General features: G+C 31.2%; 10 protein-coding genes and 1 non-coding gene across 16 annotated transcripts; 4 read left to right on the top strand and 7 right to left on the bottom strand.

Annotated features, from left to right (window-relative positions):
- Window positions 1-15,691: 15,691 nt before the first annotated feature.
- Window positions 15,692-15,798, bottom strand: LOC113851674. Its single transcript, XR_003502245.1, has one exon. It is a non-coding gene; the product is annotated as a small nucleolar RNA R71 (small nucleolar RNA).
- Window positions 15,799-39,595: 23,797 nt separating this feature from the next.
- Window positions 39,596-41,061, top strand: LOC113850570 (hydroquinone glucosyltransferase-like). Its single transcript, XM_027481153.1, has one exon. The coding sequence runs from the start codon at window positions 39,597-39,599 to the stop codon at window positions 41,016-41,018; it is 1,422 nt and encodes a 473-aa protein (XP_027336954.1). The 5' UTR covers window position 39,596; the 3' UTR covers window positions 41,019-41,061.
- Window positions 41,062-45,465: 4,404 nt separating this feature from the next.
- On the bottom strand, window positions 45,466-45,948 carry LOC113849515. Its single transcript, XM_027479467.1, has one exon. It carries the CDS (start codon window positions 45,946-45,948, stop codon window positions 45,466-45,468), a length of 483 nt encoding a protein of 160 aa, XP_027335268.1.
- Window positions 45,949-68,033: 22,085 nt separating this feature from the next.
- On the top strand, window positions 68,034-75,928 carry LOC113850015. 2 transcript variants are annotated; one of them, XM_027480318.1, is made up of 6 exons: window positions 68,034-68,112; window positions 68,201-68,237; window positions 69,594-69,940; window positions 74,810-74,968; window positions 75,073-75,181; window positions 75,708-75,928. In XM_027480318.1, exons 3-6 carry the CDS (start codon window positions 69,605-69,607, stop codon window positions 75,923-75,925), a joined length of 822 nt encoding a protein of 273 aa, XP_027336119.1. In that variant the 5' UTR covers window positions 68,034-68,112; window positions 68,201-68,237; window positions 69,594-69,604; the 3' UTR covers window positions 75,926-75,928. The 2 variants fall into 2 exon arrangements, with proteins under 2 accessions (XP_027336119.1, XP_027336120.1); XM_027480319.1 differs by having other exon boundaries at window positions 68,037-68,112; window positions 69,600-69,940.
- A 4,847-nt stretch (window positions 75,929-80,775) lies between these two features.
- On the bottom strand, window positions 80,776-84,209 carry LOC113850017. Its single transcript, XM_027480320.1, has 3 exons — window positions 83,949-84,209; window positions 82,020-82,090; window positions 80,776-81,168 (listed from the first exon to the last, which is right to left on the bottom strand). The coding sequence occupies exons 1-3, from the start codon at window positions 84,183-84,185 to the stop codon at window positions 81,150-81,152; spliced, it is 327 nt and encodes a 108-aa protein (XP_027336121.1). The 5' UTR covers window positions 84,186-84,209; the 3' UTR covers window positions 80,776-81,149.
- A 2,989-nt stretch (window positions 84,210-87,198) lies between these two features.
- LOC113850014 (putative pentatricopeptide repeat-containing protein At5g43820) lies at window positions 87,199-94,711 on the top strand. Of its 5 annotated transcripts, none has more exons than XM_027480314.1 (3): window positions 87,199-89,444; window positions 92,170-92,296; window positions 92,721-93,219. In XM_027480314.1, the coding sequence occupies exon 1, from the start codon at window positions 87,306-87,308 to the stop codon at window positions 88,992-88,994; it is 1,689 nt and encodes a 562-aa protein (XP_027336115.1). In that variant the 5' UTR covers window positions 87,199-87,305; the 3' UTR covers window positions 88,995-89,444; window positions 92,170-92,296; window positions 92,721-93,219. The 5 variants fall into 5 exon arrangements, with proteins under 5 accessions (XP_027336115.1, XP_027336118.1, XP_027336117.1 ...); XM_027480317.1 differs by having other exon boundaries at window positions 87,206-89,049; window positions 89,219-89,444; window positions 92,170-94,711; XM_027480316.1 differs by having other exon boundaries at window positions 87,206-89,444; window positions 92,726-93,192.
- Window positions 94,712-94,737: 26 nt separating this feature from the next.
- Window positions 94,738-96,252, bottom strand: LOC113849508 (B3 domain-containing transcription factor VRN1-like). The gene is made up of 4 exons (XM_027479458.1): window positions 96,145-96,252; window positions 95,532-95,931; window positions 95,093-95,241; window positions 94,738-95,013 (listed from the first exon to the last, which is right to left on the bottom strand). Exons 1-4 carry the CDS (start codon window positions 96,250-96,252, stop codon window positions 94,738-94,740), a joined length of 933 nt encoding a protein of 310 aa, XP_027335259.1.
- Window positions 96,253-102,608: 6,356 nt separating this feature from the next.
- Window positions 102,609-103,862, bottom strand: LOC113849505 (B3 domain-containing transcription factor VRN1-like). Its single transcript, XM_027479456.1, has 4 exons — window positions 103,755-103,862; window positions 103,143-103,557; window positions 102,940-103,055; window positions 102,609-102,851 (listed from the first exon to the last, which is right to left on the bottom strand). The coding sequence occupies exons 1-4, from the start codon at window positions 103,860-103,862 to the stop codon at window positions 102,609-102,611; spliced, it is 882 nt and encodes a 293-aa protein (XP_027335257.1).
- A 763-nt stretch (window positions 103,863-104,625) lies between these two features.
- LOC113851390 (UDP-glycosyltransferase 74F2-like) lies at window positions 104,626-109,083 on the bottom strand. The gene is made up of 2 exons (XM_027481855.1): window positions 108,376-109,083; window positions 104,626-105,567 (listed from the first exon to the last, which is right to left on the bottom strand). Exons 1-2 carry the CDS (start codon window positions 109,021-109,023, stop codon window positions 104,821-104,823), a joined length of 1,395 nt encoding a protein of 464 aa, XP_027337656.1. The 5' UTR covers window positions 109,024-109,083; the 3' UTR covers window positions 104,626-104,820.
- A 14,409-nt stretch (window positions 109,084-123,492) lies between these two features.
- LOC113849502 (serine/threonine-protein phosphatase 7 long form homolog) lies at window positions 123,493-125,859 on the bottom strand. The gene is made up of 5 exons (XM_027479453.1): window positions 125,021-125,859; window positions 124,848-124,908; window positions 124,365-124,766; window positions 124,043-124,291; window positions 123,493-123,951 (listed from the first exon to the last, which is right to left on the bottom strand). The coding sequence occupies exons 1-5, from the start codon at window positions 125,857-125,859 to the stop codon at window positions 123,493-123,495; spliced, it is 2,010 nt and encodes a 669-aa protein (XP_027335254.1).
- A 3,260-nt stretch (window positions 125,860-129,119) lies between these two features.
- Window positions 129,120-129,867, top strand: LOC113851544. Its single transcript, XM_027482055.1, has 2 exons — window positions 129,120-129,220; window positions 129,587-129,867. The coding sequence occupies exons 1-2, from the start codon at window positions 129,139-129,141 to the stop codon at window positions 129,718-129,720; spliced, it is 216 nt and encodes a 71-aa protein (XP_027337856.1). The 5' UTR covers window positions 129,120-129,138; the 3' UTR covers window positions 129,721-129,867.
- Window positions 129,868-141,883: the final 12,016 nt, after the last annotated feature.

Here is a 141,883-nt window from a genome sequence, read left to right as displayed (position 1 = left end):
TGAATACTAATTTTGTATCTGTGTGTGGTTTAGCTTATAATTGACTATCCACACTGCGTAAGTCTTTCATAACTAGGGAAAGTACGTTGGCAGCGATTGGGGCCCGTGAGTACCTAGAAGTACTCTTAATTAATGAATCTTTTAAAATTGAAATGATTAAAGTGGTATAAGTTGAGAAAGTGAATGAGCGTATTGATAAATTGAGAAATCGATTATGTTGAATAAAGGAGAAATGGACGTTATTTGATTGAGTGATGAATGGACGTTTGATATAATATGAAGTAATGTGTGTGGACAACTTTTGTTTGATTAAAACCTGTATGAATAATTCTATGGTATAGGTTCAAGTATTAAATTTGATTGGATTGATTAAATAAGTAGTGAAATGTGTATGAGTAAATAAAGAAAGACGTATATAAAGAATTTAGTGTGATTGAATTTGTTAAGAATAGAATATTGTTATTTTGTTACATGTTATACTAGAAAATATTTCTACATTATTTTGATGGTTTTATAAAATGAGAATTTAGTGGGCAAGGGATACTCACCCTTACAAACTTTTTCAGGTAATAAAAAGATAAAAAGGGAGATTGATCCGTTCTAAGGTCATACTTGCAAGGAATGGTAGGAAGGGAACTACTCTGCAGAATTTAGTTTATTTGGAAAAAACGCTAAAAATATCATTGACTAAGTTTCTATTCAAGTTATTTACAATATGTAATTATCTTAAATGATTATTCAAAGTATATGTGTAATATATATAAAGTTTTAAAATTTTGTTCATTTTTATTTATTTAGATTTTACAATACACAAAAATTTTCTCTATATTTATCTACTTTTCACTTATTTTATTCACATCGCAGTGATACTTGTATCTCCAAATAGGAAATTATTTAAATTATAGTAAGGATGTTACAAAATGGTATCAAAGTAGTTTGTCCTAACAAGCTTGTCGTATGGGACTAGTTCGCGTATGTGGTGTGCACTTATATTCTTTCTGTATATGAATATAACCTGATTGTTTACAAGTATAATCTATTTGATATTCCAAAATAGGGATTTTGTAAAGTGTTTGAATTGAATGTGTATGTGAATACGTATTTGAACAATAGGTTTACTAACATACATATGATATTCTTTATCTTAATTAGAACATATGGGTAGAAGTAGACCAGTTGGAGAGATCAATGAGATTTTAGCACACATGACACAAGCATTAGAGATCTTAATGCATGATAGAAATGGGGAACCAGCAGAATATCGAGGATTATCTGCATTCACCAAACATCATCCTCCGAAGTTTGAAGGATGATTTCACCCAGAAGGAGCACAAAGATGGGTTGTTGATGTTCAGAAAATTTTTAGAGTGATGGGTTATATGAATAGCATAGGGTAAAATATGCTACATATATGCTCAGTGGAGAAGTTGAGGGCTGGTGGAGATTTGCGAGTTAGAGTCTACCACAGGAGAACGAGTATGTTACCTAGAAAACTTTTAAGGCCAACTTCTTAGGAAACTATTCCCCTAATGATATAAGGAGATAGAAAGTTAGAGAATTCTTGGAATTGAAGCAAGGAAATATGACAATGGGTGAGTATGCAGCCAAATTTAAAGAATGGATGAAGTACTGGCCTTATTTCCAACATGAGGAAGGTGGTGAGGCTTTATGAGCCCAATTTGAGAATGGATTGAGAGCAGACATTCGTACTGCAGTTTGTATTCTTCAATTGAGTGATTTGCCTACATTTGTGAATAAGTGTTGTGTCTATGAAGCTAACTTGAAAGACAGACCAGTGGATGACAAGGTAGGAAAACCTGCCAAGCATGACAAGAAACCCCAGATATTTCAAAGAAAACTGTATCAAAGCACAACTCAAACTCAAGCAAGTGAGGTGCCAAATTGTATTGATAATAGTAGTAGTAGTAAATCTTATGGTAAAGTTAATTGCTTCAGATGTAAGAGACTTTATGTGGTTAAAGATTGCCCTATGTCTCTCTAGATCTGTGATTATTGTGGAAACAAGGAACACTTAGCCAATAAATGTTGGTCTATGTCTTAGAAAAGTGAAAATGCCAGTAGAAGCAACAAACATTCATCAACTAATACCTTAGGTTGTGAATACGATATGCAATAGATTACTATTAATATGTACTGTTAGTGAAGTCGTTTACGTTTTGTACAATCTTGGAATTGTATATCCCTTTCCATTGTATAAGAATTCATATTTTGTCTGTATCTCCTTGGTCGTATAATATCATAATGTTTATCTTATTGATAAATCAGTTGTGCATCCTTTACATCTTTCATCGAACAAGAATCTTGTTTTGCCGCATCTCCCTTATCACATGATGTTGTAATATCTGATTCCAATAATAAACTAGATGTTATTTTAATCTATGCCTAGACTATTTTGTAGCAGTTTCATATAAATGTTATCCATAAATTTGAATTATATGCCCCTTCTTCCTAATTCATAATATTGAGAATGGATTGATCCAATCATATTTGTATGAAACAAAAATATTTGTGTATCAAATATTCCTAGATTTTGGGAATGAACGGATAATGAAAGTAGGGAAGATCAGAGCTTTTACAACGTTGTTCTTTCTGCAAATAAATTCTTTAGATGCGGATGTATGTCAAGTTATGGATATAATTTTTTAGAAATTTTTATAGCAAAAGAGATAGAAACAGAATTACCTCATATATATATATATATATATATATATATAGATATTGAAAACTAGTTTAAAATCGATTGTGCCATGTAGCATCACCAATAGAGTTAATTGAGGTGAAGAAATTGTAGTAGAAATGATTCATGAAACTAAGTATAATATTATGAGGAATACTTGTACTTTATTGAGAAAGAGAGGACAATATCATGAGAAAGTATATGGATCATCATTAGCTTGATAGAATGACCATCAGTAATAAGTAACCGCAGCTGAGGCCAAGCGTTCTCTTGAGATAATCATGAAAATTTTCTTGACTAATGACATCACTAATTGATGTTGTCTTGAAAGGAGTAAACTTTATTTAGAATAAAGAATGAGAGAAATGATTGATGTTGGTATTGATTTTAGATCTGTTTGATCGGGAGGAAAAGGGAAATTTGAAATGTAGTATAAGCACTATGAATGTCAAAATTGGAATGAAGAGAAATTACTTATGCACTAGGCATGCAAGGCCAGGTGAAGGAAAGTATCTAGTGTATGATTTAAAACTGACAACAATAGTGTTTACATCGAAGATTTAGAGTTACTATATCAAAAGGACAAAGGATCGAGATGATTGCTCAGTTAAAGAAAGTTATGTGACTAAAAAACTAATTAGATTATGTCTTTAAAGGATGGTGACTTAGGTTGTTATACCCTTCTGGTGGAGTAAATATTGTAGTTACTATGTTAAGAAGAAAGTAACTGTACGATTTGTCTATAACAGTGAGAGAATGTCAGTCAATGAAAAAGTTCAGAAACTTGAACTTTATATTAGTAATTCAGCCTAAAAGTCTATTTTGGAATCTCAAGGGTTATTAACAATTTGCTAAGTACAAAAATTTTAACTATCACAAGGAAACAAATATCTACAAGAGACAATGTCATGATACATGTATATTTTATTTTGTTCATTTTTATTTATTCATATTTTACAATACACAATTTTTCTCTATATTTATGTACATTTCACTTATTTTAATCACATCGTTGTGATACTTGAATCTCCAAATAGGAAATTATTTAATGATTACCCTTTTCAATGATAAAAGAAAAAGACTATGGTGCTCCTCACGAGCAGTTAGCATTTGATGTTGTAGTTTATCACCTTGTGATTTTAGCAGTACCATTTCTTAAGTGTTGTGGATACTGATTATTAATCAAAGTTGAGTTTTGTCTTAGTAATTGATAATAATATTAAATAGAAATATTTTATTAAAATAAAATTTTAATTATAACACCATAGCATTGTATTTCTACAAATGATACACTCGTTCACTGTAACTTATATCATCGCATACTATTGTGACGTCCTCGTAGAATATTCTAGATTTTTCTTGTCAGTATAGGGGAGGATACCTGCAATGGCACTCCGATGGTCAAGTAAGTATTCAGTATAGAGCAATAAATGCAATAAATATTCTGAAGTCTCCTTTTTACCTGTCCTTCTTATTTTTCTTTTATAGGCATACTATTAGGCTAATGGGCTTAATAACTTAGCCTTAGATTAACCTTCTGACTGCTTGGATAATTAACCTTTTCTTATTGGTTATTTACCTTAATTAACTTGTTAATTTATTTTGATATGACTAAAGGGATGATGATATCTCTCGTCCAAGAGTGAGGCTGAAGAGGTGTTGGTACCCCTTATCCAGAGGTGAGGCCGAAATGGTGTTGGTACCTCTCGTCCAAATGTGAGGCCGAAGGGGTGTGGGTACCTCTCGTCCCGAGGTGAGGCTAAAGGGATGATGAGGCCGAAGGGGTGTTACTACCCCTTGTAACGACCTTTTTCTAGTGACGAAAATACCCAATTTTTTTTGCCCAACCTAAATTGATTCTTATTCTTAGTGAATTATTCTCATACTGTCTGTCATATGTATAGTCCAATAAAGTAAATGATGAATGAAAATTTTCTCATTTGCAAAATGATTTATCGTCAACCTTCATCAAAATATGCAGAAAAATTTATGCAGTCTAGGATGAAAGCCTAGATTGTCTCCAATGACTTTGGTTTGAAACACACATTGAACATGTTGTAAACATTTACTATGAAAGCAATTAAAACAAGGGGTTTTTTGTGATTCCAATTTTAATGTAAAGGCAAGTGATGAAATTAATGAATTCGATCAATGAAATGTGCAATCCTTAATTTTTCATGTAATTCTATCCCTATCTCTCTCAAGATTCAATAACTTTTCCTCTTCCTCTGAATTAGGGTAAGTTAAAAAGTAAGAATTTACCTTAAAGTCCTATACGAATTAAGCAATTTACACTGTGATTCTTGAGCTTTCTAGAGTGATCACTATCAATTCTGAGAGTGTTTATGTGCAGGCACTGTAATCCTGGAGCTTTCTGTAGTGATCATTCTCACTTCTGAGAGTAATTACGCGCAAGCCTAATGGTTCTCTTTAGCTCTGAAGTGGTCACTGCTACTTCTGAAAGTGGTTACTCTGGCCTACCCCTTGGAATCAGCTCCCTGGAGTGATCACCATGGTACCTGAGAGTGATTACTCTCAATTCATATTTTTTCCAGAACCAAAAATTCATGAATTTGTCTAGAATTTTCTGCACAATTATTCAAATGATCAAAATTGCAAAATATATTCACAAAAATTAGTGGAAATAAAACAAAAGTTAAGAAAGCTATAATATTTGACCTAAATGAGGTTTTTATGTTATTTACAATCTCTAAGTCTATTTTTCATATTAAAGTTCTATAAAAAGTTAGACAAAATATCTATAAATTATGGATTCATCACAACCCCAAACTTAAACTTTTGCTTGTCCTCAAGCAAATCGAAACTCAAGAAAATTGAAGGTAAAAGGTTGGATTTATCCAAAAAAATTTCTCAAAATTTTCATTCCAATATTAGACCCTAATTGGCACTTCCAATATTTCCAAAATCATGGATTCATTCAACAAAGCAATCACACTCATATCAATTATTTTCATGCAAAGTTCCACTAAACTGAAACAAAAATCCAGCAAGGTTTCATGCAATTCACACGATGCAAAGAAATCATCAAGCTCATAATATAGTGTTTCACTCTTCACTCATTAATGTTTCAGGCTAAGTATTTTCCCTTAATTCATGCATTTTGCCTCATCCTACCATATGCTTGCCCATATTCTCAATCTCCTTCGCTTAGATACAATAAACCACCTATCATAAAGGCTTTGTTAGTCACAAATGGGGTTAGGTTAGGTTCAATTTTGATCAAGGAAGGACAAAAGCTTAAGTGGGTTTATAAGAGGAGGAAATTCCTTTGAGTGAATGAGTACAACAACTAGAATGGAATGAATTAAATGATGTAGCAAGTGAGATTCAAGCACTCTTTCACCATGTTTTTTCATTATTTTGCCTTATGCGGGAATTTCTTTTTCTATCAAAATGTATGCTGTATTTCTATTTTTTTTCTTTTTCTTCCATTCATTCATTTTTGTAATTTATTGGACTTTGGCAATCATTCTTTTCTTCAAATTCAAGCATTTTTTTACATGTAATATTGACATTTATAATGCTCACCACCCCAAACTTAAGATCTTGCTTGTCCATAAGCAACTACAGTCATAATTAGCACCCTAAACTTAGTTTCATGCAATCACTCTTGATGTGACTCAAAAGAAATACCTCTCTTAAAGGAAGAAAATTATGTTTGCAGACTAAGTTGGGCAAAAGAAGAGAATGTAGAACAAGGGAAATTAGGTGCAAGGGTGTTCTAGGGTGGGTGGGTATGTGCAAAGAAGGTCACAATCATCTAGCTGAAAAATTGCACAATGCATATTCAATTAAGAATCAGGGCAAGTTCTAGAAAATAGATGCAAAAATACATGTAATGTGCACACAGAAAAGAAATTTAAGACTCAATTCTCTACCATGGTAAAAGATGATAATTACTTAGCAACATATGAGTACAATTCACCTTACAAGAAAATATGCTCAGTATAGTAGGAATGGTGATTATTTACAAAACAGAGAATGATTGAGAGTTGAATGGGAAGTGCAATCAGAATATAAAATCAGAATTACAAAACTAAACTTTATTAAAAATAAAGAAATAATGACAATGTTTTTTGTATTTTATCTATGAACTATGCAGGAAAAACAGACTAAGACAATGTGAAATAGAGGGAAAGAGATCACCCCATTTCAGAGTCACACTGAGAGATCAAATTAATGCTCCTATTGATGGGATTGAGGGCATTCTCTGAAGTCTTGGAAACAGTTGCTACCCTGCTGCATCTAAATTTCCTTGACTTTGCGCAGTACTTAGCCCCCATAATTACAATTTCACCCTGCAAAAATGGGAACTATACAAAATGTAGAGAGAAATGCTTAAACATCAAGATAATGAAATATAAGAAAAGAGAAGCTCAAATGCAAGACCATCATTTATTACAGAAAAATAACTAAAATTCTTAAGAACATTGTGAGTTGCCTCACACACAGCGCTTCTTTAACGTCACTAGCTTGACGTATAAAGTGAGTTATATAGGCCAAAGGTCGTGGTTGAGGGTTATGCATGGGATGTGCAGATCAATCTCCTCAACTTCCTCCAAGGGGACTAAATATTGTAGGAAGTGCTTCAAACGGTGTCCATTCACCACAAAGCTTTTGCTAATGGAGTCACTCTTGATGTCCACTGCACTATTAGGAAATACTTGTGTAATTTTGAATGGACCAATCCACCTGGAATGCAACTTTTCAGGTATGAACTTGAGGCGTGAGTTGAATAGAAGCATCTTTTGGCCTACAAAGAACTCTCTTCTATCTACCAATTTATCATGACACTGCTTGGTTCTCCCCTTGTAGATTCTTGAGTTTTCATATGCTCCTAAACGCAGCTCTTCTAGTTCTTAGAGTTGTGGCTTCCTCTTCCTCTTCCTCTTCCTCTTCCTCTTTCTCTTTCTCTGAAGTTGCCTCACTAGTTTAGACCCCTCTTTGAATAGAATTCTGTGCATGCATAGGAAAGGGCTAATATCAAGACTGTCAGCTAAAGTCCATCTAATAGCTCTCTTGTGCCTTTTAATTACATCCAACAATATCTCCTCATGTTCGCCTTCAAGCTTGGTGGAGATAATGACCAGGAGCTTCTCATTGGCTTCTAAGTAAGTATATTTCAAATGTTCCGATAGGGGCTTCAACTCCAATATGGGAGTTTGCTCCACAGAAAGAAGTGATTTGATACTTTCATTTGACAAGATCTCTGCAATATTCAAATCAAAGGGGTTAGATTCAACTGTACGTGTTGTACTCAATACATCATATTCCAACCTTATGGAATTTTCAGTTTCATCAACATTAAAAGTAGTAGAATTTGCATTTAAATAATCAGAATTCTCAGCACAAATGTCACACAAAGAAGAACTATTAGAAGTTTTACAAATGGAAGTATCTACACAATTATAAAAATTAAGAAAAGAGTCTCCTTCTTGAAATTCAGACAAACTATCATCTATTAATTCATCAAGAATGTCAATGTGGAAAACAGTGTTCTTCATTTGGGTGCTTCATAGCATCCAGTATGTTAAAGCGGACAACACTATCTCCAAACTCTATAGTAAGTGACCCGGCATGCACATCAATCTTCGTTCTTGTAGTCTTCAAGAACGGTCTTCCCAAAATGATTAGTGCAATACTATTCATTGACTCTTTCATGTCAAGGATGTAAAAATCAACTAGAAAAATGAGGTCATTCACCCTTACTAACACATCCTCCACAAGTCCAGCTAGATGTGTTGTGCTCCTGTTGGCAACTGAATAATCACACCTGTAGGCTGTAGAGGGCCAAGAGATAGTGAAGTAAAAATAGACAATAGCATAACATTAATGGATGCTCCTAGATCTAGCATGGCATTATCAATCCTGTTATTACCAATGACACATAGAATAGTAAATGTTTCTAGATCTTTGCACTTTTCGGGCATTGTAGCTCTTTGTTTCTTAAAAAGTGCAGAAACATTCCGACTCATATTTATCCTTTCATTACCCTTAAGTCGCCTTTTATGGGTGCATAAATTTTTCAAGAACTTGGCGTATCTGGGTATTTGCTTGATTGCATCCAGCAAAGGTTTATTCACCTCTACCTTCCTAAAGGTGTCTAAGATCTCCTTGTCGATCTCTTCAGATTTCTTGCTTGGCTGGATTACTCTTTGAGGAAATGGGAGAGGAATTGCTCTTTCAATATTTTCGGCTACCTTTTGTTGAGCAGGTGCAGGTCTTGACTGTTCTTGAGTCTTTTTCTCTCTACTCTAATCAATTGTAGCTGAAGTACAGCTTGAGTCTTCCTTCTCCTTGGGCGTTGTGGGCTCTTGCATCACTTTTCCAGATCTTAGAGTGATTGCACTCACATTTTTAGAATTCACAACAGTTTATGCAGGGAGGCTTCCTGAGCCTTGATCTAGTTCAGAGAGGAGGCTAATTGTCCCATTTGGTTCTCCAAAGTCTTAATACTAGCCTTGGTTCTTTGCTGGAAAGTGATGTTGTTCATGGTCAATTGTTTCATGAGCTCCTCCAGTGATGGTTCATTTTTCTGGGATGCACTTGGTTGTGAAGAAGATGGTTAGTAATGGTGCTGGGCTTGTTGTGGTTGATGTTGGGATGGATGAGATCTATTTGGGCCAACATGATGTTCTTGATATTGAGTGTCCTGCTACTGGTTGTGTTGTTGAGAATTGTTCCCCCATCTTAGATTTGGATGGTTCCTCTAGCTTGGGTTGTATCTATTAGAAGATAGATCCCAACTGGGCTGCTGCTGCCAATTTGGAAAAGGAAATTTATTAGTATAAATATTTGCAGCATAAGCCTGAGGATTACCTTCTAGAGTGTCAGACTCTTGCAGTGTAGGACAGCTATCAGTGTAATGGTCTGTAGCTGAGCAAATGCCACACAACATGGCTTGAATGGGTGGTGGAGGAGGTGAAGATGCAATAGCACTATTTTGCATGGAAGCCAATTGCTTCACCATGGATGCCAATTCATCAAGCTTGTATTCTAGCTTACTAGATGATAGTCGTTCCGCAAGCGTACGAGGTATCGCGTAATAAAAAGTTATCATTCCCTCAGAGATTATGCCCAAGTACTAGTTCCCAGTGATTCAATTATCCAGACAAACCATTTCAAAGAGAATATGTTGCAGAATGAATTGAAAACTAAAAACTATTAACAAAAGATTCAGATTGAAAACTTCCTAGAGAATCAAGATGAATAAGAAAACTCTTAGGAGTCGGTAGGTTCATATGTTATGTACCAAATTTAAAACAAGTCATTTCCCTATTATTCAATTTCTATTTCTAAGGTGTATTTTTCTTAATTGATTAGTGCATTTCTCTCGAAACCCCACTAACGTACCTAATTACCGAAGAGCCATGTTCAATTCGTTAAGTAGATCCCTTACGCTTTATGAAAATCCAATTACCCCTCAAAAAGCTTTGTCTACTTTCGTAACCCAAATCCCCAGGTTCAATTCCATGCTTTTTGAACGATATGTCGATCTCTCAATTATCCATATTGTTTAAACTCATCTAACCTTATCTCTAAGCCATTAGAAGCATTAGGCTCTCATGGAAATGAATAGAAAACAAAAATCCAGTAACAGAGAAATTCAAAGTATTCAAATTTGAAACATAAACATATTTCCTTTAATCCCAAGAATGAGATTTAGTGTGCCATAGAAATGATGATTACTAAGCCACAATACAATAAATCAAACCCCAACATAGAAGAAAATCAAAAACAAAACAAGGGGTCAGAAAATAGAGGAAAGGTTCTCACTATGTCCTCTGAATCTTCTTCCCCAGTCTGCCAAAAACCAATGTTCTTAAAAAAATTGATCTCTTGATCTTCTCGTTCTTTTTCTCCGTCTGCCCAAGAAAAACTAAAAAAACTTTTCCCATTCGTGGTCCTTTTTCCTTTTTTGTTTTCTTTTTTATCAGAAACCGCTCCGCTATTAAGGGAAGTGCAGAATGTGCAAAACCCATTGGCAGTGGGAAAAACCCACGGCCAGTGGATCGTGACAGGGACCCAGACATGCTCAATTTTCCCTTCCAGGCAGCAAGAACCACGGCCAGTGGGAAAAATCCACTGGTAGTGGATTTTTTACGCCACTATGCCATTTTCCAGTGAGTTCCACACCCAGTTGGAAAAACCCACTAGCAGTGGACTTATCTTAACTTCACCAAAATGCTCTTTGACAGTGTTTTAAGGCTTGGGAGTGTTCTTTTTCATGTATCTTTTCTTGATAGTGCAATCCAAGAGTTAATATGGCTTTATTTTTGTGCTTTTAGTGGCTTGAACTCATTTCCATTCATCAAATGCTTCATCAAATGCCTCTCGTTTCCAAGTTTATGAACCTATAACAAAGCTATTCCTGCAAAACTGAGACACCCGAATAACATGTGCGGAATGACGGAAAACAATTGGAATTAAGGGGAAAACTAACACAAATAAACTAGAAAACTCAAACAAAACACCACTAAAAATAATGTGAACTAGACACCTATCACTAGACTCAGCAACTTGGACTTCACTCACATTTCTGGTAACACAAGAATTTTGCCTTGTTGCAAATTGTTGTGAGTTGGCAGCCATATTCTCAATCAAATTCCGGGCTACAACTGGAGTCTTGTCAACCAATACCCCTCCACTTGCAATGTCTATCATGCTTCAGTCCATAGGGTGCATTCCCTCATAAAAGTATTGTATCAACAATTGATCACTAATTTGGTGGTGAGGGCAGCTGGCACATAATCTCTTGAATCTTTCCTAATATTCATAAAGGGTTTCTCTTTCAAGCTGCCTTATCCTACAAATTTCCTTTCTTATGGATGCAACTCTTGATGCTGGGAAAAATTTCTCCAGGAAAAGTCTCTTCAAGTTGTCCCAACTAGCAATAGATCCAAGGGGGAGGTAGTAGAGTCAATCCTTAGCTGCATCCATCAGAGAGAACGGAAAGCCTTTTAATTTGACATGCTCTTCAGGCACACCTTGTGGCCTCATAGTTGAACAAACAATGTGGAACTCCTTGAGGTGTTTGTGCGGATCTTCACCTGCAAGGCCATGAAATCTTGGCAATAAGTGTATTAGTTCAGTTTTTAGAACAAAAAGAGCATCAATGTCAAGATATTGTATGCATAAAGTTTGATATGTTACATCTGGTGCAACCAGTTCCTTTAATGTTCTCTCATTGTCAGCCATTTTTTCAAATTCAGATTCTAAAAAATGAGGTGATGAATAGATAGATGAAGGAGATGAAGGTTCTTCAAAATATTCAGAATTATGTCTATGTAATCTAATGCTACTATGAAATGTCCTATCAATCTCTGGGTCAAGTGGATACAAGTCTCCAGGATTTGATCTGGTCCTGCACTAGAAACTAACTATAAGAAATAAGAAGAAGTAAGCTAAATGAAACAGCAAAAATGCAGAAAAATTTAGATGACAATTATGCAGAAAACTAATCTCTAAGTGCAGCAAAATGAAGCATTAACACTAAACAGCAAAATAGAAAGAAATTGCAAACTATGGCAAGAAAACATGCAACACACTAGCACAAATTCTGCAGAATTATGCAGAATTATGCAGCAAAAATAGAATAAAGTGCAGGAAAATTAAAAACAGAACACTAAAATAGAGCAACTAACAAGTTTAATGCAAAATTAACACCAAAGTCCCCGGCAACGGCGCCAATTTGATGAACAGAATATTTTCTTGTTTTGCATAAAGATTTGTCATCAACCTTCATCAAAATATGCAGAAAAATTTATGTAGTCTAAGATGCAAGCCTAGGTTGTCTCCAATGATTTTGGTTTGTAACATACATTGAACATGTTGTAAATATTTACCGTGAAAGCAATTAAAACAAGGAGGTTTTGTGTGATTCCAATTTTAATGTAAAGGCAAGTGATGAAATTAATGAATCCAATCAATGAAATGTGCAATCCTTAGTTTGTTCATGTAATTCTATCCTTATCCCTCTCAAGATTCAATACTTTTCCTCTTCCTCTAAATTAGGGTAACTCAAAAAGCAAGAATTAACCTTGAAGTCCCATACGAATTAAGCAATTTACATGGGCTCCAACCCTTTTTCCTAAGATTACGCAACCTTAGAAACTAACTTAGGATTAAGCAAACCAGGTTAAGAATTTCATTAAAATGAATTAGGGTTAATTAAGCAATGTCCCCCTCATTCAAACATTAATTCAATTCAAAGAGTTGGGAGATATAAATTCATAAAGGAAAGGGAATTATATTGACATTCATACCCAGGAATTCAATAATCCATGAACTCACTACGGATTACAAGTTTAGCCCTCAATGAGGATGGGTCTTACAAATTTAAGATGAAAGCAAAAGGAATTCAATGACATCAATGCAAGAATTAAAGAAAAGTGAAGAGAAATTGTAAATCAAACTGATGAATCCATATTTTGACTGATATTTTAGCATAATTCTAACACATTTGATAAGAAAAATATATAAAGAAAGAAGAAAAACTCAGAAAAAGAGAAGGAATTGAAGTTGTTTAAATTTGTAGTTATTTTAGCAATTATGAAATTTTTACTTAGGAATTAAGTTTTTAATCTTGTTTTTGAAGGAATAAATTGAGCAAGGATCATATCCATGGAGGTTTGATGACAATGAAGAGGAAAGAAGCAAGTTTGGACTCCAAAAACACAAGAATAAGAAATTACAGACTGAGCGTGATCACTATTGTCAGTAAAAGTGATCACTTCAGAGCTCAAAGAAGAAGTGAAGCCTGGGCGTTACCACTTTTATCATTAAAAGTGATAGTTCCAGAGAGGCAAAATATCAGGAAATCTCTGCGTAACCACTATTGTCATCAAAAGTGATCGTTCCAGAGAGTCTTCAACTTGGCGAGTTGCGCGTAGTCACTTTTATCAGCAATAGTGATAACGCGCAACTACCTTGGCTCTGTGTTGTCACTTTTATCATCAAGAGTGATAGTTCCAGAGAGCTCTCAATATCAGGAAGTTGCGCGTGGCCACTATTTTTGGGAAAAGTGTTAACGCGCAACCAAAAACTCTCTGTGTAACTACTATTTCTCATAAAAGTGATGATGTGAAAATCTGGGAAATTCTATAAATACCAGAAACGATCCAGAAAAAAGGGATTCTGTTCATTTTCAATTTTTTTAGTTAGATTCTTGTTAGAGGAAGTGAGAGAGAGGAGTGGGGATTCAAATTTCGGAGCTTCACGAAGAGGAATTGGAGTGGAGCAAGCTTCCATGACGATTCTGATTTTCTTCTTCTCTTCTTCTCTTTCTTTTCTTTTCCCTGCTGCCATGGCTGTGTAATTTGTTCATAATTAGGGATTGTAGATCTGAAATGAATGTGTTGAATTGATTTTGGATCTGAATTTCAAGCTTTGGAATAGATTGAGTGATTGATTCTGCACTTTACGTAGGAATTGAATGGAAATTTAATTAACTAATTTCAGAGGAACTCTTGTCAATGGAAATTGAATTTGTTCTTCAGATCTGAACCAATCACCAAGATTATAGTTTTCTTAGGGATAAGGAACTTTGATCTTGCAATCTTTTGGTTTCTTATACTGAAAGCAATGTTGAATTAAATCAGATCTAAGGAATTAGAATGTTTTAATTGAATGTTAGGTTCACTGAGTTAAGGCCTCTGAACAATAGAACGTGAAACTGATTGTCTTTCTTTCCAAATGCTTGTTAATTCAGAACTTTATTGATTAAACATTGGAGTTTTGGTGAAGCAATTCCCTAGCTATGGTTTCTTCCTTTGTTATCACCTAATTGTTTGTTCGTTGTTCTGTTTTCTGCAAGTTCATTTTACTTTTAATTGTTCTAGTTTGCTGTTATTACATGTTACTACTCTCCTTCCAATTTTGAAACAGCTTAAATGGTTATAATTCTATGAAGTGGTATTTGAAACCTAAATTCCCCGTGGAGACGATATTTGGATCTTAAATTTACTCATTACTTGCTGCAATCCTAGTGCACTTGCTAGTGTTAGATTGCGAACACTAAGTTTTTGGCACCGTTGCCAGGAAATTTTGCATTTCAATATCATCAGTAGTAGAAAGGTAACTAGATTGAGCATTTATTTTGTTGCTTTGCTTTCAAATTGCTTTCTGAATAATTTTACTGCACCTTGTGTAGTATTCTGCATAATATTTCTGTCTGCTGCATAGAATTTTTACATCCTTGTTTATCTGCATAATTTCTGTTTTCATTGTTCTTCATATTTGTAATTGCCATTCTGCATATTTTTACATGATTTTACAATTCTGCAGCTGCTAGATTTAAGTTTCTATATGCTTTTACTGATAGATTTTGCATGATTTCTGTTGTGCATTTCTGAATATCAATTGTAGTCTAATTTTGTTTTAATCTGATTTGTATATGCGTGGTAAAAACAAGAATAAATCAATTCTGGTCTTTGATCCTGACATAGACATAACTTTGAGAAGATTGAGAAAAGAGTCTAGAGCAGAAAAAGCCATAGGGAGTGATAGTGAATTAGAAGCTGTCCATTCTCTATAATTTCAGAGTAATCCTAGAGTGAAAAGAACACCTACACCTTTGAGACAACCAAATCCAGCAAGAAATGGCAGAGCAGAACAGAATTAGAACATTAGGGGACTATGCTATTCCTAACATGCAAGGTTTTAACTCTTCTATAATTAAGCCAACTATTCAAGCCAACCATTTTGAGATTAAACCTGCCCTACTACATTTAGTCCAACAGGATCAATTTTCTGGAGGAAATTCTGATGATCCTAACTTACATATTTCAAATTTTCTGCAGCTATGTGACACCATAAGAATGAATGGAGTTAGTGAAGAAGCTATCAGATTAAGACTATTTCCATTTTCCTTGAGAGATAGAGCAAAATGCTGGTTACAAGCTCAACCACAAGGAAGCATCACAACTTGTGAATAAGTTTCTAACTAAGTACTTCCCTCAATCCAAAGCTGCTAAGTTGAGAGGAGAAATTACATCCTTTGTGCAGCAAGAAGGAGAATCATTGTATGAAGCTTGGGAAAGATACAAAGAATTACTTAGAAGGTGTCTACATCATTGTATCCCAGATTGGATGCAATTGGAAACTTTTTATAATGGAATGAATGCAGTAACAAGAACAATGGTTGATACTGCTACTGGAGGTTCATTAAATACAAAGTCCTTGGAAGAAGCTCAGAGAATTATTGAGATGATGGCATCTTCAATGTATCAGAATTCAAACTCAAGAAATCAAGGAAGAAACTCTGGTCGTGAAGCTAAGGTTCTAGAAACTTTTCTTGCACAGAATCAGCTACAAAATCAAATGTTTTCAGAACAATTAGTTGTCTTAACACAACAAATCAGCAATCTGCAAATAGGGAGTATGCCTACCAGTCAGCTAAGTTGTGATTTTTTTGGAGGAAACCATGTAAATGATGCATGCGAGGCATCTACAAGTGAACCACAAGAGCAAGTGAATTATATGAATAATTTTCAGAGACAACAGCCATCATATCCCCCTGGATTTCAATTTTCAAATAATAAAACTCAACAGTATTCTAATTGGAATAATCAATATTCTGCTACAAAGAATTCTGACTCAAATTTGCCTTTTCCTAATGCAGGACCAGCAACACAACAGCCTTATTTTCAGAGGAATTCATCCACTCAACCTCAAGGAAATCAGAAATTTTCCAAGCCTATGAATGAGAGGTTGACTGAGATGGAAGAAACTATGCTGCAATTCATGAAGGTAACTCAAACAAGCTTCAAGAACCAAGAAGCTTCCATGAAGAAACTAGAAACACAAATCAGACAATTAGCTGAACAACTATCCAGCAGGGATGAAGAAAGATTTCCAAGCAATACAGTAATCAATCCTAAAGAGCAATGTCAAGCCATAACTACAAGGAGTGGAGCTATAGTTGCAAGCCCTAAACCAGCAGAAAAGAAAGTAAATGATGCAGCAAAGAGAAAAATTGAACAAGATCTGCAACAAGGAAATTTTAAGCTATTGAAAAAAGACCATTCAGAAGAAAAAGTAGATGTTCCTATAAATTCTGAGAGGAAAACCAAAAAGCAACTCTTTGAGGAAGCTTGTAAGCCAATAGATCCAGAAAAATACAAGAGGCTGCCTTATCCTCAAAGAGTCCAAAATCCTAAACAAGATGAACAATTTGAAAGGTTTATGAATGTCTTTAAGAAATTACAAATTAACATTCCTTTTGCAGAAGCTTTGGAGCAAATGCCTTCATATGCAAAGTTTATGAAAGAACTACTTTCTAGAAAAAGGAAGCTAGAGCATGATAAAACAGTACCTTTGATAAAGGAGTGCAGTGCCATTCTCAAGACAAAGCTTCCTCAAAAGCTGAAAGATCCTGGATCATTTAGCATTCCTTGTGAAATAGGAAACTGCACTGTGGGAAGAGCATTGTGTGACTTGGGAGCAAGCATAAATCTGATGCCATTGGCTGTTCTGTAGAAACTTGGGATAGAGGAAGTGAAGCCCACCAACATTACACTGCAACTAGCTAATAGATCATACACTTATCCATATGGAGTTGTTGAAGATTTATTAGTTAAAGTTGATAAGTTCATTTTTCTTGCAGATTTTGTAATTCTGGACATAGAAGTGGATTCCAACATTCCTTTGATACTAGGAAGGCCATTTCTTGCAACCGGAAGAGCCTTAATAGATGTGCAGAAAGGTGAACTTATGCTTCGAGTTCAAGATGACAAGGTAGTGTTTAATGTGTTTGAAGCTTTAAAATATCCAATTGAAGATAGTACATGTATGAAGGTAGAAATACTAGATGCTTTTATTACACAAAGCCATATTAATGAAATTGATGAACTTGCTGTGTTAGAAGAAATAATATCTGCAGGGAATAACAAATCTGAACTTCTGCATGAAGAATACATCATGGAAGTACAGCAGCAATTAGAGGCTCTGCCAATTCAAAAATCTGCAGAAAATTCAGTGAAGGAGAAGCTAGAAAAGGATGATAAAGAAGAGGAAAAGCAAAAGCTAAAGCTGAAACAACTTCCTTCCCACCTGCGGTATGCATTTCTAGATGAGAAACATGAAAATCCAGTCATCATCAATAATGAACTTAAGGAAGAACAAGAGGAAAAACTGCTGAGAATTTTGAGAGAACACAAATCTGCAATTGGATGGAGTATTGCAGATCTGAAAGGTATAAATTCTTCATTTTGTAAGCACAGAATTTTATTTGAAGAGAATTTTAAGCCTGTTGTGCAGCCACAAAGGAGGTTAAACCCAGCCATGAAAGAGGTAGTTAAAAAGGAGGTCATGAAGCTATTAGATGCAGGAATAATATACCCTATTTCTGACAGCAATTGGGTAAGTCCAGTCCAAGTTGTTCCAAAGAAAGGTGGTATGACAGTTGTACCTAATGAAAAGAATGAACTTGTCCCTACTAGGACTGTGACTGGATGGAGAATGTGCATAGACTATAGGAAATTAAATGATGCAACCAGAAAAGACCATTTCCCACTACCATTTGCAGATCAAATGCTAGAAAGACTTGCTGGACATTCATTTTATTGTTTTCTTGATGGGTATTCGGGATATAACCAAATAGCTGTGGATCCTTTGGATCAAGAGAAAACTGCATTTACATGTCCATTTGGAGTCTTTGCATATAGGAGAATGCCATTTGGTTTGTGTAATGCCCCTGCCACTTTCCAAAGATGCATGCTTTCTATTTTTTCTGATTTGGTAGAAAACATCATAGAGGTATTCATGGATGATTTCTCTATTTTTGGTGATTCTTTTGATGATTGTTTAGCTAATCTATCCACTGTTTTGCAGAGATGTCAAGACACTAACCTTGTGTTGAATTGGGAGAAGTGCCATTTTATGGTACAAGAAGGCATTGTCCTTGGTCACAAAATTTCAGAGAAAGGAATGGAGGTGGACCAAGCTAAGATAGAAGTCATTAGTAAATTACCTCCACCTATCAATGTTAAGGGAGTTAGAAGTTTTTTAGGACATGCTGGTTTTTATAGAAGATTCATAAAAGATTTTTCCAAGATTGCTAAACCCTTGAGTAATTTACTTATAAAGGATGCAGATTTCATATTTGATGATAATTGTTTGCATGCGTTTTCTATTTTAAAAGAGAAACTGATTTCTGCACCTATTCTTGCAAAACCAAATTGAAAATTACCTTTTGAACTCATGTGTGATGCAAGTGATAGTGCAGTGGGTGCTGTGTTAGGACAGAAAAAAATAGGAAATTACATGCTATCTATTATTCAAGCAAAGTATTAAATCATGCACAAGTGAATTACACAACAACAGAAAAAGAACTTTTAGCTATTGTATATGCTTTTGATAAGTTCAGATCATATTTAATGGGTTCAAAAGTGATTGTATACACTGATCATACTGCTCTTAAATATCTTTTGACAAAACAGGATGCAAAGCCCAGATTCTTAAGATGGATTCTACTCCTCCAAGAATTTGAGCTAGAGATCAAAGACAAGAAAGGGAAAGAAAATAGTGTTGCTGACCACCTATCCAGACTACCTTTGGAGAGTTCAACCACTGAATCATTGGAAATAAATGAAGAATTTCCAGATGAAAAGCTGTTTGCAGTGGATAACATGCCTTGGTTTGCTGACATTGCAAATTTTAAAGCCACTCAATTCATTCCAAAGTGGTTTACCTGGCAGCAAAAGAAGAAGTTCTTACATGACAGCAAATTCTATGTGTGGGAAGACCCATACCTGTTCAAAATTGGAGTAGATGGGTTACTAAGAAGGTGCATTCCACAAAGTGAGCAAGCTGAGATACTATGGCATTGTCACAATTCAGAATATGGAGGCCACCATGCAAGTTCAAGGACTGCTGCAAAAGTTTTGCAAGCAGGTTTCTTTTGGCCTACACTCTTCAAAGATGCCAAGAGGTATGTGGAAAACTATGACAAATGTCAAAGAACTGGAAATATCTCAAGAAGACATGAGCTGCCATTAACCAACATCTTAGAAGTGGAACTATTTGATGTATGGGGATTGATTTCATGGGACCATTTCCCCCATCATTCTCACACGAATACATTCTAGTGGCAGTGGATTATGTGTCTAAATGGGTAGAAGCAATTCCCACCAGATCAAATGATACAAAGGTAGTGATTTCTTTTATAAGAAAGAAATTTTTTTCAAGATTTGGTGTGCCTAGAATGCTGATAAGTGATGGAGGTACTTACTTCTGCAACAAGTATCTTGAAGCTGTATTAATGAAATATGGTGTGAAGCATAAGGTTACTACTCCATACCATCCACAAACAAGTGGACAAATGGAGGTTTCAAATAGAGAAATCAAGCAAATTCTAGAGAAAGTAGTGAACAGCTCAAGGAAGGATTGGTCAAAGAGGCTAGATGATTCATTATGGGCATATAGAACTGCTTTTAAAACTCCAATTGGTATGTATCCATATCAGTTAGTATTTGGAAAGGCCTGTCACCTACCTCTAGAACTGGAACATAGAGCATATTGGACTACAAAATGGCTTAACTTTGATCTGTCAAGTGCTGGAAGGAAGAGAATTCTGCAACTGCATGAATTAGAGGAATTCAGATAGCAAGCTTATGAGAATGCAAAGTTGTACAAAGAAAGAATTAAGAGAATCCATGACAAGTTTATTCTGCAAAAAGATTTTAGACCTGGCCAGCAAGTGCTGCTATTTAATTCAAGATTAAAATTGTTTCTAGGGAAATTGAAATCTAGATGGTCTGGACCATTTTTAATAAAGGAGACCTCTTCTTTTAGAGCAATTCTTATAGAAGATCAGAAAACAGGGAGGGAATTCAAGGTCAATGGCCAAAGATTGAAGATCTATCATGGAGAAGAGTTTGCAAGAAACATATCATGCTTGAAATTAGTTCCTCTTGAATGAGGAACAACTAATATCAAGCTAGTGACATTAAAGAAGAGCTTTGTGAGAGGCAACTCACACTTCTTTCCCTTTAGATTTTGTTAATTTCTGGTTTTTAGTTTTATTTTTCTGCATGATCTGAGTTCTGATTGCTTTGCAATTGGTTTGACAGTGAAACTGGTAGTTTGTTGGAACTTCTACTTTGAGAATAAAAATGTGGTTAAGCATAAGTTGAAAGGGTCTGCAAGATCTGTTATAATTGCTGGAACATCCACTTTCTAACCCATTTTAAGCTTCCTATTTTGTTTTAGAATTTTCATTGTTCATGTTAGTTAAATTTCTGTAATTTTTGCAATAAAATTCTGCTAAATCTGTCTTCTGAGGTACATTTGAGGTACTTGAATTGAGATTCAATGTTTAAAGTGTGTAATTGATGGATTAGAGAGTGACAATTGAGTTAATCGAGGTTTAGAGGAAATGGACTAATGAAAAGAGTCATTATGTTGCAGGGAATGAGTTTCACAGAGAATGAATTTTGAAGTAATCTTCTTGAAGAATCACTTTTACTGATAAAAGTGATCACACAGAAGCATTATGGTGACATGCTCCTCTGGAACTATCACTCTCACTGATGAGAGTGATCACGTAGAGGCGGATGGGGAAACATCATCACAAGAGTGCTCACTTTCCCTGGAAAAAGCAGCCACGCACAGGTAAGTATTACCTGGACCTCTATGCGTTATTACTTTTATCAATAAAAGTTATCAGTTTGCTCAGCAATAGTGATAGCGCGCCCCTTACTCTGAAAAATACACTCTCTGGAACATTCGCTCTTATGAATAATAGTGATAACGCTGGGACTTTTAAAAACATAAAGGTCACTTTTACTCTCAAAAGTAGCCACATGCTCAAGCGTGCCTATAAATACTGCTAAGGGTGAATACGCACATACGTTTTTAAATTAAAAAAAAATCCCTTCCCTCTCTGAGAGCTCTCCTCATAAATCTCTGCATTGCGATTCAGAAGCTTCTTCTTCCCTGTTCGAACATCATTTCTGCATCTTCAACCAAGGTACACTTCCCCTACTTCTGAAATCTATGATTGGGGTTTTTGTATGTGTTTAAATATTTTGGGGAAGTTGCTGAAAAAAGGGTAACTAAGAATGTTCGAGGCATTTAAATCAATTTGGGGAATAGAAAATACTGAGATTAGGTTTTGCTGTAATGTGAGTTTTCTAAGAAGATTCAATTCTGCATTGCACTTTTCACATTAACAAACTTCTGCAGAAATTGACTTGACCTAAAAAGACTTTAATAAGAATGTTTTGATTGAAAGATATTGAATTTGAAAGTCTGAAATTATCTATTTTGATATTATCTATTTTCACATTAACAAACTTCTGCATGTATTGTTTTGGAAAATGTCGAGATTAGTATTGGGAAACTATTTTGATATTATTTGCTTCAAGAATGGAATGGACAATACTTTGAATTGGTCTTTCCCTGTCAACTATGACATTTCTGCTGGGATAATTGAAATTGCATTGCATGCTATATGTACCACATTTCTGCAGCATTTTAGTTGATTTAGATAGAATTGTGTGAATTGGTTGATTGAAAATTTCTGAATACGACTATTTGAAATTACCTGCTGTGATGGAACCACTTCTTCATTAATCTGAAAATTACAATAAGTGAGTTGCAGCAATATTTTTGGAATTTGATTGAAACCTGAACAGATTGCTCTGCACTACCCTAATTCTTTAGGACAGTGAACACATCCTGAATTTTCAGATTAGGAGTATCCAAATTTCTCTGAATGTGATGGATTAATGTTGAGCATCTATACTGTGCATCTGTATAATACATGTTTTGACAGCAAACTTAAATTCACACTCTGAGGCTATTTGGTTCAAAATAGAATGAATAATACTTCAAATAGCTATTCTCTGTCATGTATGTTAGTTTGATGGGATAGTGGAAATCACATTGCACTATATGAACCAAATTTCTGCACAATTTGAATTGATAGCAACAGAATTTTATAAAACTATGGAATTGGAAATTAGAATACATAACTGTGCCGAAAGTGAGTTAGACATTAATTTGGGAATATCCGAAATGCATACTTGATTGTAAAATGAATACAACTTCTGAATTTTTGCTGACAGCACAAAATTGGTTTGAAAAATTGGTCAAGGCATGTAATTATCTTTTTGCATTACCCTGATATTTGATAAGAGTGTGCACTCTGAAATCCTACTATTAGATTTTGCATGTTTTGACTAAGTTGTGCAATTGGATGTTGGTATTTGAATGTGAATGATATTATTAGCAGATTGCATGATGTGAAGTATTAGAAAATTTAAATTTCTGCAAACTGCTTGATTGAACTTTCTGCAGTATAGGATTATTCTATGGTTCTAAAATTTTAAACTGACAATTACTCCTTTCTTGCAGAAAATTGCAAAATGGTTAGGACTTCATTCAATACACCTGTGGGTCCTCCTAAGAACAAGCAAGCTGCATCCTCTACCACTCCTAAGAAGAAGCGAGCTGCATCTTCCACAACTCCAACAAGAAGATCCAGCAGAAATCTCCAAGCTGCAGCATCAAAGAGGGCTAGAACTGATGGTGTCTCAAGTTCCTCACCTATTCACATTTCTGAACCCTCACCTTCTCCTTCACCTCAGACAAGGTCATTTGCACCTGCATCTGAACCTTCACCTTCTCCACCACCTCAGACACAATCTCCTGCACCTTCACCTTCGCCATCACCTCCACCAAGAACAGCTGCACCCTCAGGATCTTCACCACCTACCACACATGATCCAAGATTCAGAAGTTTGGCTCATGAAAACTTTTTCAGAGCCAATATTCTAAGAAGAAAAAGTGTTCCTGACAGAGCATTCCAAATAGCTGGGAACAATTACCCTGAATTCAAGGAGGAAATCCAGAGAAGAGGCTGGGAATTCTTCTGTGCAACAGCTAGCCTGGGTTGGAGGGAAATCACTTAGGAATTCTATGCCAATGCCATGCGGTTTAAAGGAAAAGGAATCCCTAAGTTCAGCTCCATGGTCAAAGGCATGAGGATTGACTTCTCTCCAGCAAACATCAACAGGGTGCTGGAAATTAATTCTGCACAACATGCTGCACAACTGGACTTCAAGACATTTAAGGAAAGTCCAGATATTGAATTTGTGCAAATTCTGGAAAGGATTGGAAAACCAGGCACCACATAGGAGCTTAACCAGTCTAAGAAGCCAAAGCACATTGTCACCAAAAATCTTCTGCCCTTTGCCAAAGTATGAAGCATGTTTATCTTAAATTCTTTCATGCCTGTCAAACATAGCTCCACACTAGCTGTCAAGAGGGTTGCTCTGCTTTTTTTCCATAGTCTCCGACATCTACATAGATGTGGGAGAAGTAATAAGTGAATGTATTTTGAGAATACTGAAGACAAAAAGGGATTCATTAGCCTCTCTTCAGTAATTACATTACTTTGTGAAGACGCAGGAATAGAGTTTGGTGATTACCAAGAGAAAATTAGAGCTGCACCATCCATTTCTGCAGCTCTGATAAAAGAGATTTATGCAACTGTTTCTTGCACCTCTGCAGCCCCAATTCCTTCACAATTCAAGAAAGAGAAACCGATGATGATGAAGGACACTCTGAAGTAGCTAGCTAAAGGGCAGAATCAATTGGCTGAAAGGCTGACTGAGCTGCACAATAGCCTCAAAGCTGGAGTTATGTTAATGGAATGTATTATGCTGAATATTGGTCAGAAATTGGGAATGACCAAAGATGAAATGTATCATACTCCAGACTTGGCAGAGAATGCCCAGTGCCTTCGTTCTTCTGTTTTCAAGAATATGCCAATATACAGAACCCACTTTCCTCAGCCACCATTTGAAGAAGTAGTGGAAGAAGAAGAAGAAGAAGGCTTTGAAGAGGAAAGCTCAAAGGAAGAAGATGCAGCAGAAGACTAGTTTAGGAATTTATTTTCAGTTATTAAGAGTTTGTAAATTTCTGGTAGTTTTAAACTTTTTGGGTTGTAATCACTAATTGGTACAATTTGGGTTAAACTTCGCATACTTGTTCTGCATTTATATTAGTTTTCTAACTAATTACCTTCCTCTTGCTGCAAATTGATGGAATTCTGGTGTTTTTGTGCAGAGAATGTCACACACACAACACTCACACATATTGGATGGTGACTCTTGAACAAGCTGCCATGAAAGGGCGGTTTCATTCTCTACCTCTTATTCATGTGTTAGCCTCACATTACACTGAATTGTTTTTGAAAAACACTAAATACTAGAATAAATAATAAACTGCTGGCTGTGAATTCTATGTGAATTTTTTTAAGTTGTTTTTCCCATTCTCAAAATGAAATCACACTTGTATTTTCAAAATGAGGCAGTCTTGCCACTAGGTGCATATATTTCTGAAAATGCATTGTGTTTTCATTAATCCACATGATCACTTATAAATACCTAGTGAGATTTGAACTGTCTAATTCTTTTTCTTGTGTGATGAATTATATTTGGCTGCATTTTCTAGAACTTGCCCCTGTTCTTAATTGAATATGCATGTTACAGTTTTCACTCACATGATAGAGGCCATGATTGATTTCCTTAGTTAGCCAAAAATGCCTTCCTTTATGATTATTTATCTTAGCTCACCCCTTTGAGCTTAATATCCCTTTTCTTGAAATTACCTCACTATAAGCCTTGCTGAAAAACCAATTTTACCGTTCAAAGGAAAAGATGAATAGTGAGTTTAATCAAGAATGAGTTTTAAAACTAAGTTTGGGGTGGCATCCACATTTTCATTGCTTGAGGACAAGCAAGGTTCTAAGTTTGGGGTGGGGAATAGCAAGCTATCTAAGTTTGAGTTCAAAAAGTCAGAAAGAAAGACTAAAAGTGCTGCAGAAAAATGAAAAATGTATGCAGCAAAACTGTGGAAAGAGTAAGTTGGAAAGAGAAAAATGGAGATCAAAAAGAAGAAATTCGCAGTAAACTATTGTAGAGAAAAAGAAAAAGAAATTCAAGGAAAAGAAAAGAGTAAATGGAAGCAAGAGAAGAAAAAGGAAAATGAAAATTTTGCTGCACAAAAATAATTTGTTTGCTGCATAATTGAGGGATTTAATGTGAATGAATGTTAAACCAGACTAGTTTTAAAGTCATTCACTCAAAATGCCTCTGATCTTTTGAAATTGCAAATTGTTTCTTATTTTGTTCAATATCTACCTTAACCTAAGCCCTGCTATAACCTGTAAAAAGCCCTCTGGATGTGTGATTAACTGTATTAAGCAGAGGAGATGGAGAAATTGGGCAAGCATATGGTAGAGTGCAGCTGAATTGATGATTAAAGAGAGAAAATAGTACCTAAACACTGCTGAGAAATGAGGGAAACACTGTCCAGTGAGAGGTGATCATGATTTTTAATGTTTCTCACATGAACTTGGCTGATATATATTCACTTTGATAGCAATTATTGCTTAAAACTTGAGGAATGCATTGTGATTGCCATGTTGAGTAATTCGAAGAACATCTTAAATGAAAACTATGTAGAAAACACAGAATTACAAATTGGAAAATTCTGATATAGCAGTTTGTGAAAAGTGGAAGAATTACCCTTGGTTTAGTTTGATTTGCTTGAGGACAAGCAAAAATTCAAGTTTGGGGTAGTGATGAATCCATATTTTGACTGATATTTTAGCATAATTCTAACACATTTGATAAGAAAAATATATAAAGAAAGCAGAAAAATTCAGAAAAAGAGAAGGAATTGAAGTTTTGTTTAAATTTGTAGTTATTTTAGCAATTGTGAAATTTTTGCTTAGGAATTAAGTTTTTAATCTTGTTTTTGAAGGAATAAATTGAGCAAGGATCATATCCATGGAGGTTTGATGACAAGGAAGAGGAAAGAAGCAAGTTTGGACTCCAAAAACACAAGAATAAGAAATTGCAGACTAGGCATGATCACTATTGTCAGTGAAAGTGATCACTTCAGAGCTCAAAGAAGAAGTGGAGCCTGGGCGTTACCACTTTTATCATTAAAAGTGATAGTTCCAGAGAGGCAAAATATCAGGAAATCTCTGCGTAACCACTATTGTCATCAAAAGTGATCGTTCCAGAGAGTCTTCAACTTGGCGAGTTGCGCGTAGTCACTTTTATCAGCAATAGTGATAACGCGCAACTACCTTGGCTCTGCGTTGTCACTTTTATCATCAAGAGTGATAGTTCCAGAGAGCTCTCAGTATCAGGAAGTTGCGCGTGGCCACTATTTTTGGAAAAAGTGTTAACGCGCAACCAAAAACTCTCTGTGTAACTACTATTTCTCATAAAAGTGATGACGTGAAAATCTGGGAAATTCTATAAATACCAGAAACGATCCAGAAAAAAGGGATTCTGTTCATTTTCAGTTTTTTTTAGTTAGATTCTTGTTAGAGGAAGTGAGAGAGAGGAGTGGGGATTCGAATTTCGGAGCTTCACGAAGAGGAATTGGAGTGGAGCAAGCTTCCATGGCGATTCTGATTTTCTTCTTCTCTTCTTCTCTTTCTTTTCTTTTCCCTGCTGCCATGGCTGTGTAATTTGTTCATAGTTAGGGATTGTAGATCTGAAATGAATATGTTGAATTGATTTTGGATCTGAATTTCAAGCTTTGGAATAGATTGAGTGATTGATTCTGCACTTTACGTAGGAATTGAATGGAAATTTAATTAACTAATTTCAAAGGAACTCTTGTCAATAGAAATTGAATTTGTTCTTCAGATCTGAACCAATCACCAAGATTATAGTTTTCTTAGGGATAAGGAACTTTGATCTTGCAATCTTTTGGTTTCTTATACTGAAAGCAATGTTGAATTAAATCAGATCTAAGGAATTAAAATGTTTTAATTGAATGTTAGGTGCATTGAGTTAAGGAATTAACCCCTGAACAATAGAACGTGAAACTGATTGTCTTTCTTTCCAAATGCGTGTTAATTCAGAACTTTATTGATTAAACATTGGAGTTTTGGTGAAGCAATTCCCTAGCTATGGTTTCTTCCTCTGTTATCACCTAATTGTTTGTTCGTTGTTCTGTTTTCTGCAAGTTCATTTTACTTTTAATTGTTCTAGTTTGCTGTTATTACATGTTACTACTCTCCGTCCAATTTTGAAACAGCTTAAATGGTTATAATTCTATGAAGTGGTATTTGAAACCTAAATTCCCTGTGGAGACGATATTTGGATCTTAAATTTACTCATTACTTGCTGCAATCCTAGTGCACTTGCTAGTGTTAGATTGCGAACAACACAAACCCTAAGATTGGCCTTGGCTGTCACCCAAGGATCCTAAGCTCTGCAAAATGCTTCCAAAGTGGCAAAAGAATCTAAACTTATTAAAAGATCCATACCCTAATTTCTAAAAATCTATATATACTAAGTCTGACATGGCCTCATAGTATCACTTTGTAAACAAGAGTGATTACGCGCAACAACTTTAGATTTTTCTCTTTCTGGAGTGATCACTCTCACTTCTGAGAGTGTTTACGCAAAGTCACTGTGATTCTGGAGCTTTCTGGAGTGATCACTATCACTTCTGAGAGTGTTTACGCATAGACACTGTGATCCTGGAGCTTTCTGGAGTGATCACTCTCACTTTTGAGAGGGATTACGCGCAAGCCTGGTGGTTCTCTTTAGCTCTGGAGTGGTCACTGCTACTTCTGAAAGTGGTTACTCTGGCCTACCCCTTGGAATCAGCTCCCTAGAGTGATCACTATGGTACCTGAGAGTGATTACTCTCAGTTCATATTTTCCCTAGAGCCAAAAATTCATGAAATTTGTCTAGAATTTCTTGCATAATTATTCAAATGATCAAAATTGCAAAATATATTCAAAAAAATTAGTGGAAATAAGACAAAAATTAAGAAAGCTATAATATTTGACCTAAATGAGGCTTTTATGTTATTTACAATCTCTAAGTCTATTTTTCATATTAAAGTTCTATAAAAAGCTAGACAAATATCTATAAATTGTGGATTCATCAGTAAACATACTTTTAGTTACAAGCAACTTGTCAGACTTTCCTCCTTGGTAGTCCTAGAGACTGACTTAACATTCGTACAAGGCATAAGGCGTCTTATACCACTTTACACCTTATACTCCAAGGATCTAATGCGTTCCATACCACATTGGTTCATAAGGTAAATGTTAAATCCTTAACTAGTATCATACCAATTTAGTAAAAATCTATTAAAGAATTACTCACCCATTAAGTCTAATATCTCTAGTTAACCTATGAAATTCCATACGAGCATTGGAATCCCCTTGTGCAACCATGATTCGACTAACACAACTGTGTTTCTAGTTGTAACAATCTTGCTTACGGAATCTTCTTATAATCCTCAAGTATACCTATGCCCCTGGACACAACATCGAAGATTCCAAAAAAAAGAATAAAAGAGAGGGATGAGACTTTTCAAATACTCATAAAAGCAGTTAGGACTTGAAAGAAAAGAAGGAAATAAATAGGAGAAAATATAAACTTACATAAAACATTGATTTTTAAAAATTAACTTAACCAATATAATATAAATAATTTTATTCATTCACATGCAGGCATCTCATATATTTCCAATTCAATGCCGGACCATGATGCATGGGACTTATGCATATATTGACTTTTGGTTTGGCCTAAAATCATTTGTTATACTCATGTGACTCTTGAATTAATTTCTATCATTGGAAGTTGTTGGGAGTTTCACTAGCCAGCCTATATTTCGCATGTATGTTGAGGACTCGAATCTCCACCAACTGATCTAACTCGACCAACATGATAAGGCTTAAGAGAAGGTCAGGATAAAGGAGCATCACGTGGAGACTTCCAGCCAAAGTTTCGGGGCCTAGGACACTCATAGGGCTATTGGTAAGTCATCCAACTCTATTAAATCTCCTAGACATTGAGATCTTCCCTATCTTTCACCAACAACAGTTATAAAATAACCTCATGAATAGTTCATTTTTCTTTGGAGCTCAACCTCCATATTATGCAAACAGGCGCCAATTCAAATCATGATTAACATCCCATCTCGTTTCACATCACACACTCAAGTGTTGCTTTAAATCTAGGATCAACATTCCATGTTCAACTATTCAGATAATTTCCACAAGAGATTGACATATACTTATACCAATGCTTTCAAGCACATCACACTAAGGGTCCCTAGCTCACTAGCCTTGTCCCTTTCTGTGAATTTCCAATTTTATCCACCTAATTAGTTTATTACTCATGATTGAAAAAGATGTTAGATTTTCAGAAACATTTTCTTTCCTTGATTCAATCATTAAAGTTCTATTACGAATTCTAGGTCCAAGACAAGCAAGTGGCTAGACTAAATAGTGTGATTATACTTACATGTCAATTCTCTCTAAGCGCTCTCATTAACGCATACACACCCCTTTAGGGTATCATAATTATAATGCGGGCCTCAATCTATTTGCCTATGCATTTCTACATGCTTTCAACAAGCTATGGGTCATCAATTCACAAGTGCCAAACCAGATTTTAAAATCATGCAATCATCACATTCATATTCAAATGTCACAATGTGTGCAAGACTTATGCATATACAAATAATAGCATGTTCAAAACCACAATGCCTCAGTTATCTCCAGTAAAGGTAGATTTTATTCTCATAGGCATCCTACATTAGGTTTGTGTAAGTTTTCTTATGACAGTTCATTCAATCTTTTCATCTGACACTTTGCTATATACAAGGACATTAGATTTTATTATTATTATTATTATTTTCTAAATTCACGGGTATAGTTAACGTGACTAGTATTTTATCAAACATAACCTAAGTCATTTTGTTTCTATTCTATACCATATTTAATTAAATTTTCTGAAGGGTCAGATACCTAAATCGAGGCTTTATTTCCTCTTTCCTTTTTCACCCATTATTGAAATATTTGTTAAACTTGTTCAATTTCTTGCTTATTATCAATTTTCTTGTTTAAAATAAAATTATAAATTAGTGTAATTAAGCTTAGCATGACTTAAAGTTATGAGGCTCAGTGGTTAATTAGATTGCCTAAGCAACAGTCTAGTCAAGAGATCATATCATTTTCTAAATTATCAAGAATAAAGTGCCTAGGTGTTTCTATCTAGCATAGTTTGGTTTAAGGTTACTAGGAAATAAAATATATATGTCAATTATAGCTTGGTTCATTCAGCTAGTTTTGGTGTACTTAGTGTTATGCTGTAAAGGACAATTTCTATTCTCTTTCGTATTCATCAAGTTTTGGAGTTTAAACCTTACCCTGAAATTTTGCTTAATGTAACACTCTAAATTTCCTTCACTCTATAAATTATTTTTGAATTATATTAACCTTATTGAATAAAATACAAGCAAAACATAGAGACTCTAGGACTAAAATTTTCTTTAACAAAATTTACCGAAATGAGTCTGATCGGTAAAGAATCGAGTAATATAAAAAGAAAATAAATATGTAAATTTTTTTAGAATATTTAGAATAGTTTTATATGATTTATAAGAGGGTTAAAAAGATCCAAAAATGGAAAATAAACAAAATTGCAAAATTTGACCAAAATGACCAAACTATCCCTAAAAACACCTAAAATGGAGGCCCCTTTTGGGCAAGCAAATGAATGAGATAAATTCTAGAATTTTTATGGTAAGTTATTGGATCAAATAGGGTTATGCATATTCAAGAATTAAGCCAAAAAGCCAAGCACAAAATTCAAATCAAATTCCTCAAAAATAGCCCACATATGGTGTGGAAAATGACCCATTTTGTGCCAAAAACTTGCAAAATTTGTAACCTACCCAACCCAATTCAATTTGCACGTTTTCTTGGCTTGAAAGAGAAGCCAATTGACCATTAAATAAAGCATGAAAGAATCTGAAAGGAAGTAACCAATAAGATAGAAAGGCAAGTCAAGGTTTCATGATTAAGATTTAGAATAAGTGCAAGACTCAATTTCCATCCAATTTTGAACTTAGGAACCGTGACTACCCAGCCAAATGGGACTAGAAGATACATTCTAAAGTAACTAAAAGAATTAGAAAGCAACCAAGAGGAATTGAGTACAATTGGATAAGGAATCTAAGGACAAGAATCATGATGGAGGGCAATTTTGGCATTAGGAAAGATGTCAATGTGTAGGCTTATGAGAGAAGCTTCAATTGGACCCCAAATTAAATCTCCACACTTGTTATAAGAGAGAGTAACCATGAGGGGCCAAAGGAGAGAGAGAAAGAGCCAATAAGAGAAGAGCTTGAGTCATCTAAACTTTCAAGAAATAATGAAGGAATATTGACTCAAGTCAATACATTATCCCTTGCCAAATTTCCTCATTAAATCATGACCAAATCCTTCCAAAGAAACTAATAATTGGAGGAATTAAGAGGAAAGAAACTAGACTTAGCAAACCAAAGAACTAGAATCAAATTGGACAAGTACAAAGTCATAAAACATGACTTGGAAAATTGGTAACCATGTTTTGAAACTTTGAGAGCAATTTGAACGTAGATGGGAAGCGATAAGGAGGTCATCTTGTGAAGCAAAAATACTTGCCTAAGACTCTTCTATTTAGTCGCAAGCCACCCACAACAATTTAGCCAAGACAAAATTTTAGAAACTCATTCAAAGTAAAGTGCCATTTCACATAAGAATAGAGCAACCATGCAAGGGAGAGAGAGTTTCCAAACTTAACAACCTTTAGAAACCTTAAAAAACTTCTACAATCAGTGCCACACCTATCTCTTGAACTCCACCAAGTTGAATCATCCATCAACTTACCATAAAAGTCCTAAAGTAGACAATAAACCCCACAAAATCCACAAAGCAATCAACTTTCTTGATGGAAGCCTTGATCACGTGGAAGAGGAGACCAAAGGAGGTGGAAGATCAATTTCAAAAGGATTAAAAGAGAAAGAGAAGGAGAGAAGGAGAGAAAGAGGACTTCCCAAATATCAAGCCAAGAATCAACCAAAAATCAAGTAAGGGGGGAGTATTATTTCATAATTAAGGGAATACTTTGCTAAATGAATTTTTGAGTCAAAGGGGAGCCTTTAACCCTTTTTGTATGATGAAAATTTTGTGGTTTTGGTATACATATGACAGAAAAATTGATTGGAAAAATAATACACAAGAAAACAACTAAAATAGCAAAAATAGAAAGTTTTGTAGAAAAACCAAAATTAACTGTAAAACAATATTTTAATGGGATTTTGTTAATGACTTTGTTTGCTATGTGTTATTTTCATGAATCCATGATATATTCATGTAGATTTATGCTTTGGAATTGATTAGATGGACTTTGAGAATTTTTTACGAAATTGCATATTTTCTGTCATGGAATAAATATGGGTTTTCTGTAAAATTTGTTTCTAAGAGTGTATTCTAAAATTTTTCTCTTTGGTCTATGTTGTGTGATTTTATTTAAGTATAATTATGTAAGATATATGATTTTCTCTTTGGTTTTGGTTATATTGGAGTTAAAAAGTATTTTTGGAACATTATTGAAGATTTTCATATGAAACGTTAATAAGAAATGGACAAAAATTGGAAATTAACTATGAGGAGGACCTATGGAACCTTGAACATATTTGGAGCCTCGGGACTATATGAGAAATATGATGAAAACAAAGATCTAAGATTAAATTTGAAAGATTGAAGCTCGACATGATGATGGACTATGATTTTGGACAAAAAATATACCTTAAAATTGCAAGACACTTGACCACCTATGTGGTAGAACCAAGAGAATATTTTAGAACTTGTGGAGACATGATTCAAGACCCATAAGCTGATTAGAAACGTTCTGGACTATCTAAGAATTACCAAAAAGATTGAGAAAAGGACCTTTTTGCAATTAACATAAAGTAAAAGGACTAAACTACAAATAATGTAACATATGAGAAAACCTTTGCAAAAAAATTTTTTAGTATTTTATTCATGTGTATAATTATATTTTTAAACTTTTCCCACTGGTTTTAATTTTTTTGGATTTTAATTGATTTATTTATGATTTTTCTAAATTTCTGCTACATGAAAATAGTATTCTAGGAGCAGTGTGCCTTGATTCAATTTCGTTTTAATTTATCTCTATGGCGTTATTTTATCTTTATTTTTGTATATAAATAGACTTACTAATGGAACTTTTCTCACTGGTTTCATTTGATTTGGATTTGAAACAAAATAGATATGAATTTTTGAATATTATGATGTGTGCGAATGATTTCCTGAGAACAACTCACTATAAGTTCTCTTTTTCTAAAGTTCCATCCATAATATTATTTTATTTATATTTTTTTACATAATTAGACTTCATAAGTAAAATATTCGCTGAGTTTGCATAAATTGAAGTTAAATTTAAATACTTATGATTTTCTCAATATGCTATTGTATTAGAGTAACGTTTTGTGCATGTTACTGAAAAACCTATTTTTCATTTTAAAATTTATAAGTGGTGTTATTTTATTATTATTTTTGTATGAAAATAAAGACTAAAAGAGAAATATTCCCACTGGTTTGATGAGTTTTGGACTTAAAATAAAATAGTTATGACTTTTCTATTTGACTGATTCTGAGAAGTATGTTACTAAGAGTGACAGAGAATGTTTAGGACTTGTTCTGGAATCTGGAAGCCATAAATTTTTGTTTATATTTTTATAGGAAACTAGATAACCAAAGTAAAATAATTCCACTGATTTCATGAGCTTTGATGATGAATTGAATAACTTATGATTTTTCCAATATGTTGTTGTTAAATTGTGCTATTCTGTGACATGAACTGAGAAACTAAAGCACGAATTGATGTCTGGGAATATTTTTATTTTGAAAGTATTTTTACATGAAAATATACATGTTAATAAGAATAATCTCACTGGTCTCATGTGTTTTGGATGAGAATTGAATTTATTATGAATTTTACAATATGTTGACTGTTTAGTGAAATGATCTAAGAACAGCAGAGGTAAACTGAAACTTGATTAATTCTTTGAAAGCTTTTGTATTTTTACTGTAATTTTATATTACAGTATACATTTAAAGGAAGAAAAACTTGGTGATTTCATGATGTTTGGGCTTGTATTGAATTAGTTATGAATTTTACAAGTTAGTTCATGAAATCTGGAAAATTTTGATTGTTAGCCATGTCCATGTAATATGTTCTCTTGAAATAGAGATGTTATAATGTTCCTGTTGGACAATTAATGGCTATGATATTATTTGTGTTTGTGATTGTGAAAGAGGTTGAATACGCCACGGTACAGGCGAGGAGCAAATAGTATTGGTCTTACCATAGGGGGTAGGAGAGTGCCCAAGACTTACAGGGACCAAGTCTAGCTAACTTGTGTCGTAGGCAGTGGGAACTTTGCTAGCCTATCCTGACAGACACTAGAGCATACCAAAATTGGTTTAAGTGTGGACTGCTGGTAGTGATCATAAATGAAAATTGTGCACTTATGTTCTGTCTCCAATAAAGGGAGAAGATGTACCTATGACACTAGCCGAATTGCAGACACGGAACTCTCAATCTCAACCTGAAAACAAAATGTTGGATAATTAATTAATTACTCCATGGAGAATGCACGGACAAAATACATTGAATGATTGTTGCTTGATGCTTGAATGTTGTTTTGTTCATTTAAGCACAAGTATGAGGATGCCTGATATCATTGATTCCTGAATGATGTTTTGTTCATTTAAGCATATGTATTGCCTTGTATATTGTTTATGAAGGTTTGTACTCACCCCTCTTCTTTGTTTTGTATCTTTTGACAATGTTATGGATACATAATGACTCTCCTGTAGATGGACCAAAGGAGTAGGTGATGAGCTAACTAGGGAGTAGCTTAAGATTGTTGCAACTAATTACATGTTTAGTGATTTCTTTTTAAGAGTCACTATGTAGACCTTCGGTTCTTTTATGATGTAATTAATTGAATAACAAGAATAAATTTAGAAGGTTTGTAACCTATTGAGCACTATAATATTAGGCCAATGTATGATATTAGTGCTTTTGTGTAAAAGAGTTAGTTGATGCTTTAGCCATAATTGACTCTTATATATGTTATGAAAAAAAAAACTTGGGTATTTTCCTAAGAAGCATCAAAAAATAGAGATTGAACTATTGGAAGTAGGGATGTTCTACTTAACATAGCATTCAATCACATAATTTCACACATATATGTGTACCACTATAACACAAGCAAACATATTAATCTCAATATCAAATACATGTCTATAAACTCAAGAGAGTGAGGAATTCTCAAGAGCTTTCAACCACACGAAACATTGATAATTTCATCAAGTGTATTCTTATCCATTCCCTCAATTCCTAACTCGAGTCATATGAAAGTTCTCCCCTCACCTTAGAGAGTAACTCAGTTTGGTGAGGAAAGACGCTCCACTTCCAGCCTCATTTGGGTTGTACTCGCGTTTTCTTCAACAGGATCGATAATCATCCTTTCCTAGCAGTTCTTGCTATTAAGCCCATAACTTAGGCGTTTAGAATCAGAATGAAGCACAAGGTACTGACACATTTCTCATTCAAGGAAACAAACACAAAGCTCAGTAGAGGAGGTTTTTTAACTAAGTCAAATAAATTTTTTTGTTAGCTAAAAATAGTATCGGTACAAGGTGCTTAGTTCTGAGCAACTAGAATTTCAAGTTTTGGCACACTTGCTAAATGGAGGGTAATTGAGTCATATAGTGTCCAAATCGAGCTCAAGATAGCTCTCTAGAAAGGTAAAACTATCACGATTTAGAGAATGAGTTGCTGACTTATCATCATTCTTTGGGGAAGTAAATGGAATCCAATTCAAATTTGAGATAGCTTGTGAGAAAGCTTATATAACCTAGAATATAGGAACATGGTTAGGAAATTTTTTCCATATACATATTTTTCCAGAAATTGAGAAAAAGTTGTAGCCGCATGCAATTTTAGAAAAACATTTTCTGCAAAATTTCGCAATGGGCAGCTTGAGAGTTTTGGACCAAAAGTAGGGGAAATGACCTCCAAATTGAGTTTCGCAAAAAAAGATTTGAAAACTAACATCCTAAGGATTGTGGAGATGTTCTTAAAATAGTTTTCCAAGCACGTAGGAGGTACTAAATAACAATTTACATAAATGTGTTTCTGTTGTCATGGATTGTTTTAGTATATTTGAGATACTTGGCTCATGCTTGTCGTTGAAATATCAAATGGATTTTAAATTGTGCACAAGATGGCTTGATGAAAAGGTTATGTCACAAGGAACACAAGTATATGAATGCATGTCAATAAAATCATATGCAAGTGGTTCAAAAAGAAGACTTTTGCTACTGTTAGTAGAGAAAACGCAATTCTGAGACAGCTTCATTAAGAATTGCATATCTCATTAATTTTTTATTCAAATCAAGTCCAACCAATTTTTTTTGAAAGCTAATACATTGAGGTTGATAAAAGTGTGCTCATTCAAATTTTTGAAAATGCAGATTGGTTGCAGCACTCACATTAATGCTGAGTGTTTTGTTGATTTTTGAAATAAGACCTTCGCTTGTCTTGACATTTTGACTTAGCAAATGAGATCGAAAATGGGCTTAAGATAGCTTGTTAGAAAGATCTAATTACAATGATTTCATAAGTGTTTATGACTTTTCATAAAGTTGGATGAGAAGGGATTTAAAAACGTATTATTTTCACTATTTTCATAAAAAAAATTTAGAATCGGATGTAGCATGGTAAAAATAGTTTTTCTCCTTGATCTTTGCTCCAAATCTTACTCTGAAAGTGGTTATGGAAAGCTAATGAAGTGTATTATGTGAAGAAATAAGATCAAGTTAAAAGCAAGGAGGTTTAGCAAGTAAAATATGTAGAACAAATAGCATGCAAGGTGAAAAACGCAAACTTTCTCTATAGAGCTTTGAACTTTGCATGCATCTCACCATTTTACACATACTTTGATCAATTAGAGTCAAATCGATGAGTCTCAAAGTGTGTCGGAAAGCTAACACAAAAAGGAAAAAGATGGAAGGGTTACATATCAGTTTGTTTATATGAATTTTCCCCAAAAATTGAAGAACAGTGGTTGTTGGACTAGCAAAATTCTGGTTGGATCATACTTCTGGAATTAAGTGGTTGAGGTGTGAAATGGACTCTAAATTAAGCTTCAAATAGTGCGTCGAAAAGCTATCTTCATGTAGTTTATGAAAATCAAAATTTCAGATTGAAGGAGATCAGTACAGAGGGCATGAAAATTGATTCTTTACACTATTTTTACATAAAAAAGTAAGAATGAAGGTACTCACGTACTCTAGGTGATTGAGAGGGAAAACGATGTTAGGTTAAGACCCACAATATACCTTTGGAAAGGTATTTTTGCAAAGAATACAGAAGGATATTTGCATGTCAAGTTTGGAGACCAAAGAAGCAACAAAGTAGCTTCCTTTGCTACTGAAACATAAAACACAGAGTAAGGAAGAGATCTTACTGTTTTTATCACAACTTGTGAATTCGATGTCCATTTTGAGTAAAACCACTTGCGTTTGAAAGCTTTTCCACTGCACAATTCAAATATGCAGTTATTAGGTGCAGAAAAATGAGTTCAGAGGTTCAAAAATGTCTCACACAGTGGATGCAACGAGGAAGGTTTTAAGTTTTTTTATGGAGGAGGTGCAAGAACATCATCTCTTTGTTTTGATTGGTGAAAACACTAAGGAACAAGGATGAAAGAGTGTTTTTACCTTACTTGGATGTTCAAAGAGCAAGGGTGAGTGGTGGGGAAGAAGAAAGAGACCGTGAGAAAGATAAAAACCGTGAAAGAGATATTAAACTTAGAGACTTCCAACTCCAGACTAAGGACTAACCATTCTGCTATTGCACCACCTTTGCTAGTTTGTATAATATTTGCAACTCAAATATAATTATGAGATTTCTAAATAATGCAAAACATTGAGATTCATAAAAATAACCAAACACATATCGATGAATTATTTAAATGAAATAAGATAAATACTTTTATCTCAAAACTTATTTAAATAAAATCATAAAATATATTAAATTATCTTTAAGAAAAAAGAAAAAATCGCATTCATGGAAGGAGAAAAATGAGGATGTTATACCCCTTGTCTAGAAGTGAAACTAAAGAGGTGTTGGATTTCTGATTTACTTAAGAATGACTGAACAGTGAGTTATCTAGTAGACATCGATTATTCAATTCAATGTTAGCCTAAGACCTCGACTCACATGCATATGAAACGTAAAGTATAGCATAACAAAAGTTGTCTGCCAATAGACAATTTAACGGCTTCTTGACCGACTTCATTAGGGCAAATTTTAAAAATAAATTTTTGAAATAGATTAATCTAAAAGTAAATTATGAAGAAAAAAAGCCACAATAGGTCACAGAAAGCAAGGAAAACAGAAGTTTTTTTTTTTTTTTGAAATATATGCATTTTAGACAAAAATAAAATAAAATCGTTTAATGTTTCAAGAACTGCTGTGAATTTCATAGATTTTGACATGTGTTGCATAAACTTTGTCGAGTTTTACCCTCCTTAACTCGGATTAGTCGAGAATTAGGTCTCAAAGTGGCTTTTGGATGGTCTTAATGATAAGAAAAAGGAAAAAAGAAATTGCTCCTTAAACAAAACTACAATGACCCACCGTATGTATGGTCATGCTCGCCGTCAAGCCATCCAACAATAATTGTTTATGATGATGAAGACATATTATAAGACACGCACATGAACCTTTGACCCATCAATATATATGTGGAAGAAAGGATTTTCAAACATTCAAACAGCTATCGATTATATATAATATAATACATAGCTGTCAACATAAAGCTACAATTAAATAGCTAAATGTCAAATCTCAGGTCAAGGTTGGCCTGCTTGTACAAAAAGAAGAGATCCATACTAATATATGCATATATAAAACCCAAACCCAAACCATAAGCCAAAACAGAGATTCCATGGCCAAAACAACCCATATAGCTGTAATTTCAATCCCTGCATTCAGCCACCAAGCCTCTATTGTTGAGTTCTGCAAGAGACTCCTTCATCTCTATCAGCACTTCCATGTGACTTGCATCTTCCCAACTATTAATGCACCTGTTCCTGCCACACTCACTTTGCTTCAATCTCTTCCTTCCAACATAGACTACACATTCCTCCCACCTGTGAACAAACAAGACCTACCTCAAGATGTTCCTCCAGCAGTGCAAATACAACTTGCAGTGTCTCAGTCCATGCCATCATTCCGCCACGCGTTGCGGTCACTCTGTTCAACCTCGCCTCTAACTGCTTTAGTTGCTGATCCTTTTGCAAACGAGGCACTAGAAATAGCAAAAGAGTTCCACCTCTTCTCTTACATATACTTCCCTACTTCTGCCATGACGCTCTCACTGTTCTTGCATTTGCAAACTTTACATGAACAAGTTTCATGTGAATACAAAGATCATAAAGAAGCCATTCAAATTCCGGGTTGCATACCAATTCAAGGCCATGATCTCCCGGAGCATTTTCAAGATCGATCTAGTCTTGCTTATGAGCTTATTCTTCAACGCTGCAAGAGATTCCCACTTGCTGATGGTTTCTTGGTTAATAGCTTCTCTGAAATTGAAGACGGTACAGTAAATGTTTTGCAAGAACAGAGCGAAGGTAGCAGCAAAATCAATGCCCCTGTTTATTTGGTTGGACCAATTGTACAAACTGGGCCAAGTAGTGAATCAAATGAGTCAGAGTGTGTGAAATGGTTGGAAAAGCAAAGGCCCAACTCTGTTTTGTATGTGTCCTTTGGAAGTGGGGGCACTCTCTCTCAACAACAGCTTAATGAGCTAGCTTTGGGATTGGAGTTGAGCGGTCAGAAATTCTTGTGGGTTTTGAGAGCACCGAGTGATTCAGTGAATGCGGCTTACCTTGGTGTTGCAAATGATGACCCTTTACAGTTCTTACCAGATGGATTCTTAGAGAGAACAGAAGAACAAGGGTTGGTTGTTCCTTCTTGGGCACCGCAGACCCAAATCCTTAGCCACACTTCAACTGGTGGGTTTCTAACCCATTGTGGTTGGAATTCAACGCTTGAGAGCATTGTGTTGGGAGTGCCAATGATGACTTGGCCACTGTTTGCTGAACAGAAAATGAATGCTGTTTTGCTAACCGACGGCCTCAAAGTGGCATTAAGGCCCAAATTTAATAAAAATTGTATAGCAAACAGAGAGGAAATTGCTGAGGTGATTAAAGGTCTAATGCTGGCTGAAGAAGGAAATTGGATTCGCCAAAGAATTGAGAAGCTAAAAAATGCAGCTGCTGATGCATTTAAAGAAGATGGGTCTTCCACAAGGGCACTTTCCCAATTTGCCTCTCAGATGGAAAATTTTCAGGGCCTGCCTTAATGTAAATTGTTTGGATTTCTCTGAAGAATAAAAAAGGCAAGGAAGTATTAGAAATAAATATTGGTTGAATGGATGGAGTTTGATATTTCCATTTAGTGTTTTTTTCAATTGATTTGACATCCTTAAATATCCTTCTAAACTAGCGCAACCTCGCTTGAGTGATAAGATTCTCGCTTAAGCGAGACTACACATTTTTCTAATATTCTCGTTTGAGCGAAAACACTCTCGCTTGGGCGAGATACAATCTCGCATGAGCAAGCTCCACCTCGCCTAAGCAAGATTGGTTCCAGAGGGAACCCTATCTTTCCTGCAACCCCTCGCCTATTATAGACCTATTTAAACACTTGTATCAGAGGTGGTGTAACACCCTTAATTTTATTACTCTTGGATAGGAAAAATAGGAAAAATAGGAATTTGGATAAAGAATATCTCACTCAAGCGAGATTAATCTCGCTCAAGCAATGTAGGATTTCCTAAAATAGAACGTTCTGGAATCTATCGCTCAAGCAAGATGAGTCTCACTCAAGAGAGAATGAGATAACGTTGCCCCAACGGTCCTCTCGCCCAGGTGAGAGAGGGATCTCGCTTAAGCTAGGAGCAGCTCACCCAACGAGATAGAGCTCGCTCAAGCGAGGAGTCGTAGGAAAGATATGTGCTCTCTAGACTTAATCTCATTCAGGCGAGGTATAGCTCGCTCAAGTGAGATTGTATTTTGCTCAAGCAAGAGTGTTCCCGCTCAAGCAACAGTGTTCTCACTCAAGCGAGAATATCAGAAAAATGGGTAGTCTCGCTGTCTGGTTGTCTCACTCAGGCGAGGAAGGCTCGCCTAAGCGAGGATGGAAGCTCGCTCAAGTGAGAATCTTATCACTCAAGAGAGATCGCGTGAGTTTAGAATGATATTTACGAAATCTCAGCCTAAAAAATGTTCATTTCTCACCAAACGACCTTCTCTCTTCATTTTCTCTGTCTTCTCTCCTCCCTCTCTCTAAAGAGAACTCTCTAGAACTTCGAATCTCTTCCAGAACCAAGCTCAAACATTGATTTCATTCAAATCTAAGTAAATCTCTCGGAGCTTAGATATCTATTTATTTCTTTTCTTCCATTTTCTTCTTATATTAAGACATCTATCTTTAAATACTTAGGAAACTTCATCTTTTGGACGATATCTCAGTGGATGCCGTGGAACCTCTCCGTGGATCCTTCAGAAAAACTAGTTTTGAACAACTGTTACCAGGTAAGGGGAGTATTCTCGAGCTTTAGTTTTATATACATATATGGTGATCTTAGGAGAATGTGAATAACCTATAATTTTTATGAAATCATGTGGTAAAAATGTAATTTTGGTATAAAATATATGGGTTAGAATAGCTTTAATAAGTTTTAGAACTAAGTTCCTTATAATGCTGATGAGTTAAGTAATAAAGGATATAAAATAATGAATTGTAGGTTACAAGACTATATTGAAATTGTACGAGTTGAACTAAGTTTGAAGATGTCCGACCTTCGACATATTGTACTGATTGTATGGTGTGATATTTATGGTAATTTCTATGCTAGATTGGCCTATTATACTGATTGCATGGTGTGATATTGTATGATAACTTTTTATGTTAGACTGGCATGATGCGATAAGTATAGATATGATATTGATAGCTGAAATGTATTCAAATTGGGTAAATTCACATGAATAATTAAAGTATTGATTGATATTGAAAGTATGTGATGTATGATAGAGAAAGAATGAGATACATGATTATAATGCATGGGTCAAAATAACTTGAAAAAAAAAAGTAATTACGATACATATTATAGCACACTAAAGAATGTATTATAATATATATTATGATTCACGAATTTATATAAATTGTAACCCACATATTATGACATGCTAATTGATAGAAAGAATCTAGAAATGAGAAATGCTGAGAAAGAGAAAGAGAATAAATATGGATAGTACAGCGATACAAAAGGGGTATAGAGTCTGGAGAAGATTGGGAAAATCTTGGGAAAATGAGGATGGTGAATGCTAACGATAACGGGGTGCACGATAAATTATTAAAAAATAGATATTCACAGGTCATACCCTCATTTCCTAACGAAGCTCCTGACTATATGTAGACAATTGCCGAGTCACTATCAAAACAACTAAGTTTTTTAAAGATTTTGTAGTATAGAGCCAAACCAAGGTCAATTCACGAAGACACATTTTCAGTCAAATTCAATTTTAGATTTTCTTTTAAAAAATGCAAATAAGTTTTTTTGGGTTTTAAAAATTGCAATTAATCAAATTAAATTACAAACAGAATTAAAGTGAGTAAAAAATGAATTAAGAAATATCAATCCACAGAATATCAATTGCGTGTAACTCTGACTATCACAGTATCTAAAGATTTAAATCTACGTTTGAACAATCATCTAATTCAATTATTAATTCAATCGAATAACTTAATTGAATAGAGTTACTAATTAAATCAAATAAACATTTAACCTAATTCACATTAATTATCAAATTAGAGCATCAATCGAGTCCTAATTTGAAATCTAACAAAAGAAAAGTCAATCACGATCGTAATAAACAATTCTGAGATTGGAGAGAAAACGAGAACAAACTCAGAGCAGTTAGTGAAAAACTCAAGTCAGAACTACAACATTTGAATTCTTCAGATTGAACAAGAGATTTAGCCTTCCATTAAAACGCTTAACCCACGCAAGAATGAGAAAAGAACGAGATAGTTCGGCCTAGTCTCAAAAGCTCAAAGTGTCTAATCACTCTCAAATTTAGAACCTTATTAGTCTATTTATAGGTTCTGATTAGGGTAAATTAAGTGGCGAAAATGCGAGCCTCAATAATATCTAAAAGCCCAAATACAATTATTAAATAACAAGGGTATAAATGGAATCTCGCAACAATATTCAGCAAATCTGCCTCAACTTCAAAAAAATCATAAAAAATTGAAAACAACTCCAAATCCAGCGATCCATATATGTATTTTGAATTCCTAGATGTGTAGAATCTAATGCAACTAGAATAAGCCAAAAATGGTATCTATAGAAAAAGTTATGGTCAAAAGAGTAGTCAGATGTCATAATAACTGAAAATACGAAATTAAAGCTTTTATTTGTAATAGGCCCAATTTATTTAAATAAGTAGAAAATGGTAAAAATTATAAAAATAAAGCATATGAAAAGTGTTTATTAATCAAAATAAAATATTAAATATAAACATAAAATATGTTACATCAAATTCCCCCACACTTAGGATTTTGCCCTTCAGGGCAAATCACAAAATCAAACCATAGGGAACCTAAAACAAATTAGGCTATGTACGAAGGCCATCAAGTTGAAATATCATAGCTAGAATGGAAATCAATCCTCACGCTTCAAATTGACAAATGAACTTTATCAAATCAAGTGAATGAATCATGAGAGATAGAATCTTGACACGATATACTCTCAATCACTCAAGTGTATAAGGTAAAGTGTGTCACTCAAAATGCACAACATGAAGCATGATCATCCATAAGCTTGCCGATTGCCCATTTCTCTACTAGAATTCACACATACACACAAAAATCAAAAGGATTTTTCTAGGTTATAAAGGGGCATAATGAAGGTGGAAAAATTACAACGGTAATTAAGCTAAAACTAAAGAGGATATAAGAATAATGGAGAATGAATCCAAAGAAAGTAAGCATGAAAGTAAATCCCCTAAACAAAGATATAATGTAATACAATCCAAAAATAATTCTCTTTTACTTTTGCTAGCCATCCAATGTTTCTTTTCCTTCTTTTTTTTTCTCTTCTTCTTCTTCTTTTTTTTCTTAAAAAAAGTAGCTGATTTTTCTTTTCTCTTGCATTGTCTAAAGTAATCTCCCCCACACTTATTTCTATGACTATTCCCAAAATAATTCCAAAGCTCTTGTATCCCTAAAGTTGGATCATTTTATTATTTTATACCTTTGGCTTGAAATGAGTTAAGATCACAAGAAATAGGAAAATTAGGCTTAAGGGGCTTAAACAATGGAAATAATATAAGGTTGGCTTTTTGGCTAGTAGTTTGCAAGAAGGAAATGATGACTCTATCATGTTAATACAAGCATATGGAAATATAGTCTCAAAAAGGCTCAAGGCAAGTTCTAGTGTTATACAACCATGAGTACAATCACACAATGAAGGAAAGTAAAATGACATGATATTGTCATCTATATGGCTCAAAGCCTCACAAGGTATATATTCTATCCCAAATAATCAAACACATAAGATATCAAAGTCCACCTATCAAACTGAAGAATAATTCAATCAATCCATCAAAGCCTTGAAATAATCATTTAATTAGACTATGTACACACCAAAAACATAATACTCCCCCCATTTGAAATTAACATTGTCCTCAATGGAAAACACAATAAGCATAAGGACAATTCAAACAATCCAATAAGTGAGAGAGCTATAAATCAGGGTAGGTGGCCAATTCAAAAGTGGCCTTCTCTTGTTCATGTTCCCCCAACCTCTCATGAAAAACCTGGAGTCGATGCCTATTAACCTTGAAGCTCCTTTGCGATCCCATATCCTGAAGTTCAACAACATCATAAGGAAAAATGTTAATAACTAAAAAGGGACCATCCCACCTAGATCTCAATTTACCGGACATTAACTTAAGTCTAGAATTATATAAAAGGACTTTGTCACCAATGTGGAACTCTTTACGCCCTATTAGCTTATCATGAAAAGCCTTGGTGCGCTCTTTGTAAATGTTGGAGTTCTCATATGCTTCTTTACAAATTTCCTCCAACTCTTGTAATTGAAGCTTCCTATGCAAGCCTGTTGCCTCTACATCTAGGTTAAATTCTTTGATCGCCCAGAATGCCTTATGCTTCACTTCTACTGGTAGATGACATGCTTTACCAAAAATAACCCGATAAGGAGACATTCCAATAGGTGTTTTATAGGCGGTTCTGTAAGCCTATAGAGCTTCCTCCAAGTGTAGACTTCAATCCTTTCTGTTGGGTTGGACAGTCTTCTCCAGGATTTGCTTTATTTCCTAATTGGAGATCTCTGCTTGTCCGTTAGTCTGAGGGTGGTATGGTGTAGAAACTTTATGCATAACCCCAAACTTCCAAAGTAAGGCAGCCATTGTGCAATTGCAAAAGTGTGATCCCTAGTCACTGATTAATGCTTTGGGAAATCGAAACCTACAGAAAATATATGACTTTACAAAACCTACAACAACACGAGCATCATCAGTACGAGGGGCCTTTGCCTCCACCCACTTGGAGACATATTTCACTGCTAACAAAATATAGGTATAGCCAAATGAAACAGGAAAAGGACCCATAAAATCTATGCCCCATACATCAAACACCTCACAGAAAAGAAGAGGTAGATGGGTATCTCATTCCGGTGCGAGATATTTCCAGTCCTTTGGTATCGCTTGCATGTCTTACAAATGTTGTGTGCATCCCAGAACATTGAAGGCCAATATAGTCCAGAATCTAAAATCTTTCAGACTATACGTTGAGGTCCAAAGTGTCCACCACAAGCCAAGGAATGGTGAAATCTAAGCACAGACTGGAACTCAGGTTCGGGCACACATCGTCTAATAATCTTGTCACTGTATATCTTCCATAAGTATGGATCATCCCAAATGTAGTATTTGGAATCACTCTTCAGCTTGACAATTTGAACTTTGGAAAAGTATGTAGGAATCTCCTTGGCAGCCAAATAATTCACCAAGTCTGCATACCAAGGATCATGCCCTCCAATGTGATAAAGGTGCTCATTTGGAAAGGTGTCTCTAATGAGGAGATCCTTCAGTGGCTGCTGAATTCTGCTTAAATGGTCTGCTACTAGGTTTTTTGCACCACATCTATCTTTGATCTCAATGTCAAATTCTTGCAGAAGAAGCATTCAGCGAATTAGTCTCGGTTTAGAATCTAACTTTTTAAGCAAGTATCTCAGAGCTGCATGATCAGAGAAAACAACTATTTTAGAGTCAAGTAAATATGAATGAAATTTATCTAAAGCAAAAACAACGGCTAAAAGTTCTTGTCTATAGTGATGTTGTTTTCTTATGCTTTATCCAATGTCCGAGAAGCATAGGCTATGACATGGGGTTGCTTCTCCACTTTTTGACCAAGGACAGCACTAACTGTAAAGTTTGAAGCATCACACATAAGCTCGAATGGAATCTCCCAACTCGGACGTTGAAGTGAGGCACCTCTTTTGCTCATCAAAAGCGTCCTTGCAAGTTTGATCAAAGATGAAATTAGCATCTTTCTACAAAAGAGTAGATAATGGGACGCGATTCTACTGAAATCCTTGATGAAGCGTCTATAAAAACTTCCATGGCCAAGAAAAGAGTGCACTTCTTTCATAGAAGTAGGGTAAGGTAATGAAACCATTACATCAATCTTGGCTCTATCAGTCTCAATACCCCTACTTGACACTACATGCCCTAGTACAATCCCTTCGGTCACTATAAAATGACATTTTTCATAATTTAAAACCAAATTGAACTGTATGCACCTATCTAATACTCTAGACAAGCTATCCAAACATGCATCAAACGAAGACCCATAAACAGTAAAGTCATCCATGAATACTTTAAGTGAGGTCTCTAAGAAGTCTGTAAATATGCTTATCATACACTTCTGAAAAGTGTCAGGTGCATTACACAGTTTGAATGGCATCCGTTTGTAAGAAAAGCTACCAAAAGGACAAGTAAAGGTAGTCTTATGCTAATCCTCTGGGGCTATGTGTATTTGAAAGTAACCAGAAAATTCGTCTAGAAAGTAGTAATTGGATTTTCCTGCTATCTGCTCCAAGACCTGATCAATAAAAGGCAGGGAAAAATGGTCCTTGTGAGTGGCGTGATTCAGCTTCCTATAATTAATACAAACTCGCCACCCATTCTAAATTCTGGTCAGAATCAGCTCATCAAATTGGTTCTTTGTGACTGTTTTGTCGGTCTTCTTGGGTGCAACATGGATCGGACTCACCCACTCACTATTGGAGATCATGTATATCATTCTAGTAGCTAATAGTTTACCAACTTCTTTCTTCACTACCTCCAGGAGGGTGGGATTCAGCCTTCTTTGGAGCTGTCTCACAGGTTTTGCATCTTCATCCAGCAGAATTCTGTGCATACAAGTGGATGGACTAATTCCTGGAATGTCTGCCAAAGTCCACCCAATTACTTGCTTGTGGGTTGCTAAAGTTTGTAATAACTTCTCCTCTTGTGCAGCATCCAAACACTATGCTAGAAATGAGCTTTTGGAGCGCTACCTTAGATAGCGGTTAATAAAAACCGCTTTGTAATTATATATTTAGAGAGCGGTTCTCTATTAATCGCTCTCAGATCTATACTTCTGAGAGCGGTTCTTTGTTAACTGCTCTCAGAACTATACTTCTGAGAGCGGTTCTCTATTAACCGCTCTCTAAAGTCACACATTAGAGAGTGGTTAATAAAGAACCGCTCTCTAATATTATTAAAGTCATTTATAACTGAACACGCTCAACGCATTTCTTCTTCATAGCTAACAAAGCTGTTCTCTTTCATTGTAAGTTTCTTCTCTGCTCTCTTATGTTTTCTTCATCATCTTTGTTAGCCTGCTCTCTTCGTCTTCTCTCGCTAACAAATTAGTTTTTTTCCAATCTGTAGGTACCTCTTCATTATGTGTTAGTCTGCTCTCTTCATCTTCTTTACGTTAACAAAATAGTTTTTTTTTCTCTTCATCTTCTGTAGGTACTTCTTTATTCTCTCTTTCTTTCTTCTTCTCTTTGTTAACGGTGAATCATCCATTCTCTCTTTCTTTCTTTTTCTCTCTATTAATGTTAAAAATTATCTTATTAATTTGTTCTCTTTTTTCTCTGCTTACTTATGTTTCGTTCTTGCAGATGTGAACTGTTTGGTTAACACCAAATATATAAACTCAAGATTCAATTTTGATTTGTGATAAAAATGAAGAAAAATTACAAAGAAATTAATTCTAAATTTTGATTTAAACGTAATAATAAATTTTTATTTTGCAACAGAAAACTCACAAAGAAATCAATTTCAAATTTCGCGGTCTAAATTTATACTTTAGAAAGCGGTTTCAGGCGGAATCGCTCTCTAATTTATACTTTGGAGACCGGTTCCACGCGGAACTGCTCTCCAAAGTATAGGTGTCTGCGTGGAATATGACAATCTCTGGTCACCTCTCCTTTTCTATACTATGGAGGAACAAATATGACAATCTCTGGTCACCCTCCTTGTGGAATAGTTTGTTGTGCAACAGCTAGCTGTCTCACGAAAGTAATGAGCTCCTCAATTCTTCTCTCAAGTCTACTAGAAGGTGCTGCCATATGGGTTGATTGCTGCACATTATGCACCTCTCTCATTGGTGCCATGGCTCTTGTATTAAACTGTTGAAAGTTCTGTGTCATATTGTCAATTAGTGCTCTAGCTGGAGATGGTGTCTTGTCCATGAGAGCTTCACCACTTGTTGCATCAAGCATACTCCTCTCTATTAGAGCAAGACCTTCATAGAAGTACTGAATAAGCAGTTGGTCACTGATTTGATGGTGTGGACAAGTTGTGCATAGCTTCTTGAATCTCTCCTAGTACTCATAAAGGCTTTCTTGGCTGAACTGTCTAATGCTACTGATCTCTTTTTTGATTGTGGCTGCTCTGGAAGAAGGGAAGAACTTCTCCAGGAACATCCTCTTCATGTCTATCCAGCAAGTGACAAACCCTAGCTGCAAATAATATAGCCAATCTTTCACTACACCATCTAAGGAGAATGGAAAGGCCTTCAGCTTAATATGGTCTTCTGTAACTCCTTAAGGCTTCATTGTTGAGCAGACTATGTGAAACTCCTTCAAATGCTTATGAGGATCCTTACCTGCTCTACCATTAAACTTAGACAACAAATGGATTAGACCAGATTTTAACTCAAATGGAGCATCTACATCAAAATATTGGATGCCTAATGATTGGTATGTGACATCTGGTACAACCAATTCTTTAAGAGTTCTTTCATATTGACTATTAGCCAGAATATCAGAATGATCACAATTAGAATGCTCACAATTAGAGTGCACACCAAAACTATTAAGGGTATCAAGGGTATCACTACAATGACTACGCACACTACCTTCCAATATAAGTCTATTCAACATGTTCCAAATGCATTCAATCTCAAGATCAAATGTGAGTAATTAACCAGAATTGGTTCTAGTCATGCACCAAGAAGTAGATCGGTCAAAGTCCACATGATCAACAAAGTTAAAGTCAAAGTCAACCTAATTGCGCTATTTTTTTTATTTTTAAAAAATTATATATATATATTATTTTATTTTATTTTTGCGAATTTTTTGTCCTAAATCAAAAAAATAATATAAAAATTTAAATAAAAAATATCAAAAATAAAATAAAAATAAAAATAAATTTAGAAAAGTGTTCTAAATGATGGAATTTGTGATTTTGTGTAGCTCTGCGCATAAAATGAATAATATAATATCAATGAATTTCGTAACTCACAAATAATAATAAATAATAATTAAAAAAATATAGCGAGATAATAAAAGAATATGCTCCCACAGTGTTCTATTACAGTTCCTAGAATTCTAACCTAATGATTTACGACATGCATTCATACCTTGGATAGTTTGTAAGCCTAAAGATAAAAGGTCACTAGAGCTAAAATCCATTCCATAAAGTCATCCTCAATCAGTAGGTAGTTTACTAGATGAAGGGACCTATTATAGATAAGATAAGCTCTAGCTGAAGTTCTTGTGATAGACAAACAGGACATTCATCCAAATTTCTATCACTACACAACTCTTCTAAACCTAAAGTTTACTCAAACTCGGGTATAGGGCTTCGCTCATATTACGCATGATTAGTAGTGTGTGAGAGAACAAACAAACCTTATACAAATCAAATAATAATAAAAATGTGCAAGGAAAAAAATAAAAATAAAAACAAAAATAAAAATCAACCAAATAAATTACAATAGAAAATGATATAAAAAAAGAGAAATTAAAATTATTTTAGTTTATTTTTTATTTTTTTAAGAAAAATATTAATTAAATTTTATTTTCAAAATTTTTTAAATAAATAAAAAATTCAAAATTTAAATTTAAAAATTGGTTAGAAAATTTTTTTTTTCAAAATTTAAATTTAAAACTAATCTATCCAAAAAAAAAAAAACTAATCCTATCTTTAAACTCAAAACAAACTAAATCAAATCTTAACTATAATTTAAAATTCAAATTTAAAAATTATTTAAAATTTAAATTTATTTTTTTTAAAAAATTTGAATCTAAACAAAATCAGAGGGATTTTTATCCGCTGCTTCTTATCTCTGCAAAATCTCTGCAAATCACACAATTCTGCAATAATATGCTTATTAATCTAATATTTAAAAAAAATCTAAAATTCAAAATTTACTAAAATAGCAAAATTTAATGAAACAAAAAAATTGACAAAATTTGAAATTAAACACGCTCTATAAAACAAACAAATAAGAATATCAAATCGCAACAACAGAGACAAAAACGTAACAAAGATGAAAACAAAAATTACGAATTAGAAAGTGAAAGCGCAATACTAAACCCTAAAACAAATCAAAACTGACAACGTGTCCCCGACAACGGTGCCAATTTGATAAACGATTGTCGAGTCGCTATCAAAACAACTAAATTTTCTAAAAATTTTGTAATATAGAGCCAAACCTAGGTCGATTCATAGAGACACATTTTCAGTCAAACTCAATTTTAGGTTTTCTTTTAAAAAATGCAAATAAGGTTTTTGGGGTTTTAAAAATTGTAATTAATCAAATTAAATTACAAACAGAATTAAAGTGAGTAAAAAAATGAATTAAGAAATATCAATCCACAAAATACCAATTGCGTGTAACTCTGACTATCACAGTATCTAAAGATTTAAATCCACGTTTGAACAATCACTCAATTCAATTATTAATTCAATCGAATAACCTAATTGAATAGAGTTACAAATTAAATCAAATAATCATTTAACCTATTTAGTATTAATTATCAAATTAGAGGATCAATCGAGTCCTAATTTGAAATCTAACAACAGAAAAGTCAATCACGATCGCAATAAACAATTCTAAGATTGGAGAGAAAAAGAGAACAAACTCGGAGCAATTAGCGCAAAACTCAATTCAGAACTACAACGTTTGGATTCTGTGGATTGAATGAGAGATTTAGTCTTCCGTCAAAACGCTTAACCCACGCAAGAATGAGAAAAGAGCGAGATAATTCGAGAAAAAGTAAAAACAAGGATTCTTATTTCGGCCTAGTCTCAAAAGCTCAAAGTGTCTAATCACTCCCAAATTAAGAACCTTATTAATCTATTTAAAGGTTCTGATTAGGGTAAATTAAGTGGCCAAAATGTGAGCCTCAATAATATCTAAAAGTCCAAATACAATTATTAAATAACAAGGGTATAAATGGAATCTCGCAACAATATTCAGCAAATCTGCCTCAACTTCAAAAAATCATAAAAAATTGAAAACAACTCCAAATCCAGTGATCCATATATATATTTTGAAGTCCTGGATGTGTAGAATCTAATACAACTAGAATAAGCCAAAAATGGTATCTATAGAAAAAGTTATGGCCAAAAGAGTAGTCAGATGTCAGAATAACTGAAAATACGAAATTAAGGCTTTTATTTGTAATAGGCCCAATTTATTCAAATAAGTAGAAAATGATAAAAATTATAAAAATAAATCATATGAAAAGTGTTTATTAATCAAAATAAAACTTTAAATGTAAACATAAAATATGTTACATCACTATACCTTTGCTAAAAGGGATCGGGACGGCACACGTGTACCTATGATGTTGCGGCCAAACACCAGCTATCTATGCTATGAAGTCCTCAAAGGATAGTAGGGACAATTATTATTAAAGTGTTATAGAGGAGCAATGATATAAAATTTGTATGATTATAATATATATATCGTAACAGATCGATTTATGTGTGTTGTAGTACATCAACGGGTGTGACTGAGACACATGTATTGTGACATATTAATTGAGATGATATGATACATGTATCATGACATACAGGTCAACTTAGAAATGTTTGTATAATGAATAAAGTGTTATATATGTTCTAATTAATGGTTGTATTATTGTATGTACTTGGATGTGATGAGTGTCAATATGAATTGTGAAATATTAATAATGAATTAGAATAGGGTATTAAACAATAACTTTAGTTGTTTTTATAATAATTAATAATAAAAGAGATTTAGTAGGTAAGAAATATTCACCCTTATTGATATATTTCAAGTAATGAAACAAAAGAAATGAAGATAGTTGATCCATTTTAAGGTCATATGCGTCAAGGATTATGGGAAAAGTACTGCTCAGTTATAATTAATTTAATATATTAATGTACAATTCTATTTATGTACTTATATTTCATTAACAGTAAAACGTTAATTTGATGGATTTTGTAAATTTGATAAATTTTATTTATGTGTATTCTCAAATTGTATCATTTATCTAAAGTTATACAATTTCTTACAAATTTTCTTAAGTATATTTTTAATAATGTAATTATTTAAAGAAAATTAAATAATAAAAGAGAAGGATGTTACATGTGGTCGATGATAAATTAGAGTCAAAAAAAGGAGGTTAAATTGTAATACACATAAAATAAATAAAATGAAAAACTTTAAGTAAAAAAGAGAATTGTTTATATTAGGTTATCTAACAAGTTTTAATAAATCATCTAAGTTATATTTCAACTAGTTGAATATTCTAAAAAAAATAAAGATAAGTGTACTCGTTGAAAGTTAATCAAGGAAGTATTAAAAATTTGTAGTAATTATTAATATTGTTAACTTCTGATTGTCTAGGTGAATCAAAATTGATAGATTATTTTGAAATATCATATAAAAATAAAAAGGGGGAAAAAGAAAATAATTCAGAGTAATTAAATAATATGTTAAATAGGATAAAAGAAAGTAAAAAAATGTACTAAGAATTGAATTATACATATAATTATTTTAAAATTAAATCTCATAAAATATCATAATTTACTGTGGATAAAAATGGTCATTACTTTGTGGAAAGGAAGTGAATTTTAGCCTTTGCAATTGATTTATAATATAAAAATATGACTTTTTTTCGTTTTCTAAGATTGTTTATCGTAAAACAATATACATACAATACTAGTAGACTTTAATTTTTCTTTTAAAAAGTATTTTTATAATTTTATAACATTCAATTGACTAATTAATTTTATATTTTTTATATTATAACTAATTGACTTTAATTTCTTTGCTACACATAGAGATATATAAAAGCGGCGATCAAACATATTAAGTCAAAATAAATTATTTAGTATATTTTATTTTCTTGTAAAATATCAATTATTGTTTTCATAAATTATTAAATTTTTTAATTTAAAAATAAATAATAAAAATTACTTTTAGAGAGTAAATGAATATATTTAAAATTATAATAATTGAATATGCTAGTGAAAAATTTTACACACACAGAGAATGGGGAGAGATAATGAAGAATAACAACTCTACTGCTTGAATGGTTTTAGGAAATATTTCTTATTTCCAGTTTTTATTTTAATTTTTTGGAATAGTTTTTATTTTTAAATTCAAAAAATGTGTTAGATTTGACATTTTATTTATTGTTTTCAAAAATAGAAAATATTAAAAATGCGCTTGATTTGAAAATAAAAACAAGTTTATTTCATTTTTAAATTTGGGTTAAATTATGAAAATGACTTTAAGAAAAATATTTTCTAAAATTCAACTAAACAAATTTTTTCTTCTATTTTCTATTTTTATTGAAAAGAAAATTAGAAAATAAACAGGGCCTTGAGTTACCTAACCATGTCTTAAGCTAAATTAATAAGCTCTCGTAGACAGACTATGACATTACATATAGATAAAGATGACAATCAAAAGTTAAGAAGGCAAAACATTGATGTAATAATACTTCAAAATATTATTGAACCTGTTTTTCAATTGAAATTAAAGATTTAGCCTAATAGTATGCAGTAAATGTGGGAACATGAACGTTAAGGAAATAAAAGTTTAACCCTAATTAATTGAAGAAGTACAGCAGAAATTGCCAAACTAAAACTCAATTAGGTTTACTCTTAGGTGAAGCTGCTCTGCAGGGAATACCCTTTCTTCTTCTGATTCGGAAAGAGAAGCACGAATTCGAACCACTTGTGCTCTCGTTGATGTTGTTGACGGTGTCCCTTGAAATTTGATCGTCATTGAGGTGAAGTCTTAGACCGAACTACAAAAATAATATAAAATCAGAATTATAATGAATTAGTTAATTAGTGGAATAATTAGGGTTTATAATGAATTTATATAAACTGTTTTGAAACCTTGCATGATAGAGAACAAAACTGAAAAGGCTCCTTAAGAACCCTTCCACAAGTGCAGCGAGCATTGCCATTGCCTCTTATGGATGGCCTTAACCGTGGTTTCTGCTTTAAGTATATCATTCGGTGCCGCTCGCTAAGTGGCTGCCATTCAATTCACTGTAATTACTATTCATTCTAATCAAAACACACTTAAAATAACATTTTTCTTACCTGAATATCAGAACAATCTATGTGTTCTTTCAGATGTTTCCTCCGAACCATTTCGTGCCCATAACTTTTTTTCACATGTGGAATGACACCAAAATCCTCATTTATTAATCACCCAGAAATATAGTTTTAAGAGTAATCAGGTACTAACAACCATTCTCTGTATTTATGTCAACTAATTAACAAAAACAGAGAGTAATAGTAGAATTGGGAATGTGATGCAATGATACCTTGAGAATGCGGTGAGAGGAGTGAGCAGAGAGACACAGTGAGAGCATATGCTCAAGCAACAATGCATGCAAAAGTATATTTTATTATTCTTCTTATGGCTTTGATGAATCTCACAATGATCAAATAATGACTCAGTTAACAGCGCCTCTAGCCATGGAGGTCTTGCAATCATGACTTCTTGTTCGTCACCCAATGATGATGAGTCACTGTCATTTCCTTTCCTTATTGTTGTTTTCCTACAGCATTCCATCTCTTTTGCTTTGATCTTGAAATTGTTTTTGTTGTGCTTAAGAATTACTAAATCTTTCATATATATACATGTTATTCCAAAGATGTCATGGTAATTTATAATTAATGTGAACCTCATTTGGATTCATAACACATATAATGTAATCTTTTATAATTATAATTATGTTAGCTCTATGCCAATTATAAAGGAATTTTGAGTTAAGTTACCTGAAAAAAGTCACAATAACAAATACCTATTGAGGAAAAAAATATAAAAATTAATTATTTAAATCACTATAGGTTAAAATTAAATTTAAATTAGAATTGATTAGAATTACATCAATCTTAAAATTTAATTTACTTAAAAAAGTAATATCTTCAATCTAAAATACTGAATAAAGATTTAAAATTAAAATAAAATTAAAATTTATATATAAATAAATATACATACATAATTATGTCAACTAAAATATACTAAATATTTAATTTATTTTTTTATTTCAATTAAATATTTTAATATGTATCAATTAATCAACTTTAGTACTATACGAAATTAGTTTATTTTTCTCATAATAAGATTCACCTTAAATCAAATTACAATATATTTTTATTATTTAATATATAATTGATGAGGTACACTAAATTAAAAGTGTCTATATTCTTATAATCTATTAAATTAATGAAAATAAATATTTTTCAAATTAAATCACATTATTAAATAAAAAATATTAATGATATAATAATTATTTTTAAAAAAACAATCATAATGATAAAAAAAAATATAAATAACTTGATATTAATTTTTATAATATAAAAGAGAGTCTATTATATGGAAAACAAAATATTAGTAAAGATACTCTCAGTTATAATTCACCACGTATATATTTTATAATTAAAATTAATTAATGATAATGTGTGAATTACATTCTTTCATGTTATAATATCTTTATTTTTTGTTCATATCTTTGTTAATTTTATTTTAAAATTTGAAGATTAAAATTTGTACATAACTTTCCTTTATTATTTTATATAAATTTTTTATATATTTTATAAATACTTATATTTTTTTATTTATAAAATTTATCTAAATTTTTTTTATTTGTTTAAATTTTAATTTTAAGAGTCTTATTTCTTAAATTTATAGTTATTAATATATATTAATTATTAATATTTTTTTTACATTACATAATAAAAGTGTTATTTTAAAATAAATTATATTCTCAAATTATTTAATATTATTAAATTTTTATTATTTGATGTATATTATTCATAATTATAGAGTTAAGTTTAAAATTATTTTAAAAATCATTATTGCAGCATCAGAGAATATGTAATTTACACATAATTTTAATTATAATATATATGCATAATCAATTAGAACATAGAGTATTATCTCTAGTATATGTAATTTATATAATTTTTAATATTTTCTTATACTAAATATAAAAAATTCATGCACAAGACAAAAAGGTTATAAAGTATTTTAAAGTTCTAATTTATAGAGTCATGCTAAGTATTTTTTTTGAGACATTCAATTTTTCTTCTAAAATTTTTGTAATTTTTTAACATTAAATAAATGAATCAATATCACCTTTATGGGGCTGCTCTTAATTTGTACATTTTTTGAATGTTATGAACTGATGGAAAGGGACTGCACTGTCAAAAAAGCAAGGTAGGAAGACCATGTAATTTTTTGACTAAAAATTATGGTGTTTTCTAAGATTACGCGATATCTATTGCTGAGATTACGTTGTGTATTAAAATTTTATAATTTATAAGCAAAATACATAATATAAGTAGTTGTGATAACATATTTTTTGGTAGAATTTTTTTTTTTTACTTAATAGAGATATAGTTAAAGAGAATACCACGCATGATAATTGACTTAGATATGCATAAAGAATCAATTTCTCAGCATTGTGGAGAGATGATGTTACTTAAACGTGTAAGAAGATAAAATAATAATAAGTGCATTCTCTAGAACCCTTAAAAGTTGAGGGGTTCTAGTTAGTACCTCTTCCTATGTGGTTATATAAATTTGAGTAACGACTAATTTTTATTTTATTTTTTACTGTAATAACATTATCTTTGTCAAATTCATTATGAATGATTTGATACCTACAAACATGAAGGCTTATTCTTGATCTTTTCAAGTTATTTCTCAGTCATAACGCAATAGATTGATTGTTTTTAATACTTTTAATATCTTTTCCCTCAAAATATAGAAGAACATATGAATATTTCATTATCTTCTAAGCCTTGAATATTTAGTGCAATACTTTTTTTCATTTTGAGTTTTGATATGCATAGATATGCATTATTCTTTTTTACTCAACTTAAACTTAAATATTTTTAATCCAAAATCTGTTACAATTTAGCAAATATATCCATAACAACCAATGCTTGCAAGAATTTTTAATTTTTGTATTGAATAGTGAGTTTGTTACTAATTAAATAGTGAAAACTTAAAGATTTTTTTTAACTAATTCTTCAATAAAAAAAACTTTAAGTTGTTATAAATTGATGATGATACTCTTCAGGATCAGTGAAACCTTTAAATTTTTTATCTAACAATAACAATAAATTTTCCCTCTTGAACTTAAAACTTAAGAACATTCAAACTTACATGTTACATAAAGTAAAAGTGTATTACTTATTTAATAATGGGGATTATTGATAGTTGATGATTAGATGCAAGTAAATAGTTACATTTTTAACATAATTTTTTATTCACTTGAAAGTCATGTCTTTAAAACTAAGAAGTAATGTACATAATTTGAAAATCATGTCCTTTTATCACTTGGTGCCAAATACATTACATGTGAACCAGGGGCAGATCTTGCGTATGCAGGGGGAGCCACGGGTCCTACAATCTTTTCTCAATTTTTTTTTATATATACTTTTACATATTTTTAAATTATATTTATATTATTATATTATTATTTGTTAGAAAGTTTGAAAGTCAAATTTCATTCTATCTTCAAAAATAAGCTTCGTCCACACGTTTTCTTACTCTAAGAATAGTGACAGGATTTCATTTCTCCTACAAGCTATTGTTCCATAACGCAGTACGTAGGCTCTCCACTCTTGGGTCTCCTAATCTCCATTCTCCCATCTAGTTTTTCTTTCAAGCTCAATGTTAAACTGTTAACATTTCTACTCACAGGTGAGTTGTATTAAACTTGGTTATTGATGTAACATCCTTTTTTTAATATATAAATAATTTGCATTTATAACTTATATTGTTAAAACATGATTAGGAAAAAATTTGATAAAAACTTGTATATTTGGAATAAATGGTACAATATGAAAATAAGAATTAATAAACTTTACAAATTTACAATATTTCTCCTTAGAAGATTTACAAATACATAAGTGATTTTATTACATTAAATCAAATTTATTTGAGCAGTTTCTTTTCCACAATCCCTGCCGAGTATGACCCTAGAACGAATCAACCATCTTTGTTTTTTCTCTTTCATTACCTTAAAATAATCAGTAAGGGTGAATACTTCCCGCCCCACTAAGTTCCTTTTAATATAAATTCATTACCAATAATTAGAGTTATAACCTAATATCCTATTCTAATTCATTATTAACAGGGTATAGTCCATATTTACATTCATCACATCCAAATACATACAATCATACAATCATCCATCAGGGCACATACCACAATTCACTCATCATACATGCATTTCTATATTGACCTGTATGTTATTATACATGTGTTATATCATTTAAATTCATATGTCACAATATATATGTCTCAGTGACACCCATCGATGTACTACAACACACGTATCATAACAACATAAATTAATCTGCTACGATATATATCATATTCCATCTATAACACTTTTCATCATAATTGTCTCTGGGATCTCTTGGGGACTTCTAGCATAGATAGCTGCTGGTTGGCCGCAACACCACGAATACACGTGTGCCGCCCCAGCCCCTTTTAGCAAAGGTATAGTCAGGAGCTTCATTGGAAGATGAGGGTATGGCCTGTGAATGTTTATTTTCAATAATTTATTGTGTACCCTTTTCATTGTTAACGTTCACAATCCTCATTTCTCCAAGATTTCTGAAATTTTCTCCTTAACTCTATACCCCCAGTGTATCGTTGTACTATCTATACTCATTCTCTTTCTCATTCTCAACATTTCTCATTTCACATTCTTTATACCAATCAGCATGTTATGATTCATGAGTCACAATTTATATAAATTCATGGATTACAATATATATGATAACACACCCTTTCAATGTGCTATAATTTATATCATAATCACTTCATTTTAAGTTGCGTGGACTCATGCATTATAATCACGCCTCATATTCTTTCTCAATCATATTCTCATTTCTCATTCATACATCACATGCTTTCATTTTCATTCAACACTTCATTTATTTCTATAATTATACTTATATTGCATACATTTCAGTCATCACTTTATACCTACACTTATTGCATCATACCAGTTCAACATATAAAGTGGTCATACAAAGTCATATCACGCAACTAATACAATATATCAAACTTATCACAGAGACTACCACACTATGTCGCACTATACATGCAATAAAATGCACCGAAGGTCAGACACCTTCGGACTCAATCCAACTTGTACCATCTCAAGGTAGTCTCCTAACCTAGAGTTCATTATTGTATATCTTCTATTACTTAATCCATATACATTCTCTAAGAATCCGATTTCATTTCTTTTAAAGAACTCAAAGTCTTTCTTTTACCCAAAATATCCTTTCACCATAAAATCATAGGTTTTTACTAAAATAGGTTATTCACATCCTCCTAGAGTTGTTAAATACGTATATAAAAACTTAAAGCTCGAAAATACTCCCCTTACCTGTAACGGTTCCTCCCAACTAGTTTTTTGAGTGATCTACGGAGAGATTTCACAGTATCCACGAAGAGATCTTTTCAAAGATAAGACTTCCTAAGTATTTCAAGGTAGAGATCTTAACATGAGAAGAGAACCGAAGAAAAGAGATAAAATAGAGATCTAAGTTCTAAGAAACTTACTTAGATCTGAGAAGAACGAATGTTTGAGCTCAAATCTGAAAGAGATCTAGAGTTATTAGAGGTTTTCTCTGAGAAAGGAGAGGGAGAGAATGAAGAGGATGGAGAAGGATATGTGATTTGGTTGAAAATGAATATTTTAGGGCGATAGTTCTTTAAATATCTCTCAAACTCGCAACTTTTTCGTTACAGCAAGAAGTTCTCACTACAGCGAAAAAGTCAGAAGTTTTCTTCCTTTGCTGTCTGTCATTTTAGTTACAGTGAGATCATCCTCGCTATAGCGAAATATTCTAGCTAAAGCGAGAGGGCTCCAGAATGTTCCATTTTCACTGCCTTATTCTCGCTACAGTGAGATATCCTATAGTTCACATCAATTAAACACTTCTAATTTCAAATAACTAACATTAATTGCAATAATAATAAATTACAAAATGAGGGTGTTACAATTGATAATCCTCATAAAAAAATAATTTTTTTGAAAGTGTGGGATGAGATGTTTGTATAAAATTGATGTTCTGCATTTTTCTTCTTCTCTTTTATTTTTTTGCTGTTTTTTTATGTTAAAAATTTTTTTAATACTAAATATAATTATTTTATGAAATGACTAGTAAAAGATAGTAATTTTTCTTGGATTTCATTATTATAGATATTTGTTTTAAGTAGAGGAAATGATGAATATTGTTATTTCTTTCTTTAATTGAAAATAATAATTTATATCTAAAAAAAGTTAATTTAACATTCCAAATTTTTTGTTCAAGTTTTCCAACTAATGTGAACCAACATACTTGTCTATGGTTCCAATTTTGTTTCTGTAAAGCCATCACAAGCAAATGGATTGTAATGTTGTAAATGTTACAACAGAAACTAATTGTTTCATCTTTCTTAATTATTTAAATAATTTACTATTAAACTTGTAAATATATTTCAAGATGTTGTGCAAAGAACATGTGACCTAAGATAGAACTTGGGTGTTATTAAGTATACTAAATAATAGTGACTAACTTATGTATACTATTATCATAATCAAATGTAGTGTGTTCTAATTTGTTATTGATTGAGTACTTCTTGGAAGTACAAAGATCACCCTAAACAAGTTCTCTATATTGTTTATTAATTATTCAATGATCTATGCATTAAGATTTTGAATCATGACCCTTACATGCATTATTCTACTTTTATTTTAATTTTGTTGCATTTATTATTTACAAATAATTTGAGTTATTGTTAATGGATAAATGTAATATGATTCATTGAATTATTCTAGCTAATCTTATATTAATTTGTATCTCACTCCATAATATTTATTTGTTTTTGATGAAATAGGTAATTAACAAGAACATAGAGTGAGCCATTAGGCTTTATTAAGAGAGTTGTGTATTATATAAGATTATAAACTTTAATCTTGTTATAACACAATGTGACACCTAAGTCTCAGACTTTGTACTGTATTTGATTTGTAAATTTGTTTGCAAACTTTATGTAAATTACTTCCTTAAAAAGGAGAATTTTTATTTTTACCTACAAAAGTTTCAATAAAGATAAAAAAAAAAATTGTCTCACATTTTATTAACAATGTAATATTTTTTTATAAATAGATTATTAATAAGTTTTAGGTATCAAAATTACTTATGATGACTCTTTTAGTTTTGTCTCTAAGTTCTTATTCCATTGCTTTTGTGATGACAAGTATCTCTACGTCTAGAATGATAAGTGGTTTAACCTAAAAGAATATTATAATATTTTTATTAGGCTTTGTTCTTGCACTTTTTAATTTACTCATGCCACTTAGATCGAGCAAGCTCTAAATCCCTCATTTCTTTAGTCATCCAACTTAAACCCTAAAAAGATGTAATGGAATTTTCAAACTTTTTAAGTACTCGTGTGTTGCTCTCATCTTTTTCTTCATTTTCTCTAACTAATGATATAACAAAAGAGTTTCTTATCTTTGTCCATGTGTTTTTTCTTCTCCTTTTTCTTTTTATTTTTTGATTTTCTACAACAATAAAAGCCTTGGTGCAATTTTTCAAGTAGCTAAAATTACATTTTAGTCTTTCTTTTTTTTTTGCATTATCTCTTCTTTCTATTTACCAACACTATTAAAATAAATAAATAAAATTACATTTTACTTTGATCTTGAAATTGTTTTTGTCGGGCTTAAGAATTACTAAATCTTTCATATATATATATATATATATATATATATATATATATATATATACATGTTATTGCAAAGATGTCATGGTAATTTATAATAAATGTGAACCTCATTTGGATTCATAACACATATACTACAATCTTTCATAATTATAATTATGTCAGCTCTATCCCAATTATAAAGGAATTTTCGGTTGAGTTACCTGAAAAAAAAATGTCACAATAACAAATAAATATTGAGTTAGAAAACACAACAATCAATTATTTAAATTAAGTTAAAATTAAATTTAAATTATAATTGATTAGAATAATATCTTCCATTTGAAATATTGAATAAATATTTAATATTTAAATAAAATAATAATTTATTATATATAAATAAATATACATATAAAATTATGTCAACTAAAATATATTACATATTTATTTTTATTTTTATTTCAATTAAATATGAATCAATCAATCAACTTTAGTTTTGTACTAAATTAATTTGTTTTTCTCATAATAAGTTTTATCTTAAATCAAATTACAATATATTTTTATTATTTAATATACAATTGATGAGAAATACTAAATTGAATTTATGTATAGTTTTATAATCTATTGAATTAATAAAAATAAATATTTTTCAAATTAAATCGTGTTATTAAATTAAAAATATTAATGATATAATAATAATTATTATTTTAAAAAAACATAATAATAATAAAATTCAAATAATTTAATATTAATTTTTATAATATAAAAGAGAGACTATTATTTGAAAAACAAAATATTAGTTAAGATACTCTCACTTATAGTTCACCACATATATTTTATAATTAAAATTAATTGATATTGATATGCGAATTACATTTTTTTCATGTTATAATATTTTTATTTTTTACTCACATCTTTGTTAATTTCAATTTAAATTTGTACTTTACTTTTCTTTATTACCTTATATACAATTTTTATATATTTTATAAATACATATATTTTTTATTTATAAAAGTTATCTAAAATTTTTTTTATTTGTTGAAATTTTAATTTTAAGAGTCTTAAGTTATTAATATATATATATATATATATATATATATATTATTAATATATTTTTTTTACACAACACAATAAAAGTGTTATTTTAAAATAAATTATATTCTAAAATTATTTAATATTATTAAATTTTTATTATTTGATGTATATTATTCATAATTATAGAGTTAAGTTAAAATTATTTTAAAAAATATTATTGCAGCATCAGAGAATATGTAATTTACACAATTTTAATTATAAAATATATGCGTAATCAATTAGAACATTGAGTATCATCTCTAGTATATGTAATTTATATAACTTTTAATATTTTCTTATACTAAATATAAAAAATTCATGCACAATAGATTGAATTTTTTGAATACTTCTAATATCGTTTCCCTTAAAATATAGAAGAACATATGAATATTTCATTGTCTTCTAAGTCTTGAATATTTAGTGCAATACTTTTCATTTTGAGTTTTACTATGCATGGATATGCATTATTCTTTTTTACTCAACTTAAACTTAAAATTTTTTAATCCAAAATCTGTTACATTTTAGCAAATATATCAATAACAACGAATGGTTGAAATAATTTATAATTTTTGCATTGACTAGTGAGTTTGTTACTAATTAAATAGTGAAAACTTAACGATTTTTTTTAAACTAATTCTTTAATAAAATAAAAAACCTTAAATTGCTATGAATTGATGATAATATTCTTCAGATATAGTGAAGCCTTTAAATTTCTTATTTAACAACAGTAATAAATTTTTTCTCTTGAACTTGAAACTTAAGAACACTCAAATTTACATGTTACATAAAGTAAAAATGTATTACTTATTCAATAATGTGGATTATTGATAGTTGATGATTAGGTGCAAATAAATAGTTACATCTTTACATCATTTTTTTTTTCACTTGAAAATCATGTCTTTAAAACTAAAAAGTAATGTATATAATTTGAAAATCAAGTTCTTATATCACTTGGTACCAAATACATTACATGTGAACTAGGGGCAGATCTTGTGTACGACAGGGGAGAGTCACAGCTCTCCCAAACTTTTCTCAATTTTTTTATATATATATTTACATATTTTTAAATTATATTTATATTATTATATTATTATTTGTTAAAAAATTTAAAAATCAAATTTCATTCTTTCTCCAAAAATAAGCTTTTTCCACACGTTTTCTTATTCGAAGAATAGTGACAAAACTTTATTTTTCCTACAAGTTATTGTTCCAAAATGCAGTACGCAGGCTCTCCACTCTTGGATCTCCTAATCTCTATTCTCCCATCTAGTTTTTCTTTCAAGTTCAATGTTAAGCTGTTAACATTAATCCTCATAAAATAAAATAAATTTTTTTGAAAGTATAGGGTGAGATGTTTGTATAAAATTGATGTTCTGCATTTTTTTGGTTCTCTTCTATTTTTTTATGTTGAATATTTTCCTAATACTAAATATAATTATTTTATGAAATGACTAGTAAAAGATAGTAATTTTTTTTGGATTTCATTATCATAGATATTTGTTTTAAGTAGAGGAAATGATGAATACTGTTATTTCTTTTTCTAATTAGAAAAAAATAATTTATATATAAAAAAAGTTAATTTGACACTCCAAATTTTTTGTCCAAGTTCTGCCAAATCAACATACTTGTCTATAGTTCTAATTTTGTTTCTATAAAGCCATCACAAGCAAATGGATTGTAATGTTGTAAATGTTACAATGCAAACTAATTGTTTCATTTTTTTTAATTATTTAAATTATTTACTATTAAACTTGTAAATATATTTCAAGATGTTGTGCAAAGAACATGTGACCTAAGACCTAAGATAGAACTTGGGTGTTATTGAGTATGCTAAATAACATTAACTAACTTATGTATACTATTATCATAATCAAATGTAGTGTGTTCTAATTTGTTATTGATTGAGTACATCTTGGAAGTACAAAGATCACTCCGAACAAGTTCTCTAGATTGTTTATTCATTATTCAATGATCTATGCATTAAGATTTTGAATCATGACCCTTACATGCATTATTCTACTTTTATTTTAATTATGTTGCATTTATTATTTACAAATAATTTGAGTTATTGTTAATGGATAAATGTAATATGATTCATTGAATTATTCTAGCTAATCTTATATTAATTTGTATCTCACTCCCTAATATTTATTTGTTTTTGATGAAATAGGTAATTAACAAGAACATAGAGTGAGCCATTAGGCTTTATTAAGAGAGTTATGTATTATATTAGATTATAAACTTTAATCTTGTTATAATACAATGGGACACCTAAATCTCAGACTTTGTACTATATTTGATTTGTAAAATTGTTTGCAAACTTTATGTAAATTACTTCCTTAAAAAAGATTGAAGGTATCTGATGTTTAAGTCAATTTTTATTTTTACTTACAAAAGTTTCAATGAAGATAAAAAAAAATTGTCTCACATTTTATTAACAATGCAATATTTTTTTATAAATAGATTATTAATGAGTTTTAGGTGTCAAATTTACTTATGGTGACTCTTTTAGTTTTGTCTCTAAGTTCTTATTCCATTGCTTTTGTGATGACAAGTATTTCTACGTCTAGAATGATAAGTGGTTTAACCTAAAAGAATATTATAATATTTTTATTAGGCTTTGTTCTTGCACTTTTTAATTTACTCATGCCACTTAGACCGAGCAAGCTCTAAATCCCTCATTTCTTTAGTCATCCAACTTAAACCCTAAAAAGATGTCATGGAATTCTCAAACTTTTTAAGTACTCGTGTGTTGCTTTCGTTTTTTTCTTCATTTTCTCTAACTAATGATATAACAAAAGAGTTTTTTTATCTTTGTCCATATGTTTTTTCTTCTCCTTTTTCCTTTTATTTTTTGATTTTCTACAACAATAAAAGCCTTGGTGCGATTTTTCAAGTAAGCTAAAATTACATCTTAGTCTTTCTTTTTTTTGCATTATCTCTTCTTTCTATTTACCAACACTATTAAAATAAATAAATAACTAAATTAGGCATTGCAAGTTTTAGAAATTTTTTTTTTACCGATTCAATCATAAAAATGCATTGTAATTTAATTTAGACTGATTTAAATAAAATTTGTTATCTAATCTAATTTGTTCCTGTTGAAAAAATCTAATTCAATTCTTATAATATTATTTTTAATTAATTAGAAGGAAAAAAAATTGTAATATCTTCTCTATCATTTTGAATTAAAACTTATTAAGAAAAACTAAAATGTATCTTAAAAAACTAATAACAAAAGGAACTTCGTTAGTAAAATCATTAAAAAATAATTAAATATTGAAATAAAATATTGGCGTGATGTTATATAATTTAAAATTGGAGGGGCATAAGCAAATTTGCAGTTACAAATATTCCTACAATTTTGGACACTAAAGAAGTCTGAAAATGAGAAGGAAGGGATGAACAAATGAAGCTGGCAATAAAAATGAGAAAAATGAGGAATTATCTAATGTGAAAGTGATGCGTACGCGCAGAAAGCAGCGATCAAAGTCAATGAAGTGAGTTGGAGCGGCAACATCACGAAAAGGGAATGCATTTGAGGAAGCTTCCTCGAACTCTATGCTCCCCTTTTCAGCTTAAATTCATACGCGTTCAATTTTTTTCAACATTTATATTTAATAACTGTTCCTCTTTCTACCCTTTCATTCCCAAATTTGCATTCTTCGATTCCAATTCTTTCTATATTCTCTTCTCTGTTCATCATCATGCTTCCATTACGGTGCTTTCGCCTTTCCTCTGTTCACGCGAGGTGTAACAGAGCTCCCATTTTGCACGAAAGCTTCAAGGTGACTTTTGGAATCCCTAATTTCACATTTGCTTTCTGCGTAACTTTCTCAATTTTATCCCATTTTATAACGAGATGTTATGTTTCAGAGGTATGAACTAACCGGCTTTCGATCGTTATGTACAGGTATGTTGAGCTTCACCTTAGTAATTTTATTTCTTGGGTGTTCTTACTTAGTTTTAAATTGTTGCAAAATCATTAATTTCGCATCAATTTATGAACTTAATAATTAAGTAACGTTACGTAGCACAACTGTTGTTAGGTAAATTTTAACACTTTAAATAGATAAATAAATGTTCAAACTGGCACCTATCACATCCAAGACATTATTTTCCTCGATTCGACTAATCTCTTGGAACTATGTATATGACATTTAGTTTAACATTCGTTGTCTCCTTTCCCAAAATCAGTCTAACATATTCAGTCATTAATAATTAGCAACTAATTTAAATAAATTTTTTTAGAATTTAAAAAAAACAATATAAAAAATAATTAAAAAAACTTTTATTAGGTAAAATTAGCTTATACTTCTATCATTTTTTCTATCAAGATATGAAAAACATGTTCAACTTCTACATTATAGTTTATTTTTATGATCTTGTTTACATAATGAACAATAAAAAGTTATAAATAAAAAATAATAATTAATATCTTTAGAAAAATTAATATTGCACGCTCTTTTCATAATTTTTTATGCATATTTTAATATAACTTTTAATTAAAAATTATTTAGTAATTCCTTGGTTATTATCTTTAAGATACTTGTTAGTAAGAACTTTAAAATATGTTACATTAAATTTAACTAATTATATCATTAAAGTTATTTAATTAATTAATTTATACGACTCTTGACATAATTGATTTATATGTTTAATTTTGACACATTAAGTTTGTTTTAGCTTTAACCATTATTTATTCAAAAGAGGCTGTAAAATTCAAATTTCTCGTATAATTTCTTATACGAACATTAAAATTAGTAATGAAACTATAAATAATTTATTATTATTATTATTATTACATATCCTCATTTCAAAAGCACACCTAAAAGGATAACTTTTTTTATCTATAAAAAAAACATTTTCATATTTAATTGGAGTGAAAGTATAATTTTTAAGACTTTTTAAATATATATTTTTATTATTAATTAAAATTTATTAAAAAGATGCATAAATTTTATTTCTAATTTATGGAGTCTTACTCGGAGTTTATAATTTTTAAAAAAGAAAAATTCTTTTAAAAAATATAAACAAAGATGGTCTAGGCTTTTATGACTTTTCGGAGTAAATTTGGAGGATAAAATTTGGCATGTTGTGGTGCTCGAAATTTGGTTCAGTGAATTGACGAGGCAATGTTATACGGAACACTTTCTGAGAAAAATAACGAACCCACTTTACACGGCCTCTTTTCTTTTATAATGAAAAGCCGATTTCATCTTCTCTAGTCATTTCAGAAACCCGAACACGCTCTCTCTCTTCTTTGTAGATTCAGTGAAAATGGATTCAAGAGCAAACCAAACTATGGAAAACCAAAGTACCGTTTTATACCAAAACGTCGTCGTAATGAGGCACGGCGAGCGCCTCGATAACTTTGAGCCCACCTGGGCCTCCACGGCGGCGAGGCCCTGGGATCCGCCACTGGCCCAAGAGGGTCGGGTTCGGGCTTTCGAAACGGGTACGAGGCTCCGACAAAGTCTCGGGTTCCCCATCCACCGCATCTTTGTTTCACCTTTCCTCCGCTGCCTCCAGACCGCCGCTGAAGTCATCGCCGCCCTCTCCTCCGTCGACGATGGTTCCCGCGACGGTGTTAGCAACGAACCTTCGAAAGTCAAGGTCAGATTTTGTTTGATTATTTACTCATTAAATTCTTTTTTATCAAAATATGACGTTTTGTTCAGTATGGTTATTGGCTTAAAAAATTCATAAAAGTTAATATGGGATTGGTTTAATTTAACCAATGCTGTTTGAGATTAATTTTTATTTTTAAAAAACCCTCCCAGGAAAAAATAAATAATTATTTTATAAAATAAGTTCAATTAAACATGCTTATTTGAAATGAAAAAATTATTTTTCTTAACATTTTAAGAAATATTTTTAAAAATTGTTTATTTCAATTTTATATTAAAGCAAAGATTTTTTTTTCTTTTCTTTTTACAAATTTTCGTTAATTTGATATTCTGGTCATTTATGTACTCATATGTAGCTTAAGCGTTTTTTTCCCCTCTAATTTGATAAATCTTTAGTGTCAGTTTTCCAATATTTTTCAATCAAATTTAGTTCTCCATGTTTTTAATTTTAGAATCATGTCTCTTTGTTATTTTTCTGTTCACATAAGCTTCCCAAATGCCTAATTTTTTCACTCAAATAATCAGATTTTCCTGAGGATTTTGTAAGATGATTAGTTATTTAAAAGGTTCAAAACTTTGGAAGTTGATAAAATTCAAAAAAATTTATAACCTTTGAGATTAAGATTTTGAAGGTGAAAACAAAAAATAAATTCATAAATTAGTCTTTAAGTTATATATAAAGGATGTTTTAGTCCTTAATTTTTTTTTAAAAAAAATTGTCCATTTTTTTTTTTTTTGAATTGTCACTTGCTTTTCAAAAACATCACTCATTTATCGTTTTTACTTCATTTTTCACTATATTTTGGAGACACAAAAAGAAACTAATGTTAATGATGTTTTAAAACCTTAAAAATCAGCGGAAGATTTTAAAAATTTAACAATTAAAAAATTTGAGTTATAAATCTCAAAGTCTAGATTTACTATGTATTATTTGGAGATTTTTAATTTTTGGTGGAATGTGATATTTTAATAAATAGATTTTGAATAAATGATTATTTAAAATAATATAGTAGATTTAAATCATAGAGTTTTTTAAAGAGAAAAATAATATTTTAATTTCTTTATTAAGAAACTATAAAAATTATTATAAGAATTTTATAAATAAATTTATTTGATTCTTTTAACAATTAATGTTTAAAAGTTATATATACTTTATTCACTAATACAAATATTGAGTTTATAACTTAACTTTTTTATTTAAATAATGTAAATTAAAAATAAATTTTTTATTTAATATTTTTTTTAAACTATTTTTTTGTTCGGAGTGAATTTAGTTTAGGCACATAATAGAAATTTTGCTAATATAAATAGTAAAATCGTTGAATTTTAATTTTTTTTAAAAGTAAATTTTGTTACTAAAGGCATAAAATATGATAACATATCACTGTATCAAAGAGTTTGAGTGAGTTGCACCAATGAAAAGCTAACAAATGTTACAATAAATAGCGCATAACTTGTTTACAATGACACGTCACTATTTAAATAAATTTTACCATAAAAATAATACAAATTGTTAAAAAATACCATGATTTTAGCAAAATGCATGAATAATACAGTAAAACTTATTTATCTCTAGAATATTTTCACGTAGATACATATTATATATATATATATATTTTTAACATAATTAATAATATAAATATCAACTTTATTATAATAGTTTATATTCTTAAATTATTATTACATCGTAATGAAATAAATTTAAATTTATAATTATATTTTTTATAAAATTATAATTCAATACAAATTATTAGTACTTCTGAATTACAAAGGTTCAAATTAGTAATTTAATTACCACAAATTATTAATTATATTATTTATTAATTAAATATATTTTGTAGTATTATGTTAGTAATTTGTATGTAAATATAAGTAATATTTTGTTTAATCATGTTATTGAATTTAAATAAATTTAATTTTGTATTGTAGTTAAGTTAGTAATTTGTATTTTTTAAATTAAGAAGTACTAATTATTTGTATTGAATTATAAAACAAGATTTTTTAATGGTTGATACTTGTATAAAAAAATATAAATATAAATTTATGTCATTATAATGTAATAATGATTTGTAGGTAAAAATATAAACTATTATGATGAAGTTGATATTTGTATTATTAATTATGTTAATATATATATATATATATATATATATATATATAGGTAAAAATATCCAATATATTATTTGTACATACTGTTTATGTGTAATCATCAAAAAGTTGTTCACAGTTTATAGTGACACGTGTCATCAACAGAAAGTTGAGCACCTATCATGGTGACATATGTTAGGTTTTCACAAATTATGTCATTTTTACAATGAAACTCACTTAGTAACACATGTCATCATAAAAAAGTTGCACATTTTTTATAGCAAAATTTCCTTCTAATTTTGCCAATCATATGACGAAATTGTGAAGATAGTAACATTGGCAACATCTTGCATATTTTGCACTTTTGGTGGTAAAATTTATTTTAAAAAAATTAAAATTCAACAATTTTACCAATCATATTGGCAAAACTTTTGTCATGTAGCCAAATTCACTTAGACATGAAAATAGTTTGAAAAAATATTAAATAAATAATTTATTTTTAATTTATATTATTTAAATAAAAAATCCTTATAACTTATTAACTTAATCAATAAGTTAATAAAATTATTTGGTAAAAATAAAATTAAGACAGCATGGAGTAGTTTAGTTATCAATAATTTATGTCACCTTTTTATCTTTACAATTTAAAAAATTTACACTCATACAATAATTGAACTTTTTTTATTCATTTAATATATTTTAATTAGTTGAATTATTAGTTTTATTAAACAATTTCAATTCAGATTGCTACAATTATAAATTTTCAGGAAAAGTTTTTAGTTAGCTTTACAAGTACAAGTTACCATATTAATATAAAATATCTTTTACTTAATATATTTGTATTTATAAAAACTTTAAATTTTTTAAACTTGTGAGTTATAATAAAATTTAATACTTTTAACAAGTTTTTTTTTCTCTTACTTATTATACACTAAATTTTTTATTTAATGGCTATCGTAAGTAAAAATTTACTTGCTAAAATATTTTATGTACTAATTTAAAATTCTATTTATACTTTAATTCAGAAGAATTTATTTTTTTATTGACAAAGAAATTAAAATTGTGTCTTTCAATAAGAAAAAAAATAAAAAATCAATCTAATCCAAAACGCAGAATATTAATTTAATTTGAATATAGTTTTCAAACAAGTCCAGTATAAACCGCAGATAAATGAGGATGGTTCTTTTTCTATTTTGTTGAAATTACAAGAGGAGGCTAAAATCTACTGTGGGGGAGAGGGGCAGGTTAGGTAGAAGATGAAGCTGCTGTTGCAGCAAAGACTCAAGACTTGTTTGACAGGAACAGGATACCATAATTTTTTTATCCTATCCTATTTTTTTAGTATTTATTTAAAATATGACATTCATTCTTTTTTATTTTAAAAAAATTCTTGTTAAAATAAATAAAATAGGATAACATAACTATTTAATTTATTATTTTGATATGAATCAATTACAAAATAAAATAAAAGTCGATATTATGTTACTCTTATAATATATTTTTTATTTACTCTTATAATATATTTTTTATTTACTCTTATAATATATTTTTTATCTAACTCTCATGTATATTATTCTTTCTGTCATTCTATCCATAACATCACTGTGAGTCTTGGACCAAAATAGTTCTATTTGTTATTTATTATTATTTATTTGCGGATTTGGTGTGGAGAGGTTAATATTAGGTCTAAGGGGAAGAAAGATAGGAGATTGTTGGGCTAAAGGGGAGCTTTTAATCCAATCTCACGTTGAAAAGTGTAAAAAAATATTATAAATATAAAAATTTATTTTATGTTTATTCATTATAATAACTTATAGTTCTTTACATATAATAAAGACTTAAATAATTGTATGTTAATAAGTTAGAATTTGTAATTTTATATTTCTAAAAGTTATATTTAAAAAATTTGTAATTTTATTTAATAAAAATATAATAAAGTTATGTTGAAAGTTCTAGGAATGTGTGTTATTATTATTTTATTTTCTCTTTTTAGAGTATAGAAAATGCTGAAAGCTCATCTTATTCATAACAATAGTATGAATAGTATTAGAGTCGATGATTTGTCCAAATAGTCATATAATCAAACTTTTGCTTAGGAATAAAGAGAAATAAAAGAAGAATAATAAAGTCATTCTTTTTATAAGTTATAAAAAAAGTCCTGTTAGTTAAGAAATTCTGCTGTATGAAAGGATTGCAGCAGAATTTAAAAAACTAACAGAAGAAAGATTGATTAAGTGAAAAAATGTAAGACTTTAGTTGAGAGGATTAAGGAAATAGGAAAGGAGTTAAATGCATTGTAGGAGATTCAACCTATGCATTCACTGTTAATGTCACACTTCAACCATCTTAACTGAAGGAAAAAATGGTTTTGTTTTATTTATAGATTTGGATTTTGGAGACTTTTAGGATCAGTTCAGCTTCCCTTGGGCGTTTGAGAGTTGGTTGTTGGGGAATGGGAGGAAAGGGAAAAGTTTATTGTTGTTTAGGAGTTCTTGGATGAAAGGGGAGGGTTTATAAACTCTCCAAAACACTCCAAGTTACATGTTTTTAAGATCTCGCACGGAGTTTTGTATTAATTTTCTTACTGTCTCCCTTTCTTTACATTTCAATTCCTTTTCTTCTCTCTCTAAACAAAACTTCCAAAAAAATGCACAAGTGAAATTTTCATTAATGAATTTTGTGAGAAAAACTAGTCACATTGATGGGCTGTGTGATTGATTAAAGCAGTTAAATTACTGAGTTGTATGCATCACGTCCATAAGTGCAGGTTTCCGTTGAGTATGGATTATGTGAAATGATGAATGGGGTAGCTATCCGTCTCAATGTTGCACCTAAAGATGGAAATTGGGGTTTTGATATAGCAGAGTGTGAAGCCATGCTCCCACCTGAGACACTGGATAAAAACGTAGAAAGGGTCTATAAAGAGGTATAGTATAGAAGACCAGATCATCTTCTTTTTATTTTGAATTTTCTGGCAGTTAAATATGCATGCAAACGTTACTGAAACTGTTGAAAACCTTTGTTTGACAGTTGCCCAAATGGGAAGAGCTACTTTTGCAAACAAGGGCTAGATTTCAGCAAGTTATTAAGGACCTTGCAGATAAATATCCTACCGAGAACTTGCTTCTTGTTACACATGGTAAAAATTTAATTTCTGTCCATATAACTATGAGAAAATTCGTATTATATCGGTTCTGTTATTTAATCATGTAAAAATTTACATTGAAATGTGTATTGGTTTTGTTTTTCTTTCTTTCTTTTGGTGCAAATATCTCAAAAACACTTAAAATCAAAAGGATAACTCTTAATTGTTCACAAAATATTTTCCGTTTTACAACGTTAGACTCGTAGGTATTGATATATCTAAAAAGGCATCTTTTAGTTGTGATATTTAACATGAACAGTTAGCATGAGTAGACACAATTTTTGAAGGTTTAAATATGTTTTTGATCTTTTATAAAATTTTGACATGAGTTCCTAAAAAAAGATTGATTTTATTTCTTAAGCTTTTTAAATTTAATATTTTTTTGTTTCTAGTGATGATGTAAAATAGGGCAGAAAAAAAAAACATGAAATTGTTTTATGCGGTTCTGAAGAGAGCAAGTATTGGAAGTGTGGAAGAGAGTTATGGGAAGTAGAATGGTAATTGAATTAAACTTTTGCAGGGGAAGGAGTTGGAGTGGCTCTTACTTCATTCAGAAATGATGCTGCGGTAAATGAAGTCCATTACTGTGGATATGTACAGCTTAAACGTCCTATTTTCGACAAAAATCATTCATTTAGTGATGCAGAGTTCCAATTACTTACTCGTAGTGGTGAAACTGGCGTCACCTATTTCCTTCCAAGTCATTTGAAAAATCACACCGACCAAACTTCACCATGATCAAGCATTTATCTGAAACACATGATTTTCACTTCAAGTTTGAGCTTGTATTTGGGTGGTGTTTGTCTCAAAATTTGTAATTATATTTCATTTAACAACAATTAAAAATACTAGGATCATTTTAAATCCAAATGGTAGGACAAAAATCACAAAATAGAAGTGAAAACCGATTAAAACATATGATAGTTTCGAATATTTTCATGGAAATATAATAAACACGTTTTTCACCATGAAATGAAATTTAAGTTCATGCTTTCATCAAAATCAACTACGCCTTAAAAGTTTTTGAAAATTTATTATATACGAATTGTTATAGTTTTAATTTATATTTCGAAAATTAAATTTGTGAAAGATAGATATGTTAAAGTGGGCAAGCCCATCATTAGTTTGCGTAAAAGTGAAGTTGAGTAAAGCTAGCTCGTTTTTAAAAACAAATAAAAATATATAGCCCTTATGATTAAATGTGGGCTGGCCCACAAGCCTAAGCAGGCAAAGCTTGAGGGTTGCAAACTCAAGGGAGAGTGAGGGAGGAGCTGGGTTGCTGGGGGTAACCAACCCAAAAGAGTTTAGGGTTATCAAATGAGGTTGCTTAGTTGCTAAGAAGAAGAGTTCAAATGGAGGGGAAAAAAAATAATTCAAACAACGTCCTAATCTGGCCTAAATCCACTTCTAACCTGCCTTGAGATGCTAACAAGTTCAACTAATGATCAAACTTGAATTAACATCCCTACTCTTATAGTCTAAAGAAACCCCCATTTTGTGAATATTGCAATTAGAGTAACAAAAAAAGAAAATGATTTTTTTTTCAGTGCAAAAAGGGAAGAGGTTTAAAATATTAAGATAATTTTTAATATTATTTCATGTAAAATTCATTTATGAATAATTTTTTTAATGTGTAAACAATAAAGGATTGACAAGTAATATTTTCTTTATGAAAAACTGTAACATTTAATTATATCAATACATTAAATATAGTAACTTTTAATTAAAAAATTTAAATACTATTTTAGTCCTTACACAAAACTCAAATTTTTTTATATATACACAAAAAGAGTTTGTAAACAAGTCTTAAATAAAAAAAATTCAAAATAGTTCTTGCTCGTATTTAATATAATGTTATTATCTCATATTTAAATATAACAATGAAAAAATGTAATATGTATAAGAATTAAAAGTGTTAAAAGTGTTATATATAGACGACAAAATAAAATTCATCATCAAGACAAGTTGAAAGAAACTATAGTAATTTATAACAGGTTATAAAACATGATTTACTTACTGTGATTGTAAATTAATATGATTGCAAAAATTGTCATCAGATGTTAGTGTTTGTAAAAAATATTTGAGGATTATATGCTTGGTATTTTTAAGAGATTATTGATGATAAAACTTATATGCAATCCTTTAAATCCTATTAAAATTAGAGACTAGCACTTAATTGTACTATAAGTATGAACAAATTTAATTATACACTAACTTATAAGATGAATGAGCAAAACTCTAAAAAAAAAAAAAGTTTTAACTACGCTCTCAAGTAAAAAACAAAAGTTATAGCATTTAAAAATTAGTTCACATTCTTTCTTTATAATCTTTAATAATAAAAGTAAAATACTTTTTACCTAAACTTCAAATACTATCTTATCATAGCAATAGTTATATTCACGTTAAGCTACAACGTCACATAGTTAAAATCATTAAATTATCTTTTATAATCTATTATGAATTAGCATAATATTTTTTTAACTTGTATTTGGTGGTAAATTTTATTTTGACCTCCATACAATTTTTTTTTATTTTGGTCCCTTTATGACTTTTTGTTTAATTTTGATCCTTATAATTGATTTTTTATTTTTTGTATAAATACCAAAATAAAAATTGTTACTTATAAAGATCACGCTAAATAAATTATATCATGTATAAGAATTAAAATAAAATAAATATATTTAATTATGAGATAATGGTTCTTGAATGAAAGTTAACATCAAAGAATATTTCAAAAATATTTTTTTTATTTACAAACTTTCTTTTGTATAGGAACTAAATAAAAAAAATTATAAGAACTAAAATATTATTTAAACAAATATATATATATATATATATATATATATGTTCTTATTATGCATCTTTATACACATTAAAAAATAGTTTTGCAAAAAACTAAAGTGAATATAAATCAATTTTTTGATTTCATGAAAAATATGAAAATTAATAAAATAAATTATATTAACATCAACCCTTAAAGTTTAGTTTAACCATCGAAGCATAGCAATTTTCTATTAAAAAATTATATTAAAAAAATATAATATTTTTTTAATAAAAATTTACTACTTTTAATAAAAATATTATATTCTTTAAGATTACATATAAACCGAGCTTTTCTGCAACAAATATCATTGATGTACATAAGGAGATCACAAGTTTAGAGCTAATAAAGCTTCCAATGCTGGATTATTGGACAAGGTGAGGAAGAAACTCTTCGCTCGGAAAACAATTTCTCTTTCCTTTGCCGGCAGAGTAACTTTAGCTTAGGCATTTGTGAAGAAATGAGTAGGTTGCGTAGGAACTTTATTAGAATCTTTTCCAAACAATAAAAAATGTGACTTAATTTTTTGGGATGAAATATATTCCTATAAAGATGGTGGATTAAGATTTAAAGATTTACATCCGATTAATAAAACTTATATGAGAAAAATGAGCTAAAAAATTGATAATTACAATATTCCTAAAGATATTAGTAGCCTCCTTATTTTTAATGGGGAGTGGAATTAGGATAAAATAAAACCGTTGTTTTTTTATCTAATCATAAATGTCATGTTTTATCTACTATTTTGCCTCCTAATCTTAATGCTGATACTAGTTGATTTCCTTTTTCAAATGGTAATTTAAGTTTAAGAATTGTTTATGAGCTTATTATTAAGAATGATAATAAATTTGTCTTCCTAACCCAGCTTTTTAATTTATTTGGCACTGGCCTGGACCCCAAAAAATTAGAACTTTCCTTTAAAATGTTCTCATGGTAGGATATTAACTAGGGGTAGACAGAATTTCTCTATCTGACTGAAACCGTAAAACCTGTGAAATATTTTCCTCTAATTTTTGGTGGGTTGAATCGAGTTCAGATACAAGTGAGTGGTAAATCAGAGATAATACATGCAAGCATGGTCGGGTTTGATTTTAAAATTGTAAATCCAACTATATCTATATCCGACAGAAAAACATAAAAAAATAGTTATTAATTATTTTTTATGTAATAGTGCCAGCCAATTTCTCAATCACCTTACATCACATGCATATTTTTTTACAAGAGTCAAAGCCTCTATCAGTCTATCTCTGCTACCATATGTTTAGTACATAAAAAAAAATAATATTTCATAGGTATATGAATTACATCTTCACCTCCTCCCCTTGCCCTCCACACTATACGTAACGAGAAGAAAAACACTCAACAGTGGATTGAATTGTGAAACTTATGTTGTTAGTCAACAATAAAGATGGAGAAGATTGTGGAGGCTGCAATGGCATGCCACAAAGACGGAAGAAACTGCAAGTTACATGGTGGTGGTACTGTGGCTTTGCGATGAGGGAGAGACAACGATAAGTTTTGGTCTAATCTAATTAAATTGGATTGTTGGGCTTCTTTTATCAGCTTGGCCTTAGTAAATGGCCTGCTGTAAATCTAGAAAATAGGAAATTAAATAGTTTCAAATAACTTTTAATCATTGGAATGTTGTCTTTGGTATTTCCACAATGTTATGGAATAATCAAAATTCCTAGACTTTTAATATTATATCTGAGGACTGTAGTTCTCTATCTGTCCATATAATGAGTTATGCAAACTCTATTATTTCTAATTTTGTGTCTTCAAAGCAATGTTTTGCGCTGATCTGCTAGGACTGGTGAGAGTATCATTGGTTGGTCTCCTCCACCTTTTAATAGAATCAGGCTGAAGATGGATGGTTCTGTTTGCCAGCTGAGAAGGAAGGCAGCTTGTGGGGGAATTGTTAGAGATGCTCAAGGTGATTTCATTGCAAGTTTTTTCAGTAAGTTGGACTACTGTGCTCTAATTCAAGCAGAATCAGCCTGTTACTCGGCCTTTGACTAATCAAGAAGCATAATTTTGAAAGAGTTCTAGTAAAGATGGATTCAAAATTCACAATTCAGCGGATAATATCAAAGTTAAAGAGGTCTCGGCCTTAAATCAATGAAATAAAGTGTTTACTTCGATCTCATAGAATAATTAGTTTATATGCTGATATGCTTATGTAGACGGTTTCAGAAAAGTATTCAGTGCACCTCCTAATTTAATTCCTTGTGATGAGGAGATGTCTATGGCTTTCCCAGGATGATTCCTTGGTTATTTGTGTGTTTGGGCCCTAGTGCCTCGTTGAGTATAAAAAAAAACTAACATTTCAACAGTGATAATAAATTTGGCAATAAAATGCCCTACAAGTGAACCAAGTAATATAAAGTACAAGACAATAAAACGAATCTGCAATTTATGTTTCATAAGATTGTTAGAGGGGTTTATAATTTCAAAATACCTACTCTCCTCAAAAGGGAGAATAGTCTTCATTGCGTTGACTGAGAGATATCTCACTGAAAAAAAAAAAAAATACACATATTTTCCTAGTTAACACTAGCAGGTTTTATTCATCCTAAAAATATATTTCAATTACTAAAGGACACCTAAAGGTATTCCTTTTTAGTCATTAAAGGAACATTTTCGTTAACAGAGATAATAGTCCAATGGAAAGTTCCAATCGGATGCACATAATTCTACTTTCCATTGTTAATATTTGAAACTGGTTCAAGATAAGAAGAATGCACCAAGCAGCTAATCAATTGGATGAAATAATGGTACTGCTGTTACAATGGAAGAGAACAACATTTTTGCTTAAATTGAGGGGGGCAAGTTAGATTACAATTCGTGAAATAATGGTACTACTATATAAGTACCACAAAAAGTGTTGACTGACTCCATTAAACGAAAAAAGAAATAAATGATGGCACAATGGATAGTTGCATGCACCAAAATGGCTAGCCATTTTGCTACCTGAGGGCAAAACTGAGAAAATCTACCAGTTGGATGTTTCTAACAAGCATATGATTGTTGTGTTCCCCATAAAACCTTCAACCCTTCAAACTAACACCTGAATATTTGCAATTGTTGCAGCCACCGGGGACCCAAACCACCAAATAAAGAAGACATGACTGAACCTTTTTGTCATGAATCATCCATATTCCTATCCAAATAATATACTTTAATCTCATAGAAGATCTCCAAGGTATTAAGAATCCATTAACTTCAATATAAAAATTGAGAATTAATCTCGGCAGTCTTAAAAAGACCAAGTTGTCCTAAACTTTAATAAAATAATACATGAAGCAATTAAGAACTTTCTAGACGGGGATAAAAGGTGATATATTCTTCTAATTGTATATCATCAATGACTATGAATGGAATGGGTTATGATTGAGTACCAGATATATCCAAATTATATTTTACAAATATCTTAATGATTGTTTCATTTGACAACAAAAGGTGCCAAATGCATTGTCACATTACAACATGTATAAAATTCCCAAGTTTTCAAAGAAAGTACAAAAAGATTTCCCATATTTTCAGATCTCTGTGCAATTCATCTCCCCCACCCCACCCCTAAAAAATAAAATAACATTGGTGAAAGAGTCTCCATAGTCCATCCCAACTGTTCACTCTTTATTTCTATTAAATTTTAAGGGACTTGCTAACAGATGTTCATAGAGAACTGATTTAAAAGCATTTAATACCCTTCATTAAATCCTTTAATTACTTAAAAAGAAGAATATATAAAATGCTTCCTGATATTTTCAGGATATTATATGCTTCTAGGTTTTATTTAATACATTCTACTTTCATCCAAAAATTAGTTCCTTAAGAACAATTGTTATCAAATTCAAAATTTTAACACAGGAACAGAAACACCAACCTTTGGTTTTCTCCCTTTCCAATGGTAAACAATATTTCAAAACTTCAGCAGAAAGACTATTTCACACTATTCAATTTGGAAATAAACATTTTTTTTTTATATATAAACTAAAAACACATGCTTACTTATTCTGTGTACGTGGAGGTAACCCGAGTTTTGCTCTTAAATTTGCACCTGCTTCCATGAGATCCTCCACCTATATGCAATAATATAAAGTACATGAAAATGTTCATGTTTGCATATAAAGCATCTGAGAATGATCAAGAGCAGACATATTAGAGACCGTTTGATTTCAAGAAACATTTTCTGTTTTCACTTTTAATTATAAAAAAATGCCACCTAGTTTTCATTTTATTTAATGTTTACAAAGATTTGTGCACAAGAAACAAAATGAAAACAGTGACATTTTTTTTAATTAAAAGTGAAAACAAAAAATGAAAATAGAAATGTTCTCTAAAACCAAATAACCCCTTATGTAACTGAAAAGGGGAAACAGATCCTACAGTCAGAAAAGAACATCAGTAGTTCTCTTGACATCTATGATAAAACATTTCACTAGTCATTTTCCCATAGTCTATTCCAAGTTTCCAACATAAACAGAACCATTTTCAAAAGAAGAAATGTTAAACGATGAAGTATGAAATGCAAATGCCTTATGAACTAACTTCCAACTTAACTTCTTTCATATCAATCATAACCATGTCTAGTATCATACATTTCAAGCAATAAGTTATGCATTATGATACTTAAGAGGTCCCAATAGGGTGAAATACCAAACTACCAATTACTAGTTACTATAAAGGTTTTTGTACTACATATGGTTTCTAATAATGAAATGAAAATATAAGCAGTGCAACAATGCAAGAAAGAAAGTACTGTTGAAACAGAAGTAGTGTCATTGTGTCACCAATGACAAAATCCAGACAATGGGTTCCTATAGACACACAGATTGTGCCTCTACTTTATAGATATCCAAACCGTTGATCTTTCCTAACTATGAGTATGCAATTTATATTTTACAGGTTACTCTCTAAAGTGTACCCTGCATTTGAAAGAATCTTTTAAATGAACAAGCAAAAGCATTCAAGAGTCATGACTCACAATATAACAAGCCCATATTAAATACATTAAACCACCTTGTTCATTTTGCAGATTTTGTTAAAAATCATATCATTAGTCAATAATTTTGCAACTGTTGTTACTCAAGAATCAGACAATTGATCAAGAGCTGAGTAGCTGACTGGAATGGATTATCATGAACTTAGATTGCCATAGAAGCCATGGCAGAATAATGAACCATCATGGTCTATGCACTGCTGCCAAAGTATGAAAAAAAAAAAAACATTAATAATAGGTAAATCACAGGTTCAAGGCATTTTCAGAAGTTAAATAGTTTTTCTCTTCCACCAATGATTTAAACAATTGAACAAGTAATTCTTCCAATTCAACCTCAAAATAGTTTCTTGGTAACTTTTAACACAATAGTTTCTTCCAACTTCAACAGCATGATTATCCTTTGTCAAGCTCAACCTTCCTTGGTAACTTGCATTACTGAGAAAACAGAACTTCTTCAGACAAGAAAGCAAAAAGCTAAACACAATACAAAACCCCATTTCACAATTCGCGCAGCAGGATTACCTGATCACACATTTTTCTCCACTAAAAAAACGCATTACATGAATTTCACTTCCTAATACACAACTTTCTAGAACTCACATAACATTTCACATTACTCAACATCCCTTGTTAACTTGAATTGCTCAGAAGCAGAACCTGTTTCCATCACTAGAAACCAACAAACCTAAGACCAGGTTTGGAGTTTCAATTGTAAAACCCCTAATGTTAAGAGCTCACTCACCATAATTACCCAATCACAAAAGCCCATCAATTTTTTTCTCCACTAAAACTACAATTTCATCGACAAGCAAAAAACCCATTTCATTGCAAATAAAATAAAATAAAATAAAATAAAATAAAAAGAAGCAGAATCATCCCCGAAGAGATCGCAAACAGAAGTTACAAAACATAAAACGGAACGAAGAGGAGAGTGGTACCCTGCGAATGCCGTTAGCTTGGAGGAGGACGGCGGTGGCGGAGGCAGCGCCGCCGACGAAGAGGGAGGCGACGGCGAAGGCTTTGAAAGGCATGTGGCGTGAATCACCTGCATACCCTTTTGCGTAGTAACGCAGACCCAATCCAATTTGAGTAGCGCTGGCCGCACCCCAACACCACTGGCTCCCGCCGCCACTGTCACCAACAACGCCGCCGGACTCCTCCATCTCCGTCATCATGTTTTGTGATTTTCACTTCACTCGATCACCAAGCTCAGTTTAGACCTTTAATATATTTTAACACATAAATTTTAATAAACTTTTATTCTCTACTACTTTTAATTAATATATTAAGATATTGAATGGTAAGAAGATTATTTGATTTTAATTTTTATATAAATTTTATTTTATTTTAAATATTATTTTTTAAAGGTAGTGCGCTTTTAAGAAATTATAACACATTATTTTTATAAATTTAAAAATTGTTTTAAAAATAAATATATGCTTAGACATTTTTTTATACATACTTAAGCATTTTATTATTAATATGAGATTTATTTTTTAATTAATTTTAGTACATTACCAATATAAATTTTTCATATTATTAATTAATTAAATATTGTTATAAATATTTTTTTATTATTTATCACAAAAATTAATTATTTTTACTGTTATGATAATTTATTATAAAATAAAATTTAAAAATTATCTATAATGTTATTATATTTAAATTATATTCTTTAGTTTTATTAATACTTTTAAAATTAAACTCAACAATTATATATATATATATATATATATTCAAATTTTCATCATCAATTCTATTTATAAAATAAGTTAAAAATAATAATAAATACTTTATAAAAGCTTTTATAAAGTATAATATAATTAATAAAAATTATTATTTTTTTTAAAATGTACTAATTTAATGCAATAATGTAATACAATAAATCAGTTTTACTTTAAAAACTAGATATAAAATTAATTTAACCTAAAATATTAGATTTAAAATTAGTTTCAACCAAAATCATATTTTGAACTAATTTTAAATTTAAAAAATGATTTTTTTAAAAAATAGATTTAAAATTAATTTCGTGTAATTGGATTTAAAATAGACTTGGATTGTATTAGAAGGATTTGTGCCAATCCAATCTTTGCACAAATCTTACTATTCAGAAAAAAAAAATACAATAACTACTCCAACAATATTAATGACAATGACTGAAGTAGTGAAAGTAATAGAGTTTAGGGTGTCAAAAATCATACTCATGGCATAACACTAGCAGTTATAGCCCCTCCAGGTATAGTGATACTAATAAGAAAACAATTTAAAGGTAGGAACACTTAAAATACTTTCAAGATAAATGACAAATAACCTTAATCTCCAAAACAATGATAAAGTAGATCTAGACAACAACAATGTTGATGCGAAGTTGGTTGAAGTTGTTAGTGAGCAACCATAGGACACCTTTAGTTGAGGCATATAGTTGAATGCCAAAAAGAACAATGAAGAGGAGGAACAAATTGCATAAGTAAGTAAGAAAAGAGAGAACAAAAGAGTAATAGGAAATAAGATAAAAACTAAATAAAAAATATAAATGCTCTTAAGGGGACTAAGAATAAAGTTATCATGTGCAACCTCTCCTTTACTTGTTTTTGAAGGATATTTAAACATTCATTTTCTAAATTTTAATGAAAAAAAAATTCATTCTATTCAATATCTTTATGGGGTAAAGAAGAAAAAAAATAAAAAAAAATAATTTATTTATTAGTTTTATTAAGAATAAAAAATAATGAAATGACTTTTCTTTTAAGAAAACATATTTACATCAAATTTATTGAAATGTCAAAAGTATTACTTTGATTTATGTTTCTCCTTAAAGGAGAAAATGTGTGTGAGAGAGGAGTTTGTAGGAGAATCAGTTGAAAGCTAGGAGATAGGAGGCCAAATTGTTGATTCCCACTAAGGCAACCAAATGAAGATGGAAGAAAGGGAGATGAGATGATAATGTTAGAAACCATAAATTTACAAATTTTATTTTATTTTTCATTCAAAAAATTAATTTAACTCTTACCTTGTGAGTTATAAGTTATGTTGCAAACTTGTACATCACCTGATCAAAACTAACACCAGCAATGTTAAGTATGATCACAATGTTACTTATAATAATTGTTTGTTTAAAAAGGACTAACTTAAAATAAATATAAAACATAAAAAAATTATATATAAAAAAAAGTACATGTCAAAGTTAAAATAGACATTAAAGTTAATAGATTAATATATTAATTTAACCTTTAATTATATTTTTAATTTAAATAGTATTTTAAGTTTTAGACTGGATTCACTGTTGTAAATTATTCTTTATGTATATGAAAAATTGTGTATTAGTCCTACTTGGCCAACAACAATTTTTTCAATTACTCTCACCACTTACTCTGTTGCAACAAAGCCATCACTGTCCTGCTTAGGACGAATCCCCAAACGTAACACATCAGAAATCAATTTAATGTTTGTGGGTTGATCGATCCATTGAGGGTAAGCAACCATGGGCGTGCCTGTAGTCATGGCTTCCAACATTGAATTCCACCCGCAATGTGATAAGAAACACGCTACTGAAGGGTAAACCAACACCTTCGTTTGTGGGCACTGGGCACCATGTCTTGCTCTTTGGTCTCTTCCATGAACCCTGCTAGCAGTGGCAGAGTTTTTTCTCCTTCTCGACGCTTGATGACCTAAAAAAAAGGACGATTTCTGGTTTTTAAAGCCTTCGCTATGCTCTCCAATTGCTTGGATGATAACACAATGATGCTTCCAAATGAGATATATGTAACAGAAGAAGGAACTTGATCGTTGAGCCACTCCGTGCAAGAGTCTTGTGGCTTCCACATTCAGATTCCAATGTCTTCGCTTTGATCTTGGCCTAGTAACGATGGAGGGACAAGTGGACCCACAGTTTTTATTGGGTATGGATCCTCTCCATTTCTTGCTCAGGTAGAAGGAGGTAAGCCTATTTATATAAAATAACTGCTATAATTTTTAAGTTTAAAATATAACAAATAAGAATTTTTTAAATGTATCAATTGTTATATATTTTTATTTATTATAAGAATTATATTAACGAGCCAACACTTTTTATATATTAATTTGGTTTTTTTTTTTTTTTTCTGAAATAGATTACTAATTATGCATTTGTTTCAGGGCTGTGAGAGGAAATCTAAAATTTAAGAATTAATACAAAATATTTTGAAAAATGTTACTCAGAAAGGAAAAACGTGATTCCATTTCTTTGTGCCTCGTTTGGTCACACTCCATGGTAGCAGTAATTTGCCCACCAGCAGTGAAGCTCTCCATACCAATTAATGGCGTTTCGATCTTTCCAATTTCTCGTGTGTGCTGCCAAACCCAACCACCCTTTTTCCTCCATTCTCCGGTCCCTCCCCTCTTCCCTATTCTCATCTTTCCACGCTCCTCCAACCTCGTCTCACCACCCACAACCACAACCCTTCCACAATCAAACAGGCCTCAATTCCACCCTTGACGAACGCCTCGTCCTCGACCAAATCACTCAGCTTTTATCGCTACCCAGTTACAAATCAGAGAATCCCCCGTCGAAACACTGCGAATCAGAGCCTGAAGCGATACCCGTTGACGGGTTCTTGTCTCCAGAAGAGAAACTTCGTGGCGTTTTTCTTCAGAAGCTCAAGGGTAAAGCCGCAATTGAACTAGCCTTGTCCAACGTTGGTGCTGATGTGGACGTTAATGTTCTTGCTAGGGTACTGAACTCGGGGAATTTGGGTGGTGAGGCCATGGTTACGTTTTTTAAGTGGGCAATTAAACAACCAAAGGTTCCTAAGGATGTTGGTAGTTACCATGTGATTGTTAAGGCACTAGGAAGAAGGAAGTTTTTTGTGTTTATGATGAGTGTGTTATGTGACATGAGATTAAATGGCATTGAAGGTGATTTGTTCGTGTTATCTATTGTTATTGATAGTTTTGTTAGGGCTGGTCACGTGTCTAGGGCAATTCAGGTGTTTGGAAATTTGGATGATCTTGGTGTAAAGCGCGATACCGAGACGTTGAATGTGCTTTTGTCATGCCTCTGTCGTCGGTCTCATGTGGGTGCTGCAAATTCTGTTTTTAATTCAATGAAAGGGAAGGTGCCTTTTAATGTTGGTACATATAATGTTGTTGCGGGTGGTTGGTGTAAGTTTGGAAGAGTGGATGAGATTGAGAGAATTATAAAGGAAATGGAGGATGATGGATTTTGTCCTGATTGCAGGACGTTTGGTTTTCTTATTGAGGGCTTGGGAAGAGCTGGTAGAATGGATGAGGCTGTTGAGGCTTTTTGTAATATGAAGGAGAAAAATTGCCAGCCAGATGTTGCTACTTATAATGCGATGATTTTCAATTTTGTTTCGGTTGGAGATTTTGAGGAGTGTATGAAGTATTATAATGGGATGTTGAGTGATAATTGTGAACCTAATCTTGATACGTATACTAGAATAATTACTGCCTTTCTCAGAACCAGGAAAGTGGCGGATGCACTCCAGATGTTTGATGAGATGTTAAGGCACGGTGTTGTGCCTTCTACTGGGACGATAACCTCCTTTATCAAACGATTGTGTAGCTACGGTCCGCCGTATGCTGCTTTGATGATACACAAGAAGGCAAGAAAATTAGGCTGTACGATATCAATGGAAGCTTATAAGATACTGCTTATGCGGCTTTCAAAAGTTGGAAAATGTGGAACGTTGTTAAATATCTGGCAGGAGATGCAAGAATGTGGGTATAGTTCAGATGTTGAAGTCTATGAGTTCATCATCAGTGGTCTTTGCAACGTAGGACAACTCGAAAATGCTGTTCTTGTTATGGAGGAGTCTTTGCACAAAGGGTTCTGCCCAAGCAGGCTAGTGTATAGTAAACTAAGTAACAAGCTGCTTGCTTCAAACAAAACAGACAGGGCTTACAAGCTGTTTTTGAAGATCAAACATGCCCGTTCCCTTGAAAATGCAAGAAAATATTGGCGTGCAAATGGTTGGCACTTTTAAATGGTCATGCTAATTGGCAGCTCTTACAGTGAATCCTCTTGTTTGCTTTTCACAGGTCTTTGGACCCATTTGGATACAGCTCATAAGAGCTTCTCTACTAGATTAAGTGCATTAATTAATCAAAAATAGTATTCGGATAAAATTATAAATCTGTTTATAGCTTTTGAAGAGGCTCCAAAAGAGCTTATTTTGAAGCTAATTTCCAAGTGCCTCTCTCTTTTCAGCTTTTTGGGAGGTTGTTAAAAATTATTTGGACAAAAGCACCCTTATCGAATTTTGAAATTTCAACTCATGTCCATTCTCACTACAAATGGAATCTGGTGACCAAAGGACACAAGAGAGTGGCTCTTCTTGAATCCATATATGCTATTGTCGGTTTGACGAACACATCACCATTGTCATTTGCCACTGTCATAGCATTTCTCTGCCATTTCCTCAAGTCTCTATCAGGTATTTCCTGCCACTGTTCAGTAGGTTTGAATTGTTAGTGTTTTTGGGATTTTGGTATCTGGTTGCTTCTCATTCCTGCTGGTTTTGTGAGAATTTTTGTCTCCTACCTGATCGATTGAGTGTAGTTGCAACTTGCAATCTGCTTTCCCATTTTATTTTATTTTTTGTTTTTGGAACCTTACAAGGTTTGAAATTGAAATTCTATGGAGTGTTTTGAAACAGTTTTGTTGAACTAGTTCAGGAATTTCATTGCGATAAAAGTCTGTCTTAAGACGTTTTCAGATTTTGCTAGACAAACAAATAATAGATATGTGGTTCTGTTATTGGAAATTGATCCATTCCACAGTTTCGGTAGTGGCTGGACAGTGTATAAGTGGGGTGTGAGTACTCTTCAGTTCCAAATCAACTGCAAGAGATCCAAGCCATTAAAATTTGTGTTATGACAAAATTTATATCAAACATAATTTCAACCATCAGATTTCATAACTGTCTGCTGTGTGCAGTTGGTTTACAACTGTAGAGTATCGTCTTCCTTATATTTTCCTTGTTCTTGGTAGAAGATGACTTTAAATGTGTTTGATAGCTGTCATCAGTGAATGTCTTTTTGTTTATATATCTTGATGTTTATGGTTTTGATGGGCTTGCCTTTATTGTTCTTATGAGACCTATGGGATATGTTTTCGCCATTGTTATCAATCTTAGATAGTGGTGCATAGCGGTTGACTCCAAAAATGCTGTAGCAGGATGAACATTATTCTAAAATTTTTTATATAAATTACATAACTATGCTTTATATATGAATGGTATAAAATAAAGCCAAATACTAAAATTCACGACATTTTCTAGTTAAGCAAAATATACAAGTATATAACAACAAAAATCAAGAAAATAAACAAGTTTAAGCCTCTAACTCAATGCCTTAAAGTAACTAAACATTAAAGGCCAATTAAAACTAGAACTGAACAAGGAGAAATTTAGACAAAATAAAGAAAACAAAATAGCTGAAAACTGAAACCAATAAAACACAGAAAAAGACCAGAACAAAAGAAGAGAAAAGGAAAATGAGAGGAGAACAACTTGCCAGACAGTAGCAAAACAAAGGGAAAAACACAGAGACTCACTGAAAAGCCACAAGAGAACAGTGGGTTGAAAGGTTACACAACACTAAAAGGTGAGAGAAAAGAGGTTGCCAAAAATGCTAAGAGGCACGATCAGTTTTTTTAACCATTTAAAGCCCTTTTTGTTTTTGACCCTAACCCCCCCAAAATACACTATACATGGTTCTGCAATATTAAGAGTTTAGGACATCTTTAGGTTTTTGAAAAATTTCAAAGTAGCGGCCAAGATGCATGCAAAAAGCCACGATTTCCACTGCTATAGCAATATGGCCACGACACCAAAATGCAGTGTGACGAGCTTGAAATAGCAGCCGGCCAGTGATGCAAAGCTGACACTGTTATAGCGGTGCTATCATGTACTATTCACAACCTAGATTTTTGCTGTATTCTTCAAGTTCATAATTTAAATTTTGCACATGCAACTAGAAATGACTGTTTTTAAGGATGTATATTTGTGATCAGAAAAGCTTAGAAATTAGAATTGTTTACTTTCTATAATGATAGGATGTCTAACTTGCATACAATTGTGTTTGTAGGTATCTTTGTGACCTTGTGTTAGTGCATACTATAAATTGATAGACTCTTTGTTTTGTGTAAGTGTGTATACTAAGTTATGAACTCTTGAGTTTCTTTAACAAGATCAAATAGACAGTTGCTAGACAGCAAGCATTCTCTATCATTAAGTGTCGCTGTTTATTAAACAATGCAACATAATCAACAGGCTGTAGGAGGTGCTAAGGAGGTAACAGAGTGCATTGGTTGATTACTAAGAAACCATTTCTGTGCTTAAGCACTGGTAGGAAGAGTATAGTGTAGCATAGCAAACACGATTGAGAAAAAGCGAACCTTATAACAGTTGCATGTTCTCTGAATAAGATTGGGAGATAAATAAAGTGACATGCAGATATGTACATGCGAAACCAGGAAAGGCCAATACATTCAGCACATAAATCATACGTCTCTTTTTTATTTTCATTTTGACTCCCTCTTGATTGACATTTTGCAATGTGATACTAATTTTTTTAATATACTACAATGAGTAGGAATATATATCAACTGACTGCCCCACTTGGCCTGAGCTACAAACCTGCATGCAGTGTAAGATTTCAGAAGGAAAAACGTAGACATACCAAAACAGTAATTTACTGTAGGAAAGTTCATTTTAACCGGATCGCTAAGCCCAGTCTACACCCAAATCCAACCAACATTAAAAAACCAGATTACTAACCTGGTCCATTCATCTTTATAAAAAGGTTTTTGTTTTTTATTTTGTTTTCAAATGGATGGATGCCCAAGTATCTGGTCCAAATGACTAACATCTGATTCTGAATTCTTGCAAAACCTAATTCCCAAACTGCAATGCTTTCTGCCTCACCTTATTATTGGTTTTCTTCTGGATTCCTAATCTTCAATCTCATCTCATTGCTTTGCTTACTAGTGTTTATTTCTCTGATTCTCTCATTTTTTTGCACATTTGGATGTAGAGACATGTAGTAATCTTCAATTTTGTGAATCAGGTTTCTATTTTTTTATTTTCTCTTATTTGCTCCTAGGATCGCTTCGTACTTTTTTATATGTCTGCTCAGTGATGCTTTTGTTTCTCTCAGATTTGTTGTCATTTTCTTTGAGGATAGACTTGATGCGGCTTCCATTTTGAAAGGAACATAGCAAATTAATAGTTAACTTTGAGTTCCTGAGTTCAGGTTCATTTCCAAAGTACCTTCAATACATGAGGTAATATAATCTTTTTTTTTTTTTTTCGGTTAATAAGAGTCTATTCATATATGGTCTGAATCTGTTTACATCTATTTGAAGTGGGTTTTATTTAGCATGCCCCAGCAAATTTTTGTTTGTATCATAGGTACACTGGAACTTGTGTGAACCCTACTGAAAAGGGGAGGTAAACAAAAAGTAAGTGATATACAAGATTTGGTGATAGTATCTTATGCCCCCTTAAAGTAACTTAATCTGATGATGATTAGGTTGTACATTTATAACAATATGCTTTGGTGCAGTCAAGGGAAAATTCAGGGTCCCTAATAATGTTTGCAGTATTGATAGATTGCAATGATTTGTGTCTTTTCCTTTTTACTGTTTCTGTTTCTCTCTGTAGATTGCAAGCTTTGTCCGGAGTAATCTCTCTTTTTCCTGTTTGCAGCATAGACAGATCTAAGGAATATATTTGAAAACTAAGGACCGAGCAGAGGACCCCAGAAATGTTATAGTAGGCAGTTGTCATATCTCTCACTCATTAAATATTCTACTAAAATCAATATTTTCCTTCAAATTGGACTTGCCAACTGAACCTGCAGTTTCATTTGTTTTATTTTGGTAATGCCCCCAACTGAATCTGCAGTTTCGTTTGATGAATCTGATGACACAGTGTGTCTCTTCATGTGCACATTTTTGTCATTTGTAGTTATGTCTTGAACAAGTGATAGTGTTGTAGCATGCTGACCAAACCGTTAGTCCTAGGCAATACCCCAGATTTGTTAAGTGTAGAAGCATCATCCTTTGAGAAACTGTTTTTCGTAAGTGTATGCTTGATAGTGATTCATTTGAGGATACAGTCCATTCCATTCGATTTGTAAATATATTAGAAAATACAGAAGAGGGAATTCTATGTAGGTCACGCAAAGGAGAACTGAATTTTTCATTTACTTGCTAATTCTAACCACACTTCGAGCATTTTTAAAATTAAAACGGAGGAAAACTATTACTAAACACTTCAAGACATCTCTTTTGTGCATGCTTTAAGCTTTGGTAGAATATCTACCATATACCAAGATACCAACTATAAAGTTTTTAAATAACCAAGGTATCAATTTTCTCATTTTCTATGGTTATCAATTTCATTCTTGCTAGTTTGTTAGTTCTGAAAGTATTTTATTACGTTACTAATGGGAATTCAAAGATTTCCATTTAATAGAATGAAGGGTCACAAAACATGTAAGCATTTCTTTTCACTGTACTAATGGTTATTTGGTTCTATATAGGAATTTTAATATGTTGGTGATATTTTATTTTGATTTCATTTATAGTTTTCAAGTGTAAACTTAATTGGATGTTTATTATGTTTTGGTTTGTTATTAATCGTGTGATGGAAAATTGATTTTAAATATCATATTGTAATTCATTGTGTCTAAAAATATTATATTATCAATATGACGTGTTGGTAATATTTATTTTAAGGAATGGGAATAATATCATCAGTAATAATATATTTTAGTAATAATTTACCAATTATGTAAATTATTAATTAAAAATATATATTAAAAATAGTTTTTTAAAATAATTTTTCATAATAGAATTTATAAGTTAAAAATAATTTGTTGTGGCAATAAATAATGTTGTCATTACTTTTAGAATAAGAAATTAATAAATTATCAATATTTGTGATGATACATTGTTATTGATATTTATCCATATTAGTGATTTTAATTTTTATCATAAGACATGGTTTCTTTTAGTGATTATAAATATTGTCAGAAAATTATCTTAATGACAAATTTGAAAGCTTTTAATGACAAATATTAAAGTCATAAATGTTGAAATTTCTTGTAGTGGTTACGAATAACTCCGAAGACTGAATTTTATTTAAGTTACATAATTTCCATCTCAATATATCCCATCTTGTAGGTGAACCTACAAGGAATTCAGCTATTGTAATTGATGCCACTATAAAATGTGTAAATAATTATAGCTTATTTAATGAAAAAAATATTAACGATAAATAAGTTTTGCTATTAAAAATTTACTTGTCAAAGGGGTGTGTGTGAATAAAATGATCGAAAAATAAGGGATCCTTGGCTTCAATTATCTTGGCTTGGCTGATTACGTATTTTAATAACAACTGAAAAAAAGGAAAAAAGATAGAAAGAGGAATGTGAATTCTCTACTTAAGAATCAGAAATGAGAATGAACACGTTGATGTCTTGTAGGTTTAGAATTTCCACATGAATGTGATAAACAATAAAACACGTCGTCAATAAGGCGAACTCATGACGCAATTTTAATTTTGCTTGTCTTGATTTCCCGAGAATTGGTTGATACTATGGTTTCCTATTTCAAAAAACAGGAAAAAGAAAACTACTCCAGTTACCATTTCCAACAATGTTACTCAAAGCTTTCAGAGCAGAAAAAGAAAATTAAAATTAAAAAAAAACTTAACTGCATTAGGTTAATACCACTTCTGGCTTAACAGAAGAGCGTTTAGAAATGGAAACCTTCATCACTATGTCATCACCATTGTTGAGGCCCTGGAACAAGCAAGCATCTCCTTTTTCTAAATTGTTTTCCCTTGCAAATGCTGACCAATTTGCTGAAAAGTAGCTCGTTGATTTATTTTGGTAATGGATCAAAGTAACCGTCCAAGATTTATTCCCAACCAGCAGCATAACATTTTGTACACCAGGTTTGATGTAGCCCTTTAGTGACCCCTTTGGCAGATACTGCATTTTTCACACGACTCAAAATTTAATTCATGAGATTGGACACAGATTACATGATTGTTTTTGTTTGGGAACATACCAAGCTTTTCCTATTTAGGTGGCATGATTTTATTATCATTGTGAAGGAAGTATCGCGTGCAGCTTCACGAGCTACACATTTACTAATAGCTGACCTTTCAGTATGCAGATCAATGTTTCTCTTCATTTCATTTGAATTCTTCAACCTTCCTAAAAGAGGGAAACTAATTAAACACAAGCAAAGCTAAATTATTTATACGATTTTTTTAATCTCAGATCTTAAGATTGAGTTTAAATATCTAAAAGTATTGGAAAGGTAAGTATGCAATACATTTCTGTATCTACAATGTAATAATATCTTTCTTTTTAATAAAAAAAATTATTTTTTTTAAATGTTTAGACTCAACTTTAATGGTTAACAAAACCGTTATTTGTATGCTTCTAAGGTTTTCATTTGATAATTGAAAAAAAAAAAAAACACTTGGAATATAGAACCATGCCTTTGTAGTCTCTGAATGTTTGATGAAAAGCAGTGCCTTGTAAATTGGAATTTCTCTCGTCTCTGTTATTTCCATTTGTTTTCCGTGTCTTATGTGGTTGAATTTCTTCACTGTTGCTAGCCCTTTTACGATTTACCTTGTTCACAGGATAGTCTATTTCCATGGTGCTCATATCAAAGATGAGAACATGAAAATGGGATGTTCCATCATATCTGAAAACCAAAAAGTGCCCATGGGCTAAAGAGTGACACTCCACAAACTCTTTCCACCCTTTTTCAAACCAAACATTACCCTCACGTTTCTCCAAATTTACTTTCCATTCTGTACCGTTTGAAAGCTTAAGAAACATTGTGTTGGATAAGTGTTCTCCATATTTTCTCACAAACTTTGCTGGAATTCTCTGTCATGCAGATTCAGATTAATAAATGTAAAGCACGTATTAAAATGCTCAATTTTTGGCAATATGCAACAATAAAACTTACACCACACTGATTTGATAATTTAGTCACTAACTGCATGAATGTTAAGAATTTAGCATAATTTTGGAGAGTAGCAAGTAAGGTGAAAAGATACAAGAAAGTGTGATCTTGGAAAAGGAACCATATACACTTACAAGCTTTCCGTGCAAAAGGGTATCTGGGAGAATGATCCTGAAAAAGTGGGTTGGCTTTGATGTAGTATTGCCATGGGAGCCATCTCCGTGGCTAAGTCCAGAAGTCATTCTCAGCGTCCAATAGTGAGTTACACAAATGAGCTTTTAATTTGGATTGTGGTCTGTAGTTAGTGCTATTTATGCTTGCTTCATTGGGAACTGCCAAAACCTAGAGTTATGAGAAACTACGTTAGAAACAAAAATAATTGCTCTCTTTCGGTTTTACTAGTTTTTAATTTTTTAAAATTATTTTTAAAATACTTTTAAAAAATGAAAATAAAATTTAAAAAACTGATTTTACAAACAAAAGACAAACAGACTAAATTTTTGAGATAGAATCTTCCTAACTGAAAGGTAATTATGTTATGCTATTCTTACAACTTCCTATATCTTACAATATTTTTATAGCAAATATTAAGAGGACCGTTTACTAAATTAAAAAAAAATATTAACTATATATATATATATATATATATATATATATATATATTTATCACACCATCTATTTTATTACATACTTTTCTTTCTTTTTTCTTGGTTCTATCCATGTCTAACCTAATATAAATTGATGCTTTAAAATATAGTTACATTAATAACTACTAAAAATAGCTATCATTTATTATTTTTTTTCACTTACTAAATAATGTAGGTTTGTGGACTTTTAAATATTTTATTATAAAGTTTTTTTTTCGGGGTTTCAATTTTATGGATAATTTTGCTAAAAAAAAAAAAGATTCAAGAGATGAGAGATATTGCATTTGCAAGTTGAACTACAGTAGTTGCACGCAAGAATCATAGGATCATGACTTATTTGGGTCCAATTAGATTCATTAGAGACCATTTCAAATAGTATTAATATTAATCAAAGGAAATTGAATAGGATGTTTATCATCTTCCCTCCTATTTGGAACTTTTGTTTCATTTTGTAATTTTTTTAGAAACTTATGTATACATTTTTTTCTTTTTTCTCTTATTTTCTAAACCTTTCATCTTATTTGTTCTTCTCTCATCTTCTTATTTTCTTTTGCATTTTTAGATCTAAATCATGGAAGGCTAAAAGTTTGAAGATCAATTCTCCAATTCAAAATCAAAAATTGAAATTTGAGGTTTTGATTTCAATTATATCTCTATTTCTTCTCAATTATGTTATTAGATTTTGTATTGCATGTTTTATGATCTTCAAATTTAATTTCTATTCTTAATGCACACTTAACAAGAACTCTTAATCATAATCATAGTATTGTTTAATTTTACATATTAGATCAAAGATTTAAAATCATATTTAAATTTGTTTCAATTTTGTGTATGAGATTGAATGAAATTGAGTTAGTGATAATTAAATTAAGATTAAAAAATACTTAATTGATTAACTAAAATTCAGTAAACATTAAGATTAAAAAATTGTTGAATTGCTTAGTTTTTAAATTATTATTTTTAATAACAGGACTTAAGTTAACTTATATATTATTGCATTAATTTTGCATAATCTTTTGACTTAAGGCGATTTTAATCGATGCTTCATGTGGTCCTCTTTGCACGTAAATAACTATGGTAAATAATTTTTAGTTGTCTTTTTCACAATAAATAAATGTTACTCCAATATTCTTAAATATATAATTATTTTTTATCTTATCATTTCTTGTGTAACTTATCCACTTTAACGTTTTAATTTATATCACTCAATTTTTTTTTATTATTCCAATCACAAATAACAAACATATAAAATAAAATATTCAATATAACAAAGAAAAAATTCTTCCAAAAGTTTGTAAAACTTTTTATGTTAAAATATCTTTTAAAATTAAGTGAAAAATGAACTTTTAAATTTTTTGTGAAAAAAAAACCTATGAACAAGAATGACTAAAAGCATGTACTTGCATAGGACTTATTAAAACATACGAGTGAAATGGCAAATAATTTAACGAGTGTGTTCTTTTTTTTTGAAATGGAAAATTAAACATATAATTATATGATTGTTCTGATTTTAATATATATTATAAATTAAAAAATATTAATAATAAATAATTTTTCATATTAAATAAAACTAAATTAAAGAGATAAAATTTAAAAATTTTAAAAATAAATTATTAAAAATTTAAATTAAAAATAAATTAAAAGAAAATAATAAATAATTAATGTAGAATGAAGGTAGAAGTAGATTAATCTGAGTTAGACTCCAAAATTAAAGGATTGAGCTTGACTTATTTACTAAATATTGGGTTGTCTTTTGTTAAAAAAATTATATACTTTGTAATAAAATCTTTTAAATAGATTAAAAAACTGCCTTTAAATAGGTTAGTTAACCCAAATTTACATATAAATTAGTAAGTTATTTTTGTATATTTATGAGTATTATTAAATTAAAATAAATTTATAAAAATAATAATTAAAGACATATGATATATATTTGGATTTTTTTACTTTTTAAAAGTTTTTTAAAAATTAATTATTAAAATAATATTATTTTAAACAAAATTTTCATTTCTAGCTTTTTCTGCCACCAGATGGTTAGTTTTGCACCTTTGAAATTTTTTTTTAGAGTTTTACACGTTAAAAAGATGAAAATTATTTTTTTTAGAGTTTTACACAATAGAGAGAAAAAATTTTATTAAAAAGTTTCATATATTAGAGACACAAAATTCAAGATATCATAACATGTGTTAGAATCTTAAATAGTTTCATCCTTTAGACATTAAAAGTATTTTTTATTTAAATTCACAACAAAACTAATACACAAAGGTTTCAAATACGAGAACTAGTGTTGTGAATAGTTTGTCCTCTTCCTTAAAAATTCTAATTGTGAAATTCACAACAAAACTAATGTATAAAGGTTTTAAATACAAGAACTAGTATTGTGAATAATTTGTCTTTTTCCTTGAAAATTTTAACTAATTAATTTCATTAGTTTTATTGCATGTATAAAGAATAAGTTTATATATATAAAAAAAAGTAATAGTGGTCTAGGGATTCCTTTATATCTTTGACAAATACTACTTATGAAAGAAAAAGATATAGATGCATAGTCAAATGGGACTGAGCACTTACCATTCACTGCACACACAATAATCTATTATATTAAATATAAATATCTTAGATATTTTGAAGTAGTCACTTATAGAGCAAAATAGAATATATACTCTCTACTCTTTACTTGGAGAGTCGTTCTATATATAATTGTTTAGAGAACAATTGTAATACAATCACTTTCTAATATTCACTTACAAACCACTTTCGAATATAATTGTTCTTTAAAATGACTTTAAAGAGCGATTATTTTAAAGAGCAATTATGTATCAATCTCTTTCACAAACAAATTTAAAATTTACCCTAAAAGCTTCTATCTTAGAAATAATGCACACAAAAATGAGGGGTCATTGCGTTGTTGAACTCACAATTAGGAGAGTGACATCCATGATTGTATAGTGGATTAGCATTTAACATGATGAATGATTAGTAGTATCTATGGATTTCATTCCAGACATGGTGATGAGGATCCAACGATAAATCCGGACATAGTAGTAGTTGAGTTTAAGAAAAGTTATGCGATAATGAGAATGGGTAAACCCCCACATTAGTCCCTGAAATATGCAACTCGAGTTAGTCTTCAAAATTTGAAATTTAAAATTTTAGCCTTTCAAATTAACAATCATCAGTCACATTAGTTCTTGCCTAAGATACACTAAAATTGAGTAAGGAGTTAAAAATTTGTCACATTAAATGATACATGACTATTTATTTTTAACACAAAATAATGTCGTTTTAAAATCTTTTAAAAATAGTTTATTTTTATTCTTGACTTTTAACATTTCGAGCAATAAGGTCCCTCATCATCTGTGACACTTAGAAATGATTTTGTTCAAAATTGCTTTCTAAGTACATCTAACTTTGCATAACAACACTAGTTAGAGTGATTTGAGCTACCACTCTCTAAGACAAAGCAAAACTGATTTTTAATATAGTTTACTTTTTTATATCATGATTGGTAATGACTTCTATAATGCAAAGGACTACAAGCTTTTGCATTTGGGAGCCTTTATGTACATTGGATTTTTTTAAAAAAAAAGTAGTCATTAAGTAGAAATTTATGTCCTTCTTCATGATTGCATTTCATGTGAGTTCTTTAATGCATATTTCTAGTGGAAGAATTAGTTTGATGTTGCATATCCCTTTCAAGTATTAGCCTTGTCTATTCTTTTTTAGTATTGTTATTCATGAAATTTTGTATGATTTGTCACTCAACTTTTTTTTTATAGAGTTAAGGGAATTTATTTGAATGATATTTTGAGTTTTAACTTGAGAAAAGGAGGAGAGGATAAGATGATGGCACAAATAAATAGGGTAAAAGTGAAGATTATAAATAATACTTTTATTAATGACTAGTTTTAAATATGCCTATTTTCATAGTTTTACTAATGACTAGCTTTACTAATGGTTTAGTTTTAAAAAATAACTATTTAGCTAAACATAAATATCTATCCTTTATTAAAGTGAGTTAAGCTCTATTGATACTAGGTCTGGTAAATTTTTAGAGAAATTTTTATTAAATAAAAAAGTCAGTATAAGAAATAAATGAAACTTCTTTCATAAATTAGAAACAATTTATCTTAAATTTTATAAAAATTAAATGAGACAACTTCTCAAAAAATAAAAAAGTATAAATTATTTCTAATTAATGAAAAAAGTTTTCTTATTATTTTTTCTATAAAAATTTCTCTAAAAATTTACTCAAAACTACACGTAAATATCAAACTTAAGCACTTGTCTATTTTAATAACTTTTTATAGAATGTAATATTGATCAATCTAAATGTTAATTTGAAGGTTTTTATCAAATAAATTATTTTTATAAAATTTTATGCAAAACAAAAATGTCAAAATTTTTAATGGATAATATACTTTTAAAATATAAATAAATATTAAATTTTATATAACTGACCTACAAATATCTAAATTATGTGATCGTAAAGATAATATATAATAATTTATTGGTTGAATTAATAAATGAATGTAACTCATTTAAAATACTTGGCTAAACAATTTATCTTAATATAAAATGTCCATATCATAACTAATTAACTAAATATAAATATTCCTATTTAATTTAAAATAATCATAATATAACTAATTGGGTAATTGGATCATCTAATTATTTTAAATTATATCTCATAGTCTCGACATTCTCTCTGTCAGACATGTTTCTAGAAAACATCTCAAACTCTTCAAATGCATTGGTTTATCATTTTATATCATTTATTTCTTCTTTTGCAGCGGCTCTTGTTGATCATTCACATGAGCCAATTCTGCCATCATAGTCATTTTCTCTTTCAATGTATATTACATAGCACTCGGCATTCAGAATAGAAGTTTCATCCACTTTTCCTTTTGCCTTATTTTTTCGACATTTTGGGTTCCTTATCAATGGATGCATGCCGCTGATGCCCATCAGCGTTCAACGCAAGATGGTGGGGTTAATTTGGTTGTGATGGAAAGGGAACTTAGTATATATGGGTATGACTATGACATCAGGTTCATTGGAGATTGATAATTTTGCCTAATAATTCAAGTTAATATGAATGAAAGACTGGAGCCAAGAGAGAACATATTATTCATTAGTTTTTAAAATTTTAATGAATAATCACAACCTTTAAATGTTATTCAATGCTCCTTTAAATTTAAAATTATTACAAAAATAAATTGAAATATAAATAAATTATAAATTAATTAAACTAATTTACGGTACCTGTGAAAAGTATCAGATACTCTGAAAAGGAGGATCACCATAGCAAGTATAAAAAAAAATATTTATAAAAGTAAAAAGTGAAACATCTATTTTAATTTATAATAAAGTAAAAAGTAAATATTTATAATAATTTTAATAACTATTTTTTATTTTAATTTTAACGTTGACGTTCAAATTCATTGCATTCAAATTTTTAATGTTTTTCAACATGAGTGTACAGAAGCCGGTGACTGATTAGCCATTGATAAGATTAGACGAACATGTTAATGATGAGTCACGTTGTCAAAGTTCCCTATACAGGTTAAGGGATGATATATCGCGAAGATCGGATCTACTTATCAACATAAATTAAATATGCGAAACTTGTGGAGTAACTGATCAAAATTCAACAATTGTGATTGCAAACAAATAGGAATAGCCGTCATATTCTAATAGGTCATTCGATAGGATTATTGAGAGTGAGAATTGTAATCTTGATAACTGATTAGCACGTTCTGAATAATGTGAAATAACCCACCTATTTTATCGGAAGAAGAAAACAACTTAGTGATTCAAAATACTCACCATTTGCAACAACGTTACTTAATGCTTTCAAGGTAATCAAAGCAAATTAAAAATGAAAAGGAAAAAAAAAAAGACTTAAATGTATCAGGTTAGTGGCCACTTATGGCTTAACAGAGGAGAGTTTAATTGGAAATGGAAACCTTCATCACCATGTCACCCCTACTCTCCAGGAGTTGAAATAAGCAAGTATCTCCTTTTTTTAAATGGTTTTCCCTAGCAAAAGTTGACCAATGTGCAGTAAAATAACTAGTTGATTTATCTTGGTAATGAATCAAATTAACCCTCCATGATTTATCCCTAACCAGCAGGGTGACATTTTGTCCACCAGGTTTGATGTAGCCCTTCAGTGACCCCTTTGGCAGATACTGCATCAGAGGCATTTTTCACCTGTCTCAGATTTTAATTCAGAAGTAAGATACAAAAATCAAATGATTTGTTTGTTAGATATCATACCATGTACTTATTTAAGTGGCTTGATTTTATCATCACAGTAAAGGAAGTGTTGCCAGCAGCATCATGAGTTCTACGATTACTAATGGATGACCCTTCAGTGTGTTTTTTGAACCTACCTAAAGACACAAATTTTTTGAATATAAGAAAAGGTAAATAAATTCTTTATATAGGCTTCTACGTTTTAACACAAAAAAATTAAATACGCTTGGAATCTAGAATCATGCCTTTGCAGTCTCTGAATTTTTTATGAAAGGCTTCCTTCAATTTGGAATCACTCTCATTTTTTATATTTCCATTGGTTTTCTGTGTCTTGCGTGGTTGAATTTCTTCTCTTTTGCTGGCCCTTTTATGAGACTTGTTGACAGGGTAGTCTATTTCCATTGTACTGAGATCCAAGATGAGTACATGAAAATGGGATGCTCCATCATATCTGAAAACCAAAAAGTTCCCATGGGCTAGAGAGTGATACTCCACAAACTCTTTCCACCCTTTTTGAAACCAAACACTACCATCACTTTTCTCCAAATTTACTTTCCATTCTGCACCATTTGGAAGCTTAAGAAACATTGTGTTGGGTAAATGTTTTTCATATTTCCTCACAAACCTTACTGGAAGCCTCTGTTGTTCAGATCCAGACAAAGAAAATAAATGTGTCAACAGATTCTAATTTTGGCTATATGCATCAATAAACTTCACCATGCCCATTTGACAATTTAGTTATTATTTTCATGAATGTTAAGAATGTAGCATTATTTTGATGACTAGTAGCATGAAGGGTGAATACAGATCAGTAAAAAGGAAGCATTAATGCTTACTAGCTTTTCTTGCATAATAAGATTGTCACGGTGGATGATCCTGAAGAAGTGGATTGGCTTTGATGCACCATCGTCACAGCCATCTCCATGGTGAAGTTTAGAAGTCATTCCTAGAGTCCAACAGCGCACACAAGAAAAGAATTGAGCTTTTTGGTTGCGATCCGGATTCTTTAGTCAATGGAGTCCGCAAAAATAGTGCTATTTATGTTTGCTTTATGCTTTATTAACTGAGAGCTACCAAAAAGATGAGAGTATAGGAAACTGAATCAAGAAGCATTAATGGGCTTTCTGATTGAATTTTAATATGTTTTGTTTTTAAAATGTTTGAAATAATTAAAGAGAAAAGTTTTTTAAAAAGAAGAAAAAATGTTAGTTAAATAATTAGAAACTTTTTCTTCAACTTCCGCACAGCATTATCTCACTAAACCCACTCAAAAAACAGTTTTGCCTTTTGAGCACATCTTAACTTTTTTTTTTTCCCGGTTTTTAAAAATAGAAATTTGAAGCTTTTTTCTAACACACTAAACTAAAACAAAATTTATCCTTTTTCAAAGATAAGAAACATTTTTAAAAACACATTTAAAAAATAAGCCCATTGATTTTTTGGGAAAGAGTCTTGCTAAAAGTTAGTCAATGCATATTAATAGCAGTAACATTATTTTAGTTATTTCATAGTAATAACGGTTCAAAGATGAATTTACCCTTTAGATTAGATTACTTGTAGAAATGAACTTTAGCCATTTCAATTTTTAGTTGTGTAAAATATAATCAAAAGGAAAAATAAAAAAATGATCAAGAATAAAAGAACAAAATTTCTTGATATTCTAACAATCAACCTCCTTGCTTCATGCAAGTATATATAAAAGATTTAAGGTTTCAAAATGGTACTTCATTGCAAAAATGAAATACATGTGTCGTTTTACAATTTATTTGACTTCACAACATACATATATTTTGTTAAAAGTCTCGTAACTTTATTCAGAATTATTTATACTTTCATCAAAACAATTGTATAAAACCACGGTTTGTGAGTGAGCCTCCAACAAATTTTCACCATTTGGGCTGATTAAGAGGTAATTTGTGATTGAGTGCATGTAGCTTGCAAATGGAACAAGCTATCCACAAATTCTGTAATGTTTTTATGAGAACTTCCACCCTCACTAACAGCAGCAGTAGCCAAATTCTTCCATTGCATGGCATTTCTCTTCATCTCTTTGCCTCCTTCACCCTCCATTATTTCCCTTATGCAATGCTTCAATGCTTCTCGACTCACATTTTTTTCATCAACTGGAGCTTTGATTCCCATCTTCCAGACATCTACAATATGCTTAGCATTAGTACTTTGGTCTGCCTCATGTGGGATTGCAACCAATGGAACTCCTAAGCTTAAAGCTTCTAATGTGGAGTTCCAACCACAATGTGTTACAAAACACCCTATAGCCTTGTGGGCCAAAACTTTAAGCTGAGAGCACCATGTTACTACCAAGCCCTTCTCTGAATTCTTTGCAAAGGTTTTAGGAATCTTAGTCTCTTCAGAAGCTCTAACAACCCACAAGAAGTAACTTCCACTATCTCTCAAACCATAAGCCAACTCTTCCATTTGCTCCTCACTTAGTACTGCCATACTCCCAAAAGAAACATAAACAACAATCCCTTTTGGCTTATCATCTAGCCATTTCATGCATTCTTCACTTGTAAATTGTGTAACACCATAATCTTCATCATCTTTGGTTTGTTTGTCTAAAAACATAGATGAAATTGATGGTCCTATAGTCCTAAAGTTGGGCCAAATCTTCATTGTCCAATCAGCCACCTACAAAAATTTTATTCAACAAATCAGTACCCGTTGAACAAACTGATTATTGAGGGAAAAAGAAACCTAGAATGTACCTAACTCAATTGATAAGATGTTATAATCACCATGTGGGCCTAAGCCCACAAAATGACAAAATGTTACAACCTAAGGGCGTTGACATTATGATAGGAACACACACAAACAGTAGAAATAGTGCAGGTAGCAATACTCGAGTTAAGTATTTTCTGAGAATGAAACTAGATATAACTAAATGCAAATTACAAGAGTAGGAATAGAGCACTAAGTAGTTCAAACACTCCAAAACCCAATAACTAAAACTTCCCTCCCCTAAACTCCTACCAATTACTCAATAAATACTAGCATAACAGAAAATACCAAAACTACTCCTAAAATATTTTCCATAACAAAAATTATTTAATCTACTCCTAAAATCTCTAACTCCTTAATCAGCTCCTAAAATCTCTCATTCATTTGAATTCTCCAAGTTAGTTACAACTAATTTTTTGTTTTCCTTGAACCTCTTCTTGTATAAACCTTTCCATAAAACTGATTCTTTCCATAGAGCTGATTCCTATCAATACCCCCTCTTTAAGTACTACCTTGTCCTCCAGGTGGAAATGAGGAAAATGTAACTGAATGTCAGTCACCCTTTCCCAAGTATTTTCAAACTCAGGTAAATCCTTGCCATTGAATCAGCACTTCGTCTTCTCCTTGGTCATTAGTGCATCCAGTTTTTCATGTCTCATTGCTTAAAAGATGTTTAAGTTCAGAAGTACAGTACCAACCTTTGCCTCAGTGCCTTACTGGAGAATGGGAGCTGAAGATTGAACCAACAAATGTCATATCAACTCGAGTTAATGACCAAGGAGAAGACGAAGTGCTGATTCAATGGCAAGATTTACCTGAGTTTGAAAATACTTGGGAAAGGGTGACTGACATTCAGTTATATTTTCCTCATTTCCACCTAAAGGACAAGGTAGTACTTAAAGAGGGGGTATTGATAGGAATCAGCTCTATGGAAAGAATCAGTTTTATGGAAAGGTTTATACAAGAAGAGGTTCAAGGAAAACAAAAAATTAGTTGTAACTAACTTGGAGAATTCAAATGAATGAGAGATTTTAGGAACTGATTAAGGAGTAAGAGATTTTAGGAGTAGATTAAATAATTTCTGTTATGGGAAATATTTTAGGAGTAGTTTTGGTATTTTCTGTTATGCTAGTATTTATTGAGTAATTGGTAGGAGTTTAGGGGAGGGAAGTTTTAGTTATTGGGCTTTGGAGTGTTTGAGTTACTTAGTGCTCTATTCCTACTCTTGTAATTTGCATTCAGTTATATCTAGTTTCATTCTCAGAAAATACTTAACTCGAATATTGCTACCTGCACTATTTTTAGGGGTGGTCAAAAAATCCAATTTCATAAATTCAATCCATAACCAATGTCAAATTGGTTTTAAAAATCTAGATCCATATTAAACCAATTTTTTTATTAACTATATTTGTATAACTAGTTTAGTGTCTAAATCTATTTTCTAAAATCAGATTTATTTTTAGTTATCCAAATCTATATATATGAAGCAACTTTTATATTTTTATTTACAAAATTTTGGCGTTATATTAATTTACAAAATTTTATTGTAACTATATTTTACTATTACTATTTTTTTATTAATCTTAATTCTTATAATTAAAATATTTAAAAATATTAAAATATAACAAATATTTTTAAATTAATTACTAATGTTATTTTTATATTTATGTTTATTTTTTAATTTTTAAAATATTATAACATAAAATTTTTATTATTATTTAAATTATTAATTTTTATTTTTATAGGTTTTAATTTAAATTTTTATTATAAACTCCATTTATTAAAAATAATAATAAATATTTTATATACTTCTATAAAATATAATATATTAATAAATATTGTGAAAATATTTTTGAAATGAACTATTTTAATGTAACATTTGTATAATAAATTAGTTTTACCTTAAAAATATAATTCACAAATATATTAAAAATTAATTTTGCGTTAAAAATTAAATTTAAAATTAGATTTAAAACTAATTCAACGTAAAACCAAATTTAAAACTAGTTTCAACAAAAACTAAATTTAAAACCAATTTTAAACTAAATTTAAATTTCAAAACTATTTTGAACCGATTAAAAAAATAAAATAAAATAGTTTAAAATTTAACTCATATAATTAATTTGTGTGATGGATAGATGATATAAAGTACAATATTTCTAAATATTTATTATTTTAATAAAATATAAAATTAAAAAATGCTATTAAAAAATTAAAATATATACAAATACTCTCTTAACATGTATTGTTAATGTAATGAGTTAGAGTACTATTTATATTCATATTTTATTTTTGATAAATGTTGATGCTTAACAAATATATATATATATATATATATATATATAATGTTATATTATTTATTTAAATATTTTAATACAATAATTTAATAATAATTAAAAAATAATTATGGTATATTTTTACCATATGTAAAAACGGTTTAAAACCGATTTTAAACCAAATTCAAAATTTAAAACTAAATTTAAACTAGTTTTAGAAAAATTAAAATGAATTGATTTATAATTCAAACCATATAATTAGATTTTAAATAGATTTAGATTAGTTTTTTGAAAATTCAATACATGAACATCCCTAACTATTTCTGCTGTTTGTGTGTTCCTATCACATTAAAATGTTAAAAGTAAAATAAACTAAAAGTAGAAAATGCAAATGTGGCAATTATGTGTATGTGTGTGACACAAGAATTCAGGAGCAAGTTACCTCTTTCTCCAGCTCGTAGAAGGAATTGCAGAGAATCCAATGTGCTTTATCAATGTTAGAAAACTGACCCACTAAGAAATCAAGAAAAGCAGGATCTTCAACATAGTTAAAGAAGAATGAAGGCATGTCCTCAAGGTGAAGTTGGGGTAGAGCAGGAAGGGAAATCTCTTGTTTTGTGAGGGGAGCTTGCAAGTTTCCCAAGTGGGCATGGTAGAATATACTATTTACAGCCATATTTTGAGTAAGAAAAACAACTCCAACTATTCCAAATACTTTTGCAACATCTAAGGCCCAAGGCATGAATGAATCATACATAAGGCAATCAATTGGGTTGCTTGATCTAGCAAATTTCTCGAGAAGCTCAACAAGAGTCTTTGGTCCCACTCGCCAAAATCGATCCAAATAGACCCTTAAGCTCTTTGCTTCACCGATCCTACCATTGTCAAAACCATCAGAAATTGTTTCAAGTTGAATGCCAGCTGGCAGTTTGTGCAAGTTCTTGCAAAAGCAAATGGTGGTGGCTAGTGTTACTCTCACTCCTTCATGTAGCATAAGCTTGGAGAATTGAAGCATGGGGTTGATGTGCCCTTGAGCTGGGTAGGCCAAGACCAGGCAATGCACTCTCTTGCCTTTGCTTTTCTTCTCCATTTCGCTGATATGCCTCAGTGTGTGTGGGTGGGGGAAGAGGTACTAATTAAACGAGAATATGCATGTGATCTTTGATTAAAGAACTTTGGTTTATTTTGTAGGCTTCTAAATAATGGGATTTTATAAATGGTGGTTGTAACTAGTGGTAGGGATAGCAATGGGTAAAGTATCTAATGAGCACCAGTAAAATTTATCCATAATGGGTAAAGTATTTATCTGCTATATGGGTACAGATATGGTGTGGGTAAAAACTCACAAATTTTAATGGAGATGGGTGCGAGTATAGGTATCTAAATACCCACCCCGCCCCATACTCTCATATATATATATATATATATATATTCTTGAACTTTATTCTACAATTATGCATTAAATTTTTGTATTATTATATTATTTATGTGAAGTTATATAAGATTAATATAAAAATATATTTAATAATAAAGTAAACCAAAAAATTTATTTTGGTTTATATTTTTAATAGAAAAATTTATTTACTATTTTATATCATTTAATTAGACTAATACAATTTAATTATTACATAGTTAATATGAGATTAACTTTTTTAAAAATATTATTTATATATGACACATATAAAATATTTTTCACACAAATATTTTTGTTAATAAAATCATATTGATGTTTAAATCATAAAGTGAATGATAAATAATAAATATATTGTAAATATTTTATAAATTTTACAATCACCTACTATTATCGTAAACTTATTATTTATTAATAATATTTAAATTTTATTTTTTATATTTTAATTTAAAATAATATTTTTCTATACAACATATGTACTACAAGCACAACTATAATCTATTGAATATAAATAATATTATTCTTACTATTTATTCACGTTCAAAGAAATTTTTGAAAATATATAAATATAAAAAATTATTGTTAATTTTTATTTGTTAATTTTTTCAGATAAAAAAGTATAATTTTTTTAATATATACGTATATTTCTTTATTATAAAATTTTATTGTGACCATATGTCTTTTATTCAAATTCTTTCTTTTAAAATTTATATACATTATAAATATTTAATTCATTAAAATAATTCTTCAAAAATTTGTATTTTTGATAAAATACTTTCGTATAGTATATGAGTTAAAAATACTAGTATTAATATATATATATATATATTAATTATATTATATTATTTCAATTAAATCTATTATTTTTCTTACAATTTTAAATTCAAAAGTTAAAAAAAAAAATTTATGTATCTACTTTCTATTGTTAGTATTGAACTTCTCTACTCTAACTCTATTCTCATTTTCAATGTCTGTCTCATTAAAACCTAACAGCTATAAAACATTATTCGTTAGAGTTAGTTGTCAATGTCGGTCACCAAATAATCCCACACGAAGGGACAACCATTGTGCAGATCTATTTCGTTGTCTCTTTGACATTGTCAATCGATCAAATCTCACACAAGATAAGGTTATCACTGACAAATAATTTATGTGTTTAGTTTTGCATATTATTTCTAAAAATTTTAGTTTAGAAAATTATTATATTAAGATACATTTAGCATTTATGATCTTTGAATATTTATTTTTTTATCTATGTTTGTACCTTATTCATGTTCAGTACCTACATATTAAATTTTTGTATTATTATGTTACGTATGTGAAGTTATATAAATATATTTTTCTTTATAAATATTTTTTTTTTAAACAAACGCGGGTAATGAGTACAAGATGGGTATGCGGGTACCCAGAAAGAACGAGTACAGGTACAGAGATTAATATTCATACCCACACGAGTATGGGGCTGGGTACGAATATTTTTTTAAAATACAGGTACGAGGATAGGTATAATAGTACCCTACCCATACCTACCCATTGCCATCCCATAGTGCGCTGGTATACATAGTTGTCAACGTAACCATATATTGGAGAAATTAAAGATTGATACAGACATTGAATGCTGCGTAGACATTGAATTGCTATCTAACACTCAAATTGAAAAATAGAATTATTTATTTATTTTCTGTGAGAAAGTCGCATGCTATTATTAATCAGATTCAACTATTTGGTTTCCAAAACATTTATTGAATTATCCAAGCTTTTTTATATTTAAAATTATTATTAAGGATAATATTGATAATATTAAAAGATAAAAAAAATTTCAAATGCTTTAAACTTTGGTTTACTACCAGAGCTAGAGTAATTTTTTTTATTGTTTGGCATTTAATTTTCTTCTATGATTAGAGATTTTACAAGATCTCTCAAAGTTTAAAAATACACGATTAATCTTTTTGTAATTATTATTAGTCTAATAAAATTTTCACATGATAAAATTTTAACACAAGGCCTCCTCCTAAATAGATTAACTCCGTACCTGTAAAGATTTATTATTTGATTATAAAAAATAATATTATATACAAATTTTTTAATATTAATATTTAGGTTGATTTTAAACTTATAAAAATAACAACTCTTTTATTAAACAATATTTATTATATTTTTTATGACTTAAACTATTATCAATAACTTATCGAAATTACAAAGTTAAGAATTAATTGTACTTACATATTTCAAACTATAATAAAACAATACCAAGTTAGTAAGTAAAGTATGCATTTTAAATTTAAATTTTACTTACATTTTAGATAAAGTTTTTCATTAAACTAACTTCAAATATTAGAGCTCTTTTGAATTTATTAAGCAATTGTCTCTCTCTCTCTCACACACACATAGAGAATATGATATTCACTTTACTTGCATTTTCACGAAGAGTCACATAATTTTTTTTATCTTGAATATAAATTGGTCTGTGCATTTCATGCAACACTGTAAAATTTTTCTTTCTTTATATAATAATTTCTCTGCTTGACTAGTGCTACTTAACACCTTTTGCTTATCAAGTTCATGCTAAATCCCAAATGAGGATCTGCAAATTAGTTTCCTTTCTCAAAATGTTGGTTTCATCAACACACAGAATAATTAAAATCTTAACTGTTATTACATCATTCAAATTTAACCAAAAATATCCAAATCAGTCCCCTCCTCTAAAAATAATAGCTGATAGGTTTCAAAAACAAAATAAAAATTAACAATTCGTTGAACATATAAAATAATTGTACTACAATGTTAAAATTTACTGCTTAAATTTAAAAAAATTATTTTTATCTATATTTTTTGTTATTAATAACAAAAACATGTCTTTATTTTCCTTTTATTTCATATATAATTTCACTAGTATGTAATAACAGGGAAGTCACTTACTGCAAGAGTAAGTATTGGATATTTACTTAGCTTAATGACTTTTATAAATAATAAATTTCATTGATTAAATTATTGAATTAAGAAATATTTTTTATATGTAATTAAAATCCCTTAAACCAACGTTTATATTAATGAAATTTGTTCATCCTATAGATGATTCTCAAGATATATTTTTTAGACTTTTAGTTTAAAATAATTTAGATATTCTGTAATTTAATTTCTTTAATTTTCTCTTTTAAAAAAAGATTAGTAAACTTTGTTATCCATAAAAAAATTATTACGCAGAACAAATCAACCAAAACTTATTTTTAAAATATGTCGATCCATTTTTATCTCTTATATATTTATTTATATTTTATGTGAATTGAAAAATATTCATGTAAACGTTGAGAACTTACTAGATAAAATTTAAATTAACAGTTTGATAACTTTTAGTATACACGAGGGACAACTTACCAAGTTTTTTAAACTTATAGCTTATATGCTATATGATAATGTTTATATTTAATTAGTTAAAATATTATTTTGATCTTTACATTTTAGTAAGTTTTTAATTTAGTTCTTTTAAATTTTGTTAGTTTTTATTTTTCATGAATTTTTATTTTTAGTTTTTATTACTAATTTGTTACCAAATGTCAGTTGTAACATCCTTTTATTTATCTATTTTTTTTTTATAATTGTTGGTTTTATATGACATTTTAAATTGATTGAATGAGTGTTTATTAGAGTTTTAGTGGAAAGAATCTTGCTCAAGCAAGGCAGGTCTTGCTTAAGCGAGACTGAGCACCTAAAATCATATTTTTTAGGGCAATCTCACTCAAGTGAAAATGAGATAAATTCAGCCTAACTGTCACCTTGTCTAGGCGAGAAGAATCTTGCTTAAGCGATTGGATCTCTGTCTGATACAATGCTCATGAATACTTCATATTGATTGGAATAAAGTGAGCGGTCTTGGTCAAGCGATCCACAATCACCCAAACTACATCATGATTGCTCTTGGTTCTCGGTAGACCAGATACGAAATTCATGGAGATACTACCCCACTTTCATTCAGGGATTTCCAACAGTTGCAATTCTTGTGGCTAATGCTCTGCTTTTGACTTCCGATAGGTTAGATAGTTTGCGACATATTCTGTTATCTCCTTCTTCATTCCATACCACCAAAAGTTTTTTCCGTAGATCTTGATACATCTTTGTTGTACCAGATGAAAACTCAGCTTGTTCTTATGTGCTTCCTCCAATATCATTTACTTCAACTCTACATCTTGGAAAATACACACCCGATCCTTGAATCTTATTAGTCCACTCACATCGTGACAAAACTCTACGAGTTCTTTCCCCTATTCTTTTGTCTTATCACTTCTTGTAAGAACAAATCCTTTTATTGTGCTGCTTGAATGTGGGTCAAAAAGTCATTGGTCATCTTCAAAGTTTCAAGGTACAAATTCTGAGGTTGTACTTCCACTGCCAAATTCAAATCTCTAAACTTTTCAATTAACTTCCACTCCTCTATCATCATAGCTGAAACATGCAAAGATTTCTTGCTTAGCACGTCTGTCACTACGTTGGCCTTTCCAAGATGGTATGACAACATGAAGTCATAATCTTTTAAAAATTCTATCCGTCATCTCTATCTCATATTCAGCTCCTTCTGATCGAACAAATACCTCAAGCTCTTATAGTCACTAAAGACTTCAAATCTTGTTCCGAAGAGATAATGTCTCCATACTTTCAATGCAAAAACCATAGTTGCTAACTCCAAGTCATACGTAGGGTAATTGACTTCATGGGGACGCAACTGTCTTGAAGCATAAGTGACTACTTTCCCGGCTTGCATCAGAACACATCCAAGTCCTTGTCTTGAAGCATTATAATACACCTCAAACCTTGCTTCGGGTCTGGTAAAATCAACATAGGTGTTGATGTTAACCTATCTTTCAGCTTCTAGAAACTAGCTTCACACTCTTCATTCCACTCAAAGTCTCTTCTTTTCCTTGTTAGCTTCGTTAAAGGCAACCCTATTGAAAAATCCTTCTATAAACTTTCTATAATAACTAGCTAGTCCCAGAAAACTTCGAATCTCCATTAGGGTAGTAGGCTTCGACCATTGTGCTACTGCCTCCACTTTTACTGGTCAACCATCATCCTCTCTTTTGACACAATATGTCCCAAGAATTATATTTGTGGAAGCTAGAATTCACACTTCGGTAGTTTCGCATATAGTTGTCTCTCACTCAATATTTGTAAGACGATCCTCAAGTGCTCAACATGCTCTTCATGACTCTTAGAGTAAATCAGGATGTCAATGAACAAAACAATGAATTGATCCAGATACTCATGAAAGATTCGATTCATATAATCCATAAATACCGCTGGAATATTAGTTATGCCAAATGACATAACTAAATATTCATAATGCCCATAGTGAGTTCTGAAGGCCATTTTGGGGATATCCTTATTCTTTACCTGAATTTGATGATAGCCTGACTGCAGGTCAATCTTTGAAAACACAGAGGCTCCTCGTAGCTGATCTATTAGGTCATCAATTCTAGAGAGAGGATATTTGTTCTTGATCGTCACTTTGTTTAGTTGTCAATAATCCATGCATATCCTCATGCTCTCGTCTTTCTTTTTCACCAAAAGTACCGGTGCTCCCCAGTGACACAAATGGTCTCACAAATTGCTTCTGCAACAAATCTTCTACTTGTTCCTTTACCTCAGCCAATTCCACTGGCAACATCCGATACGGTGCAACTGAAATTGGACTTGCTCTCGAAATAAAATTGATAGTAAACTCAATCTCCCTTTCCGGTGACAATTCGACTACATTATCTAGAAAAACCTCTAAGAAGTCTCGCACCACTAGTATGTGTTCAGCCTTATACTCTTCTTTGCTCTGCCTCTAGTGAAAATAATACCATGTAAGCCTTGGTATTTATTACATTTTTCATTTCGCCCACACTCAGGAGTCTAGAGTTTTCTGGTGTACCATCACCAAAGATTAATGCTCTCCCTTTACAATCTAATAAGACATGATTGAATTACAACCAATCCATTCCCAAAACAACATCAAGCTAAGAAAGTGGCAAGCAAATCAAATCTATAACGAAGTTCCTACCATGTATTGTTATAAAACAGCCTAAGCATATAAATGAGGTCATAATAGGCTTATCTATAGGAGTGGACACCACAACATCATATGGTAGGCAAGATACAAGCACGTCAAGGCATATTTCACACAATTCAAAGAAATAAATGAGTGTGTAGCACCAGAATCAAACATAACATCGAGGAGTCTATTTTTTATGATGTAGTTACCTTGGATAAGGTCGTTCGACTTTGAGGCCTCATATCCACTCATGGCAAACACTTTGCCTTGCATATTCAATTTTGCCCCACTACTTCCTCAGAATGCAGGCATATTGCTCCCACTCACACTTCTGCTTCTTTGTGGAGCAGACCAACAATATGCAGAGTGTCCCATCTTCCCACAAATGCTACCTGCTGATAATGGTTGTGGACAATTCCTCACAATATGGGGTCCTCTGCAACGAAAACATCTAATTGCCCCCTATAAAGGGTGGAGCCACTGCTATTGCCCCCATGAGTCACAATCTCACTTGCTTGAGACTGACTGGCATGGGAATACGGTCCCCTCTAGAATCTTGGAGGTCTCCAATCTTGCCTCATTGGCCCTCCAACTCTAGTGTCCACAGATTTTCCCTTAGAGTTGGCTTAAAAAATTTTGCACATATTTACTAAAGTTGGCAGGTTCGTGAGTTAGACACACTGACCGCTGCTCGGATCTTAGGCCTAAATCCATTCTTAAACTGACCACACAGATCTTCATCATCATCATCGTATTGGAAATGTGGCCAGTACTTCATTAACTCATGAAATTTTGCAGTGTATTCTTCCACAGACATGCTTCCTTACTTCAGCTCAAGGAATTCTCTAGCCTTTTGTTTCTTCAAATCCCTTGGGAAGTAATTACATAAGAAACTTGCCTTAAGCGCCTCCCATTATATGTATCCTTCCTCCTGTGGTAAGGTTTGGCTGACAAACCTCCACTAATCCTCTGCTTCGCCCCTCAACATATAGGTGGCGTAAATCACCTTGTGCTCTTTGCGACATCCCATTGCATTGAAAATCTTTTCAATGTCTGCTACCCATCTTTGAGTCCCCTTAGGGTCGAATTTTCCTTCAAACTTTGGAGGATTGTGCTTGGTGAACGATGACAAGCCACGATACTCAACTAGCTCAGCATCTTGTTATGCACCAAGGTCTCCAAGACTTGTGCCATACGTGCCAAGATTTCATTTGTAGCCCCACTAGGTCTACCTCTACCAGCCATATTTCTAGTCTCAAGAAAGATCAAATAAGCATATCAGCTTCTGTCTCACACATCATATATCTGGTTCAAACAATGCCAACATTTCAAACAATTCAGACAAATCAAACAATCCACAACCAATAGACTATACTTAACAAACAATCACTTCATATTCTTGTAAAACAAGAATATACGAGCACGTAGCACAAATGAATTAGTCTTATACCCTCAGGTTGGTTTGGATGAACTGCTCTGATACCAAATTGTAACATCCTAAAATTTTAATCTTAAATTGCTTGTTCTTTTCGTACAAACTTGGTATAAAATATTAATTTTTTTTGTATATGACAACATTGTAATTATGGGTAAATAAACTATCTCTTTGTGAATAAAGTTAGTTATAAAATTTACCAATCATACAATATTAATTAACAGTGAAATAAAAATCATAATCAACGGGGAATAATTTTACAAATATGAGTACAAGTACGCATTTATATATGTTAAATACAATAATTTATAAATTGTTTGTCAAAATACATAGGACTCAAATAATAATTACATAACCAGAATAAATAGAGTCTCAGAGTAGCCTCAAAATATATCCCAATACTAGTCATCTATGTGCCATCTTTTTATCTCCTCTAAATCCTCGGAATTAAGGTCATCATCTGATCCGAGATATAAATCTCCTGAGTCGGTCGTAACCTCAACATCTTTAACTCGTTCACCGATAACTCAAGTCGGTCTTCCAAGATGGTTATGGTCATGATATGTAAATAGACATGTGAAGTCTATTGGTGTCCTAATCGTGCCTCTATAGATATAGATGCATAGCGTATGATGTATTCTACTTACAAGAAAATCAAAAGGAATACTATAAAATAAATCTATCTCTAACATAATAATATCCCTAGGTACATCATCAACATGAACAGCAAATTTAAAGTAGCATGTTCTCTGATACTCATTAAATACATAGTTTAGTCTATTGTGTGCAAAACTGTCTATTAGCCTAATTCTTTCTTGAGGCACCGTTATCTTGGTTTACTAAATATTTAGTAATGATGATCATCTATCTTGTCATTTAAACATAACACTAATTTAAAGACCAAAATCACAACACAATCATAATCATGGAATATAAGAGGACATGATAATATCAATCTCAAACAAGGTATCACATATACATATATTGCATCACAAGCTATTATATTCCTCTCTTTCATATATGCACTCTCAGTGCATTGTGATCACAAATATACGATGCCTCTAGCAGTTCTTGAGGTCTTACATAACTAAGTAAATAGTCGCCGGTTAGCCCATGCATATGTATACGATGTATACAATAACGAGCCCCTTAGAAAAGGTATAGTCATGAGTCTAGTTAGGAAACAAGTGTGAGACTATGTGGCGCATTTGCTATCAGAAAGAGTGTGTACACATGCACGAATGTCGCTCACCACCTTGTGTTTCTCCCAGATTTTCCATCATCTCCGGACTCTATACTTCCAATGTATCTCTGTAACTATTCACACTAGATCTATTCAGCTTTTTACACTTATCCCATACTTCTTTTTGTACCAAACTCACCACACAGGTAAAAGATCGTGCTTAGTAAATCACTTCTAGGCTAAGTTCCCAACACTTATACTATCAGAATATATCATTAACACCTAAAATCAACCAAACATACTTTCACAACAATCTAATGAAACGCCTTTTAGAGCTCTGTAAGAGCCATACAATAGGTTTCACTAATGTATTATAAGCCCCCCTTCGGGGACAAGGGCGATGCTCTGCTTCGTCCACCACAATCATAAAAAAAATCATACAAGAACACATACACAAAGTACTCTCATGGGTACAAAATATTTATTATGCTTAAAATGACAAAATAGAGCCCTCCTTACCTTGAAATGAAGTTTTAAAAGAAGGTTTATGAGGGGTTTTGGTGAAAGGTCCTAGCTTTTCTTAGATATCACAAAAGAGAGCATTTTGAGAAGGGAGAAACTTAGAAAACAAACAAAAATGAGAGAACTAAGCTCCAAGAACTTACTTGGAGTTGATTGAGCTAGGATTCAGAGGAAAGTTGAAGTTTTGGGGAGATTTTCTGAGAAGAGGGGGTTAGAGATCAGAAACTACAGGAGATAGCTCAAAACTTAGATTGTAATCCAAGTTTTCTAAGTTAAAAATCTTTAAATACCTCTTAACTTGCGATATTTTCGCTACAACGAGCTCTTCTCTTGCTGTAGCAAAAAAACTAGTCAAAATTTTACTTTGTTATTTGTCATTCTAGCTACAGTGAGAGCTTCTCACTATAGTGAGAGAATCCTTTCTACAACGAGAGAAAGTCAGAGAGCTTGATTTTGGACGGTCTTTCTCACAGATATCCTACAACTTACTTCATTTAAACTCTCTAAAATTTAAATAACTTCACAAATATAACCAACATTTAATATTATAATAATAAATATAAAAACGAGGATGTTACAACTCTCAAAGAAGTTGACATCTGTAAAAACATGGTAGTGGTGTAGGTTTGGAGAATAACATCAATAACCTTTTTGAAGACAAGTAACTCAAAAAAAAAAAAAACACTTAATAGATTTGGGAAAGAGTTTATCTCAACTTGGAGTAAGGTCATGAATAAAAAAATGCAACCTGAAACTCAAAGGGTAAATGGAGTAAGATAATGATTGCAATTCAGATTCTCATGCAAATCAAATATGATACATTAGATGGAGTGAAAGAAAAGCAATGTTACATACCAAATTCATTTCTATCACTATGTTGATCTATAGTCATAGTATACTTGTAAAGAAATTTCTTTCAAATTATTAAAAATAAACAGAACAAATTGTTACGTAATGATTAAAATTACTGCCTTTAAAGCAAAATTTGGATAGACTTCTAGTACAATTTGATAGTTAATTTTGCTCTCAAAAGTAACATACACTCAAGATGAAACGTGATATAGTCTCATAATCCGTATTCAGAAAAGAACTCATGAAAGAGAAAAGAAAGATATTAAGAGAAAAATGATTGATTTTGCAAAACAGAGACATAATAACCCTTTTATAATATATTATTAAAAAAAGCGAGAAACAGCAAATAGAATCCTAAAATAAAATTCTTGAAGTAACCGCGTACTTGTCTTCTGACACTAAAATATATAGGGTTTTTTGCCTGTGTAGGGTTAAATGAAAGACATTTTATCCGTATGGGGTTGTTTGACGAAAAATTCCCTGTCTAGGGTGATTTGTGAGTGTCGGAAAAAATGTTGGCGACACAAGATCAAGTATCGGCTGAAAGAATGCCGACACAGGTGCCAGACCTGACTACTGAGAGCGGTTACTTTCAAACCGCTCTCAAAAGTCCATTAAGAGAGCGGTTCGAATTCAAACCGCTCTCAAAAGTCATGTGTGTCGGTTAAATTTATGCGACACTTGTGTATCGGCTGAAATAATGCCGACACTATCTCTCCTCAAACGCTTTATTTAAAGGCAGACGCCGAGGTGTATTCTGCTGCTGCATTTCGCAATTGTGAAGAGAGGAGTTCCGCAATTGTGAGTTGTTATGCTGGAAGAAAAAGGTTAGAATGTTATTAATTTATTGTTTTAAATTTTTTTATTATTGTAAATAAATTTGAATTAATAATTTTAATATTATTATAAATAAATAAAAATAAAAATATTTGTAGTAATAAATTTAATTTATTTAATGTTAATATAATATTATTAAAAATATAAATGTAAAAATATATTATTTTAATGTTGTGGTAATTATTTTTGTTACTATTTGTTTAGGTAAAATTTTGTAATAATTTTGGTTGTATTTTTTAATTTGATACATAGAATGACTGAAATTGTGATTATTTTATACTGGAATGGAAGAGTGTACAAAGGAAATGAGGATATCATATTCGAAGGGAATAAGAAAATGATTAAAATAGAACGTGAAATTACTTTTGAGATGTTGAAAAAAAAAATACATACAAAATTGAGATTGTGCAATAGTAATATAATTTCTAGACTAATTTCACGAATTTTAGTTGATTCAAGGAGTGGAAATTACACAATTTTAGATGTATGTGATGATGAAGACATTGACTGTATGATAAGTGCTTGTCAAGAACGGCATGAAAGAGTAGTTGAGTTATATGTGGATATTGCGATTGGTGAAACTTCTCATGTAGATGAAAGTTTGTTATGTTTAAATGTATCACTCCCAATTGTGTCTGTTAGTGACAATGAAGAAGAGTATGCAATTGGAGGAGGTAATGTATAATATTTATTTAAATTATATGATGTTTAAAATTTTATAATTTATTAATAAATATTTGCTGCTGCATCTAAAGATGACGAAGATGAGTACGATGATGACTATGAAGATGAAGGAGAAATTCCTTTAGATAGTTCTTTTGATACTGATTTGGAAGATGGCTTCGATTCAATGATGACAGTTCCAAACACTGAAAGAAATAACATTATGCAAAGACAATCTGCAGGTACAGTTTTATATAATACAATAATTGTAAAATATTTTTAACTAACATTTCTTGAGTTTAATACAGATTCTATAACACCTTTTTGGAACATAAGTTCACACTACACTGCTATTAATTGGGAACATCCTGATCAAGAATTGGATTTTTCGGAGTTGCATTCGTCACAATCATGGGTACAAGGAGATGCATTATATGTTGGACAACTATTTGACTCTAAAGAGGAGGTAAAGATGGCGATAAAACATTATGCAATGAAGAAACATCAAACATTTTTTGTGGTTGAGTCAAAAGCATCAACTCATTTTGTCAAGTGTGTGAATCATATTTCCGGGTGTCCTTGGAAAGTAAGAGCATTGCTACCCAAAAATTCAAATAAGTGGAAAATTACGAGATGGGGTGGTCTGCATACCTGCGTTAATACTATGATTTCTCAAGACCACAAAAAGTTAGATTCAAATTTTATTTGTTCATCCATTATTGGTACGTGAAACTCAATTGAGATTATATTTATTTGTCTATTTAAAATGATTTGGATATGATCATTAGCTAAGATGTATTGTTTAATTTTATTGACAGATATGGTCAAAGAAGAACCTTCTGTTCCCGTTTCATTAATCCAAGAGAGAATAAGTGGCCAATTTGGGTATTCAGTTTCATACAAAAAAGCATGAAAAGCAAAGCAAAAAGCAATTGTGACAATATTTGATGATTGGGATGAATCTTATGCAACATTACCAAGATGGTTAGAATACATGCAATTACATGCTCCAGGGTCAGTTTACAAAATTGAGACCAATGATTATGTGAGAGGTAATGTAATGGATAATAGATTCAGAGTCTTTCATCGAGTATTTTGGTCGTTTAGGCAATGTCGTGAAGCCTTCAAGTTTTGCAAGCCTATAATACAGGTAGACAGTACCTTTTTGTATGGTAAATATAAGCAAACATTGCTTATTGCTACAACTCAAGATGGCAATAACAGTGTGCTTCCTATAGCATTTGCCATTGTTGAAGGAGAAACATTATCAGCATGGGAATGGTTCTTAGCCATGATCCGTCTAAATGTTACTGATAAAACTGGAATTTGTTTAATATCTGATCGTCATCAAAGTATTAAAAGTGCTGTGTCTAATCCACATATTGGGTGACAACCTCCTAATGCTTACCATGTTTATTGCATTCGTCACATTGCAAGCAATTTCAATAGAAGATTCAAAAATTCCGCAATGAAGAGTATGCTTATGAAATTAGGTAAGTATGTTATCACTATTACATTTTACATTATCTATGAATATATATTTATTTTTCACCATTAACTGTATAACTTATTTAAATGTAGCGTATACACCTTGCAAGTAAAGATTTGAAGTTGGTCTTAATAAATTTCGTTCGCATTCTCCTGAAGTTCAAACATGGATTGACAACATATCAAAGGAAAAGTGGAGCTTGGCTTATGATCATGAAGGGCGGCGTTATGGTCACATGACGACTAATTTGTCTGAGTCAGTGAATAAAGTTTTAAAAGGGGCAAGAAATCTCCCAATTACTGCCCTTGTGAAAGCAACCTATAGTAGATTGGTAGAATATTTTGTCAAACGGGGTGAAAGCGCAATCAATGACATGAACAATGGTAAAAGGTATTGTCGTAAATTAATTGAAGCTATAGAAGAAAATCAACAAGAAGCATCTTCACATCAGGTTCGTCGTTACGACATACAAAGTACAAGGTTCGAGATTGAAGAGGCTTTTAATCCAATGACACAAAGGGAGGGTCATAAGTGGAGTGTGATATTATCTACACGTGAATGTGAATGTGGCAAATTTCAGGCATACCGATACCCTTGTTCACATGTCATAGCCGCTTGTGTTACTGTAAGTATAGACTTTTGGCAGTATGTTGATCCTGTATATACTTTGCAGTATGTTGTGAACGCATACTCATCTCAGTGGTGGCCGCTTGGAAATGAAGCAAACATTTTACAAAAGGATGAATGGAAGTTGTTGCCTGATCAAGATAGAGCACGAGGTAAAGGAAGACCAAAGGCTTGTAGAATTAGAAATGAAATGGATTGGGTTGAGTCACAACCGCGACAACGATGTCGGTTATGTCGAGAACCAGGTCATAATCAACGTCATTGTACTCAACAAAGCAATGCTAACATTAATCATGACTAGTACTGTATGATTGTAAAAAGTGTGGTAGATTTTATTAATGTATGTTGTCTTATTGTGGTATGTTGTGTCATTAATGTATGTTGTTTGATTAATCTTGTTTGATGTCGAATGTGTAGAATGTGACAAATTATAAATGAGTCGTGCATTTAAACAAAAGCAAACATTAATTAACATCATCTAAAGTTTTCAAATATAGTATCATAACATAGTGTCAATCAGAATTCAATGACTGCTCGTGAGGTCCCTTCTCATGAGGTGTGAGAATGCACTGTCGACGACGATCTCGCGCTCCACGGTGAGGGTTACGTCTCACATCAGCTTTTGCTGCATCTGAGGCTGCAATGAATTCAGCATTAAGATCAATTCCACGGTCATGCACAGGTACCATTGATGTTGTTTGCTCACTACATCCACTTTGATGAGTGCCTACATCGGGTGCACTCGGTGTGAAAAACATAGGCTCATATGGAGGAGGTGTCATGAAAAGGCTAGCGTCAGGAACATAAAATTCACCGCTAAAAAATGGAGATGCAGGAGGGACGTTTGATTGCTGTGATGAGTGAACATAAGATGACTGTGTCCATTGTGATTGTTGAAACGGAAAAGATGGTGGGACATAATAAACACCATCTCCTTGTTCGGGCAAATGGGGCAATGTAAAATCTGTGACCTGCAATTTTAAACACATAAGTATGTTCAAATGAAACATAAAGTGTTATAATTTAAGTAAAATGACCCAATGAAGCATAAGGTAACAATACCTGAAATGACGTTCGCCGACGTTGCAAACCTTTGCCTTCCCGACGTTGTTCACCAATACCAATGTCAATCTGAGGCTCATCTAGATTTCCACTCTGGATAGGAGGATCACATGAGGATGATGGCTCTAAGATACGTTCCTGCTCATTTTGCAAGGCTAACATCGTCTCACACAAATCCTTCATCTCCTCAAATGAAAATGTGTCCCTCCTATCATTACACAAGTAATAGGCCCTCTCATGAGCATCTCCCTGCATAACCATTACATTGAGATTAGATTCTATTAAACAAACAAAATCGTTTACTAGAATGATCTATACGTACAAGTAATGCAAACACTGCAGCATCTCTGCTCATCCACCGTCTAATATGAGTATGGTACCACCGCATGTATTCAGAGTTCGAACTCAGTAGACCAATTTGCGGTTCATTACTCACAACCCAATCTAATCTCCTATCCCAATGCTCTAGTACGCCCCTGAATTTTGACTCCCAATTGTCAGCAGTCTTCCCTCTAAGAGTAATGTCATGTAGCTGGTCTGGCTGATAAGGAGCATGAGGAATATGTTGTACCATCCCAAATTGACGCATGGTACGATCGGGCTGGTGCCATTCACATATTTGGAAACAAATAAGCGGCACAATAGCTCTCCATATATGCATGCCCTCAGTGCATATGGCAGGCAAAGTATGCATCAAATCTATACTATATGGTTGCCACACAAACTGCAAGTGTACAAAATATTATTGTAATTATTAATAATATTTTGTTGATGATAACATATATCATAAACAAATAACGCATACCTGATCACGTTTCAAATGATCAAATTTGAACCTAAAGTAAGCTAGATCCTTTCTCCCCTTCCTAAAATTTTGAAATCTTAAGCACCTATAAAAACATAAATATTACCATGACTATTTGTAATAAAATACTGTTGTGTAAATATTGAATGAAAGTTTTAATATTATAGACATACCGTGCACCATAAGGAAGATCATTCTGTGTGTAAGGGGGATCACCCGGAGATAGAAATGGGAACCTATCCCACGCCCACAGCATCACAAGTGGAGTCAATCCTCCAATACCAGACCGATCAATATTCGTGGACATGCATAACTCTCTGTATAGGAAGGCTAACACTGCACTTCCCCAACTATATTGTCCAGTTATCTCTAAATCTTCAAGTAAAGGAAGGTACCTAACTGGGACCCTGCTACTAGAATGATCAGCTAACATAAACCCACCAATAAGTCTCAAAATATATGCTCTTGCAAAGCGAGTTAGCTGAATGGGATTTTGGTTGTGCAACCCAACATGGGAAAAATGCTCATCCAACCAAGTAAGTTTCAAGTTGCTCCCCATAAATGCAGAATTAGGTGGTCTAATTCCCAATAAATCTTCAACAATTTGTGCCCTGTCACCTCCTGTAGGGGCAATAACTGGTCTTCCATCAATACGAAGACCCATCTGAATAGCAATGTCTTGAAGAGTAATAGCACACTCTCCAGGGGGCATGTGAAATGCATGGGTCTCTGGCCTCCATCTTTCTACTAACGTTGTAATCAATTGGCGGTCAATAGGAATACTAGCCAACTTTGCTACTCTAGCAAATCCTGCTACTGTCAAATGAGGAATAATCTCTACTGGTACTCCCTCCATGCCAGCATGTATGAAATGACCTCTTCTCACTCTCAATATTGGGTGTTCACGACCATCCCAAATATGCTCTGAAACATGAATAGACTGATAGCACAGTAATGAACCATCCTCGGGGCCGGGATTTAACACCCTACTACGAGACGAAGATGATGCCATCTAAAATCTATATAAACAAGTAAACTATTAACTTCAAATTTATAATATAAGCAACTAAATTTAATAAAAACAATATCATTTTAGTATTAAACAATTTGTACCTTCAAATAATATTTTTCTAATTATATTTTTTTGTTATTTTAAGATAATAATATTTGTATAACAATAATAATATCATCATCATTTTTACTTTTAAATACAGTTTTCTACATAAATAAAATGAAAAATCAATTTTAATTTAATTATTTTCCTATTTTTCTCTTTCCCTTTTTTTTGTTTTTTTTTCATGCATAAAATTGTAATTTATTATTATTGATTAAAATCATTTAATTAAAATCATTTAAATAACTACAAACTTTTTAAAATATTCAAATGTCTAAATTAATATTGATTTAATATTTTTATTTTCAGTCATTTATATTTTAAAATAATATTTTCAATTTTATTTAACTTACATTGCTTATATATTCATCTTTATTTCACTTAATTCCTTATATTTGACTCTAATTTTTTTTAATTAATCTAATTTATAATTATTTGATGCATAACTATATTTTAATCTTTCACAATTTTAATTTATTTACTATTTCTTATTTATGTGACATAATATTTGTTGAAATATTATTAGAAATTTAACAACTGCAGATTCTTATAATATAAATTTATTAATTAATATTTTTCATTCTTATTATTTCAATTTTATTTTGTTATTCATAATTTTATATTTTATTAACCTTATAATAATAATCACACATAATTTTTTCTCATATATTTATTCAATTTAATTATTTTATATTTCTTATTTAATTATTTTTTACATAAGTAACAAGAAAATTATATATTTTAATTTAACTATTTTTTTATTTTCCTATTTTCCTATTTTTCTATTTTTCTATATTCCTATTTTCCTATTTTTTACATGCATAACAAAATCACAAGCTAATATAAATTTTTACTAACCTCCTTTTGCTAAGAATCTGGACCACCGAAAGTCCCTCTCACAGTAGCCTGGACCACCACCGATTGCAATATTCTTAGGACCAAAAACGGAAGCAAGAATAAATATTTTATATTTATATCTAATATACACTATAATATTTTTTTCTTACCTTTTAAAGCTTTCAGAATATGCAAGCCCTACTTCTTTACTCCACCTCCACCTCCACCTCTGCATTTTCAATTTGCAAAAATTTTTCACCAAAGAAGATGAATAACAGAACCAGAAGCACAAAGGAGACCAATCAGTGTGTATCGGTCCTGAACAACCCGACACTGGTGTGAACCGCTCTCTAACATGACTTTTGAGATCGGTTCGAATTGAATCGCTCTCAAAAGTCCATTTAAGAGAGCGGTTCAATTCGAACCGCTCTCAAAAGTCTATTTTAGAGAGCGGTTGCGGTTCGAATTGAACCGCTCTCTTAAATGGACTTTTGAGAGCGGTTTGAAAGTAACCGCTCTCAGTAGTCGGGTCTGGCACCTGTGTCGCCATTCTTTCAGCCGATACTTGGTCATGTGTCGCCAACATTTTTTACGACACTCACAAATTACCCTAGACAGGGAATTTTTCGTCAAACAACCCCATACGGATAAAATATCTTTCATTTAACCCTACACAGGCAAAAATTCCAAATATATAACAAATGAGTTAATAATATATTAATAATTTTTTTATCTTTAATAATTATTGGAATACATAGGAATTTAGTACACTTAAATTACGGTTATACCAAAATAAATAACACCCTCAACAGGTGAATATTCAACGTACTGACAAATATTTAACAAATTGTTCACTGTTGCAACATGAAAGGATATATAAATATTGTAATTATGCATTCACTTTTCTGCTGGTAACGAATTATGCATACAGTTTAGGGTTAGTAAAAACATCTATGATCATAAATTTTGTAGTACTGAATGCAATAATTACTTGAAACATTTTCGGTGTTTAACGGATTAATAATATTTAGTTTTTATTAATAAGAGCGAGAAAAAGAAATTGATGGACTCTTGCTGTAAGACTGAGTCTGCATGGACAGAAATGCTAAGGAAGTAAACGTCAACAAACATATTTCAAAGACGCTTCGGCTCCTTTTATTGAAACAGTATATATAAATAATATATCATAAATAATAAATTATATTATATTCACTTGTGTGAATAATAAGTGAGTATCTCATTAACATAAATCTCACAATCAATAAAAATACTAAAAAATTTACAAATAATACATTTAAAAAATAGCTATTTTTTTTTATAATTAGAGAAAAAAATTATAATTATTTCTTACATAAAAGATGGAGAAAATATAGTTTAACATAATAACATTTAAAGCCGCCAACCCTGACTGGCTTTTGGTTCATTTTTATTTCATCTACTTTTCACTCCATGTCATTGTGTCATTAGATATGATACGTTTTCAAATAGAGTTTCTTAAAGTATTTGTGGACAATACTAATTATATTAAAAAAAAATCAAATAAAACTTTAATTTTGTATTTTCAATTATTTTTTGTCTCCAGAAAGATGTTTTCACTCTTGTATTAATAGAAATTAAATTAACAAAAACTGATTATTTAAAAGCAAATTAATTAAGTATGCTATAACTAATTTTCCTGGTAAATATTTTTTAAACCCACTCTCTTATTTTATTCCAATTTAATAAGTTAGGATAAGAACATATGATTCTCTGCCCCACATAATATTAAAACAAGGGAAAAGTTGAACGACCCAAAATTAGGGCTATAAGTTAGAAAATTGAAAGAAAAGGCCAAAGTGTACGCAACAAACATGGACATATTTGCAGTTTTTAAGACCAAGTGTTTGCAAAATGTTAGAACAGGAATAAGATGTTTGTGCTGTTTTTTCACTAACAAGTCTTCGTTTGCAAGTCTTCGGCTTTGTCGTTTTGCAAAATTATGAAGTTAAGATTTAGTATAGATTTTTTTGTCTAAATCCTTGCATTTCCAGGAAGTGCCCTAAAAATTGTATGTATCGTTGAAATTATTTTCAATTTGGAGAAGTCTTTAACGAACCTGACCGCAAACCTTTTTAATATATATTTGTTCAAATAATATCAATTTATTACTTAGTCAATCAACAAGCTAAGTTACAAAGCAAGTCCTGTTACTAGTCGTTGAGACAAAGATATGACATAAAAAATCAATATATATTTCATAGCACTTCATAGATTGGAGGCTATAAATACATGATAACATGTGTTATATCCATGCATAAGGAAAATCTAGTTATATCTCCTAAGCATATATATTTCCCAAACATGAAGGCCATTCTTATTGCATTCTTACTGTTGGCTACTGTTATTTTCCTTCCCAGTTTAACACTTGCTCGAGAACTGAAGGGTAAGACTGACTAATTTAACTTCCAAGTTTTAAAGATTGTCTTATTTTTCATTATTAGACTTAATACTTCAGTTCTTGTAGAACATGTAATGTAAAATTGGAATCTTTTTCTTTCTTGTGTCCTTATTGAACATGTTTCAAACAAGAAATATCCAATTAATTGTTACATTCCCGCTGCTATATCATGTTTTTTAAATAAATCATAACTTGAAACCTACCTAAAAGCTCTATCTCATGGCAACATAGATACAATTTGCTTCTTTTATGGTTTTATACTTTTCCGAAGACATGCATCATGCATGTATCGAATCTACCTGCTTCGTATATTTGGAAATAATTTAATGATAAAGATGCTTTTAAATGCAGCAACAGAGGTGTTTAATAATGGGGACCCTCAAAAACCTGCTATTAAGTGTGACCCTAATAAGTCTTACAGGAGTTGCTTACCGCCGAAAGCAGCACCGAAAGCAACATGTAATCCATACTCGCGTAATTGCTGATCAACATCGATCAAATTCACAAATTGGGAGATCAGAAGATATAATAATGCATGGAGTTTTCGAGGGGAGAAGTTCTTCTTACCCAAAAGTATCAATAAACTTTAGTTTTAAATTGTAGGTGTTACTACTTTTTAACGCTTCCTGTGTTAAAATTGAGCCTACATATATATTGCTTTAGAATTCCCTGTGCTTCGGCTGAATAAGACGACTTTTATTTTTATTTTCCAGTATGCAGTTGCAATAATCTTGTAATTCTGTGAAACAAAAGAATAATATGAAAACTCCAGTTATGATTTGATAAGCGCCTATCCATTAATTATAGTTAAATTTCATGTTATTTGTGTCATCATTTAAAAAAAAAAAACTCATGGATTCAGTTCTTCTAAAAGAATACATGTAATGTGTTACCCAAAAACACAACTAGAAAAATTAATTTTTCCCACAGTTTTTTTCACATGGTTTATATAACTGTTGTTAAATTTGAATATTACCTACAATTTAAACAACTATAGTTAAATTTAAATATTTTATGCGGTTTATTGTAATAACCATAGTTAATTAATGAAAGTTGTGAAAAATTCAGGTAATTATTAAAATATTTTTTTCATCCATTTATTATAACCTTGCCCGCACAAATACCCTTCTCTCTCAATCCCAAAACATAACCCTATCATGCATTGAGAAAATAGCATCCTCTTACTAAACTCCTTTTTGTATCAATTTTGTGCCCTCTCTATCGTGTAAAGGTTCGATTGAATCTTCCTAATGTCTCCTAACCAAGTACAATTTGTGTTTAACGTTTGGAGTTTGTGTTTGGGGTTAAAGTAGTGGAGTTGTCGTTGAAGAGCGAGAGAGAGTGGTTCTTTAAATGTGGGTGGGAAAACTTGAAGTTAGAAAGTATTTGATGTTTGTTTTGTATATATTTTACTTGAATTTAAAGAATCACAGTTGATGATGTAGATTAGTTGGATGTGTAGTAAGGTTAGTGGGATATTTTTGTATGATACCGAGCAATTAATATTCAGAGACATTGAGATTCGTAGTTTGCTTGTTATTACAACTATTTTTACCTTGGAACTTGTAGTATTTTGTTTATTGCTCATGTATGCATTTTCTTGACTTTTCCTTTCACCATATTACTATATACAATTGAATTCTACAATTTATTTTTATAGCATCTTACTCGTTAGTTTTATGCTTGTTATTTTTCTTGCTGTTTTAAGATTTGGTTAAGTGTCAATCTTCTTTCTATTTAAATTTAATATCCTATTATTTATTTCTTTTTTGTTGAGTGCAATTGTGCACTTAATGCCCCTATAAACTTATTTGCTTTAAGTTGATTTGGTGATTGGTTGGTCTAGGCTAATGGTTGTTTTGTGTAGCTTCAAAACTTTCATTCTAGCCTCTGCCACTAAGCTGCGAGTAATTAACGGTGGTTATAGAACTGTGAGTAATTAACAGTGGTTATTGAATCGCGGGTAAATAACGGTGTTTATAAAAAATTGCAGTTAACTAACAGGGGTTAGGTAACCATGAGAAATACAACAACTACCTAGGTTGTCCAAAACTGTAGATAATTTGTTTGCTATGCTTAAATTAGCTACGGTTTTGTTAACTATGGGTAACGTTATTTACAGCAGTTTAAACCGTTGTTAATATCATAATTAACCGTGAGTAAATTATCCTTTTTTTGTAGTGAAAAAATAAGAATTTATTTATTATTAATTTATATTTAAAAAATTTTAAATTATTTTTCACTTTACACTTTTTGTGTCTTTAAAAATGTCAAACTCAACATCACCATTGTCATTGATAAGGTTAAAAATTGTTATCACTCAACCTCTTCAAAACTACACCCTTCAATACAAGAAAGAAAAACTATACACAAAAGAAAGATTTAAATGAATCTAAGTGTCATCAATTTATAGTAAACTAATCTAAAGTTTACATTACACACTATCATATTTCATTAGTATAACACCTTTATTTTTATTCTCTTATTTTTGAAAAAATAAGAATTTTGGTATAAAGTTTCTCGCTTGAGTGAGATGTGTGTCACTCAAGCAAGACAAAGTCATTTTGAATTAAGCTTTCTGGAGCATTCTCAGTTAAACAAGAGAGGATAACACTGCCCTAACTATCCTCTTGCTAGGTGATCAACAATTTCACTTGAGCGAGAAGTGATCTTGCCTAGGCAAGGACTCACAAGAAATAGCCAACTCTCTGGATCCATTCTCACTCAAGCGAGAATACCTCTCCTCAAGTGAGAATACCTCTCGCTTATGTGAGAATATAAAAAAAAAAGGCTAGAAAAGATATTATCTGGTTCTCTCGCTCAAGCAAGAGCTTGCTCGTTCAAGACAAAACGTGTCAGTTTGAAGGGTATTTAAGGGAGTTCGCATTGAAAATTTTCATTTTTCATGAAAATCACCTCTCCCTCTTAATTCTCTCTGTTCTCTCCCTCTCTCTTCTTAGAGAAATCCTCCTCTAACCGTAAATCTCTCTCTGATCTGAACTCAAACGTCTATTCCACTTGAATCCAAGTAAGTTTCTGGAGCTTAGCTCTTGAATCTCGTTCCTTTTTCTCTGTTCTTTCTTTGCATAATAATACTCTATACTGTAATATTAGGAAGAACTTCTGTCTTGGGTAGTATTTCTGGTCAAAACTTGAGCTCCTTTCTAGATCTCACAAAAAATTTAGTCTTAAAGACACTACTAGAAAAGCGCTACTTACATATGGTCAATACAGATGGATTTACAAACAGATTTTTGGTTTTTTTTCTATTTTTTTTATAAATTTTTGAAAAATCTGTCTGTATTGACTGTCTGTAGTTGGCCTGTCATTTGGCGCGAAATATTATAGACAAGAATTACATACGGATATTTCTGTCTGTAATTTGAAAATGGGAGGGAAATTTGGAATGGGAGTTACAGATGGGAAAATCTGTTTGTAAATATTTTTGTTTTTGACTGACTTTTCATCTGACAATTTACAGAGGGATTTATCCGTCTATAACTGTGTTTGACAAATTTATAGACAGATAAATCCATCTGTAAGTGAACCTTTAAAATGCACTGTTTCATTAAACTATTTACAGACAAATTTTTCCGTCTATAATGTGCAAAACACATAAATTCGTGCCTCCTCCTTCTTCCTCCTTATTTTGCATAATTTCCTCTCTCTCACCTCTCTCTCTCTATCTCTCTCTAGGAGCTTCAGTTTTTGGGCCTTTGCGAGTGATTGGAGCATCCATTTGAAAGATAATTTGCATCATTGTGTTCTTAGTACATACTGTAACTTTTAATCGGTTTAGTTTTTCTATTTTTTGATGTATTTTAGAGACTTAAAATTTTTAAGATAGAATTGTAGGATTAGAGATTGTATGACTGGAGAGAAGGGCGTAGAGGTCCTTCTCCGAACCTGATTATTGTGTGCTGTAGGATTGTTTGTATTTGTGGAGTTTGTAGAATATACATGTTGTGTAGTTATAAGGGGATGTGCTTTAGAACGGTTTAGGATTGTAATGTGTATACTTTTTATGCATTAATTAATAGATTGTTACATAATATATAGATTATGTGTAAAGAAAATTTAGATTTTTGTATTAAGTATGTGTAAATAAATGTAAGGAAATATTCATATATTAAGGGAGATTCTGCCAAAATTTACATTAGAAATTTGTTGTATTAAGTGTAAACAAATGTAAGGAAATATTCATATATCAGGAGAGATTCTGCCAAAATTTTCATTAAAAATTTGTTTTATTAAGTATAAACAAATATAATGAAATATTTATATATTAGGAGAGATTCTGCCAAAATTTACATTAAAAATTTGTGTAATATCAAATAAAAGGTTAATACAATATTGTGTATTTGTGTATTTGGTCTCTAAACGTGTATTATATTTGTTTCAGATATGGCAGGTAAAGGTAAGAAAAGTGTTGCTGAGCGTCTTAATCGTGACAACACTCCTTCACCACTTTCACCTCTGCACCAGCTACTATGCAGACCTCGCATGATAGGGGACAAGAGTAATTTATCATGGTGCCCAACCCTGGGTATGTTGCTCCTCCCCCTTCACTACCGACTATACATGTAACACAACATCTTTCTACATAGGGCACAAGTGAGGGATTCACTACTATCCTAGCTGTAAATGGGTAGCAATCATCATAGACTCAGGCATCATCGAGATCGCTTCCAACTTTAAGATGGGATGAGTCTACTTGGTAAGTTAAATTTAAAATATGAATAATAACTCTATTTGATGTGAATGTTATAATAATTGTATTATTTTATTGTGTGTTAAGTTGGATCCCATCGCAGAAAGGTTTCCACTAGGTGACAGATACTATTAAGAAGATGTTTGATGCGCCTTACACAAGTTTTGCAAAAGTGCCTAAAGATATAAAGATGGAATGGTTCAAAGATTGGAAGGTAATAACAGTTAATTAATTTCAGCTAAGTGTAATTAGATATTGTTTATTGTAATTCTGTATTTATGTAGAGCAACTTCTCCATTACCCCCATGATGCAAAAGATGATTTTCAAGGCATGGAAGAGTCACATTGCGAAGTGACTAAGACAAATGTACACTAAAGCCCATTAGGATCTATCATATGCTAATTGGATAACACCTAACTTTCTTCATGTTTTGCAGGAGTATTGGGGTACGGATGAGTTTAAAAATCTTTCCGTAAAGAACAATACTCCTGCAAATTTGGTATGTGATTTTTAATTTTCTTTTAAAATTTATTTTATTCAATCTATAATTGATGAGTGAGATGGTGATTTAATTGAAATTACAAGAAAAATCATTAAAGAGACCACCTACACATGGAGAGGTGTTCAAGGAGATACATACTCGCAAGAGAGACAAAACCTTGTGAGTTGATACACAATCTTAGGCCACATATGTAAGTCATTCTTATTGACACTATATGTTATTATTAATAATTTATTAAATAGTTTTCGATACTAATATATAATTATCTGCATTGAACTGTAGGATAACTATGTTCAAAGGCTTGAGGAGACATCTTCTTAGGATTCAAAGTCAGTTGATGAGGATACTATATAGTCAGAGACGGTGGGTGGCCTTTATAAAGGTAGCATTTATGGCATGGGGAGCTGCTTTGCAGACTTTATGTCCCCTACATCTGTCATCGGAGATGCCCTTTCTCTTATACCTGAGGAAGTGGAGGACATGGTCCATACTTAAGTCTATGCCCTCAATGAAGAACTGCAAAAGCAAAACGAGGAGATATGAAAGACCAAGAAAAGTGCATGCAAGAAGAAGTAGGTAAAGAAAATGGAGAAGAAGGTGGCATCAAGGATGCGATGCAACAACAACATATGCAGATGCAGCAACAACATATGCAGATGTAGCAGATGCATACATACTTTGATCTCATAAGAGCAAGCACCTCTACACATATACCTCTTCCTCCTCCTCCACCAGCTCCAACACCACCAATCTTTAGCTTCATGCATCATTCCTCCTCTAACTGCTCCTCTACTAATGGCGATACTTTTTCACAAGATGATCATAGCGATTATTAGTGATGTACAATGTTATTTTATTTTATTTAGATGTTTACTTCTTCATTTGTAATGACATTTTAATTTTACATTTTATAAATAATTTCTAATTTTAAATATATAATTTTGTAGTTTTTATTATGTTTATAAATTGTAATAATTAGGAACAATGAGGAGTAATTGTGTTTATAAAAAAATGAACAAATTATTTTGAAATTTTATAAATAAATTACAAACAAATTTTTCTGTCTATAATTCATAGACAAAATTTTCTATCTGTAAATTACAGACAAATTTTTTTGTCTGTAATTATTTAACAATGTGCATATTACAGATGAACTGGAACCGTCTGTAATTTTGTCTGTAATGCTAAAATTTGTCTATAATAAGGAGAAAATTCATCTATATTTGCAATTTTTCTAGTAGTGAGACCTATTTCCAGGTAAGAGGAGTGATCCTGAATCCTAGATTCCATTTGTATGTTTAGTCTGAAGAACTTAAAATACCTCATTTTGAATAGTAAATATGAAGTATTTTTTTGAAAGTATTACGTGAAAAATAGACTTTTGGCATGGAAATCTATGATTGAATCAATGAATCACTTCAACCAAAATTTTATAATAATAGTTATAAACGAACAATGTTTTAAGAAGTTTTCATAGCAAGTTACTTAGTATGTGTATATATATATATATATATATATATATATGTATGTATGTATTATTAATGTTGTTAATTAGTATTTTTGGAATAATTCATATATTAAATGATGAAAAGGTAGAATTGTTGAACTTTAAGATATAAGACTTATCTAAGACTGAGAGAGTATGATCTTGACAAGATGTTTCTGAACTATGTGATTGGTCTGAGTCTGAAGGTGTTTGACCTTTGGCACATTATATTAAATTGTGTGATGATATGCTTCTTTATTTTACCAACATGTGCTTGGATGAGATTTGAATTGTCATGAAAAGTTGAGCATATATGATTAATTGATTTAGAATGATATATGACAATGAATAAAGATTGTGTCAGGTAAGTTGATGCATATTGATTGATGAATTGATGTTGATGAAAAGTGCTTAATTTCCTTTGAATGATAAAAAGCGTTTTATTAGTAAAAATTGACGAATAAAGGGCTGATGTGAATGGGTGTACATGTAAATTTAAGTTGTTTATGTGGTAAAAGTGGAAAGAGAAATATTGATAAATTGTGTATAATGTGAAATGCAGATAAATATGTGTCATGAGAAAAATGTTGATAAAGTGTAAGAAAAAAGAATGGAGTAACTGATGTATGTGTCATAAAAACACCGATTAGTGTGATTATGACATGTGTGTTGTAATACATTGATGAATGAGATTATAACACATGTGTTAATACATTGATTAGTGTGATTGTAACACATGTGTTAGGATAATTCAATTGATATGAGAAATATGATTTTGGTGTGCCACTGTTGAGTTATCGCATGAATAGTTCAAAGATACACTGCGGGTATAGAGTCCAGAGGTGATTTGGAAAATTTGGAAGAAATGAGGGTAATGAATGTTAATAGCTTATGTGTACACAGTTGGTAACAAAAGCATTCATAAGGCCTCACACTCATTTCGTGACTATACCTTTGCTATGAATGCCTAATAAAGCACACATTGTATCCGTGTGTGGTGGCTGACAATGACTATTCATGCTGACATAAGTCTATCATAACTAGGAAGAGCATGTTGGTAGCAATTTAAGAGCCTGTGAGTACCTAGAGTACTCTTATTTGGTGAATATTTCAGAATTGAGAGAATTTAATGGGTGAGGGAAGCTCACCCTTACAAACAATTTCAGGTAAAGAAGAAATAAATGAAGATGGATCCATTCAAGGATCATACTCGCACAAGACTATAAGGAAAGGAACTATTATGTTATGATTAGTTATTTTAAGGACTGTAATTATATTAATTGAGTTTTTATTTAAAACTTACAATATTTTGATAAACTTTATTGTAAATAATGATTTAAGGTTTATGTGTAGTATTTAATAGTTAATTGTTTGAATTTTAATTTATATTCAGTTTTAGTTTGAAATTTTTTTTTAAAAGGTTTGTTTGTATTATTATCTCAAAATATGTATATATACTTTAAATTTTTAGCTTTCATTTTAACTATAAATTTAAGTTATGAAACGTATTTCATTTTTTCCATGAATGAGAATTTTGTACAGACAAAAATTTTAAAATTGGCTAACTTCTGTAAGATATATTTATATATCTGAACAACTTACTAAAAATATCTAGAACTTTTAAAATTTTCATCAAGTTTTATTCAAATATATATATATATATTTGGGAGGCTTTAAGTGGAAAGAAATATAATCTAGTTAGATGGCACACTATCTGTAAACCTAAAGCTGAAGGAGGTTTGGGTTTTAAAGACCTTGTAACTCTTAATAAAGCTTTCTAATAAAATTATGTTGGATACTTGTCACTTCTCCTTCTAACATCTGGGCCCAAATTCTTAGTTACAAATATCAATTCTCTCTTTGCCATTTCCCTTCCAGTAGGGCAGGACTTTCTTCTTCCTATCTTTAAGTATAACTTCTATTTGGCCTAATTTTTCTCAGGATCTGAAATGGCTGATTAAAGATTGCATGTCCATTAAATTCTAGACTGATGATTGGTTACCTAATTTTCATAATTTAGCTAGTCATTCTGAATACCATATACCTTAGCTTGATTTGAATACCCCTGTTACTTTCTTTTTTGCTAATGGAAACTAGGATTGGGCTAAAATTCGAGATGCCCTCCCTGATTATATATGTGGCCTTGATAAAGTGTTCTTATCTCTAACTAGTAATGAGATTTTTTCCATTAAAATTGCATATTCTTTGCTTTCTGCTCATCTTAGTTCTCCTACCAACTGTAATAATATCTTCAATGTAATTTGAAAGTGGAAAGGTCAACCTAAAATTACTCTGTTGCTCTGGAAAGTTGCTCATGGGCGTCTACTCACTAATGAGGAAAGATACAGGAGGAATATATCCTCTTCCTAAATTTTCTCTAGATGTGGAAATCATACTGAATATGTTATGTATGTGTTAAGGGATTGTGTTTTTGCCAAAGAGGTTTGGGACCATTTTATTTTCCAAAATCAGTGGATCCCTTTTTACAACCTTGGTCTTTCTGATTGGTTATTGTTGGACCTATATAATCCTTCATTTAGTCCATTTAACAATTGGAATAGTTTATTTGGCTATATTCTTTGCCATATTTTCAAATCATAGTATTCAGACCATAGAGATAGTCCATATAGCTTTATTTGACACTGATTACTTTTTATCTAGTTGTTGGTAGCCATCTCAATCTTTTGCAGTCTTAGTCTCTAATCCCAAAAGTTTTAAATGATGTCCTTCTCCTTCAAAACAATTCAAGCTGAATATTGATGGGGCTATCTCTAACTCTAACAGTGCCGCCTCTACCTGTGGAGGCCTCATTCATGATGATCATTGGGAAGTTGGTGCTTGGATTCTCCAGCAAATTGAAGCCTTGCACACCTCTGGCGGCTAAGCTTTGGGGGGTTCTCCTTGGTGTCCAATTGGTGATCAGCCAGAACATTCATACAATGTGGATTGAGAGTGACTCTAAGAAGGCTGTTGGTCTTATGGACCTCCTTAAATTTGTTAAGTCTATTAGGATCATGCATATTTTTAGAGAATCTAACAAATGTGCAGATGTCTAAGCTAAAATAAGCCTTGATGATCTCTCCCTTTTATGATTTTACGATTCCCCCCTCCTCTTCTCCCTTTCTTAAGCCTGGATGTTGGTGGTATTTGGCATCCTAGACTTTGATGATCGAAAGATTTGTCGCTGATCCTCATCAAAATATAAACAGAAATTAATGTAATACTAGGGTGCTAACCTCGGTCGTCCTCTGGTGAATCGTTAGGTGAGTGACCAAACATTAAACATGTAATGTGCAATGTATTCAGTAAACAAGTAAAAAGGAGGGTTTTGTGGTTTCAAGTCCAAATTACTCAATCAGAAAATTAAATTGTAAGGTTTAATCAATAAAATATAGTAACCCTTAGTTTGTCCATATAGATTCTATCCCCATTTCGCTTAAGATTTAATACTCTTCCTCTTTGCCAGAATTAGGTTAATTTAACAAGCAAAAATTAACCTTATATTCCCATACGAAATTAAGCATTTCAATGGACTCCAATCTCTCATCCAAAGATTAAGCAACCTTAGAAATAAACCCAGAATTAAGCAATTCAAGTTTAGAATCTCATTAAAACAAATTAGGATTAATTAACCAATGTCTCCCTCATTCAACCATTAATTTAATTCAAGAGATTGGGAAGAAGAAATTCATGAAAGAAAAGGATTTGTATTAACATTCATAATTCAGGAATTCAAGAATCTAAGTGAACTCACTAGGGATTACAAGAGGTTTAGCCCTCCATAAAAATAGGTCTCACAATTACAAAGTAAAAGTTAAGAGAAATTAACAACATCAATGTAAAAATCAAAGAGAAATAAGAAGAAAATGGAAATCAAACCCTAGGTTGGGCCCTTGGCTGTCACCCAAGGCTGACCTAGGCTTTCTAAAAATATCCTAAAAACCCTAAAATATTTAAAGTAAAAGGTTCTGCAAAAATTGTAACCCTAAATGGTAAAAATCTATTTATATTAAACTTGATGTCCTTCATAGTAACTACTATCATTTATGATAGTAGCTATGCACAGCTCTCAGGATTTTTCTTCCTCTCTGTAGTAACTACTATTACAAATGAAAGAAAGTAGCTACGCGTACTGCATAGTAACTACTATCGTTTACGATAGTAGCTACGTGCAAGTCTGTAGCTTACTAGGGTACTATAGTGATCACTATTGCTTTTGAAAGTAGTTACTCTGACCTGTCGCTTGGGATTGACTTGCTGTACTGATTATTATGGTGTTTCACCTTACATATTTCAAATGGTAAAAAATTCATAGAATTTGTTTAAAATTTCTTGCACAATTATTCAAATGAGTAAAATTGCAAAAAATATTTACAAAAATTAGCATAAATTAAACAAAAATTAAGAAAGCTATAATATTTGACCTAAATGAGATTTTTATACTATTTACAATTTTTAAGTCTATTTTTTAATTAAAAATCTATAAAAAGATAAATAAAATATCTATAAAATATAAATTCATCAACATATTCTCTGAGCTGTTTGCTCAGTCTTTTGCCCCGTTTAATATAAAAAAAAATTATAAATAAAATATAAAATCAAATACCTAAATAAGAAGTCATTTGACTAAACAAAGATGAGAATTACTCTTAAAAGTAGTTTTATTAAAAAAAAAAAAGGTTTGCTCCATTCTTTATGGCAGCCTGAACACCTTGTATAGATAGTTTATAAAGGTTGTTAATTATTTCTGTTTTCTAGTCAATTCAATGTATAGTATTTTTATAAGAAACACTTTAAATTAGAAAATTTTGGTCAAAGTAACGGTTTAGTATATGAAGATTTTGCACCTCAACAAGAAATTCTTTCTTTATACTCGCGGGATAGTTATAGAGATGAGTTTTTCATTTTTTGTACTTGCTGCCATAATTATCAAGTACAAATGTATTTAGCAACTATGTGGTGTGTTATGACATGACATGTAATATAATTGTGAATATGAATAATTTATTAATTATATATTAAATATTTTTCTTTTTTAGGTATAGATATACATAGGTCTAATATATTGAAGGTTTATTTTTTTTAATTTTGAAAATTACAATGAGATTTTGTTAGAGATTTACTATATACTTAATTCGTGATTAACCTTGAAAAGAATTTAAGCCTTTACATCCTTCCTTTAGACATTCTTCTGAATTGTTAATTCTTTATTGGTTTAGCATACGTAAAATTGTTTTGAAAATTAAAAGACTATTTACTTAAAAAGGTAAGATAAGGGAAAAAAAAATCCTCAAATCTAAAAGTATTGATATATATGACTTAGATTAATTATGATATAGATAGTAATTGTAACATAATACACATATTGGTTAAATAAAATTGCACTTTCTTTTTTAAAAACCTAAAATATAAACTTTAAACCCTAAACATTAGAAACTGAATAGTATGTTATAGTAACATATTGAAAAGGATGTATTTGATATATTTTCAAAAATAATATTTTCAAAACTCATCTTAACCATTACAATTTAATGTATGCAAACTTTAGCAGATCAACTTACATATAATATTCAAAGATAAAAAAAAATCTCAAATCTACAAGTATTGATATATATGACTTAAATTAATTACAATATGGATAGTAATTGTAATGTCATGACCTTTTTTTTTATAAAGGATCGATAAACATGTATTACTGCTCCCTGAATGGATTTATTTACAAATTAAAATAATTATAATGCAGAGGGTAAAATTTTTGAAAATTTAATTTAAACATTTAACGTGATGACAAAAATTTTGTAAGCATATCCATATTTACAGTGGTTGCTCTACATAGAATTCAAAATACATTTCCATAAATAATAATTACATTTTTGGAAGACTATAGCTAAATAGTCTAGACTTATAACTAAGACCTAGACTAACAAAATAACTAAAGTCACAATCTT

The sequence above is a fragment of the Abrus precatorius genome, unplaced genomic scaffold (genome assembly GCF_003935025.1).
Source record: "Abrus precatorius isolate BTA unplaced genomic scaffold, Abrus_2018 Scaffold9, whole genome shotgun sequence".
Lineage (NCBI taxonomy): Eukaryota > Viridiplantae > Streptophyta > Magnoliopsida > Fabales > Fabaceae > Abrus > Abrus precatorius.
Note: the sequence above shows the minus strand (reverse complement) of the source record. Positions and strands in the feature narration are given on the sequence as shown.

Coding starts and splice junctions, on each gene's coding strand:
- LOC113850570 (XM_027481153.1), top strand. CDS start 39,597: ATGGCCAAAACAACCCATATAGCTGTAATTTCAATCCCTGCATTCAGC.
- LOC113849515 (XM_027479467.1), bottom strand. CDS start 45,948: ATGTCTCCTTATCGGGTTATTTTTGGTAAAGCATGTCATCTACCAGTA.
- LOC113850015 (XM_027480318.1), top strand. CDS start 69,605: ATGGATTCAAGAGCAAACCAAACTATGGAAAACCAAAGTACCGTTTTA. Junction 74,969..75,072: donor TAGAAAGGGTCTATAAAGAG/GTATAGTATAGA, acceptor TTTGTTTGACAG/TTGCCCAAATGGGAAGAGCT. Junction 75,182..75,707: donor CTTGCTTCTTGTTACACATG/GTAAAAATTTAA, acceptor AAACTTTTGCAG/GGGAAGGAGTTGGAGTGGCT.
- LOC113850017 (XM_027480320.1), bottom strand. CDS start 84,185: ATGATGACGGAGATGGAGGAGTCCGGCGGCGTTGTTGGTGACAGTGGC. Junction 82,091..83,948: donor AAGCTAACGGCATTCGCAGG/GTACCACTCTCC, acceptor TATTGCATATAG/GTGGAGGATCTCATGGAAGC.
- LOC113850014 (XM_027480317.1), top strand. CDS start 87,306: ATGGCGTTTCGATCTTTCCAATTTCTCGTGTGTGCTGCCAAACCCAAC.
- LOC113849508 (XM_027479458.1), bottom strand. CDS start 96,252: ATGACTTCTGGACTTAGCCACGGAGATGGCTCCCATGGCAATACTACA. Junction 95,932..96,144: donor CCCTTTTGCACGGAAAGCTT/GTAAGTGTATAT, acceptor TCTGCATGACAG/AGAATTCCAGCAAAGTTTGT. Junction 95,014..95,092: donor ACCTAAATAGGAAAAGCTTG/GTATGTTCCCAA, acceptor TGAAAAATGCAG/TATCTGCCAAAGGGGTCACT.
- LOC113849505 (XM_027479456.1), bottom strand. CDS start 103,862: ATGACTTCTAAACTTCACCATGGAGATGGCTGTGACGATGGTGCATCA. Junction 103,558..103,754: donor TTATTATGCAAGAAAAGCTA/GTAAGCATTAAT, acceptor TCTGAACAACAG/AGGCTTCCAGTAAGGTTTGT. Junction 103,056..103,142: donor CATGATTCTAGATTCCAAGC/GTATTTAATTTT, acceptor TTGTGTCTTTAG/GTAGGTTCAAAAAACACACT.
- LOC113851390 (XM_027481855.1), bottom strand. CDS start 109,023: ATGGAGAAGAAAAGCAAAGGCAAGAGAGTGCATTGCCTGGTCTTGGCC. Junction 105,568..108,375: donor TCTACGAGCTGGAGAAAGAG/GTAACTTGCTCC, acceptor AAATTTTTGTAG/GTGGCTGATTGGACAATGAA.
- LOC113849502 (XM_027479453.1), bottom strand. CDS start 125,859: ATGGCATCATCTTCGTCTCGTAGTAGGGTGTTAAATCCCGGCCCCGAG. Junction 124,909..125,020: donor GATCTTCCTTATGGTGCACG/GTATGTCTATAA, acceptor TCAAAATTTTAG/GAAGGGGAGAAAGGATCTAG. Junction 124,767..124,847: donor ATCATTTGAAACGTGATCAG/GTATGCGTTATT, acceptor GTACACTTGCAG/TTTGTGTGGCAACCATATAG.
- LOC113851544 (XM_027482055.1), top strand. CDS start 129,139: ATGAAGGCCATTCTTATTGCATTCTTACTGTTGGCTACTGTTATTTTC. Junction 129,221..129,586: donor ACTTGCTCGAGAACTGAAGG/GTAAGACTGACT, acceptor TTTTAAATGCAG/CAACAGAGGTGTTTAATAAT.